The 128,859-nt window shown below is 44.4% G+C and overlaps 3 protein-coding genes and 1 non-coding gene across 8 annotated transcripts; 1 reads left to right on the top strand and 3 right to left on the bottom strand.

The window, feature by feature from the left end:
- Nucleotides 1-1,119: 1,119 nt before the first annotated feature.
- On the bottom strand, nucleotides 1,120-46,134 carry CEP295 (centrosomal protein 295). Its single transcript, XM_072134117.1, has 29 exons — nucleotides 46,002-46,134; nucleotides 44,827-44,961; nucleotides 41,233-41,433; nucleotides 40,721-40,845; nucleotides 33,464-33,557; nucleotides 29,511-29,627; nucleotides 29,135-29,275; nucleotides 28,865-29,048; nucleotides 27,413-27,580; nucleotides 27,164-27,325; nucleotides 26,433-26,539; nucleotides 26,033-26,206; nucleotides 25,751-25,848; nucleotides 23,643-24,510; nucleotides 23,272-23,392; nucleotides 22,535-22,738; nucleotides 22,096-22,293; nucleotides 20,669-20,763; nucleotides 19,989-20,106; nucleotides 18,984-19,199; nucleotides 18,701-18,852; nucleotides 18,469-18,619; nucleotides 16,658-17,193; nucleotides 15,386-15,517; nucleotides 5,076-5,172; nucleotides 3,788-3,964; nucleotides 3,285-3,393; nucleotides 2,976-3,075; nucleotides 1,120-1,790 (listed from the first exon to the last, which is right to left on the bottom strand). The coding sequence occupies exons 2-29, from the start codon at nucleotides 44,947-44,949 to the stop codon at nucleotides 1,758-1,760; spliced, it is 5,001 nt and encodes a 1,666-aa protein (XP_071990218.1). The 5' UTR covers nucleotides 44,950-44,961; nucleotides 46,002-46,134; the 3' UTR covers nucleotides 1,120-1,757.
- LOC140120095 (small nucleolar RNA U2-19) lies at nucleotides 20,522-20,589 on the bottom strand. The gene has a single exon (XR_011853526.1). It is a non-coding gene; the product is annotated as a small nucleolar RNA U2-19 (small nucleolar RNA).
- A 9,300-nt stretch (nucleotides 46,135-55,434) lies between the features above and the next one.
- Nucleotides 55,435-75,014, top strand: SMCO4 (single-pass membrane protein with coiled-coil domains 4). Of its 2 annotated transcripts, none has more exons than XM_072132964.1 (3): nucleotides 55,435-55,587; nucleotides 66,811-66,871; nucleotides 74,310-75,014. In XM_072132964.1, the coding sequence occupies exon 3, from the start codon at nucleotides 74,371-74,373 to the stop codon at nucleotides 74,548-74,550; it is 180 nt and encodes a 59-aa protein (XP_071989065.1). In that variant the 5' UTR covers nucleotides 55,435-55,587; nucleotides 66,811-66,871; nucleotides 74,310-74,370; the 3' UTR covers nucleotides 74,551-75,014. The 2 variants fall into 2 exon arrangements, with proteins under 2 accessions (XP_071989065.1, XP_071989066.1); XM_072132965.1 differs by lacking the exon at nucleotides 55,435-55,587 and adding an exon at nucleotides 55,700-55,879.
- Nucleotides 75,015-77,096: 2,082 nt separating this feature from the next.
- Nucleotides 77,097-105,319, bottom strand: DEUP1 (deuterosome assembly protein 1). 4 transcript variants are annotated; one of them, XR_011853015.1, is made up of 13 exons: nucleotides 105,206-105,319; nucleotides 102,899-103,070; nucleotides 102,471-102,566; nucleotides 100,304-100,438; nucleotides 95,209-95,322; nucleotides 94,189-94,437; nucleotides 93,214-93,344; nucleotides 92,452-92,545; nucleotides 87,491-87,679; nucleotides 80,789-80,964; nucleotides 77,989-78,157; nucleotides 77,391-77,655; nucleotides 77,098-77,354 (listed from the first exon to the last, which is right to left on the bottom strand). XR_011853015.1 is itself a non-coding variant. In XM_072134116.1 (13 exons), the coding sequence occupies exons 2-13, from the start codon at nucleotides 103,570-103,572 to the stop codon at nucleotides 77,479-77,481; spliced, it is 1,746 nt and encodes a 581-aa protein (XP_071990217.1). In that variant the 5' UTR covers nucleotides 103,573-103,598; nucleotides 105,206-105,292; the 3' UTR covers nucleotides 77,098-77,478. The 4 variants fall into 4 exon arrangements, 3 of the variants coding, with proteins under 3 accessions (XP_071990215.1, XP_071990217.1, XP_071990216.1); XM_072134116.1 differs by adding an exon at nucleotides 103,529-103,598 and having other exon boundaries at nucleotides 77,098-77,655; nucleotides 105,206-105,292; XM_072134114.1 differs by having other exon boundaries at nucleotides 77,097-77,655.
- Between the last annotated feature and the right edge of the window lie 23,540 nt (nucleotides 105,320-128,859).

Here is a 128,859-nt window from a genome sequence, read left to right as displayed (position 1 = left end):
ATTATACTGCGTATCCAAATAATGACCACCAGTTACTTAAATTGTGTTCCAAACCAGCCTAAAACTATGAAATCTAAATGCATCGGGGATGCAGTGGATGGAATTTGGCAATTACATTTTCCAGGATGGGATAAGAAAAACATATTCCCTCTTGGCTACCTTGTAAGGCAGCTCCCTTACCATCAATCATGGTTTTCAGGAAGCCTAATGACATAATGTGGGATCAAAGCCAAACCAGTAGATCTATTCCAGAATTAACAGACTCACAACTACATCAAAACTGGCTCTAGTTAGGTCTCTTCAGTACAGTGTAGGAAACTGGTTTGGCTGAGTGAGAGGCGTGTGAGTAGGGTTGAGAAGTAAGGGTTCTCCTTACCAAGACTTTGCCAATTAAGGCCGCCTGGTGTTAAGGGGGCTACCTTTCAAGGTGCGGTTTCTCCATGTCCCAACCTGGAAAATTTTTTTGCATATTTCCCAGATTCCCCCTTGTGGAGAATCAATGGCTATGAGGCAGCCTTAATTGGTTAAGTCTCTGTGAGAAGAACTCTTACTTTCTGACCTATGTACATTAGGCACTTATTGATATATGCATGCCCCGTCCATGACACCCTCCCCCAGGACTCTGCATGTCCTGCTTGTGGCAGATACAGGAGGCCATGCAGACGTCCAACCACTGATACAGGAGCAGCTCTGATGGAGGGAGTAGTATACAGTTATTTGCCAGAAGCAGGACATGGGAAGTCGCAGGGAGTCTGAGTCCTGCTCCCTGGGGTTCATGTAGGTAGGTAAAAGGAAAGACGCAGCGATCAGGTGAAGGCACGATATGGCCTAGGAGCCCGTGATGTCTTGTAAGCATCCCCCATGCACAACCGAAGGCATAACATGGGACCTGATCAGCGAGTGGTGTCTCTTTTTCAACTTACCTACCTGCCTCCTACTTACCTAAAGCACTGAGCACCACTACCTGTCCTCCAATGCTGCACTCCCTGTTGCTGGATATCTTCTTGTAGCTCCACAAAGCTATTGGAATTGTGCCCAGGTACAGCGCTAATGGTGGGGGTCACTTTCTTCTTGAAGTAAAATCTATAGGTTACTGCCAAATCGCACCATTACACAACATCCGTTATCAAAAACATTTATTAAAAAAAGGAATAAAAATTAAATGAAAGCTTTGAACGTAATAAATCAACACATTCTATAAATAAAATTATTCCATTATATAAAACATTTGTACATAAAATACATTAAAAGTAACAATACACAGGACAGAGTGAGTGGGTTCAGATCAGTTTGGTACCAATCCGGAGTTACTGGAATAACAGATCACGAGAACAGGGGTCCTGCTTTCCTAGTAAAGCTCCATTCAATCTAAGTTCAGTGCAAGTGAGAAAGACCTGACTACAGAGGGTTTTGTTTGTAGTCTGTTACCGTGGAGACAATGGTCTTCCTAGAAACTGTATAGAGAAATCGGTAGGAAATTTTTAACAAGTCGAAAAGATGCAGATACCAGTTCATGTCGGATGGTCCTAATAGCGGCCATACACAACGCTTAGGGACATCGGATGAGTGTGCGGCTCCTGCATGTAACCAGACCATCTCCATTCATGCACCACTATGAATGATAATAAAGTGCACTTGGGCGCCAGAAGACATCCTCCATTTCGTAGCTTCTGGTTTGAAGTTTCGGATAACATTTTGTAGACTTTCACATTTGCTCAGACTTTCCTCAGTTTTCACACACAAAAAAAAAAAAAAAATCATCTTTTTGCCCTCAACTTTTCCAATGTTCTCTGCAAATCAGATAAATACAAGATATTAGTTCTTGAACCTACACATCAGTCTCTGGTGCCAATGCCATCTCTACCCCATGTATGCATCTGATCCCAGCAGCCTCCATGGACCTCTACACCTCCCCATCCTCCAGGAAGGCTGTTGTGAATTCATGTGATCAGATACATACATGGGGTAAATATGGCAAATTGTAGGAAAAGGGTGGGAGAAGAAGGACCTTTAAATGACATGAATCTAACAGGAGGCACCGTATAAGAAATTAGTTAAATATTGGCAGAAGGTCCTCAAATATTAGTTCCATACAGCAGCATGTCCTAGCAGTGAGACCTGTCAATCAGGGACATAGGGTTGGAGCAGTGCCCAAGATTTGAAAAGACAGAGCAGTCAGTCAAAATAAATAGCCATGGTTTACCGGAGGAAACCAATAGTCATATCTTAGATAAGAGTCAAGTATGCTAATTTGTATCAGAAAAATGTCTAATGTACAGTGCCTCATCGGCAGCTAATTTTAGCTGATAAGGGGAGTACTTGTAACCCTTTTTTTTTAGCAGGCACTGTTGGTTTGGGAGGGTAAAATTCCGGTGACAGGTCTTCTTTAAGTATTATCCCTGGCTATCTGTGAGGACATTATGTTAGTAGCAGAAGGACTGTAGATTTATATCCCAGGATTGTAGTTTTCAAAATGTGAAAAAAAGTTTTGCATTTCCTCTATAGATTAAACGTGCCGGTCACGTCAGAAAAATGGTCGGAAAGAGTCTTCATTGTTAAAATATGCTCTATATAAACACGTTTCAAGCCTGAACCAGACCCTTAGTTGATGTAGAACCGTTTCGGCTTTGAAACACTTTTACAGAGAGTATATTTTAACAATAAAGAAGACCATTTTGTGCCTGACGTGACCGGCGCGTTTAATTTACAGAGAAATATAGCGAACAGTTTCTTCACATTAGAGAAACTACAATCCTGGGATATAATTCCATATTCCACAGTCCTGCTGCTACTAAAACACCACACACAAAAGGTATGATTACACATCTCTCCAGGGGCAGAACCAAACACTGTAAATGTTTGCACAGTTTAATAAATGTAGACAGTTTTGATATGTACTCTTTTTTGAGAAAGAAATATTTTTTTATCTGCAAAAAAAAAAAAAAAAAAAAAAAATAAATGTAGACAGTCCTCACCTTCTTGAACTCTTTTGCCTTCTGGCGGTTCTTTGCGTACGTCTCCTGACGCATCTTCTCTTCTCTCCGCGTTTTCACTTCATCAAGTTGATTATACAGCCTGGAGGGGAGCAATACCCAGAGTATGGGGTTAGCATGAAATACTAAATAACATAGTCATTACATATTCCGTTGCTCCCCCCCACCCCCCCCCCAAAAAAAAATAGCTTGTAGAATTTTAAACAAGGTTTCTTGTTATTGGTCAGACTGGTGGGAGGGGACAGACGGGAGGAGGAGTACAGGCTCGCTGTCACCTCCCATAACACTTACCGTACGGTGCGCTGGTGCATCTCAATCTCAGACAGCTTTCGCTCCTCTGGGGTGCACACCCGGACCTCAACCACTTTCTTCAGTTTTCCTCCATCAGGACAGACCAGATCTGTGAAACAATTTATTTATATAAAGTTTTAACACACACAGAGAGAACAAAAAAAAAAAAATTTAACCGTTTGATCCCCAGAAACAGCGCCACCCCAGGCCAAGAGCCTTGTCATGCATTGCACTACAGACCCATTGAAGTTATGAAATTATTCTAAGTTGCAATACCAGACATTGCCTTAGGTGGCGCTGTGAATCCCAGAAATCCGGTAATGTTATGGTTCATTCTGGAGGTTCAACCGGGATCTTTAAGTTTCTCGGCTGCTATAAGCGTCGACATATTGTGCAGAGTGGAAGAAGTTTACTTCTACCACCAAAATCTCAGAAATCTCTCTGGTAGCCCAAAAGGAGGGGGATAAAAAGAGCCATTGGTAACCAGTGGTGTAAGAACTCACCAGAGCTGGGCTCCCCCTGCAGGACGGACACATCAGTTACATCCGGCGCCTTCAGGATTCTGTCTTTATTCTTCATCTCTTGCAGTCTTTTGGAGGAATTCTCTATGAAATGCCTCTTCTTCCTCAGGAAGGCTTCCTGTAGGCTCCCCGGAGTAGATGTAAATTCAAGACTTATTTCTGAAAAAAATTTAAAAAAAAAAAAAACACAAAAGTTTTAACCCCACATTGACTTTTTGTATAAATTGATTGAGTTGCAATACCTAGGAATGAATTAAGCGTCAGGTCGAGTACACACACTGCCTATGTTACTGTGAGAAATACACTACAGACCCGTAGAGATGAATGGAGCATTAAGTCGAGCACACACACTGCTATTGTTACTCTCTGAAATATAGTACAGACCCATAGAGATGAATGTAGTGTTAGCAGCATAGGCAGTGTGTGTACTTGACCTGTCAGTGATAACAGTACTGACCCAAAGAGATGAATAGAGCGTCCCGTTGACTACACACACTGCCTATGCTACTAATCAGTGATAGAGTACAGAACCCATAGAGATGAATGGAGCGCCCTGTTGAGTTCACACACTACCATTGCTAACAAATCACAGTACAGACCCATAGAGAGGAATGGAGCGTCAGATCTAGTACACACACTGCCTACGTTCTGGTGTGAAATAGAGTACAGACCCATAGAGGATAAGGTCGAGTACACACACCGCTTTCGTTACTCTATGAAAAGAGTAGAGACCCATAGAGATGAATGGAGTGTCAGCAGCATAGGCAGTGTGTGTACTTGACCTGTCAGTGATGACTGTACAGACCTGTAGGAATGAATGGAACGTCAGGTCGAGTACACACACTGTTCTTGCTACTGACGGTGATAACTGCACAACTGAATTGAGCGGCAGGTTGAATCATTGTTGTTCTAGGTTTGACCAATCGGACTCCTACCAAAGTCTTTCCTATCCTTTATAATCGGGATAACATTTTCGAATGGGAGGGTTGCCCACTGCTGCACATTACAGCCTACCAAAAGGCATAACTTTGTCGACTGGGACCACCTCTAAACCTCAAATGTCTTGCAGAGCCCCCATCCACCCAGCATGCCAGGAACTATAACAGCACCCCATGTACTGGAATAGCGCTGTGAGAGGGGAGAAGCGCCTTCATACTCAGGGCAGGCAGAGGACGCCAATGTAATGATGGACCTCAGCACCATAAGATTATGTCATGAGAATACCCTTTGATAACTTATGCAAAGGAGAATACAAATTCAGGTCAGTTACCTGCAAAGTTCTGTGATAGAGACGGGTCCACTGAAGACTGGTCCGCTCCCTGGAGGCCCGAAGCGTCCACTTCAGCTTGTAAGGGCTGGAAGGTGCTCTGCCAAAAAGAGGAGAGGTGTCGTGAATCAGATAAGAGGAGGACTTTATCATATGTATATTAAACTTTGAGAATCCAGGCCATGTGCTGACTTATGGAGAGTCTAGTGCAAAGTGTGGTTGGAAAACCAAAGGAAAAAACTGGTACGGCGCTATTGAAAGGGTAATCTTCAGGTAGGGTAATAGGTTTATTAGTTCCAGAGTAAACGCGTTTCGGGCAAACTGCCCTTCTTCAAGTACAATATGGAAGGGGGTTTCTATACAGTATTAAAAACATTCAATCAATAATCAAACAATATTTAAACAATATTTAAAAATGGATACATATACATATATATATAAAAAATTATAATGTAACAAATCTCAGGGTAATGTGCAGAATCTTAAGGAAGCGAGATCATTTGTGAGATGGGAAAGTTTCAGTTAAAATTGATATTATTTAAAAATAGTAGAAGTTCATAGGAGAAAAATATATATACATATATATAGACAACAATCAATTCTTAAAAGGAGGGATGTTTATCCACTAGTAGGGATTACATGGCATACATAAATATTAACATACTGAGTATTGGGTATATAGCTGTGATGGTAGAGGCTATTGGTTGATGTTAGGAGTGGCCATCAAATATTTGTAAATAGGAATAGAAGAGGACCTAAATACTTAATACTTACAGTGGTTGAGCTCCAGGGGATGTTTGAGCGCCAATACACAAAACACACGGGCTGGGTGAATGCCGCGTGTATAAACGCTAGGTGGGCGGAAATGAGGGAGAGACCGGACCGGAAGTTGACGGCCGGGGCTAGGTTACGCGTTGTCATGGAGACCTGACGCGCTGAGTGTCATTGGTCGGCACGAGATCGCGGCACGGCACGGAACCAGAGGTAAATAAAGGGGGTTCGACTAGGAGGTGTTGTGGTGATCATTGGATAAATATAAAGATTACAATATACCAAAATTAATGTTAAATAATTAAATGAACATAAATACATAAAAATGTTTAGATATAAGACAGTAAAAGAAGGGGAAACGTTGATTGAGGACTATATACCAATTAACAAGTGTTGGGTAATAGTTTATCTGGGGTCTTCTAAAGTTTCGTTTAATCCATCGGGCATAAGTGTTTTCAATTTAAAAATCCAAAACATTTCGCGTTGTCTAAGTTTATTAAATCTTGAATGACAGGAAATGTCAATTTGTTCAATGGGGGTGACATAAAAAGCTTCCATATTACAGTCATGTACAGCCGCCGCGTGTCTAGACACGCTGTGCTTGGGGAACCCTTTTAAAATATTAGATCTATGGTTATTCAGACGGCTTTTCAGTGTCTGAGTGGTTCTCCCTATATATTGGAGCCCGCATGAACATTCGATCAAATAAATTACAAAGGATGAGCTACAGTTTAAAAATGATTTGATGGGAAAGGATTCCTTTGTGATATTTGAGTGGAATTCTTTTTTCCGGTGTGTAATTGATTGACAGCATTTGCAGAGATTATGTCCACATTTATAGGATCCTTTTATGGTCGGAAAGAAGGACATTTTAGATTTGTTGGTGTGGCTGTTGGGCTTTTTAAGACGGCTGGGAGCTAGTGAGTTACGTAAAGTAGTGTTACGTCTATAGGTAAATCTAGGAGTTTTGGATAGAGATTTGCCCAGATGTGGGTCAAGAAGTAGTATGTTCCAGTGTTTATTAAAAATGTGTTTTATCCTTGATGAATGTTGGGAGAAGGTGGAAATGAAATTAGATGTAAAATTATTTCTATTAGGTTCTAAGGGGTCTTTGAGGGTCGTGTTCTTTGTTTTTTTGAATAAACAGTCTTTTTGGTTTATTGATTCAACTTTAGACCTTGAATCTCGAATTAATTGGGTGGGATAGCCCTTGTCTTTGAATCTTCTAGCCAGTTGGGTGGATTGTTCTGAAAAGTCTTTGTTGGTGGTACAGTTCCTTCTAAGTCTCTTAAACTGTCCGTAAGGGACATTTAGGAGCCATTTTTTAAAATGTGCACTAGAAAAGTCTAGATAGCTGTTGCTATCCACAGATTTGAAAAAGGTACGAGTGTTGAGAACATTGTTTGAATTCGGGAATATTTCAATGTCAAGGAACTCTGCTTTGTTCTTAGTTGCAGTAAACGTGAATTGTAGTCCCCAGGGATTCAGGTTTAGATCACGTGTAAACGTCTTAATTTCATCAAGGGAACCATCCCATATAATGAAAACGTCGTCAATGAAACGTTTGTACAATTTACATTTAGTAAAAAATGGGTGTAGGTAAAGGAAGGTTTCTTCTAGATGTCCGACTACCAGATTGGCAAAGCTGGGAGCGAACTTAGTGCCCATGGCAGTCCCTTTAGTTTGGATGTAAATATCTGACTTAAATGTAAAGTAGTTGTGGGTCAGAATAAATTTTATAGCGTCCAGGATAAATGAAATTTGTGACGGTAAATTTTCAGGGTCTTTGTCCAGAAAGTATTTAATTGATTGTATTCCACGGCTGTGGTCAATGTTGGTGTATAAAGAGCAGATATCCATAGTTAGAAAGTAGTAAGTGTTTGTCCAAGGGTGATTTAGAGTAGTATTAATAAAATCGGTGGTATCTTGGATATGGGAGCTCAAGTTTAGGACATATTTCTGTAAGAAAAGGTCAATGTAATGTGACAGGTTTGAGGTGATGGAGTTGATTCCCGCAATGATAGGTCGGCCGGGTGGATTAATGATACTTTTATGAACTTTTGGTAGATAGTAAAATAACGGAGTGGTTGGTTCTTGTATTAGAAGGTATAGAAATTCATTTTTGTTTAGAATGCCTTCTGTAAGACCTTTTTTAAGGAATGTTTCCAACTCTTTGTTGAAGAGAGTGGTCGGATTGTAGTCCATTTTTCTATAAAAATCTGTATCTGATAGTAGGCGTATTGATTCTAGCCAACAGCCACACCAACAAATCTAAAATGTCCTTCTTTCCGACCATAAAAGGATCCTATAAATGTGGACATAATCTCTGCAAATGCTGTCAATCAATTACACACCGGAAAAAAGAATTCCACTCAAATATCACAAAGGAATCCTTTCCCATCAAATCATTTTTAAACTGTAGCTCATCCTTTGTAATTTATTTGATCGAATGTTCATGCGGGCTCCAATATATAGGGAGAACCACTCAGACACTGAAAAGCCGTCTGAATAACCATAGATCTAATATTCTAAAAGGGTTCCCCAAGCACAGCGTGTCTAGACACGCGGCGGCTGTACATGACTGTAATATGGAAGCTTTTTATGTCACCCCCATTGAACAAATTGACATTTCCTGTCATTCAAGATTTAATAAACTTAGACAACGCGAAATGTTTTGGATTTTTAAATTGAAAACACTTATGCCCGATGGATTAAACGAAACTTTAGAAGACCCCAGATAAACTATTACCCAACACTTGTTAATTGGTATATAGTCCTCAATCAACGTTTCCCCTTCTTTTACTGTCTTATATCTAAACATTTTTATGTATTTATGTTCATTTAATTATTTAACATTAATTTTGGTATATTGTAATCTTTATATTTATCCAATGATCACCACAACACCTCCTAGTCGAACCCCCTTTATTTACCTCTGGTTCCGTGCCGTGCCGCGATCTCGTGCCGACCAATGACACTCAGCGCGTCAGGTCTCCATGACAACGCGTAACCTAGCCCCGGCCGTCAACTTCCGGTCCGGTCTCTCCCTCATTTCCGCCCACCTAGCGTTTATACACGCGGCATTCACCCAGCCCGTGTGTTTTGTGTATTGGCGCTCAAACATCCCCTGGAGCTCAACCACTAAGTATTAAGTATTTAGGTCCTCTTCTATTCCTATTTACAAATATTTGATGGCCACTCCTAACATCAACCAATAGCCTCTACCATCACAGCTATATACCCAATACTCAGTATGTTAATATTTATGTATGCCATGTAATCCCTACTAGTGGATAAACATCCCTCCTTTTAAGAATTGATTGTTGTCTATATATATGTATATATATTTTTCTCCTATGAACTTCTACTATTTTTAAATAATATCAATTTTAACTGAAACTTTCCCATCTCACAAATGATCTCGCTTCCTTAAGATTCTGCACATTACCCTGAGATTTGTTACATTATAATTTTTTATATATATATGTATATGTATCCATTTTTAAATATTGTTTAAATATTGTTTGATTATTGATTGAATGTTTTTAATACTGTATAGAAACCCCCTTCCATATTGTACTTGAAGAAGGGCAGTTTGCCCGAAACGCGTTTACTCTGGAACTAATAAACCTATTACCCTACCTGAAGATTACCCTTTCAATAGCGCCGTACCAGTTTTTTCCTTTGGTTTTCCAACCACACTTTGCACTTAACTACACCGGTTAACCGTTCCTCCAGACGGACTACACCGGCTACCTGATGGGCAGCTATTGATGTAACTCTATGCGCTTTTTGAGCGCACTAAGGTGAGCATAATATATAGGGGGGGTGTCGCTTACACCCTCCCACAGAACGACCTTGACGCCTATTGATATATCCTCCTACCCCACAATAATACACGAGGCGCCGTCCTCTTGTTTTGCCTTCTCCCCCCCCTTTTTTTCTCTCTGTTGTTTTAGCACTTGTTTATACAGGTTCTCTCCTAAGAAAACCTGTCAATTTGAACGGCCAAACAAGATTGGGCTGCCTCACTCGCCACTCCAACCTCAATCTCAGACCACCCAAAATGGACAAAACAAGTAACAGACTACACGACCGTCTGAAGGTCTTTAACGATCTGATCAAGAATCCTGATTCCATCCATGTCGCCAGAAAATCCGCTCAGGAGACAACAGGTGATGATAGGATTAAGGAAATGCACTCTCTCTTCTTTGAAATCGAAAAACTATCCAAAACTGAATCTCAACACCATCTTGATGAACTTTTCCTATGTACATATCTGAAAGAGGAAATTATTCCCAGAGGCTTGAGACTACACCCGGAAGCCACTTTCAAAAATGACTCAAGTTTTTGTACTAAGTGGGACTCTATATTGACTGACTGTTCAAATAAAATTATCTGTCTACTGCGAGACAAACGTAAATCCCTAGTAGCAGAAATCGCCCCCAACCTTGATCATTTAACCTCGCGTCTCAACTCATATAGTGACCTCCCATCATTTACTTTATGCAAACGACAATTAAACTCAAAATTACGTGACTACGAAACAGACATCATCACAAAAAAATTTGGTAAACTTACAAGAGATAGAGAAGACTATAGAACAGGGAATATCAAGCATTGGCTTAAAAACAAAAACAACAACAAAAACCCTGTTAAACCATCTAACGATACAAAGTCCCCACCATCTCAATCCAGAAACTACACCAACTCTAATCTCACTTACCATAACAGGGATGTATCCAACTATTCCATTCCAGTTAGAACCCACTCCAAACCACATAATTACAAGAAAAATACCCCCAATTATGACAAAAGAGATCTCCAGAACAAACTACCACTGAAATCGACTAGCATGAATCTCACCAAGTCTTTAACATTTAAAAATAGGGGCCTGCCTACATTACCGGACCGAACTACTCATCCGATATCCATGCCCATTAGCCTTGAACCCATCTGTCTAGTAACCAAACCACCAAACATGCCCCCAGAAGCTAATCTAGAGGAAGAACCTGCAAAGAGTCAAAATAAAAATAAAAGTAATGGTTGTATTTTATCTCCTAACGATTCACTCCTAACGATCCATGACTCATCTACTTCCCCCGATAACACACTACAGGGCAATATCAAAAGTCCCAGTGGTGAATTTTTCTTCACCCCCAAATCCTCCAACCACTATGGGTTAAACACCCTCTTACCAAATGAAAACACCCTTTTGACAGATACTACGGTTTTTTTAGGACTACCACCCACTGTAAATCTCACTCCTACTTACAAACTTATTCCGGAATTAACAGACACATCTGTCCCAGCATTCCCAGTAAGCCTAAAACGGAAAAAACCAGAAGACGTGGGTGCAGAGCCGGTAGACACGTCTCTAGACGAATCACTAAACAGAAAGACGAAGAAACCAGCCAACCACCCCCCAAAAAACTAACACATCCTAAAACCGATGCCTCATCATCTAAAATAAGTAATACCGATAAAATAACCGATAAGAAAGAAACTGTTAAAATTTTTAATCTCTCTAAACATATCCTTACCCCCTCTGAGAATTCTCTTCTAGCAAAGGGTCTTTCTTTTTGTCCAGCCACACCAGCCAATGAATTCGATTTATTCATAGACATTAATAAATACATTCGCAAGCTTACCCTTACCAGGCATTTCAACATCAAGGGTACTACAATAGACTCAGGACCCACTCCAGCCGAAAATGCACCCACATCATCTGATCCAACATTCAAACACACCGACCTTAAACCTCGATCAACCTTTTATCCCACATACCATAAGGGAGGTTTCATCGATACCTTCTACACGCTAGTCACCACAGACATCAGCAAACTACTAAACTCAGAAAACAAGACCACACTAAAGGATTCAAGAATTTCGAAGAAGGCAAAGACAAATACCTCCCAATTGTCCATCCGTAATGATAACCTCACTAAAGGAGAACGCCGTGCACTCTCCGAACTAACTAAAAACACTGAGATAGTAATCAAACCCGCTGATAAAGGGGGTGGAATTGTTATTCTAGATAGGGACTCATATGTCCTAGAATCAATACGCCTACTATCAGATACAGATTTTTATAGAAAAATGGACTACAATCCGACCACTCTCTTCAACAAAGAGTTGGAAACATTCCTTAAAAAAGGTCTTACAGAAGGCATTCTAAACAAAAATGAATTTCTATACCTTCTAATACAAGAACCAACCACTCCGTTATTTTACTATCTACCAAAAGTTCATAAAAGTATCATTAATCCACCCGGCCGACCTATCATTGCGGGAATCAACTCCATCACCTCAAACCTGTCACATTACATTGACCTTTTCTTACAGAAATATGTCCTAAACTTGAGCTCCCATATCCAAGATACCACCGATTTTATTAATACTACTCTAAATCACCCTTGGACAAACACTTACTACTTTCTAACTATGGATATCTGCTCTTTATACACCAACATTGACCACAGCCGTGGAATACAATCAATTAAATACTTTCTGGACAAAGACCCTGAAAATTTACCGTCACAAATTTCATTTATCCTGGACGCTATAAAATTTATTCTGACCCACAACTACTTTACATTTAAGTCAGATATTTACATCCAAACTAAAGGGACTGCCATGGGCACTAAGTTCGCTCCCAGCTTTGCCAATCTGGTAGTCGGACATCTAGAAGAAACCTTCCTTTACCTACACCCATTTTTTACTAAATGTAAATTGTACAAACGTTTCATTGACGACGTTTTCATTATATGGGATGGTTCCCTTGATGAAATTAAGACGTTTACACGTGATCTAAACCTGAATCCCTGGGGACTACAATTCACGTTTACTGCAACTAAGAACAAAGCAGAGTTCCTTGACATTGAAATATTCCCGAATTCAAACAATGTTCTCAACACTCGTACCTTTTTCAAATCTGTGGATAGCAACAGCTATCTAGACTTTTCTAGTGCACATTTTAAAAAATGGCTCCTAAATGTCCCTTACGGACAGTTTAAGAGACTTAGAAGGAACTGTACCACCAACAAAGACTTTTCAGAACAATCCACCCAACTGGCTAGAAGATTCAAAGACAAGGGCTATCCCACCCAATTAATTCGAGATTCAAGGTCTAAAGTTGAATCAATAAACCAAAAAGACTGTTTATTCAAAAAAACAAAGAACACGACCCTCAAAGACCCCTTAGAACCTAATAGAAATAATTTTACATCTAATTTCATTTCCACCTTCTCCCAACATTCATCAAGGATAAAACACATTTTTAATAAACACTGGAACATACTACTTCTTGACCCACATCTGGGCAAATCTCTATCCAAAACTCCTAGATTTACCTATAGACGTAACACTACTTTACGTAACTCACTAGCTCCCAGCCGTCTTAAAAAGCCCAACAGCCACACCAACAAATCTAAAATGTCCTTCTTTCCGACCATAAAAGGATCCTATAAATGTGGACATAATCTCTGCAAATGCTGTCAATCAATTACACACCGGAAAAAAGAATTCCACTCAAATATCACAAAGGAATCCTTTCCCATCAAATCATTTTTAAACTGTAGCTCATCCTTTGTAATTTATTTGATCGAATGTTCATGCGGGCTCCAATATATAGGGAGAACCACTCAGACACTGAAAAGCCGTCTGAATAACCATAGATCTAATATTCTAAAAGGGTTCCCCAAGCACAGCGTGTCTAGACACGCGGCGGCTGTACATGACTGTAATATGGAAGCTTTTTATGTCACCCCCATTGAACAAATTGACATTTCCTGTCATTCAAGATTTAATAAACTTAGACAACGCGAAATGTTTTGGATTTTTAAATTGAAAACACTTATGCCCGATGGATTAAACGAAACTTTAGAAGACCCCAGATAAACTATTACCCAACACTTGTTAATTGGTATATAGTCCTCAATCAACGTTTCCCCTTCTTTTACTGTCTTATATCTAAACATTTTTATGTATTTATGTTCATTTAATTATTTAACATTAATTTTGGTATATTGTAATCTTTATATTTATCCAATGATCACCACAACACCTCCTAGTCGAACCCCCTTTATTTACCTCTGGTTCCGTGCCGTGCCGCGATCTCGTGCCGACCAATGACACTCAGCGCGTCAGGTCTCCATGACAACGCGTAACCTAGCCCCGGCCGTCAACTTCCGGTCCGGTCTCTCCCTCATTTCCGCCCACCTAGCGTTTATACACGCGGCATTCACCCAGCCCGTGTGTTTTGTGTATTGGCGCTCAAACATCCCCTGGAGCTCAACCACTGTAAGTATTAAGTATTTAGGTCCTCTTCTATTCCTATTTACAAATATTTGATGGCCACTCCTAACATCAACCAATAGCCTCTACCATCACAGCTATATACCCAATACTCAGTATGTTAATATTTATGTATGCCATGTAATCCCTACTAGTGGATAAACATCCCTCCTTTTAAGAATTGATTGTTGTCTATATATATGTATATATATTTTTCTCCTATGAACTTCTACTATTTTTAAATAATATCAATTTTAACTGAAACTTTCCCATCTCACAAATGATCTCGCTTCCTTAAGATTCTGCACATTACCCTGAGATTTGTTACATTATAATTTTTTATATATATATGTATATGTATCCATTTTTAAATATTGTTTAAATATTGTTTGATTATTGATTGAATGTTTTTAATACTGTATAGAAACCCCCTTCCATATTGTACTTGAAGAAGGGCAGTTTGCCCGAAACGCGTTTACTCTGGAACTAATAAACCTATTACCCTACCTGAAGATTACCCTTTCAATAGCGCCGTACCAGTTTTTTCCTTTGGTTTTCCAACCACACTTTGCACTTAACTACACCGGTTAACCGTTCCTCCAGACGGACTACACCGGCTACCTGATGGGCAGCTATTGATGTAACTCTATGCGCTTTTTGAGCGCACTAAGGTGAGCATAATATATAGGGGGGGTGTCGCTTACACCCTCCCACAGAACGACCTTGACGCCTATTGATATATCCTCCTACCCCACAATAATACACGAGGCGCCGTCCTCTTGTTTTGCCTTCTCCCCCCCCTTTTTTTCTCTCTGTTGTTTTAGCACTTATGGAGAGTCTGGATGAGGTTCTATTAATTCCAAAAACAAAAAATGGAATCTCAAAAAAAAAAAACCAAAAAAAAAAAAAAAACACTTTTTTTTTTTTAATACTACAAAGTAGTGGTGGCACCCTGTTCCCTGCCAGCTGACAAGTGGTGACCGAATCACTGGCCTCAGCAATGACCAAATGGCCTCATCAGTCATGTCACGTTCAGTTCCTGTCACACTGGGACTTTTTGCATAAAGCGGACATCCAGCTGAGACCAGAAGCTGTAGTGGACGGAGAGCTCGAACTGGACCCGGATGACATATAGTAGGTCAGTGGTGTAATTTATTTGGTAGTCAGAATCCCCCTTTAACAATACAAATCCTTCCTCCCTGGGGTAGTAGAGACTACCCCTATGACACGTGGTGGGTCCACATTACCTGGGACGTGTTTGCCTCCTGGTGATCGGAGCTCAGGGTGGCCGGAGCCTCGGAGCACGTCACGCTGCTGTCATTCAGGCTGAGCAGCGTCAGATCCGGCTCTTCCAGGATTCCCTGCATTGACTCCGAGTCCTGTCACATAGAAAACAGTTCGGTCCATCAATTTTTTTTTAACCCTTTTATTTAAGTTATACAATGGTGGACATAAAGTCCAGATTTCAGCTTTCATTTGGGGGGGATCCACATTAAAACTGAATGAAGGGTTCAGGAGTTTCAGCGCCTTACCATGTGCCACCATGGGACCCAAAAGTAACTGGAACATTGGGCTCTTGGGCCGTTTCATTGGCCGATGCGGCCAAGACTAAACCTCACACTGAAAGACCCAAAAACAGCAACAGAGAATCGCTGCAGAAATGGCCAAAGGAGGAAACGCAGCGACGTCTGGTGATCAGTCACCGCCAACAAAGGCTTTACAACCAAGTGATTTACAATGATTACATTTGTCCACTTACTTTGAAGGGATTGTGAATATTAAATGCTTTAGTTCATCCATTGTTTGTTAAACCCTCTTATTTAAAGGAACCCTCCAGTCGCAGGTAATTCATTGTATAATACAAGGTGCAGGCCCTGAAGGAAGAAGCAGGACTCATGATCATTGTGTTCCTAGAGTCGTGCTCCTCCCTCTAGGCCCTGCACGAGGTAGAAATCACTGAATCAGCTGTGACTGGAGGGTTCCTTTAAAGCCGAAACATCACCTGCATCCGAATTGTTTTGTTTTTAAAATTCATTGTCCTAATGTACAGAACCAAAATTAGAAAGATGTCCAAATATGTATGGACCCAACTGTATGCATTCATCATCTCAATGAGACGTGCATGATCCTCAGACTGAGCGCCCCCTAGTGGGAGTATCAGTGCTTTCCAGGTGGTGCAAGTAAATGAAGAAAAGAGGCTTTCCTCCCATCTTCTTAATTTTGATGACCTATTAGGCCGGTATTAGATTGGAGGCGTCTGACACTTGGGACCCCATCGGATGAGCAATTACAGGTGGATGTACAGCCCCGTTCTCAGCTGTGACTATGTGCAGCTCTATGGCGGTGGCCATCATGGAGACCTCACCGAAGTGTTGTGTATACTGACCGTCACTACATTCAGTGTACCATTAAAGTCATACGACTTGCACTGTGCGCCCTGAATGACACCTCTTTATTCTTTGCATTGTAACGATCAAGGGGACCCTTGTCTGGACCATTGCTCCAGATACATTACTCACCCAAGTACGGACAAAGCTTGGCAAAGACCCGGCAGAAGACCCTATAGTGAGGCTGGACAAGGACTGTAAAGTGGATCTGGAGTGCGATGAGGGGTTCATGTTCTCAGATCTTGGGGTCTGATCTGGGGAGAGTGAATCTGTATGATCAGACCTCATGTCCGTATCTTCACTTCCTGTATTCACTTCTCCACATGGATCATCTTCCACGGCGGGAAGTTCCTCAAAGTGAGCGCCTTTGGAAGACTCGGATATGGGATGCTCAGAGAGTGCGGACTCATTCGCTGTCACCTGTGCGGCCGCAAGTTCATGGAATGAGCCGCTCTCCTCCGCCGCTGCTGCACTCGTCAGGATGGTGGAGGAGCGGTGACCAGCGGAAGGACCTGGAGAAGTATCATAAGATCCAGAGCTGCCATGGTACAAAGCCAAGGCCTGTTGTTGACTAGAAACTTCTTCCAAGGCCGAGACTTCGTGGCCACTCCGGTTTGGCTCGTTCAGAGTGCACTCCGGGTGTAGTGGGAGAAAAGACCCAGAAGAATCTTAAAATAAAATAAAAACAATTTCATATATTAATAAATAAATTCCAGTCTCAGGTCCTAAAAATTCCCCTTTACATGACCCCCATTGGTATTTTAAGTGAAGAAGCAAACTAGACAAAAAGTTCACCAAAAACTACTCCTGGCCCCCCTTTGGTGTAGAAGGTTGTGTGTGGTTTAGGACGAGACCACCACATTATCAAGGGGGTACCAAGGGCATCATACATATCCCCATAATGACTTTTGGCTAACTGCAGCCATTGCAGGACACAGGAGCAGACTATTAGTTCTGCTATAAAATAGACAAAAACTCACTGGAAGCCTCATATTACATAGACTATGGACAACGAAGGGGGGCACCAGATTAAATAGTTTATGTGAAGGGGAGGAGTCACAGAATTTTCCGATTAACTATACTATGTAAAGGGGAGGAGACATGTCACATTACATAGGCTATGGAAGGGGGAGGAGTCACTGAGGCACAAGATTACATAGTCTATGGAAAGGGAAGGGTTCAGGAGTGTCCAGCCACAAATCAGGAACAAGTGATAATAAGGGATAGAGAATTCAGAATGAAAATCTATTACAAAATGCAGATTAGGAGTCGGATAAAATACAGGGGTAGCCGTATTTTATCCACCATGGACTATTTGTTCAAGCAAAGTTTGTTTGATGGTTTAAAGTCCACTTTTAAGTAAAGAATTGGAACAAAAACCATTAGAAAATTACAGAATTTTTCTCCCTTCTGCACAGTTACATAGTTTATATGGTTGAAAAACCAAGAAAGGGTCCAACCAAGGAAGGGATTTAGGGAAAACAATTCGATATCATGTTATCATGTAAAGTCAGCTAGGCCCTTTTTGGCGCTCTCTGCTGTCCGTGCTGTGATCACATGAAGTAAGAGAGACTGCGTGTACAGTATGAGCTCAGATCAAGTGTATGAACCCTCACGAGTTAGGAGATCGGGCTGCAAAAGATGTCATCACTGCTCATACTGTAAAAGTAACAAACTATAATACAACCCACACACTGGACTATCACTCAATCACATATACACGTATGCATACATACATGCACGCATACAAACATGCACACGAACTCGCACAGACACATATAAACAGGCATACATATATACAATCACGCACACATACATACATAGAGCTCAGTTCAAGTGTAGAAAACATCACGGCAGGAGATGCTCATGACAGATCTATGGTCATCACTGCTCATTGCACACATCCCATCACCTGCACCACATCCACATCCCCACCCACTTACCTGCTTCATTCTGCCTCCTTGGCAAGGCTCCCCCCATGCTCTGCGAGTGGAATAAGCCAAAAGACGAGCTTAGGGCCAGCGTGCCATGTGCTAGATGGGACACTGGGCTTCTATATGACTCCATATCGGGGCGGCTGGTGACACTGGAGATCTACAACCAGTACAGAACCAGGTTTACACGTGGAAAACTTAAGGAAAAATTAAAATATTCTGAGAACCAGAGACATCTTACATGACTTAGATCCGGCATATTTGGTGGGCTGCTGGTGTCCTCAGAGCGAGCATGGGATGGAGTGGAAATACTGAAGTCCGGTTTAGGATCTAGTGAGTGAAATGTGTTGGACAGGTGATCCATAGCCGAAATATCAGAAGCCACTGCAGGGGCTGGAAGAAGCAAGGGAGAAGAGCGAGTGGGAATCATCATTTTCATAAAATACTGTAGAAAGTCCCTTTAAACTGAGGAGATCTACATCCCAAGCACACGTGGACATTTACCATAGTCATGCAAAACTTACAGCGAAAACTCAGGTTTCTTTCTAGAGAAGCGCCGAGATCTTTGGTGTATTTGTCGATGATTTGCTGGATCTGGCTACGAGTCTCCACCGGACTCAGATAATCGCTCCACGTGGATGGAAGAGGGATCCTGGCTGCAGCCAGCCATGGACTGGAGCTGGCGTCTTTATGTTCCTCGATAGCAGAGTAGTTACATTTCTGGAGGTCCGACAGGATATCTGAAATAATAAAATGTATAGAGCCAAGAGCACAGCAGTGAGAGGACTTGTAAATTCTCCTCAAAGTAAATCTACCACCAGGATGAAGGATTGTACACCAAGCACACACTGACATACTGGTATGTGCCCCCTCTGGCAGGATCACCTTGTATTTTAACTTCTTATGACCTTGTTTTGGCTTTCGGATTATGCAAATGAATTATGAGGGGCTCCAGAGTTAATTAACAGCTATGGAGCCCCTCAGGCTCATTTACATGTTTTTTTTTTTTTTTTTTTTTACAAAAAAAGGCTTTAAAAAGTAACTCCATTAGAAGCTTAAAGAAGAGAAGATCTTACCAGAGGGGGCACACACCAGTATGTCAATGTGCTTGGTTTACAATCCTTCACCCTGGTGATAGTTTCCTTTTAAAAGGGAATCCATCACCACAATTTACAGCAATAGACTTATCCCTAATACACACACAAGAAAAAAGTACCGTATTTTTCGGACTATAAGGCGCACCGAATTAAAAGGCGCACCATCAATAAATGCCTGCTAAAACATCTAGGTTCATATACAATGCGCACCTGATTATAGGGATGAATGACCAGCAGGTGGCAGACCTGTGCACAGTTCCAGGCAGCTGTTGTCTGTAAGTACGGTTCATATATAAGGCGCGCTGGACTATAAGACACACCTTTGACTTCTGAGAAAATCAAAGGATTTTTTTGTGTGCCTTATAGTCCAAAAAATATGGTACTATAAATCTCTAGGTTGTGCTAAAGGTACACTAAAGGGGTGACACCTACCAGAGCTTCCAGGGCTGGAATCTGTCTTCTCACTGGTCAGGAAGCTCCCGGATGAGATGGTTGTAGTAGACAGATACTCGCAGGCTGAATTCGGGCTCCTTCCTTGTCCGCCTAGCCCCTGCATAGAAATTTAGAGCTATAACCGTTCTCCTACCCCGGTCTATAACACCCCATGCAACAATCTGAGCTCAGATCAAGTGTAGAAACCACCACAGGTTGTGTCTGGTGAGAAGAAGATTCATCACAGCTCAGAAATATAGACACACGACATACACACGGGCACATCCACATGTACCAGGAGTAGTAACCATCACCCCTCATCTACATAAGGGCCTTCTAATAGTTCTAGAAGAAGATTTGAAGAACATCCATAGAAAAACCAAGGCTTTCCACATGGTTCTTCCTCCATTGACATCAATGGGGGCAGATCCAACGTCCAGCACTCGGGATAGTACATGTGGAAGTATCCGTGCGCGCACACACAACAAGGCCGGCCACACCCCAGACTCACACAACACGCAAGACAATCGACTTCTCAGGACCAAATAATCATCTACCAGATCGACTGGTCCTCAGATTTGGCTACATTTCATCATTGATCATTTTTGTTCCAAACAAAATGACCTCAGATAAAAAGGTTTTTGCCATGTACAGCTCCGGACTGTGGGATCGCTACTTACCAGACTGGGAGATCCGTCCTCCATTAAAAGGGATTTAGGGAAGGCGATCCTGTTACTGTTCAGACTCTCCTGCAGAACCGGGGTAAATAAATGATCTAAAAAAAACATCAAATAATGGTCAATGTTTCTGTAAACACAAACAGAGGAGATTATAACTTTACATGTTTAAAGATAAACTTAGTGTAACCTTCTTCTTGATGTCACAATACAGAACAAGCTGCTTATATAGGCTCCTAGGAGATAATTTGGATAGAATAGGTCTCTCTAACCATTGGGACCAAACACTATACAAACAATTTATGAAAACTGCATCTTCTCAACTATATTTACTCTGCTCCTCTCCTGACAAGCAGGCCAAAGATCAATTTTTTTATTGGCGGCCACCGACTCCCAGCTCATGATGTGGATGTACAAATTGCTATATAGTGTTAACACTGGATATACTCAGTTATTGAGATGGGTTCACTGGATACATTTTAACATTGTTTAAATTAAGTGCCTACAGTTTTAAAAAATTGTATTTACAGGGTAGAAACAATAGATCAGCAGGGATCCATCGGCTGGGACGGTCACAATAACAGAGGTCCTCTTGCCCTAGCTCCCCAGTACTTAAAAAAAATGTGATTGTTGCCAAGGTGTGCCGCTCTGTTAAATCCTATGGAAGTGCCTGAGATAGCCAGGGACCGTACTGTACCGGCAATGTTGTAAAGTGGATAGGAATGGCATTACCACCTGTTCCATCATCATTACCTTCAAAACACAAAGAAACCTCCTAAGTACTTAATGGTTTTAATAGTGCGGCACACCTTGGCAACACTCCATTCAGTACTGAGGAGGTTTTTTTATGATTGAAGGTAATGATGATAGAACAGGTGGTGATGCCATTCCTATCCACTTTACAGCACTGCCGGTACAGTACAGTATCTGCTCATCTCAGGCACTTCCATAGGATTTACCAGACACTGTACTGTACCAGCAGTGCTGTAAAGTGGATAAGAATGGCATCGCCACCTGTTCTATTATCATTAACTTGAAACATAAAGAAGCCTCCTCAGTACTGAATGGAGTGAGTGTTGCCAAGGTGTGCCGCACTTTTCGTTCCTATGGAAGTGCCCGAGATGGCCAAGCACTATTCTGTCCTGTATCGGCAGTGCTGTAAAGTGGATAGGAATGGCATCACTCTCTGTGCCATCATCACAATCTTCAAAATATAAAGAAACTATAACTATACTGCCACCAATGTGCAACCTGTGGATAAGCTGCATCACTGGGCCAACCTCTGGAGAACCAAGCCAATGCATTTATTTATTTACACAAGATTAGACATGGAGCTGAAGTGGTAACGCTGCAACATGGAATTTTTCCCTGTAAAATGACATTATGCTAGGGTTTCCTTTTCACTTTAGGGTGAATTACATGGATCTCACCTCCTACTGTGGGGTCTAGTGATCCTTCTAAAGACAGAGTCTCCCTCCATGATAACTTGGCACGACTTTGGCTTGGAGTTTCATCTTGGAGGCTGCACGATAACCTGGAGCGGTCCCCGTGTATTGACTCATTGCTCATCTTACTTGCATCCGGGTGATAACTTACAAGATTGCCGTGTTCAGATCTGTCAGTCCGACCTACAAGAGATTAACCATTACATGGAGTTCTGTAAATAGTATAGTGGCCGTGCTTGGTACTGCAGTCCTGCCTCATTCATTTGAGCAGGACAGAGCTGTAACTAACAATGTGAACAATGGCCCAGAAAGTGCCAGTGGCAGCCAAGAGTCAGACCCCCATTGCTGTAATATCAATGACAATAGTGGGATAGACCATCAATATTTTTATCTATAGACAATATCCTTCCATACAGCAGATTACCTGGTTGGCTCTCTCGTGGTTCAGAGACCCCTGTGCTGGAGCGTCTGATACTGCCGCTAGGCGTCTCCACCTCCATGATGGCGCTGAGCTCATGCTGCTGCAGGAACGGCCCCAGTTTTGTTTTTGTAACGGGCGGCTTGGAAGACCTCCACTTGTGGTCTCTTTCTATATGTCTTATTAGAGAACCATTACTGGATTCAGAGTCTAAGTGGAAGGTAAGAAAAAAAAATAATAATTATCCATAAAGTGACAAATACAAAATACTAAATTGAGGGAGAAGACAGGAGCATAATCAAATACTCTGTTTCTAAGGATTTGACACTTTAGATGCCAAAAGTCCAGAGTGATCACGGCATCTAAGGGGTTTTGGAGGAAGGGGCATCTCTCTAGGTCCGGCCTAAACCCTTTCCTTCCTCCTGCAAAGTACCACTATGACACAGGTTACCAGGAGACTCATTTATTTCTGCTGCTCAATTCTTGGTCAAGAATTTTTTTTTTTTTTAATTTTTGACAAGATACACAGATGGGGGGAGATTTATCACAAGTTTCTGAGGTAAAACCATTCTAGTTGCCCACGGAAACCAATCAGAGCTCAGCTTTCATTTTATAAACAGCTGTTGGAAAATGAAAGCTGAGCTCTAATTGACTAGAACTGTTCTGCTCTCAGACTCTTCTGATAAATCTCCCACATATTCAGCATCTTCTATCGGATTATTAGTGGTCATTGACCTACGTACGTGTAACTGAGGACGCATCTTCCCCGCTGTCGTCCAACGCCTTCAGCAGTGCGGACATAAACCCATAGCGCTCACAATAGGGAATCTCGTGGAGGTCGTCAGAAGCTGCGTCTTGTCTTGGCTTCAAAACAAACGAAAAATATAAAAGGTAAATTGTGACCACACAAAATTGCAAAAAGTTTAGGCCTTGCCCCTGGAGAAATGTGTAATCTTACCTTTGTGTAGGTTATAAGTAGCAACAGGACTGTGAATTATGTCCTCACACTGCTGTACTCTTTGCTCTCTGGTAGGAGCACAGCAGTGTGAGGATACTACCAGGAGTGTAACGGTCACGGTTCAATCTCTCGATTTAAGCAATGCTAATGTCTTACCTCTGTTGAGCCTAGGAGTTCCTCCAGGGACTCTCGGTGCCTTCTCATCTGCTCCTCCAGTTCCTTCTGCCTGTGTAGTAGATGTTGCTCCTGACTTCTCTGCTTCAGCAGTAAAGACTCCCGTTGCATATCCAACTGGACCTGCATCTCCTTCAGGTGGTCCTGCTGGTAACGGATCTCTGCAGCAGAAGACAGGAGTCTCTCCCGGAATTCCTGCACATTGGAGAAGTCTCCTATGGAGACCGGGTCCTTTCTTCCGACTTCGGGAACCGTGTAAGAACTTGGGCCGTTAAAATCAGCCTGAGGCAAACCTAAAGAAAGCGCTGGAGGAAGCGGGAGGTATGAAGTCCCGGAGGAGGAGTCGTGCTCTCCAGGACTAGATATTGAGGAGAGTTTTTCTAAACCCAATACAGGATCTGGAGATCTGGCTTTGTCGTTCGGACTACGAGACAAGGATCCTTGTGGACTTCTTCCTCTAAGGAAGAGGGAGGAGTCCACACTCACAGGGCTCTCAGGTCTAGGTGTAAAGGAGTCCACCGCAGGGACGTCACCTGAGGGTGAAGGGATGGACTCTACCTTCCGCCTTCTAGGACTTATCTGCGGAGTCTCTCCTGGACCTCTTGACATAGTCGGATCAGATTTCTGCCCCTCTGTAGACAGAGGCTGGCCCGGTGAGTATACGGCATTCACAGATGGGGGGTTATATTCTGCAGAGATTAGTGGTGGCTCATGAGAAGTCTTTACGTTCTCTTCACCCTTCTCCGGGCTCTTTACATTGGACGCCGACAAGTGAGGATAGCGATTCCTCAGCAGTATCTGGTATTCCTGCAAACGTCTCCGTGCTTCATCCACCGACTGCTGGTGGAGCCTGAAACATGGAGGAGAAACCTTTAACATCGGGAATCCTGTGAAAATCCCTGTTATATTTATTTATACACCAAGGGGTTCTTCAAAGAGGAGTTTGTGGAACTACATCACCCAGCATGCACACTTGCTCAAGTGGAGTCATATGCTCATTTAAAGTGGTTGTATCAACTTTTACATTAATAAATATACAATTGTTGTGGTGGGGTTGACGGCAGAGACCTGGAATGGGGAACTCAGAGTTTCTGCCTTCTTCTAAGCTGATACGGAAGTTGCACGCAAGTCAGGACAGGAGCGGCATTTGGCACTACACTATTTGAGGGACCTCCAAAATACTGGCATGGGGAGAGTTGGGTCAACACACGGTCTCCCTTTCTACAGATTTTAAGGTGTCCCAGCAGACAAACTGTCTTGAAAGCCATTGCCCAATATAAAAGTAAAGTTGAGGATAAGTGGTCAACCCCTTTAACAGGGCAAATAAGACCCTAATAGAGTCACCCCCATACCCGGTCACAGGGAGGCACAGGTCACATAACACACCAAAAGCAGGACTTAGGATTTCCACTGTCCTGTTGGCTTCTAGGGGATGAAGGGACTGTCTGCTCACCCGCTCCAAGATAAACACTCCTATAGCATTGGTTAAAGGGGTGTGCAAGGATATGAACCTTGATATGGACCAGCCCCTTAGGGCATTGATGGCGAACAAGCTACAACAAAAACACATATATATGTCGCAAAGTGCCAACGTGACAAAGCAGTAACTTATAGATCCCTACTGTATCACAGGTTTTAATCGTATTGGTGTTCTGAGTTCACCAATACAATAGAAAGATGGAGAAAATTGTATTGTAGCTTTTCTCCAGAGTCCCCTGAAGAGGAAGAATCAGGGGACCCAGAGCAGGAGCTCAGATGACAATCCATCTCTATCCACATCTTCTCGCTCCACCTGTAGTTCTAGCAGCCAAGGATGTTGCTTTAAAATAGCGCTGGGCATGGCACTTTCTGGTCTATATTGGACCTGAGAAGAAAGTCTTGAGTCCTATCTGGCAAACTGCTTTGGGTTGAAGGCCTGGGTGCCCACAGAAAGGGCTCTGACTGTCACCTCTATCACCCGTGTCATAGGTTCGCCACCACTGCCTTAGGGTCTTATACCAAACTTTACCAAGGCAAGTAGAATAGGCCAATCCCTTTAACAAATGTCTGCAGCATCAGTCAGAACAAAAACAGATTTCCTGGGCAAGTACCTGTTCTGCTCTATCAAGCACTGCTGGTACTGCCGGATCATCAGTAGATGGCCATTCTCAGCCGATGTGTTCAACTGCGCGACTGCAGATACAGATTCCTAGAGAAGACGGATAAATGTACAACACATCATATAGTGCTGTTAGGGGGAGGAGGGGACGCAGACATACACAATCATAATACTTCTAGATATGTCTATCAATATGTGCTGAATACCTTACACAGGGGGTACCACAGACTGTACCCCACTACCAATATATAGTATAATAGATAAAGTCACATACCTCTGCTTTACCATCCACCGCCCGCGGCTCTGGCTCTTCCTGCTCTGTGGTCGCGCTATTCTCCTGCATCTGTATCCGCATCTTCTGGAATTCCGCCTCTAAACTTTTCCTCTCCTCTTCTAGTCTATGGATCAGTTCCAGCTGTTCCTGCTTCTGACGCTCCAGGTCTTCCATCTGTAAAAGCAACAAAATGGATTTAAAATTTTGCAATAAATGTAAACAGGAACACAGTCCAAGTCAAGTGCAACTACCGGATCAGACTACACAGACTGAACATGAGCGCTTATGGTGAATCTAGTCTGCACTCCAGGAGTTGCAAGTATTCGTAAGATTTCTTGCAAAGCCACCGCCGACATTCAGCGTCAAGTATACACCGTAGAATTAGGAGTGAAGACGTCACCTTTGTCTTGCGCTCGGCCTCCGCTCTTATTCGCACGGCCTGTTCCTGAGGATGGAGCAGAATAGACTTCCCGGCCAAGACCGTATTGTCCGCCATCACATTAGAGTCTACGAGGAAAGGAGAAAGTGAGCACATAAATAATGTAGATCACAAGTGTCAAAAAAGATGGGAAAAGTTAAATAGAGGTTTTTACTGGGGTGGGGGGGGGCGGTCAAAATGAGTTGAGAAGAGTCATATTTTATTTGAGAGGAGTCCAGTTTAGAGTCACTTCATTTGCTCTCTACTGGTGTTATATTAAAAGAAAAGGATCTCAACTTTTACATCGCATCAGGCTTGAGTTACAGAACCAGACAGAAATCTTTATCTGCAGTTCACATTACCAACTATTTCTTTACCTGCCTGTATTTCCAGTTCTGTAGATCAATGAAACACAAGCCTCATATAAACACTTAAATATGACACCAGCAACAACTTTCTAGGTCCTGAGTGTGAAGTGACACTCTCTGCAGCCTATACACTTGACTCGTCTCAAGCAAATATGACTTCTCTGCTCATTTTCACAAGACTTTGGCAGTTTTTTTTTTTTATTATAGTTAAATGAGGGACATGTCACAAAAAGATTGCAATTCTAGAAAAAAATTCATCCCCTACCTGAGGGGACAAGTAGTTTAATGAGGTAAAATGTGGTGACAAGTTCCCTTTAACCCCAGACCGCGATAAGGACAACCAACCTATGACGGACTTGTCTTCCTCCTGATCCATCGGCAGAGATCCGGACTCCAGGGTGTCGCTGACCGCTTCCGTCGTCTCCGCCTTAGCCCGCCACTGGTCCTTCTGATTCCTTATTCTGTTTAATAGCCTCTTCAGCACCTTCTTAGACTGTGGTTCTCCTTCTAAACCACAAAGAGAATCAAGAAACCACTTATAATAACAGCAGGGCGACAAGAGACACTCCCTGTATCCGTACAGACGTGTCTCACCCTGAACGTCTTCCACTGATCGGATGTCCTCAGCACCTCCGGGGTGATGTTCCGCTCCAGATACCACTTCAGGCTCCACCGTCAAATCGAGATCCTCATCCAGACTGGTAACAGAGGGATCCGGCAGGGGCTGCGGTTTTAGGTGCAGGACCATGTCTCCCCTCAATTCTTAAAAAGAAATAAATTGTTTTAGTACAGACTAGTTTCATATACCCATTCACATCAATGTGTTGTAACAAGTTATCAAGTTACTCCCTATAGACAATATAGGGAATACCAAGCTGGGGGGGTTAGTTAAGAACGGTAGTAGTAGAAATGTCTGAACAAAACGCTCCGGTGTCTCCAGCAGTCCCATCCACTGTCACATGTAGCAGCAGGGCCGCTGCTGCCAAGAGGTGCGATGAAAATCCCAATGTCGGCGGCAGATCGTGGAGCCACAAGGGGACTTGGCCAAACGCTAGCAAGTCTGTACAACCAGAAACATCCAGGAGACACCAGCAACAGATGGAGAGCGCCGAGGCTGGAGTGGAGTATCAGTTTTATTATCTTTCACAAGGAGCACAGTACAGACAGTCTATGGGGGTCCTGCCTCTATACACCATTTATGCAGGGGTCCTTGCTGTGCTGCTATGGAGGTGGTGGAGAGCGGGATGGAGGGGGTTGTTTAGCTGTATATTCTGTCTATTTATTAATCAAGGGGTGTTTGGTATATATAACTGTGGGTGCTGGACTATATACAGAATGTTTTATTTGTGTTGTCAGTTGTAGTGTTAGGGGGTATAAATTAATTTAGGAGCCCCGTTATCCAGGGGACATTATACTGTAAGTGACGGCTGTGGCTGTGTGTGTGTGTGTGTGTGTGTGTGTGTGTGTGTGTGTGTGTGTGTGTGTGTGTGTGTGTGTGTGTGTGTGTGTGTGTGTGTGTGTGTGTGTGTGTGTGTGTGTGTGATGCTGCACAGAGATGGCGGCTCTGCAGGGAAAAACCATGCGTGGGAGAAATCATAGTGAAGTCCTACTCCTGATTGAGCAGATCATCACCTCCACTGTACTAGATGCCACTAATGTCCGTGCCTGGCTGACCAACTACCGTGGAAGACAACATCAGCCTGAGTAGTGTCAGCCTCAGGGTGTCAGTGATCCGGTGGCGCAGTGTGGGGATGTTCTCAATTGTTAGGAATGTTGGTCAGCATTTTTCGATCAGGTTGAAGATGCCTTTTATAGATTTCCCTGCAGGTTGGGGGGCAGGGGTATACCAAGACGTTGATAAAGATGGCTACTCTTTACACCACGGTTTTGCAGCTTAGAAATCTTTACACTACAAATAGTCAGGTGCCGAGCCATTTGTGGAAGAAAGCAGACATCTTTTTTACGTGCCGAGTACCCGACTGTTAGAGTCCTGCAGTGGGGGAAGCAGTCAGTAAGTGTTCACTCAGGAGAAGACTAAATTCTTACTTGCATTTCTGGTATACATGTCTTCGAACGCGGTCTCCAGCTCCCTCTGCCATTCCTCCCTGATCTCGGCGCGGCGATAGGCCGGCTCAAACAACTGCTGCGGCATCTTTGCCACGATCTGTCGCCGTCTGGAAAGATCTTCCTGCTGCAAGTGTTCCAGTTCTGTCATTAGTCGTTCCCTGTCCTACAACAGTGTAAGAGAGCCATAAACCATCCTGAAGTGACTCCATGTTAGTCGTTAACTGCTCAGCTATGGCTGGAGAGCTGTACCTGTGCCAGCTGAACCTGTTTTAGAGCATGAGACCCGCGGAGGTTTGCCTTCTCCATTTGCTCTAGTCTTTCCCTTTCCTCTTCTTGTTGGAGGGCATTCATCCTCTTCTCTTCCTCCACGGCTGCGGAGCGGGCATCAGTCTGTCAAGCAACAAGTATCCATGGTGAGTAACGCACCCAAAAATCCCGGAAACACCTTTAATATGCAGCAATGTTCTTTAAAATTTTAAGGTAAATTTATCTCATGGCAACCAATCAGAGCTCGGCTTTCGTTTTATAAACAGCTGTGGGATTGGTTCCCATGAGCAGCTAGAATAGTTTTCAGACACTTATGATAAATCTCTCTTAGCAACAAGACGTAAATCGGTTACTGCACCTGCTCGGTATCCATCTCGCGGTCCACGTAGGCTTCGGGTAAGTGGTAGTGGGAGGCGGAGAAGCTTTCTGCATTGTAGACCTTCACTACTGGAAGACGCTTTTCCACTTCAATGTTCTGTTTTCAAGACATAAAAAGTAAAACCTATTTGTTGAGGTTACTCCGCACAGAGCAAACATTTTGGGTTCTGCAGCTTAAAAGGATTTGAACACAAAACACACAGCAAATAGCAAAGTGTCAGCGGATGGTTGGTATGACAGCCGGAGGACTGACAAAGGGACACGTACTCAAATAGGAAATGACCCCTCACACAGCTCTGTACACCAAAATATGAAAGAGTTCGAAGATGGCGAAAATAGGTTTTTTCTTTTTCGTACATATTCGTTTAGCTTTTGAAAATGTATTAAAACACAATAAAACTTACCGTATTTTTCGGACTATAAGGCGCACAAAATATCCTTTGATTTTCTCAGAAATCAAAGGTGCGCCTTATAGTCCAGTGCGCCTCATCTATGAACCGGACTTACAGACAACATGTACTGTATAACATTTAAGAGCTCCGCGTCAGCAATATCCTGCACCAGCCCACACTGTACTCAATACCCCACACTGGCAGGGACGGCAGTACCACCAGCGCCATAGTGCCGACCACGCGGCAATCCTCGTCGGCCGCCTGATGAAGCAATTTTACCCCTATACCAGCCAGCCCTGTAACAGGGGAAAGAGAGGGAGCCACAGGGAACCCAACAGAACTAATGCCCTGCCTGAGGAGGGAAAGAGAAGGGGCAGAGGGAGACAGCATAACCCCTGCAGCATTAACCCCTAACAGCCCACACCTCTGAGATCCAAGCTCTGTCCACTGGAGACTGCCTGGAACTGCAGCTGCCTGGAACTGTGCACCGGTCTGCCACCTGCTGGTCATTCATCCCTATAATCCGGTGCGCCTTATATATGAACCTAGACGTTTTAGCAGGCATTTATTGATGGTACGCAGGGGCGTTGCTAGGGTGGTAAAAGATCCGGGGCACGGGCCCCAATGCATGTGTATTGCACTTTCAGTAACGCCCCCTCCTGTACATAACCCCCTCACATGTGGTTGTGCCAATAACAAGGTTACTTCTGGTATATACAGCTACAGAGAACAAAGGAGAAATCCCCATCACCACATCTTATGTTCCTCATTGTCCCTACATCTTGGTTCCCTGGCAGTGTTATCCTGCTGCTGCCCCTAACAATCTCCCCAAATACTGTAAGGCAGCGCTCACACTTTGTCTTGCATTTAAACAAAACCAGGTGCGTGTTACCCATCACATGTGTATTACTGGAAAATATATGTGATCAAACCAAGGCCTGTGCTAGTGCCATGTGTGAACACGCTCCAAATGTCCCCCACACCGCCCCCCAGTAAGTTATGTGACCACACAGCCCCCCAGTAAGTAATGTGCCTCACACAGCCCCCCCAGTAAGTAATGTGCCCACACAGCCCCCCCAGTAAGTAATGTGCCCACACAGCCCCCCCAGTAAGTAATGTGCCCACACAGCCCCCCAGTAAGTAATGTGACCACACAGCCCCCCAGTAAGTAATGTGCCCCACACAGCCCCCCAGTAAGTAATGTGCCCCACACAGCCCCCCAGTAAGTAATGTGCCCACACAGCCCCCCAGTAAGTAATGTGACCACACAGCCCCCCAGTAAGTAATGTGCCTCGCCTCACACACAGCCCCCCCCGTAAGTAATGTGCCTCGCCTCACACACAGCCCCCCCGTAAGTAATGTGCCTCGCCTCACACACAGCCCCCCCCGTAAGTAATGTGCCTCGCCTCACACACAGCCCCCCCCGTAAGTAATGTGCCTCGCCTCACACACAGCCCCCCCCGTAAGTAATGTGCCTCGCCTCACACACAGCCCCCCCCGTAAGTAATGTGCCTCGCCTCACACACAGCCCCCCCCGTAAGTAATGTGCCTCGCCTCACACACAGCCCCCCCCGTAAGTAATGTGCCTCGCCTCACACACAGTCCCCCCCGTAAGTAATGTGCCTCGCCTCACACACAGCCCCCCCCCGTAAGTAATGTGCCTCGCCTCACACACAGCCCCCCCCGTAAGTAATGTGCCTCGCCTCACACACAGCCCCCCCCGTAAGTAATGTGCCTCGCCTCACACACAGTCCCCCCCGTAAGTAATGTGCCTCGCCTCACACACAGCCCCCCCCGTAAGTAATGTGCCTCGCCTCACACACAGCCCCCCCCGTAAGTAATGTGCCTCGCCTCACACACAGTCCCCCCCGTAAGTAATGTGCCTCGCCTCACACACAGTCCCCCCCGTAAGTAATGTGCCTCGCCTCACACACAGTCCCCCCCGTAAGTAATGTGCCTCGCCTCACACACAGCCCCCCCCGTAAGTAATGTGCCTCGCCTCACACACAGCCCCCCCCGTAAGTAATGTGCCTCGCCTCACACACAGCCCCCCCGTAAGTAATGTGCCTCGCCTCACACACAGCCCCCCCGTAAGTAATGTGCCTCGCCTCACACAGTCCCCCCAGGAAATAATGTGCCTCACACAGTCCCCCCAGGAAATAATGTGCCTCACACAGTCCCCCCAGGAAATAATGTGCCTCACACAGTCCCCCCCAGGAAATAATGTGCCTCACACAGTCCCCCCAGGAAATAATGTGCCTCACGCAGCCCCCCAGTAAGTAATGTGCCTCACACATCCCCCCAGTAAGTAATGTGCCTCACACATCCCCCCAGGAAATAGTGTGCCTCACACATCCCCCCAGGAAATAGTGTGCCTCACACATCCCCCCAGGAAATAGTGTGCCTCACACATCCCCCCAGGAAATAGTGTGCCTCACACATCCCCCCAGGAAATAGTGTGCCTCACACATCCCCCCAGGAAATAGTGTGCCTCACACATCCCCCCAGGAAATAGTGTGCCTCACACATCCCCCCAGGAAATAGTGTGCCTCACACATCCCCCCAGGAAATAGTGTGCCTCACAATGTTCTCCCCCTTCCCTAGTCCCTATCACAGATGCAGCTCTCTCTTTATGTGCGCTGCTTTCCCCTGCAGGTCATGTGATCATGACATCATCACAGGTCCTTCAGCCTCTGGAACTCCCGGAGCCTAGGTCCTTGCAGGGGAAAGCAGCGCCTGCACTCGTTCTCATCACGATCTGAGGACACAGATCGTGATGAGAACGAGAGGGAAGGAATCTCCCGGGCAGCGGGGCAGATGATCTGCTGACCCGAGGAGATTCGGGACACTGGCCAAAAGATCCGGGGCACGAGCCCCGGATCTTTTGACCTAGCGACGCCCCTGATGGTACGCCTTATAATCCGGGGCGCCTTACAGTCCAAAAAATATGGTATATAAATTTGGTGTCCCAGTGATCGTACCGAACCAAAGAATAAAGTAGAGGTTATTTGGAAAGCACTGTGAAAGTCGTAAAAAATTGACCGCACAAGAACGTGACAATTTTTTTCCAGATACCCAGTACACGGCATGGAATAATAAATAACGTCACTGAGAAGAAAAATTGGTTACGCACGAAATAAGCTCACACACCTTTGTACGTGGAAAAATGAAAAAAAGTTATGGATTTCTAAAAGGTGGAGAGCAAGAAATGAGCAAAAAAAAACCTGCGTCCTTAAAGGGGTTAAACTCTACAACTTGTCTTGCAAAAAACAAGTCCCCATACAGTTACATGAATGGAAAAATAAAGTCAAGACTCTCAGCTAGCAAAGGCGCATTAGCAGAAATGCAACAACCTGCTCAATGAACCTGATAACCAAGTTATTCTATTCAAAAAGCACACAAAATTTTTTTTATTTAAACCCAAGTATCACAAAAAATACAAAGAGTACAACCCTTTAAATTTGTAAGCACTTGGTGAAACTTAAGTGTCATTTTATATACACACACACACAGAGGTGACAATGCAGTGCTGTACAAGTACCTGAAGAGGATCCGGCGGGGGAGGGGGGAGGCTGGCGATTTTTGCTGCACGCTCTTTTTCAATTTCAAGGGCTTTTTTCCGCGCCTTAATGTGCCTGAGAGTAAAGAAAAAGAAGAATTACAACAAGGTGAAGAGGAGAGAAATAAACGCTGCCTACTCCAGTGAAACTGATGAATTTTAATTTTTCCTATTTTTTAAAATTATTATTTAAAGGGCATGTACCACCAGGATGAAGGACTGTATCCAAATGAGCCCGGGGGGTTCCAGGCTCCATAGGTGTTAATAGAGCCTGGAGCCCCTCAGTCTCATTTGCAAACACAGTCTTTCATTCTGCTGGTAGATGTCCTTTAAGCATTATATAAAATTTCTATCATTACCATCAGAGGTCGCACTAACATTTTTCCAGAAGGGTAAAAATACTCCTCTCACCATTTTTGAGGAGTATTTTTACCCGAGGAGGAGTATGAAAATTTCGGTAAAACACAGCATGCACAACACTACACTCCACTCACACAGCACGCACACCACTACACACAGCACGCACACCACTACACACAGCACGCACACCACTACACACAGCACGCACACCACTACACACAGCACGCACACCACTACACTACACTTACACAGCACGCACACCACTACACTCCACTCGCACAGCACGCACACCACTACACTCCGCACGCACACCACTACACTCCACTCGCACAGCACGCACACCACTACACTCCACTCGCACAGCACGCACAACACTACACTACACTCCACTCACACAGCACACACAACACTACACTCCACTCACACAGCACGCACACCACTACAGTACACTCCACTCACACAGCACACACACCACTACAGTACACTCCACTCACACAGCACGCACACCACTACACTACACTACACTCACACAGCACACACACCACTACACTACACTCCACTCACACAGCACGCACACCACTACACTACACTCCACTCACACAGCACGCACACCACTACACTCCACTCACACAGCACGCACACAACACTACACTACACTCCACTCACACAGCACACACACCACTACACTACACTCCACTCACACAGCACGCACACAACACTACACTACACTCCACTCACACAGCACGCACACCACTACACTCCACTCACACAGCACGCACACAACACTACACTACACTCCACTCACACAGCACACACACCACTACACTCCACTCACACAGCACGCACACAACACTACACTACACTCCACTCACACAGCACACACACCACTACACTACACTCCACTCACACAGCACGCACACAACACTACACTACACTCCACTCACACAGCACGCACACCACTACACTCCACTCACACAGCACGCACACAACACTACACTACACTCCACTCACACAGCACACACACCACTACACTCCACTCACACAGCACGCACACAACACTACACTACACTCCACTCACACAGCACACACACCACTACACTACACTCCACTCACACAGCACGCACACCACTACAGTACACTCCACTCACACAGCACACACACCACTACAGTACACTCCACTCACACAGCACGCACACCACTACACTACACTACACTCACACAGCACACACACCACTACACTACACTCCACTCACACAGCACGCACACCACTACACTACACTCCACTCACACAGCACGCACACCACTACACTCCACTCACACAGCACGCACACAACACTACACTACACTCCACTCACACAGCACACACACCACTACACTACACTCCACTCACACAGCACGCACACAACACTACACTACACTCCACTCACACAGCACGCACACCACTACACTACACTCACACAGCACGCACACAACACTACACTACACTCCACTCACACAGCACGCACACCACTACACTACACTCCACTCACACAGCACGCACACCACTACACTCCACTCACACAGCACACACACCACTACACTACACTCCACTCACACAGCACGCACAACACTACACTACACTCCACTCACACAGCACGCACAACACTACACTACTCTCCACTCACACAGCACGCACAACACTACACTACTCTCCACTCACACAGCACGCACAACACTACACTACACTCCACTCACACAGCACGCACACCACTACACTACACTCCACTCACACAGCACGCACAACACTACACTACTCTCCACTCACACAGCACGCACAACACTACACTACTCTCCACTCACACAGCACGCACAACACTACACTACTCTCCACTCACACAGCACGCACAACACTACACTACTCTCCACTCACACAGCACGCACAACACTACACTACACTCCACTCACACAGCACGCACACCACTACACTACACTCCACTCACACAGCACGCACAACACTACACTACTCTCCACTCACACAGCACGCACACCACTACACTACACTCCACTCACACAGCACGCACAACACTACACTACACTCACACAGCACGCACAACACTACAGTACACTCCACTCACACAGCACACACACCACTACACTACACTCCACTCACACAGCACACACACCACTACACTACACTCCACTCACACAGCACACACACCACTACACTACACTCCACTCACACAGCACACACACCACTACACTACACTCCACTCACACAGCACACACACCACTACACTACACTCCACTCACACAGCACACACACCACTACACTACACTCCACTCACACAGCACGCACAACACTACACTACTCTCCACTCACACAGCACACACACCACTACACTACACTCCACTCACACAGCACACACACCACTACACTACACTCCACTCACACAGCACACACACCACTTCACTCCACTCACACAGCACACACACCACTACACTACACTACACTCACACAGCACACACACCACTACACTACACTCCACTCACACAGCACACACACCACTACACTACACTCCACTCACACAGCACGCACACCACTACACTACACTCCACTCACACAGCACGCACACCACTACACTACACTCCACTCACACAGCACACACACCACTACACTCCACTCACACAGCACACACACCACTACACTACACTCCACTCACACAGCACACACACCACTACACTACACTCCACTCACACAGCACACACACCACTACACTACACTCCACTCACACAGCACACACACCACTACACTACACTCCACTCACACAGCACACACACCACTACACTACACTCCACTCACACAGCACACACACCACTACACTACACTCAGCACGCACACCACTACACTACAGTACACTACTCACACAAGACTACACTCACACAGCACACACAAGACTACACTCACACAGCACACTACACTCACCCGGCCTTGATCTTAAGTCCCGTCGCAGGGACAGCCCCTCTGTCCACATGTCTCCCCTGTGGCCGGTGCTCTCACTCCGGGTCTCTCCGGCACGCCCCTTAGTCACGTGCCCCGCTGAGCGGCCCGGCGCGCGCTGCGATCGCGCTAGTGACATTTCCCTCTTTTGCAGCTCGCGCCGGGCCGCTCAGCCTGTGCGCTACAGGGAATAATTGCCATGCGTTCTTTTACGCATGGCAATTATTTTGGGGGGTAATGGCGCCTCATCACGCGTCTATGACGCGTGGTGAGGCGTTAATGCGACCTCTGATTACCATTATAGCTTCGTATACAGGCGGTCCCCTACTTAAGGACACCCGACTTACATACAACCCATAGTTACAGACAGACCCCTCTGACCTCTGGTGAAGGTCTCTGGATGTTACTATAGTCCCAGATTGCAATAATCAGCTGTAAGGAGTCTGTAATGAAGTTTTATTGATAATCCTTGGTCCCATTACAGCAAAAAAGGTTTAAACTCCAATTGTCACTGGGGCCAAATTTTTTTTTTAATCTTGATCTACAATTATAAAATATACAGTTTCGACTTGCATACAAATTCAACTTAAGAACAAACCTCCGGACCCTATCTTGTATGTAACCCGGGGACTGCCTGTAATAAGATTTCTTCATTACTGCATAATTAATATTTTGGTATGATAAGAAAATGTATTAATGTGCATATAATTACTTTAGGCTTATAATTTGTATTAACATTAAAAATTTTGCCACTATTGTAGGATTATACATTTTATTACTCAGTTTTTCATAATTATTTTTATTAACATTAATTAAATTTAATAGCTCCATTAATTTTTTTTTTTTTTTTATTTAAGCAAACAAATTTTGTAGCAACAACAAATTTAATTATTGTCACTGCCAAAAAAAAAAAATAAAAAATGGGGGGCCTAACTTTCTGATCAGTGGGGGTCTCATCAGAGACCCCCTCATCGCTCTAAGACTAATGGAGTAGATGGACATGCATGACCCTTCTGCTCCATTAATCTCTATGGAGCTGACGGAGACAAGTGAGCGCGTCAATCTTCGTCAGCTCCATAGAGATTAATGGAGCAGAAGGGTCATGCATGTCCATCTACTCCATTAGTCCTACAGACCGATGAGGGGGTCTCTGATGAGACCCCCACTGATCAGCAAGTTAAGCCCTATCCCATGGATAGAGCCTAACATTAGTTTATAGGAAAACACACCACTACATTTTGGTCAAGAGTTGATCTTTACAAAAAAAAAAAATTCTAAAACTTTAGAAATTTTTGCACAAAGAAATTATAAACTTTATGTATTTAAATGCTACAATTACATCTTTATTCAGTACATCGCCCAAGTTACAGGTTGTATGTTGGATGCCATATAGAAATAGGAAGAATTATGCATCCATGGATGGGTTACTGTGATGAACCCTCACTCTTGAGTTATATCACAGGGTGTTCTTGAGCTAGAGAGCCTCCCACGTCTTAACCTACGCAAGATGGAGTCTTTACTATATATTTTAACCCCCTAGCGCCCAATTATGTCAAGGAAACCACACATCAGAATCCCTGACCCTACACAACACACCCACACAGCCCAGGGGGCGCACAACCTCGCTGTCTACCACCCCCTCCCCTTCCCTACCATTTACTATGGAATGCTGCTGCATTGAGCCACTCTACTCACTGAAACAGTCACACTTATTCCATACACTTCTCACAGCCGCCACTACTAGTAAATTACGGCTTATGAGACACCTAGACCAGGACCGCACCCAGACACACACTGCCCATAGCTACTGCCAGCACCCAGACACACACACTGCCCATAGCTACTGCCAGCACACAGACACACACACTGCCCATAGCTACTGCCAGCACACAGACACACACACTGCCCATAGCTACTGCCAGCAGCCAGACACACACACTGCCCATAGCTACTGCCAGCAGCCAGACACACACACTGCCCATAGCTACTGCCAGCAGCCAGACACACACACTGCCCATAGCTACTGCCAGCAGCCAGACACACACACTGCCCATAGCTACTGCCAGCAGCCAGACACACACACTGCCCATAGCTACTGCCAGCAGCCAGACACACACACTGCCCATAGCTACTGCCAGCAGCCAGACACACACACTGCCCATAGCTACTGCCAGCAGCCAGACACACACACTGCCCATAGCTACTGCCAGCACAAAGACACACACACTGCCCATAGCTACTGCCAGCACAAAGACACACACACTGCCCATAGCTACTGCCAGCACAAAGACACACACACTGCCCATAGCTACTGCCAGCACAAAGACACACACACTGCCCATAGCTACTGCCAGCACAAAGACACACACACTGCCCATAGCTACTGCCAGCACACAGACACACACACTGCCCATAGCTACTGCCAGCACACAGACACACACACTGCCCATAGCTACTGCCAGCACACAGACACACACACTGCCCATAGCTACTGCCAGCACACAGACACACACACTGCCCATAGCTACTGCCAGCAGCCAGACACACACACTGCCCATAGCTACTGCCAGCAGCCAGACACACACACTGCCCATAGCTACTGCCAGCAGCCAGACACACACTGCCCATAGCTACTGCCAGCAGCCAGACACACACTGCCCATAGCTACTGCCAGCAGCCAGACACACACTGCCCATAGCTACTGCCAGCAGCCAGACACACACTGCCCATAGCTACTGCCAGCAGCCAGACACACACTGCCCATAGCTACTGCCAGCAGCCAGACACACACTGCCCATAGCTACTGCCAGCAGCCAGACACACACTGCCCATAGCTACTGCCAGCAGCCAGACACACACTGCCCATAGCTACTGCCAGCAGCCAGACACACACTGCCCATAGCTACTGCCAGCAGCCAGACACACACTGCCCATAGCTACTGCCAGCAGCCAGACACACACTGCCCATAGCTACTGCCAGCAGCCAGACACACACTGCCCATAGCTACTGCCAGCACACAGACACACACACTGCCCATAGCTACTGCCAGCACACAGACACACACACTGCCCATAGCTACTGCCAGCACACAGACACACACTGCATATAGCTACTGCCAGCACACAGACACACACTGCATATAGCTACTGCCAGCGCACAGACACACACTGCATATAGCTACTGCCAGCACACAGACACTCACAGGGTAACACTGAGATAATCCACCTCTCCAAGCATGGGGACCTATAGAGCCCAAAAGGCATATACATAAAAGGAAAACCGTAAAATAAAAAGGGTTCAAAAAGAAAAACTGGATCAAGGTGGGAAGAAGTTGGGACATATTTCCTACAAATCTTCTTCCAGGGGTCTGGGAAGAACATATGTCAACCCCCTTCCCGGGCATGAATTTACTGATCTCGCCAAACCAAACACCACTATCACATATTTAGCCAATTGCCCAACATCTATATTGTTGGCTTCCAGAGTCCAATATCCATAGCACTTGACCACCCTAGGAATATCAGAGGATGCTGATCACAGATTGGTTGAGGAGAAATTGATGAGAAATATATGAATTATGACCAGGCGGGCTTTGAAGTATAGTTATGCATAATATAAGCCACCAATTTACAGTCATGGAATACACACATGGGACACGCAGCCGCAGCGTCTACAACGATTAAACTTTTCGTGGGACAGAGCCACGGTGGCTTTAGCTGAGGGGGTAGTGCATAAATAACTCAGTTATGTTTCATTATTGTGTCTAGCTCTGTGCTGTACCTCTATGACAAGTGACATGTGGATATTCAATGGTCACACACAACATAGGCCTCCATCACAATATCTCAAGACATGTTTGTGCAGTGTCGAGCTCCGACTACACATTGCAGTTGTCACTTACCAGGACTCTGCTCTCAGCTGTTTCTCTTTGTGTTGTTTTAACTCTCTTAAAGCCTCTCTGTGTCTCTTCTCAGCTTTTTCTTTGTTGGCAGCCATTGCCTTTTCCACAGCCTTCAAATCAGGCTCCTTAAGAAATATATATATAAAAAATAAAAAAACAAATTATATTGAACCGCATTCAGCTGCCTGTACGATAGGAGATCCATATTCCCAAATCACTTGATTCCCTGCAGCCAATTAATGCAGTGATCATCATTTGTTATGAATATGCAGCCTTTCAAGTGCAATGGGGGCGGGGCTTAGTTACCTACAGCCAAACATGACCTAGGCAGAGGCTAAAAGTATTAATCACAACTAAAAGGGGCGATTGTTCCAGAGCAGAGCCTATAGGAACATTGTTTAGAGATATGTAATTGTCCCATAGGAGAATTCCAAAGCCTAAACTGGCTGATAACAGCAAGCAATAGACATCCCTCAATAAGGATACTATAGACTTCACGTGTAACGTCTTACATTCTCCTTGGCTTGCCGGTGTCCTTCTCCGATGGCGTTGAGCGCACATTGATAGATCTTCTCCAGGGACTGGATCTTCTCAGCCTGGGTGGTTTCCCATCTGGCTCTCAGGTCTTCGGCCAATAGCTGCAGCTGCTGATCTCTTCTTTCCTTGACATCTTGGCGGATCTGCTGAGCAATGAACTTCTCCTGTTCTCTGACCTGCAAAGGGATTTACCATACAGTAGCAGGATTGTGGGAGAGATGGAAGGATTCCCATTCACATGCTGCGACTAGGAACTGTAATGCCCAATGGCTTGTCACTACCCATGGGGCTCAAACATCACTAGGCTATTGAGCCGCACGGGTGGTTTATGCCACTGAAGCCCATTATGTGTGTGACGTTGGCTTAACATCAGAGCAGAGTTTACATTAAACTCTTGAAATTCATCCCAATTATAATAAATTGTCTACAGATGAGATCTGACTCTGTAACGCCACATAGGAGCTAGCTGTTTGCTTTTGGCTCTCACCACCGTGCCGTTCCAAAATGGGAAGCTGACAAAACAGTTCATTGATGAGGAATTGGGTATCTGAGAACCACCTCCAGCTGATACAAATATTAAAAGGGGTTGGCCAGGAACTTTAATTTATGGCCTATGCTCAGAATGAACGATTGGTAGCAGCTTTGATCTGTATGAACTCACACAGAGGTAAGTGGATGGCACAATGTTCTCTGCATTGGGCAGAAACTGTACCTGCATCCGCAGCTGTAGTTGCAGCTTCCAGCCACCATACAAAGCATGGTGCCAACGGATTTAAGAAAAACCATTAATTATAATTCTTGGACAATCTCATTAACCCCTTATCACCGACACTAGTTTTCAGCTCAATGACCAGACTCGATTTTTCAAATCTGACATGTCTCACGATAATTGGTTATAACTTCGGAACGCTTTAACATATCCTGGTGATTTTGAGAATGTTTTCTCGTGACACATTGTACTTCATGTTAGTTATAAAATTTAAGTGATAAGTTTTGCGTTTCGTTCTGAAAAAAAGTGAAAATTTGGCAAAAGTTTGTAAAAATTCTTCATTTTCCAAGTTTGAAATGTTCTGGTTTCCAGACAGGAAGTAAAACTACCCAAAAAGTTTGATAATTAACATTTACAGAATATCTGCTTTATGTTGGGATGATATTTTATGCTTCCGGTCATTTTTCTAGGATATTATGAGGCGCAGAACTTTAGGTGCGATTTTTCTTATTTTCATGAAAATTGCCATAACTCACATTTTGAGGGACAACTCGGCTTCCAAGTGACTTTGAGAGGCCTAAATAATAGTAAAACCTCATAAATTACCCCACTATAGAAACTTCACCCCTCAACATATGTAAAACAACTTCTATTAAGTTCATTAACCCTTTAAGTGTTTCACATGGGTTAAAAAATATGGACCTGCGATTTAGAAACTATGGAATTTTTTTGGAAATACATTCATTTAGGCCAAAACTGACATTTTCAGAATAAATTAAATGATGAAACGCACTGCAACGCTTGATGCCCAATTCCTCCCGAGTTTACTGATACCGCATATGTGGTGGTAAACTGCTGTACGGGCGCACGGCCGAGTATAGAATGAATGGAGGCGCCGTCCACAGCAGATTTGTATTGTCACATTGTACGACCTATAAATTTTTATTTTTTTTGGTAATGCGATCATATGAGGGCTTATTTTTTATGGGATGAGATACAATGTATAAATAATTTATTTTGGGAGTCTAAAGCTTATTCATGAGATTTTATTAACTATTTCAAGGGGGACACAAACAAAATCATCAATTTTTATTTTGGATTGTGAGCATTCCCCCCCCCCCCCCCGCTCACCGTAACGTAAAAATAATATTTTATCTTTATTCTCTGGTTCACTACGATTGCGGTGATACCTCATTTATATAGTTTTTCTTATTTTGCTCAATTTTCCTGAGCAAAACCAATATTGGAGAAAATCGCATTGTTTTTACTATTGACAACTTTTCAGGGCCATAACTTCTGTATTTTTCTGTTGTCAGATCTGGTTGAGGGCTTATTTTTTGCGAAAACAGTTGTTCTTTTCAGTCGTATCATATTAGGTACCGTAACTTTTTTTGATCACTTTTTAGAACATTTTTTGTGATGGTGTTTGATGAAAAATTGTATATTATGGGAAGTTTTTCGAGTTTTTTTTTTACGTAGTTCACCGAGCGGGTTCAATATTGATTTAGATATATTGTACAGATTAATACGGATGCGGTGATACCTCATTTATATAGTTTTTCTTATTTTGCTCAATTTTCCTGAGCAAAACCAATATTGGAGAAAATCGCATTGTTTTTACTATTGACAACTTTTCAGGGCCATAACTTCTGTATTTTTCTGTTGTCAGATCTGGTTGAGGGCTTATTTTTTGCGAAAACAGTTGTTCTTTTCAGTCGTATCATATTAGGTACCGTAACTTTTTTTGATCACTTTTTAGAACATTTTTTGTGATGGTGTTTGATGAAAAATTGTATATTATGGGAAGTTTTTCGAGTTTTTTTTTTACGTAGTTCACCGAGCGGGTTCAATATTGATTTAGATTTATTGTACAGATTAATACGGACGCGGTGATACCAAATATGTACGTGTTTTGTGTTTTATATACTTTATTTGCATTTTATGTGTTACTGGGGAGATTATGGGACTTTTATTTTATTTATTTATTTAATTATATTATAAAAAGATTTAATTTTTTTTTTTTTTACTTTTTTACATTTTCTACTTCTTGGCTTGAATAAGCGATCATCCGATCGCTTATTCAAGCCTTTACACTGCAATACACTTGTATTGCAGTGTATAGTGTAAGTAACTGAGCATGCCGCGCATGCTCAGTTACTTACAGCCGGGTCCTGCCAGGAAGGCAGGACCCGGTGAGAAGAGGAGCCGACAGCCCCGGGTCACTCGTCGGAACCCGGGGCAGCGGCAGGAGGGATCGGATCCCCCGGTAAGCACACCGGGGGGGTCCGATCCACGGGGGACACACTTGCACGCCGCGGTCATGCTTGACCGCGGCGTGCAAGGGGTTAAACACCCGGGATCGGAGTTTTTCCGATCCCGGGTGTTAGTGCCGGGTCTGGGCTGTAATATCACAGCCCGACACCGGCACTATAATAACCCGATGTCCCGAAATCTTCTTCTGATGCGCCGCCGTAGAAAGGCGTCGCATCAGAAGAAGTACCCTTAATGACCGACGTAGAATCCCGATAGGGCGGTCATTAAGGGGTTAAAGGTGTTGTCTGGAGGTTGAAAAAAACCATGGGTACTTTCTTCCAAAAACAGCACCACACTTGACCACGGGTACTATGTGGTATTACAACTAAGCTTCATTCACCGCTATATAGCTGAGCTGCAGTATCAGCACTAACAATGGTCAGACATGGTGCTGTTTTTGGAAGAGAGTAGCCATGTTTTTTTAAAACCCAGGACAACCCCTTTAAGGATAGGCTGGCAAAATAAAAATAACCAGTGCCTTTAATGATGCTTTATGACTGTATATTACGGAGTCACCCCCTGATGATTAGTGGGATAATCCAGTTACCTGTTGCAGGCGCAGCTTCCTCCTCCTCTCTCGCTCTTGTTTTAATATAGAAGCCTCCTCGTTCGGGCTCAGCCGCACAGCGTTCACTTTGGCCACTTTCCGTTTCATGTTTTTGGTGAACATCAGCTCCCTGTGCTGCAAAATATGAAGGGTTGTACATATAAATAAGCAGGACTCTGGGATAGAACAATGCTAAGGGCAGGGGCCTCATGGTACGGCCAATGCGTGTAGATGAGCCCAAGACACTAACCCAAAAAGTCTGTTGGCAACACATTACAACTACAGTTGTACAATTGCAACTAAATATTTGGCTACACAAAGGACTATGGCATCTAAAAAGTTAAGCCCCGGTTACTCCTACCCAGCTCTCTGTACATTGATTGCATAGTATTTGCAGAAGGTAGAAGTGGGTTCACCACAGGATCCTGACCTTGGGGTGAATTTGTCCTGAGAATTCAAATCTTATTTGGATTTTGGTTTGAAGGTAGGAGCCAGGCAGTAAACGGGTTGTTCCAATTTTGCAAATATCCACAGGATAAGAAGCGGATTAGAGAGGATCCAACTGCTGGGACCCCTACCAATCACGAGATCCTAAACAATCTGAATATCAAGGGTCCCTTCTCCAGACCGCTGGGGTTCCCATTCTCGTGATCAGCGCATGTCCCAGAAGTCAGACCTCCACCAATCAGGGCGACAGACCACTTGGAAACTCTCCCTAGGTTCGGATGATCTAATCCTCAGCAGTCTTTGCCCTGGCCAAACCTGTCCTCTCCGATTTTCAGAAACCCTCTCAAATCCTAAGAGCACTCTTTAGATCATGTTCACATTTTGCAGATTCAGATACACTGATGCAGCAGGTTTGGGGTCAAAAATATGAGACTAAAATTTCTACAAAGACTAAAATGATGTGGATTATTTGCCAATTTCTGCCATAAGTAGCACGTGGGGAGTCCATCCACACCGATCCTGAGCTCCTATGGCTGAATTATATTGACACCCCCACCCACCAGTCTGCTGCCTATAGTTGTCCGGGGACTACAAGTCCCAGCATGCAATGAATGACACAGAGTACAGGAAGATGCTGGGACTTGTAGTTTTTATATGAAGGATAAAGGCCAACGGCCCTGAACCCTGCACAGAGCAATATCATGTAAGAGGTACCGGCTCCTCCATACCTGCTTCCAGCCGCCGCTCTCCTCCTCTGCCCTATAGTCCGGGCATAACAAGCACTAAACGGCTGTTTCCCTATACACAGACGTCACTTCCGCCCTTCAAACAAGCCGCCAATACGGACCGGCACAGCGGGAAGGAAGGAGCAAAGGAGGAGGGACTGGAGAAAGAAAGAGGCGGGGCCTTGTAAACACAGTTCAAAACCACGCCTACTTTACTCCAGCAGCGAACGTTGCTTTATGCTTTATCATAGAGTTCTCAGGGCGAGAGCTAGAACGTCACCGTAGCGAGAACGGGTTGCGCATGCTCCTCGGAAGTAGCACAAAGCTAAGTAGTAATGCGGTTTGCGCATGCGCTTTAAAAAAAAAAGTGTGAAAGTTATTAGAATTGTGTGCGCATGCGTTCTGTGTGATTTTTTGTTTTTGGAAATTAGTGTCTTTCCCATTTCTTGTAGGATTATAGGAACAGTTATTAAAAGGATATAGAGTCTGTGCAGAATTGAATTGTGTTGGGTAATTTCTACTATTATTGTATCCTCCCTTTACATCTTTTTAAACCGGTCACCATGTTTTATCCCAATAAACTACTATCCCCCTCAGTTAGTCCATGAATTGTCCTTTGTAGAATTCCCTCTTTTATGTGAAATCTCATCCGGTTACCTATAATAAAATTATCTCGAAAAGTCAGGCAAATATGACTCTTTTCGTTTGATTTAAATATGAGATGAGTCAAGTTTAGAGGCTGCAGACGTCGTGTCACTTCAGAAGCCTCTACCTTCCCTTCTATAGCACCTAAAAACAAGCTTTATGTGTCATATTAACCCCCTCGGGACTAAGCCATTTTAGGGCTTCAGGAGCAAACCCGATATTTACAATCTGCCCTGTGTCCCTATTAGTGGTTATTACTTTGGAATACTTTAACCTGTCCAGGGGATTGTTTTCTTGGGACACATTGTACATCAAATCTGGATGATATCTTTTGGGTTTAGTTATGAAAAAAACTTAAATTTGGTAAAAATGGCAAAAAATTCTTCATTTTCAAAGTTCAAAATTTCTGCTTTTCAGTCATAGCACCCAAATAACTTCACAAATAACATTTCCCAAATGTCTTCTTTATGTTCGCTTATTCTTAATGCGTCCCCTGATTTTTCTAGGATGTTATGAGGCTAGTAGGGGGTAGTAGTTTAGTGGGGTAAAACTTGGTGACAGGTTCCCTTTATCCAGCATGGGGAGCAGATACAGTTTGGCAGCACCAGGTGGCAGTAGACAGTACGTCTTATACTGCAGATGTACACACATGTTCTATTTCATGCTAGGAGGGGATCTTAGAGGAAAGATTCTATCCACTTTTTGCGTTCAATTCCAAACAGAAAAAATGAATCAATTGTATTTTTTATAATTAAAAAGATTTCCCAAATTTTTATCATGGGAAACCATCAGCAATTGGTAGAAGTTCCAAAAATTCCCCTTTACTGGGTCACCCGTAACAGCTGGAACTTTTGGGATGGTCGCATTTACTATTGACAAGATTAAATGGAATTTTACTTGCCCTTCCTACTGATGGCCGGGGGTTGAAATTAAATTTTTAGATCCCTATGTTCCCCCGAAAAACTGCTATCCGGGGAGAGTAAGGAGACCCCCGGATACAGCATCCAGAATTCTGCCAAAATCTGCCTGTTTAGTCCATACACATATGGACTAAACACATAAAGGGCCATGTTACTGCAGATTACCATAGAACCAGTCACCATCTAATACCTGGTGATAGACGCTGCAGTGTAAAACATGGCGGAGAGATGGAGCGAATAGCACTTCTGCATTGCAAGCGCTGGGGTCCTGGGTTCGAATCCCACCCAGGTCAACATCTGCAAAGAGTTTGTATGTTCTCTCTGTGTTTGCGTGGGTTTCCTACGGGTCCTCCGGTTTCCTCCCACACTCCAAAACATATTGTTAGGATGATTAGATTGTGAGCCCCATGGGGACAGGGACTGATTTGACATGCTTTGTGCAGCGCTGCGTAATCTGTGTGAGCTATATAAATAAAGGATTATTAATACATAATGATATCAGTTTTGGAATTGGTCATAAATATCTTATCCCGCAGCAGTTCTCCTGGTATCCCGGGAGATACAGACCTATTATACGAGCCTCTTGACCACCATGTACAATTCCTTACAGCAATGAAGCACCAGTTCTCCTCTGTGATAAGACTCCTTGTCTGTGGATGCAAGTGCCCAGTAATTAAACATCAAATTCAGAGCCGCTCTGTGGGGTGAGCGCAGCACATGAGGGATGCTCACAGTAATTACACGGCTATATATAGAGCCCACTGTAACGCTGCATAAATAATGTATAGCGTTCGCTCGGACCTCGCACAGACCAAGAAGAGATAGGAGCCGAGACTATGGAACAAGAAAATATTTAATGAAGTTTTTGGTAAAAAAAAGAAAAATTGTCTATATAGTGGTCATTGTACAGGGATAGGGAGGAGATAAGCTGTGACATCATCTATTGTCAGTTGTGATGTAATGATGGGTCAGTGTTATCTATATAGAGGTCATTGTACAGGGAGGAGGAGGAGATAAGCTGTGACATCATCTATTGTCAGTAGTGATGTAATGATGGGTCAGTGTTATCTATATAGAGGTCATTGTACAGGGAGGGGGAGGGGATAAGCTGTGACATCATCTATTGTCAGTAGTGATGTAATGATGGGTCAGTGTTATCTATATAGAGGTCATTGTACAGGGAGGGGGAGGAGATAAGCTGTGACATCATCTATTGTCAGTTGTGATGTAATGATGGGTCAGTGTTATCTATATAGAGGTCATTGTACAGGGAGGGGGAGGAGATAAGCTGTGACATCATCTATTGTCAGTAGTGATGTAATGATGTGTCAGTGTTATCTATATAGAGGTCATTGTACAGGGAGGAGGAGGAGATAAGCTGTGACATCATCTATTGTCAGTAGTGATGTAATGATGGGTCAGTGTTATCTATATAGAGGTCATTGTACAGGGAGGAGGAGATAAGCTGTGACATCATCTATTGTCAGTAGTGATGTAATGATGGGTCAGTGTTATCTATAGCGCTACAGTCACAGTGTCTGGATCTATGAGTAAGTGTCCCAGGGTTATCATGATGGATTTTGATGGTAGATTTCCTTTAAGGAGGTCCGATATCCTGGGATGAGTGTTGCTGTAAGTCAGTGTTAGAAGTAGGTCATCCATAACAATCTGAAGAAACCATTAGCGATGTCGGACAGGATAACAGGTGCAAGCAATCAATACAGTGTCATGCACTGCGGCTCCTGTTACACTGTGTCAGGGAATGTCAGTCCTGAGTGCTCTGCCCTGGATTAGACTCCTCACACTGCAGACTACATAGTCATACACAGCTCTGCTATTCCAACAATTAGCACCCTATGATACTGCTTTATTTTATATCATTTACATTTACAGTATATAAATGTAATAGCTACATGGTATACCATGGTATCTATTCCCTTGGTATACTTAAAGGGAACATGTCACATATACAGCCAGTGACATGTTTCCATAGAGTCCTATTAACTGACACCCTTGTTTTAGCTAAAATTGTTTCCCTACATCCCCATAAATCAACTTTATGTTATATTCCCTGGCATAAGAGGGAGCGTATCCTGCTCGGCCGACCACTCCCTTCAACTTCTCCCCTTATCCTATGCCTCTTCTCAGCATGTCATGTGACCAGGGTGATGTAATCTAAGATCCTGTGCTCAGTTACATTTTCAACGTTTACCCCATGTATGAATCTGATCACATTAAATCACAGCAGCCTCCAAGGACTTCCACTCCTCTCCATCCTCCATGGAGGCTGCTGTGATTTCAAGTGATCAGATATATACAAGGGGGACATGTATCTTTATTCTTCAAGTTTTTTTTACTTTCAATTTTGTGACTTTTGTTGTTTTTCCGATTTTTCACAGTGACTTTTGCTGTTGTTTTTCAAGCACACCTTGTTCTGCATGTTGTGCAGTGTGACTTATGTGCCCTTATTTTCCAGAGTTTCCGTGCTACCTTTCACTTATGTATTACTTTTTTTGCTTATTTTTGCGACTCTTTAAGCACAAATCTGCATCCAGGATAGCCAAAAGTTGCACCTGCCAGGATAGGGAAAACTAAACATGTACCACGAGAAAAGGCGCAGAGTTTTTGAACTTCCACCAATCTATTGTTTGCCTATTTTAATAATATGTTATATTTGTAGTCTTAAAAAAAAATTAAGATCACGACTTAAAGGACATCTAGCACCAGGATGAAGGATTATAAATCAAGCACTCTGACATACTGGTGCGTGCCCCCTCTGGTAGGATCTTTACAAATTATGCAAATAATCCTGCGGGGCTCCTGGCTTCATAGGTGTTAATGACGCCCCTAAGTCTCATTTGCATAATTTGAAAACCCCTTTTTCTTAAAAACAAGGGCATAGGAAGCTTAAAGAAGAACAAATCCTACCAGAGGAAGCACACAACAGTATGTCAATGTGCTTGGTTTATAATCCTTCATCCTGGTGGTAGATGTCCTTTAAGACAACTCAATAAGAATCTCATCTTTCAGATCACAAAAGACATACAGTGGACATACAACGGAAAATATTCAGACCCCTTTTAATTTTTTCGGTCTTTGGCTTGAATGCAGCCAATAGGTAAAAAGTTCTTTTTCTGCTCATTAATATACACTCTTGACAGAAAAAAACTGAAATGTAGATATTTTTGCTAATTCATTAAAGAAGAAAAACGGAAATATCACAAGGTGATAAGTTTTCGGTCCCTTTGCTCAGTGTTGAGTAGAAGCAGCTTTGGTGCTGGTACAGCCAGGAGTCTTCTTGGGAAGATGCTAAAAGTCTCTCACCCCTAGATTTGGGGATCTTTTGCCTCCTCCTTGCAGATCCTCTCCAGTTCCCTCAGGTTGGATGGTGAATGTTGGTTGAGGCCATTTTCAAGTCTCTCCAGAAATGCTCTGTTGGGTTTGGGTCCGGGTTCTGGCTGGGCCAGTCAGGAATGGTCACAGAGATGTTCTGAAGCCTCTGCTTTCTTATATTAGCTGGGTGCTTAGGGTTATTGTCTTGTTGGAAGGTAAACCTTCAGCCTAGTCTGAGGTCCAGAGCATCTGGAAGAGGTTTTCATCCAGGACATCTCTGTACTTGGCCACATTCCTCTTTCCTTCCATTATAACCAGTGGTCCTATGTGTGTCACTGCTGGGATTGTATTTGGCAGGTGATGAGCAGTGCTTGGTTTTCTCCACCACTTAGAATTAACACCAAAAAGTTCAATCTTCATCTCATCAGACCAGAGAACCTCTTTCTCATAGTCTGGTAGTCTGGGAGTCCTTCATGTGTTTTGCACACTGTATGCAGCTTTCATATGTCTTGGACTGAAGAGAGGCTTCCGTCAACAGACTCTGCCATAAAGCCGCGACTGGTGGAGGCTGCAGTGATAGGTGACTTTGTGGAACTTTCTCCCATCTCCCTACTGCATCTCTGGAGCTCAGTCATAGTGATCTTGGGGTTCTTCTTTACCTCTTACCAAGGCTCTTCTTCCATGATTACCTAGTTTGGCTGTACAGTCAGGTTGAGGAAGAGTTGTGGTCATCACAAACTTCTTCCATTTAAGTATGGAGGCCACTGTGCTCTTAGGAACCTTGAGTTCTACAGAAATTCTTTTGTATCCTTGGCTAGATCTTTTCCTTGCCACAATTCTGTGTGTGAACAGTTCACTGTGAACTTTGAGATCTTATATAGACAGGTGTGTGCCTTTCCTAATCAAGTCCAATCAGTTTAATTACGCACATCTGGACTCCGATGAAGGAGTAGAACCATCTCAAGGAGGATCAGAAGGAAATAGACCACATGTCTGAATACTTATGAGAATATGTGATATTTCAGTTTTTCTTGTTTAATAAATTAGCATTTTTCAGTTTTTTTTCTGTCGAGATGGTATGCAGAGTGCATGTTAATGAGCAAAAAAATTACTTTTTTGATTTTACCAATTGGCTGCAATGAAACAAAGAGTGAAAAATTTAAAAGGGTTTTGAATACTTTTTGTACTCACTGTAATTTAAAACGCAATCTGCAGATAAAGATCCAGTTTCTGCATATTTTAGCTCCCTAGAGCAGTAGGACACAGAATCATAAGCTTGATGGTTGAGAGTCTTTTCTTTAATATGACATAAAAACCATGTTTCTAGGTGCTATAGAACACAAGAGAGGGGCTTCTGATGTGACTCTACCCCTGCAACCACTAAACTTGACTCATCTCATGTGAAGAAAAGTCATTTTTTTATAGGTAAATGGGTGAGATTTCACATAACAGAGAAAATTCTACAAAGGAAAGTATTTTAGTGGAGTAAAACCTGGTGACAATTTCTCTAAAATCTGTGTTACTTCTACCCCCAAAATCTAATGGATAGTGTCATTACTCGCATCAGTGATCTGTAGAAGGAGATCACGAGTCACACATCAAGTCTTCCCTGTATCTTATACCATGAACTTATGGGTTTTAAATATTAGGATCTACAATATTCATTTGTACTAGACCATGAAGAGTTAAATAATAGCCAACACCACAGAATCCCCCAATAATACTCAGGTGGAAGTGTTTCCTGTATACATTGCTGTATCCATGGTAACAGAATGCGGATGTGTTGCTATTCACATATTGTATTGCTGACGCCACAATCTGGATCTTAAAACGCAGAATAGATATCACTGTGACGTAGATATTGCTGCCAAACTAGACCGGCAACATTCATTCACAAGGAATGAGAGATAAATATGACTTCAACATTGTTTTGTACCAGTAACATATGATACAAGATTGTGTTATGTATCCCCTAGCCTGGGTAGAACTTGGCCCCAATCTACTCAGCTCCTTCTGCTCTATAACATGCTGCCTGCAGAAAGGACACTGTATACAATCTGCTTAGCTCCTCTTGCTCTATAACATGCTGCTAGCAGATAGGACACTGTATACAATCTTCTCGGCTTCTCCTGCTCTATAACATGCTTTCTTCAGATAGGACTCTATGCACAATCTGCTTAGAACCTCCTGCTCTATACCATGCTGCCTGCAGATAGGACACTATGTACAATCTGCCCAGACCATCCTGATCTATAACATGCTGCCTGCAGATAGGACACTATCTACAATCTGCTCAGCTCCTCCTGCTCTATAACATGCTGTCTGCAGATAGGACACTTTGTACAATCTGTTTAGATCATCCTGCTCTATAACATGCTGCCTGCAGATAGTACACTATGTACAATCTGCTCAGCTCCTCCTGCTCTATAACATGCTGCCTGCAGATAGGAAACTGTGAACAATCTGCTCAGCTCCTCCTGCTCTATAACATGCTGCCTGCAGATAGTACACAATGTACAATCTGCTCAGATCATCCTGCTCTAGAACATGCTGCCTGCAGATAGGACACTATGTACAATCTGCTCAGCTCCTCCTGCTCTATAACATGCCCCAAAAAATAAAAAAAACAAGTCCAATTCTTGCAGTACGGAGTTTATGCCTATAACTTGTCTGTAGATCCACATAGAATTTATGCTGCTGTCAGAGTCTCCTTGATATTTGTATTTTTACTTGCAAATTAGTTAAAAAGGAGACACGACTTTCATTTACTGGAGTGATATTTATATAAATCCATCATACTATAAATTTTCCTATTAGGACACAGGTGAAGAGACTATAAATCTCTATACAAGCTGTTACTGGGGGCCGTACTTTTAACCCTTTCCTGCTTGTGGCCTATTTTCGATTTCTCTCAAATTTGTTTATTACTCTCTGTCTAATTCCTTATGCGTAGTGTAGGGTGTATGTATCTGATCGCTCCCTGTTATTGGGACCATGGGGAAAGTCCCCTGATTAGGGCATTTATCCTATTATAGACAAAAGTGAGAGAGTGAGGTGAGAGAGTTTATGTGTTGTCAGTGGAGGAGGGGGGAGTGTGAGTTTTTAGTGGGGGAAGGGGGTTGTGAGTGTGGGAGGGTGGATATTGTGTGTGTTGTTAGTGGCAAAGAGTGAAGTGTTGGTGCTCCCCCTCTTATTATGGTACCCTCCTCTGCTCCCCCTTTTATTATACAGGCAGTCCCTGGGTTACATACAAGATAGGGTCCGGAGGTTTGTTCTTAAGTTGAATTTGTATGTAAGTCGAAACTGTATATTTTATAATTATAGATCCAGACAACAAAAAAATTTGGGCCCCAGTGACAATTGGAGTTTAAACATTTTTTGCTGTAATGGGACCAAGGATTATCCATGAAGCTTCATTACAGACACCTTACAGCTGATCATTGCAGTCTGGGACTATAGTAAAGCATTCAGAAAGCTTCACCAGAGGTCAGAGGGTCTGTCTGTAACTATGGGTTGTCTGTAAGTCGGGTGTCCTTAAGTAGGGGACTGCCTGTAGTCTACTGACCCAGCGAACGAGCCGGCGCTTGTTAATAAGCGACGGGAGCCGGCTCCACTCAGTGAGCCGATGCCTCAGTTAACCCCGCCCCTATCTGGCTCACCACGCCCACTTTAACCCAATACAATCGGGTTAAAAGTGGTGTGGTATGGGGTGACTGACTAGCCTGCGTCTCCCTATTTTATATTTAATAGGGAGCTGTTCTGGACCCAGTAGAGTGTGTTGTCAGTGAAGGAAGGGGGAGTGTGAATGTGTTGCAAGTAAGATAGGGGGAGTGTTTATGTGTTGTCAGTGGAGGAGGGGGGAGTGTGAGTTGTCAGTGGAGGAGTAGGGAGTGTGAGTTGTCAGTGGAGGAGTAGGGAGTGTGAGTTGTCAGTGGAGGAATAGGGAGTGTGAGTTGTCAGTGGAGGAGTAGGGAGTGTGAGTTGTCAGTGGAGGAGCGGGAGTGTGTTGTGAGTGTGTGTGTTGTTAAAGAAAGGAGAGTTAATCTGCCATAAATATATCTCTAGAAATGTTATATATATATGTGATAGTAAGAGGTTAGCGGTAACGCCTGTATAGGGGTCATAGATGCTTGTACGGGCAAATTTTTGTCATGGAGATGACGTCAAGGGGGAAATAATCTCAATACACAGGTTTTTCGCAACTTCATATTGATGTGCAGAATAGCGTTGACTACTACTCCATACAGTTTATCACAATATGCTGATCCTGTGATGGCAAAAACTGCACTTTGTAAAAATGTCTGACCTCTAAACTCTCTTTGTGTAGAGGATAAATGTATAGGAAGGTATAGCTGCCATTTGTCATTACTGATATCCAGAGGTGATTTTATAATACACATTATAATACAGATTGTTGCTGTGCATGTATTGTCTGTGTGTGTGGGGGGGCACATCTGTCCTGTCTGCTGTACACTTCTCCCTGACACATCTGCAGGAATCTCTCTATCAGTAACGGGTGGGCGTGGCCCCCGCCGCCCGTGCAGCCACGTCAGCCCTCACAGCTGCCGCGTCTAATAAAGTTTTGAGGCTTTGAAGCGAGGCGCTCAGTCTGCCGGGAGTTGTAGTTTTGCTCGCCCGATCTGGAGGTTCCTCTCATGGGCTGCTTGTTGGGACCAAGCTGAGAGCAAGAGGTGAGAGCTCACCGTTGCAGATAGGAGCGGAGCTGGGGTGCTGCTGCTTGGGGGTCTCCCGGGGTGAGGGGCGGGGGTCTTCATTACTAGTAATGGAAACATGGGCGATCCTGCAGTAGAAGTTGTGTGGGTGCAGGTCTGGGGATCCCAGCACTCAGGGGGTTAATAAATCGCTGCTGTTTGGGTTGCACATCCCTGTAACTGGGGTCACATAGTTTGGGGAAAAGTTATTGTTCTGTGTCCCACCCCCTTGTGACCCCCGTCGCCTTCTGACAACTTTGTTGACAACCAGGTAAGTTGTCGTTTTCGATGTCTCGGATGTTTTGTGACTCTTAAAAATTGTGTTTTCATCCAAAGAGCCGTCGCAGTTTAGGACAAAGTTGTCCATTTCTGCAGGAAAGCCGTCTGACAACTGCATCGTCCGATAATACAGCTGCTCTAGTGGTTGTCAGCTCGTAGAATGACAGTCTGCATGGCTGATAGGGGTTGTCAGCTAAATTATACATGAAATTCAGAGTCCCTCTCTCTAATTTTGGACTAATTGCCATTCATGACCCTTGAAAAGTTGTGTGACAACTATGTTGTGCCATAATACAGCTGCTTCAGTAGTTGTCAGCCAGTATAATGGTATTGTAACACTTGGTATGGCCAACCGTAGTTGTCAGCAAGATTACGAATGCAAATCTTTCCTCCCTTTGTCTCATTTTGGAAGGTTTGCCATTCTTGATCCCTGGAAAGTTGAGTGACTACCATGTACTAGATTAGTACAGCTGCTATAGTGGTTGTCAGCCAGTATAATGACACTTGGTATGGCCAACCGTAGTTTTCAGTGAGGTATAATTGCAAATCTTCCCTCCCCTTGTCTCATTTTGGAATGTTTGTCATTCAAGACCTCGGAAAAGCTGGGTGACAACCATGTATTATACTAATACAGCTGCCATAGTGGTTGTCAGCCACTAGCATGATATAGACAGTGCGGCTAATGGCTGTTGTCAGACTGGTAACAAATGTAATTAAGAGACCCCCCCTTTCTAAATGTGGAACAATTGTCATTCATGACCCTTGAAAAGCTGGGTGACGACCATGTAGTACCCTAATACAGCTGCTATAGTGGTTGTCAGCCAGTATAATGACACTTGGTATGGCCAACCGTAGTTTTCAGTGAGGTATAATTGCAAATCTTCCCTCCCCTTGTCTCATTTTGGAAGATTTGTCATTCAAGACCTCGGAAAAGCTGGGTGACAACCATGTATTATACTAATACAGCTGCCATAGTGGTTGTCAGCCAGTATAATGACACTTGGTATGGCCAATTGTAGTTGTCAGTGAGATTATAATTGCAAATCTTTCCTCCCCTTGTCTCATTTTGGAAGATTTGCCATTCATGACCCCTGGAAAGCTGGGTGACAACCATGTATTACCCTATAGTGGTTGTCAGCCACTAGAATGACAGTCTGTACTTCAAGAGAAGGTTGTCAGCCAGCAAACAAATGCAAATCGGTGCTCCCCCTGTCTAATTTATGGAAGAATTATGACCATTCATGACCATTGGAAAGCTGGGTGACAACCATACAGCTGCTATAGTGATTGTCAGCCAGTAGAATTATGGTCAGTACAGCTAATGGTGGTTGTCAGACTGGTAAAAATTGCAAATTTGTGACCCCCTTTCTAATTTTTGGAGAAAAAAAATGCTATTCGCGACCTATGAAAAGCTGGGTGACAACCACATTGTACCCTAACACAGCTGCTATAAGTGGTTGTCAGCCACTAGAATGACTAAAGGAGGTTGTGCATGAGGTAATTCATGCAGATTAGTGCCACCCCCCCTCCTAATTTTGGAATATTTGTTATTCAGGGACCTTTAACTAGGCTGTCACCCAACTTTCCCATAGACAGACAGGACAAAATAATGCAGACTGTAAACAACTGCATTTTTATAACCTTTTCTTGCACATTTTCACTTTTTTTTCCTGCACGCCATGTTTCACATTATTTAATATTTTTAGATATTTTTGTCTATTCCATATGTTCGAAGGGAAAGTGCTTTTCCGAAATCTGCTCTAATCTCATATATGGGGTCGGGGTTAAATCACCCACTTATCAATTGACGGAATCCGCCGTGACAGCGCCATCCACTTTTCTGTGGCCGGCAATTGTACTGCAGGCACTGTTCAAGTGAAAGGGGGCTGAGCTGTAATACCAATCACAGCCACTATACAGTGTACGGCGCTGTGCTTGGAGCCATAGTTTGCAGTTAGCGCCTCCTAGTGGTTAAACATTATAATTTTAAACTTGGATCCTTGGGAATTGTCAGCGTCTACCTCTGTGTAACATCCAGCAGGGATGGGGTTAAATGGAGCGTCCTTCAACCGCGCTCCTGCACGTTAGTCACGTCCTGTGATGTGTACGATGCTGAATACAACCATGCGGTGTAGCTGGTGCAGAGGACAATGGAGAATGAATAGCGCGGCATTGAGCGGGCGCTGACTCAGGGGGAGAACGTATTCTGCCACCTGTAGTAGTACACACAATGCTGCTGCTGCTGCTGCTCCACGTGCTAAGGCTGTGTTCACACACGAGCCAAGGCTGTGCAGCCTGCAGACAATGTTATTTATTGTCCCCGCAGATCTGTGTAATCATTCATTTGGGTATGTGTATGTTGTAAGTAGCAGCAGGACTGTAAAATATGGATTTCTATTCCAGGATTGTAGCTTCTCCAAGTGCACTGGGGGCGTGTCCTCACACTGCTGTGCTCTGTGCTCTCTGCAGACAATGTTGGTTATTGTACCTGGAGAGATGTGTAATCATTGAAAGGGTGTGAATGCTTCTATTACAAATATATATATTTTTTTTTAACGTAAAGAAAAGGAAATAACTTTGCACGTATTCTTGATTTGCTGCGTTGAGTACACAGCTCCTGTGCAGACTAATGTGTCTCCATAGTTACAGACTACAAAGTAACCCGCAGTCAGGTTTAACTCTATGTACAGTATTCATATGTATTGGTAAACGGCAGAGTGTAGTGAAGGGGGAAGATGGACTACAGGATGATTGGAGATTTAAACCTGACCTCTGATTCATTGTAGTCTGTTACCGTGGAGACGCATAAAAGTTGATAACATTTTTACCTCTTTGCTTCACTTTATGCTCTTTTATAACTAAGAAACCCCATTGGTGCTGTCCTTGTATAGTCCAGCACCTCTACCCAGATTTAAAGGGATTGATTACTTTCTATAATTGGTGATGTTACAGATTTTTCTGATTTATTCCTATTATAATGTCACTTTTCGGTACCCCACTACTTAACGTGCCTGTTTTCTGTGACTATTGGCTACATTGGGGCAGATTTACTTACCCTGGATTCGGGTCCGGGATTCATTAAGGTACTTCCTCCGCCGTCCACCAGGTGGCGCTGCTGCGCTGAAAAGCATCGGAACGCACTGGAGTTCACCGGGCTGGGCTGAGTGAAGGTAAGTGCAAGCTCCGCAACAGGTTTTTTTTTTTTTTTTGTTTAAATGTGGCGGTTTTTCCGAATCTGTCTCCTCCATTTTGCACTTCTATTGACTTATGGGAAGTTGCTATACTGAGTGTTTTCCTGTTGGTGCAATGGCTGCATTATCTGAAAAGCGATAATTTTAATGTGGTTTCACCTCTATAATTTCCATTGAGCATGTACTGACTTAAAATCCTCTTGACTCGCCTCTTATTTCGAGGAGGCGAGTCAAGGCTGAGGAGGCTGAGGACCGTGCGTAACTGGGTTTAATTCATCACATATCACAGGTCCATTATCTATACAGTTCAGAGAACAGTGCACCCTCCTGCAACTTTTACACAATCTTTTTTCCATGAAATCCTATCACGAGCTGCTATACTGAGTGTTATTCTGTTGGTGGAATAGCCACATTCTCTCCATATCCACCGTTTTTAATGTAGTTTAACCTCGTGCACCGTCTGATCTGGCCCCTCCACTACTTCCATCTAAATAGTATCCACGTTTTTGCTTGAAATCTGCAGTATCGGCCCATAGCAGCTGTCTCCGGCTTGCTGAAGCAGTAAATTACTTTGCGCCGGCTTTTCAATTTAACCTTGATATTTTTTTTTTTTTTTGTGTTTTCCGCCTTTTGTTTATTGGTTCTGGGCTGTGATCCCAGCGCTTATAAACCCATCTCCGCCTGCAAACTTATCTCCTGCATCTACGGCTTAACACCCGCCTGCGAGAGGCACTGGCCGGACCCTTCATTAGACTAAACCGCGCCAGAATTGAACAATTGTATTAAGCTGCGGTACCGGCCAGTTGGCATCAGATCGACACATGTGGCCCAGAATAGGCTGATGCTGGTTACTTATCTGAATGAATCATTAGCGCCTGTGTCTGTGTAAGGTGGATGCAAATGGCTGATAATATCACTTATACTGCGCTCCAGATTGCTAAATTTGGACCTATCTATTCATCCGGATTTGAAAAACTGGAGGTACCCTCTTCAGAGTAGCAGTTTTGGTGTGGAGGCCCAAACGCTGGGGCTTGACATGTAGGAACATGCATATTTTGGATTTTACCATTATCAAAAACATTTTCTATTTTCTGCAAATCAGCTTTGCTGTATAGTCTGGGATGGAGCAGCAGAGTCGCCTCATCGTGATTAGAGGATAGTAGGTTGTTTTATACTGCTGAAGACTTAGATATAGCAGGATAATTATTTAATGGGTTGTCTAGACACTACACGTATCTGCTGCCTAGAACCTTCCCATCCCAGAAGTCACAAACTGAGCAAATGGCTAATCTAAATGAATCGTTAGGGGGCATCTATGTAATCACCTCAAGATGGATAAAATTGGCTGCTGTGAGACTGTAATGATAACATCACTTGTGCAGAGCTCCAGACCACTAAATCTTGTTCTGCCTGGTCATCATCTTAAAAATGATCGGAAAAACTTTTTGGGAATTTTATGAAGTCAGATGTCCCCCCCCCCCCCCTTCCTTTTCAAAGTTGCAAACTTTGTGGTTGGAGTCCGTGGTGATTGCGGTACACATTAAAACACATATTTTTGTGGCAAATTATCATTTATTGGTTATGATCTATGCTGCTGAGCTTTGCCGTACAGACTGGGCTAGAGGAGCAGAGTCTTCTCAGAGTGATTTCTTTGTACTGCTGAAGATCTACACAAGTCAGGGTTTTCAGATGGCCGTCTTATCTGTTATATGGATGTTTATACTCTGCACTGATCAGCCGATACAGAACCGTCCCATTGCTGGTCACTATACAGAGGTGAAGCCTAAGGTAGAAAACTTTGTCTATAGTATAGGTGGTAACTGGGTACTGCGGCACAGCTCCTATTCAATTACTCTAGCATTGAAAAACTGGAGTACAGACACGCTGAACTAGACAGATTCTTCTCTTCCTGGTTCCGTACACTATATAGCAGTGATGGCAAACCTTTTATACACCGAGTGCCCAAACTAGAACCAAAACCCATGTTTTTTTTGCAAAGTGCCAATGCGACAATTTAAGCAGTAACTTATTACTCCCTGCTCTGTCACAGGTTTAAATTGTATAGGAACCTGAGGACACCAATACAGTAGAAAGAAGGAGAAGTTTGGATCATCATTGTAGCTTCCTTCTAGGGTCCTGGGCTGCCTGGGACTGCAAGAGGCCTTGAGTCCTGTCTGGCAAACTCTACCCTGGGGTGAAGGCAAGGGTGCCTATAAAGAGGGCTCTGAGTGCCACCTCTGGCACCCGTGCCATAGGTTCGCCACCACTGCTATATAGGATCTCGAGGATGTCCAGTTGGCACTTGTGGTCCAGATACTAGAACCCAGAGATCCGATTATGTTGATCTCTTCACTAGATATACTATATATAGATATATTAGATATCAAGAATGGATAAGGGCCAAGACAATTTTTTTAAAGGGATGTACTAGGATAAGGTCTGACATTTGACACCTTTAACCCCTTTAAGACCAGAACCTATATAATTTATATTGGGAACTAGACATAAATGCAGTCCGTCTGGCTCCAGCAACCAACAACACCCACCACCTTAATGGAGGTGATGGCGTCTGATAATCCGGAATCTGCAGTATTGATCTGTGACGATAAGGAGCATATGTGATGTACATGACTTGCTGTCAGTGTATAGGACGTTGTTCACATTGCCATCTCTGTATAACCCCCTGTACAGACCCCCGCAGTCATTATAAATCTCCATACACAGGGTTCTGCGTTGCCGCGCTCCCGAGGATTTGCACGCTCCGGTGACATTGTAAGTGGTGAATGTTTGAGCGTCCTTGATCTGTGGAGCCATTAGCAGGTTTATGTATGTGTCTGCCGGGATTCATTTGGTGTTAAAGCCGGGATTACAGCAATCTGTGGCGGGCGGTGCGTCTGCTTAAAGACGTTCAACCTTTCTGTTTATGGGATCTCCGTGTTAAGGTAGTTCCATAGTATCGGCTCTTAATTGTAGGATAAATTCTAGAATGTGAGATCTCGGCATTAACAGTGTGAGGATTTACCAGGAAGCTGAAACACTGAAGCACAAATCGGAGTAAGGATTTTTTTTTTCCGGGGTAACTTAAGGAATTTCGGAGGAGCTCCATACAACCAATTGTTTCACCCCTATCCGTGGGGGACAGACTATGGTTGGCCATCCTATACTATACACACACACACAGGTAGTATAAAATAAAATTTTTGGCTACAAAAATTTTGGACAGGCGTAGTTGGTCTGGCTTAATGTGGGTTCACATTGGGATGTCCTCAATGAAAACCCTCTTCTGGACCCGCCCTGTGTGGCCTTACAACACACCTCGTCTTCTCCATCAGCCGTAGCTACCTCCTGCTTTCTTAGCGAGCGCTTGTCCCGTCTTTGTCTATGAATGACTTTTCTCCTCCAACAGATTCAGATCCTTATGACGACTTCTCCCAGTCCTTGACTTATGGCTGCCGGCACTTCCCTGATGGTAACAGTGTTCTCTTCGTATGAGTTATATTCAGTCGTAAAATACAGACCATCAGAGAGTGAACATTGACCCAGAGGCACAACATGGTCATTTTGATACTAGGTGTCCCTGTATCCTTTAAGGACTCCTGTTTTCATGATGGCAGCCAAGGTCTACCTTCCATGCAGATGGCGGGATCACCAGAGATTGGGAGTATATGTTAGATAAGACCACCGATCCTAGTCAGACACATCACCTACTGCTTACATCGGTTGTAAGAGCCTCCTAAATTCTTAGTTCTAATTTGGTCCTTCTTGGTCTTGGTGGACATGGATGACATTTCTTCTCCACAAGGTTCAGATCCTTATGACGAGATCTCCCGGGCCTGCTGCCGGCACTGTCCTAATGGTGGCCCTGCTCTCTTTGTTTCAGTATACTCAGCCTGCAATCCTAATTTCATAATGGGCTTGTTGCAGGAGCTCCTAGGACCATGGGTTAAACCCCACAGTGATGGCGAACCTTTTTGAGACCGAGTGCCCAGACTACAACCAAAATCCACGCATTTTTCACAAAGTGCCGATAATAATTTGGTAACTAGTAAAAATTAGTAATTAGTAATAGTAATTTATTTTTTTGTTGAATTGTTCTCCTAACCTACCTGCCTCCTAAGGACACTGATACAATTGAAAGCAGGAGGGCAAATCCGGACCATCACTGGAGCTTCTGTCCAGGGTTCCGCTGTACAGGAAGAGTTATGGGGCCAGCAGGAGGACCTTCAAAGATATTCCGGTCCTCTCCGCACCTTCTTGCTTTTCGTTCAGTCCAAAGCCGCCAAGAGATTCTAGGTGCTGGGGATCTATTTTCGCTCCTATTTTCCAGGATGTATCTTGTACATGCTTGGCCAACGAGGTGCCACCCTGTGAGGACATATGAGATACTTCCCTGATGATTAAAGAGTTAAAATCGCACTGAGTTTAGTAAATCTTGACTTTAATGGCTCTGCAGGTTCCCTTTAAGCGTAAACTGGATGATATCCCTTATCCCTTATAATTCGTCTGCATCGTCAGGCTCGTTCATTAAAGCCGTGTAATTAGAGCCATTCGTTTGCGGCTTTGCTGATTCCTGCACTTGTGGCCATGTAAATGTAATAGGATTTTATTTTTGTCATTTTATTAGAAATCTATGTCCCTAATTAAAATCCTGCAGCGGGATGTTTGAGTGCCCGGACATGCTGAAAATGCCCTTGCTGACGCGTTTCGTGTTAATAGGAAGACCTCTGCCAAGGAAGGCTTTTACATCTGCCCCCCCCCATCTAAGATGAAGAGTGCAGATATGTGACTACATCCAGACGCTCTCCTCAATCAGCCGCTGCGTTATTACAGCCAGACAGCTTTAGGTGCCGCGCGCTTCGCTTCAGCGCTTACATTTATGGATGCTCTGACTTATTAACATAAAATATGTAATTTAGCGGAATAATTTTTTGGAGATAGATTCTACTGTACTACACATCATAAATTTATACAGAAGCCGCTGTAAGGGCTTGTTCAGACTGCTGTAATACAGATGCATTTTATCGAATGTGCAGGTTAAATGACAATTAGATCAATCTCCATTGCTTAGTTTTCTGATCTCCCACATTGGATTACATTACAGTATCTGGTGTCCACATCTACTCCCTGTACAATGACCTCTATATAGATAACACTGACCCATCATTACATCACTACTGACAATAGATGATGTCACAGCTTATCCCTTCCCTCTCCCTGTACAATGACCTCTATATAGATAACACTGACCCATCATTACATCACTACTGACAATAGATGATGTCACAGCTTATCCCTTCCCTCTCCCTGTACAATGACCTCTATATAGATAACACTGACCCATCATTACATCACTACTGACAATAGATGATGTCACAGCTTATCCCTTCCCTCTCCCTGTACAATGACCTCTATATAGATAACGCTGACCCATCATTACATCACTACTGACAATAGATGATGTCACAGCTTATCTCCTCCCCCTCCCTGTACAATGACCTCTATATAGATAACACTGACCCATCATTACATCACTACTGACAATAGATGATGTCACAGCTTATCTCCTCCCCCTCCCTGTACAATGACCTCTATATAGATAACACTGACCCATCATTACTTCACTACTGACAATAGATGATGTCACAGCTTATCTCCTCCCCCTCCCTGTACAATGACCTCTATATAGATAACACTGACCCATCATTACATCACTACTGACAATAGATGATGTCACAGCTTATCTCCTCCCCCTCCCTGTACAATGACCTCCATATAGATAACACTGACCCATCATTACATCACTACTGACAATAGATGATGTCACAGCTTATCTCCTCCCCCTCCCTGTACAATGACCTCTATATAGATAACACTGACCCATCATTACATCACTAGTGACAATAGATGATGTCACAGCTTATCTCCTCCCCCTCCCTGTACAATGACCTCCATATAGATAACACTGACCCATCATTACATCACTACTGACAATAGATGTCACAGCTTATCTCCTCCCCCTCCCTGTACAGTGACCTCTATATAGATAACGCTGACCCATCATTACATCACTAGTGACAATAGATGATGTCACAGCTTATCTCCTCCCCCTCCCTGTACAATGACCTTTATATAGATAACACTGACCATCATTACATCACTACTGACAATAGATGATGTCACAGCTTATCTCCTCCCCCTCCCTGTACAATGACCTCTATATAGATAACACTGACCATCATTACAGCACTACTGACAATAGATGATGTCACAGCTTATCTCCTCCCCCTCCCTGTACAGTGACCTCTATATAGATAACACTGACCCATCATTACATCACTACTGACAATAGATGATGTCACAGTTTATCTCCTCCCCCTCCCAGGTTAGAGTTGGCTCCAGACCATTGCTTTAAAGCAGATCACTAAATGCTGTTAAATTTTTCAAAAAGTTACACATTTTTAAATTTGAATTTGATGAGCCAAAAGAAAAATTGGCGACACTTTCCCTTTTAAACAACCACCAGTGACCACAGTGTAACGCACTTGTGCTGGAAGTAAATACTTGATCCTTCGCCATCACTCTCAGGTGGGGATGGGGAGGCGGGGGAACAATCACTGTTGGGTCAAAATTGCAGTATATTTTTGACTACAATTTTCGGGTCCTTTTTTATTTATTTTTTTTGTGTGCAATTTTTGTTCTACCGGACTATGGATATCCCACTGATTGGACTTGTTTTTGTGCCTTTTTTCCTTCTATTATGTTAATGCTCTCTGTTGTAGTCCATTCCTTTTTTACAGGGTAAGGTTTTTAATGAGGGAAAATTGCAAATCTTCCAGAAATCGGCCTCAGCGGCCCTCCTGGGATCCTACAGACAAAATGGCGATTTCAGCCAAGACAAATTTTGTGATCACTTTTATTCTGGTAAAGCGAATGGAACCATTAAAAAAAAATTTAAAAAAAAATGAACAAATAAAAAATTAACATTACGTGTGGTCCCATTTTATACTGACCCTGTTAAAATTTGCGGTAAGTGGTCATTCCCTTTAAATGGTCACTTAATGATGTCCGAAATTTACATAAATCAGTAGTACCAATGACTACAATGTCATTGGCTTAGAATTTTTAATTCTAATTTGTTTTTTAATTAATTCATTATTTTATTTGCATTTACCTGCACACTGGAGACTGTTGTGCAGCTTAATTGATGTGACTATAAATGAAAATTTAGTTTTCTGGAAATAAATTATTTGTAAAGACAAGCGCCAAGTGAATTACTCAGAATCTATTTGTAATTATTTTGGAGCTGGATGGCGGGGGATTTCGGTTTCCTGGATGCGTTAAGATTTTACATTGACGGTAGAGGACTCCCACAGACATCTGGTTTACATCAACAGCAATAAACGGAAAAACTGAGTCACTAATTTAGTCAGAATATTTTTAAAGGAGTTCTGTAATGAAGACAAAGTTACAGCTTCCTCGGGGGCTGTCCCACAGTAGCTCCACCCACTCGTGCAATATCTATATAGATGATTAATCTATCCACAAAAGTCTTTTCTATATTGCCGCTTTTAAGCTACAGTTAAATGGAGAGCCTACAGAGAACTTGTCCTCTGGTTGTGGAACATCCTCCAGTGGATGGGCAAAGGGGTGAAAGCCACATTGTTGTATATACATTTACGCATCCACTGTGTAGTAGTTACCACTGAATTCTGTATCCGATTCTGTATTCCAGGTTTTAATAAAAGGAGAGGAACAGAACTCTAAGAAAGGATCAAGAGTTTCATAACCTGAAGGTATGGCTTACCTTAAAGCGTAACTGTAAAGCTATAGTGATTTTACCAAATTATTATATGTGATTTTCCCCTTTTTGAAAACAAACAGAACAATGCTTCCTTTGTGTTGCTTGTCCCTTTCCAAAGCTATGACATTTTCTGTTCTGAAAGTGTTTGACAAAAATCGTTCTCACCCAAGGTGAAGTGGGTGGAGACTAAGGTCTGTCTGTCTATGCCCTCAAGCTGAGACCAGTTAGCTTGCCCACAGAACCCATGATGCCTTGTGTTCTCTCCCAAAGTAATTTAGCATTAAATCCATTTAGTTTCCCACAAGTAAATCCAGTGAACACTACACAGAGCACAAACAGGACGTATATGGTGACAGCCTGGCAGCTTCCATCACATGGAGGAGCAGGGGGCATATGATTTATACCACTTATTACAAGTAAACCAGTTACATGCAGTCTATAGCCTGTGCCGTTTGAGCAGTAAGGGTTAATAGCTTATCTGGACAGAGCTAATACTGCGGATGACAAGGTGGAGGAGCAGTGAAAAGAGCAGAGACAGACAAAGTTCTCTAGAATCACAGACTGGGATGGAGGGACTGATGGGGAATAGGGAAGATCCTGCACCTCACTATTCTGTGCAGGAGACCTCTGCATACACATCCAGTTCTGCTACATGCACATGACCTCTTCCCCTGTGAGCAGGGAGCAGCAGCTCCTCCCCTCCCAGGAATCTGTAGTTGGTTTACACTTTTTCTCTGTGGGATTCCAGGGCTTATCTGCACATGGAGGGGAGGCAGCCATTACATCAATGAGATAATCTGAGGGCTATAGCAAGGAAACTACTGCATATACTGTAGGTAATAAAGATAATAGGCAAAGATGTTTTGCATCCCAAGAGCTATTGTTTTGTGCAAAATAAAAAACCTTTACATTTACTCTTAATATCATTTATATCCTATAAAGCATGTTCCCATAACCTCCAGTCCCCATCCAGTACATGCTAAGGAGGAGAATTTCAAGGACACGGGATGTCACAAAGTCCTTGATCCTGCTGTTGAAGAGTCTTGTTAAATTAACATTATGGGTGGTTCCACTGGTGGTCTTATACTGACCCTGTTAAAATATGCTGTAATTGGTCCACCCAAATGGTCACTTAATATTTTAGAAACTTTACATAAATCAGTAGTACGAGTGATTACAAGACTACATTGTAATCCATCGCATCAGAGGAAAGTTTCTCTTTCTCCACTTATCAGACTCTTTTCCTGTTCCTCCTTCCCGCTAAATTGCCATTCCCTCTGCTGAATTTCATCTTGCTCTAGTAAGACTGTATTAAGATTACACAGATGGAGAGGGGAGCAGTGGAGAAATAGGTTAGGAAATGGAGGTTACAGGTTAATTTATGTACTCATTTAAAGGGGTTTTCCCACGAAACGAGTTGCTAATCAGTGGGGTTCTCAGTGATGAGACCCCCATAGATCATTAGAACGGGGTGTACCCCACTTCACACCACACCATGAGATTAGCAGAGCAGCGAACCCCCCCCCCCCCCTATTAAAAATATAATGATGTGTCTGGACCTCCCCTTTAATAGCTCTTACATGAAAGTTCTATGTACCTGCCTTGACGTAACAGACGCTCCTTAGGATATTTCTTACACAAATCTGTATCTCCTGCCAATTTACCCTGTAAGATAAAAGGGAAGAAAGATCAAAACCGTTTTCGCTGGTGGGATAATGTGGCCTAGAAATGAAATTGTGGTAAATTCTGAAAGATGAAAAGATTTCGGGAAGTGAAAAAAACAAAAAAAAACCTTTAAGAGTGAAGGAGATGTAACTTCCAGGGTGATGGAGGTCTGTTTAACCCCCAATTGTTCTGAGGGTTATGATGCGAGGCCACAATGCAAAATCTGTACTAGACCCGAGATGGGGGGAATTAACATAAGTTTCTGAGGTAAAACTGTTCTGGTTTCCCATGGAAACCAATCAGAGCTCAGCTATAATTTTATAAACCGCTGTGGGAAAGTAAAAGCTGAGCTCTGATTGGTTGCCGTACGAATAGTTCTGCTCTAGGAGACTTGACTCTTACTTTAAAAGTAGTCTCCTCTAAGTCTCCAGGGCCTAATTGCAACCACGCCCTGTGCACTCCCCTCTGTTGTGCCCCTTATTTCTGAGATGTAACCCCAGACTTGGAATATTTGGAAATTTTTTATTTTCACACTGTCAGAGAGAACACAACAGCCTGATATTTCATATGTCAGCTTTGCTGTATAGACAGGGACTGATGAGTGGAGTGGTCCCCTACTTAAGGACACCCGACTTACAGACGACCCCTAATTAAAGACGGACCCCTCTGGATGCTTTACTATAGTCCCAGACTGCAGTGATCAGCTGTAAGGTTTCTGTAATGAAGGTTTATTGATAATTCTTGGTCCCATTATAAAAAAAAAATAAAAACATTTAAACTCCGATTGTCACTTGAACAAAAGAAAATTTTGTCTGGATCTACAATTCTAAACTATACAGTTTTGACTTGCATACAAATTCAACTTAAGAACAAACCTATGGAACCCATCTTGTATGTAACCCGGGGACTGCCTGTATATAATTAAAGATTAATTATGTAAAAATTTTTTGTTTAGTTTTTGGGGGGTGGAGTGTCGCTTTAAGAAAATGGAATAATGTATAAAATCTGGAAGCAGTTTTTTAAATTTTTTTTTATTCTCTCCTCTTTTATATTCTGCCTGTGTTATCTTTGGGTTTGCGTTCAGTGAAAGGCAAAATGATAGGAAAATAGAAAATTACAGTGTGTAATGCAGCATCGACTGCTAGAGACCCGGCCAGATAAATGGCGCTTACGAGTAAATTGGAGGTTTTTACTGTAACATAAAATCAGTTGTTTCGGTTGATATCAAACCCATTTTATTTCTGGACTCTGCTGCTTAGTGTTGTCATTCATCCACCGCGGGATTGCAGCTCTATCGGGCTGGAACATCTCAGGAGCTCTGTGTGTAAGGCTTATACAGTGTCACAGATAGGAGGGTGATGTAACGTGGAGCGGCGTGCACGCTTTGTTTTCCAACAGGTTGGAGCCGGCAAAATAGCCGAAGGTCAAACATGGTTTTGTATTTGGAACCTAAAATTGCCTATTCTCATGTCACTGCGACGCATGCAAGTCCGACCCGCGCTGTCATGCCCGATATCAATGACGCTGTAGAACTATACATATAGGAGGCTGGAACATTAGATTTAGCCATTGGGTGACATATTTTAAGTTTTTGAGTCAAAAAGATATGAGAATATGTCTAAGAGGGATAGGGGGGTCTTGCTCAGGAATGTAGACAAAAGAGCATTCCCATGGCCCTAAATGGTCATTTAACTTTTCGGGAGCGTAAGTGACTACAAGAAATGTGTAATATATCAGAGAGAAAATGCTTCCTTCTCCACTTACTTTGGCTCTTATCATCCCCCCCCCCCCCCTTACTCCTAATCTGCTTTTCTCTATGAAAGTTCTACTGAATTCTCTCCTCTCCATAGAATTTCATGTAATTCAACACCTCAATGAGCTAGAAAGAAGGGAACAGTGAGTCATAGCAGCTAGGTTTCCTCCCAGTAGCTGTGAGAAGACTTTTCGGTAGGATACGTAACTACAAGAAACTGTGTAATGTATTATATCAGCAGAAAGGGCTTCCTTCTCCACTTACTTTGGCTCTTATTATCCCCCTTCCTACATCTCATTCTGCTTTTCACTTTAAAATTTCTCCTGAATTCTTTCTTGCTGGCATGGGTTACATGGAAGTCTATGGATAGGGGAGCAGCAAGTCACAGCAGCTAGGTCTCTTCCCAGAAGCTCTAGTAGGTACAGACTGCATCATGAGGGTTTTAGTGCACCTTGAGTGTGGTAATATGGTCCAGTGCCCCCTCTATTACTCTGTTTCATAGGGGGAGGAGGGTATGGTAAATGAAGTGTGAGTGCAAGGTTTTTGGGGGTTGAAAATAGGCAAAAGTGGGCCGACCACACCCATGGTGCAAAGAAATGCTAATTTTCACATGCATAGAAATGAAGATTTCTCTGCATTCAAGCCACAAATATTCTTGATATAAAGTATGGACCACCCAACTTACAGACTAACCTCTCTGCTCACTTTGGTGATGCTTTACTTTAGTCCCAGGCTACAATCATCAGCTGTAAGGTGTCTGTAATGAAGTATCATAGTTTATACGGTTGAAAAAAGACACTTGTCCATCAAGTTCAACCAAGGAAGGGAAGGGATTGGATGAGGAAGGGATTTAGGGGAAATAATTCTATATAACATAACCATCATTGTTATTTCACCCTTCTTGAAGCTCTCTGCTGTCCCTGCTGTGACCAGCGCCTAAGGCAGGCTATTCCACAGCAAAAAATTTTGAAAATCCAATTGTCACTGGGACAAAAATTTTTTTTTGTCTGGATCTACAGCTATAAAATATACAGCTCCGACTTGCATACAAATTCAACTTAAGAACAACTTGAGGTCGATTTGTCTATTACACCTCGGGAATTGTCTCCACTTTTAGAAGAAGCTTGGGTGATCAGGTCTCTTGCCATAGAGCTCAATGATCTCCTCCATGGCCCTCGGTTGACCGTCAGCCATCTTGAAGACTAGAGAGTTCCCATTGTATCAGTTCACCGTCGCATTTCATTGTTTGCCGAGAGTAGACTCTGCTCTTTATCTTCCGTTTCCTCCGTGTAATTGACGAGTCTAATCCCCCGATGCACCGCCAGACCGCTATACATTATTGATGGCCTAGTAATGTAGGATTACCGCCATGAATATTTAATGCGACACTGCGGATATGTATTTATTAGGATTAGAAGAGGATTAGAATCAAGTTTACAGGTAACTTCTATTCATTGGCCATAATGATGTTTGACCCGTTGTGTGCCGGTATGGAAAGAAGAATTATCGATTAGAAATCTAAGCGACTTCTTTGCTATGCATTCCCTTTGGAAGTTACAGACAAGAAGTGAGTGTTCCATAGCGTAGGGATCTGTAGCTTTAAATAAATTCGAAAGACCATATGAAAAAAGTGATATTTCTGTATTCTAGTGTGAAAAGAACACTTTTCCTTCTCAACATGGTTTGTAAAAAATGAAATCCTCTTATTTGTTAAATCTTCTTATATTTTAGTTACAGCAGTGATATCCTCACTCTTAAACACCTGTAACACCATTTTTCTCACACTTTTCTGCGGAAAAATCTAAATTCTCATATTAATGTTCTCTGACGTAAATTTTTGGGTTATGGCCTATATGGTACTCCAGAGCTGCATTCACAATTCTGCTGTCCTCCAGCGTTGACTGATTGATTCCAGCCTCAGAGTCCAAACAAGTCAAGAGAGCTGAACTCTCTACACCTTTCACTTGCGACTCTTATATCGGGTTTTTGTAGATCCCGACTCCCCAGAATCCAAATGAGACAAGTATTATTATGTTACAACTGTATTGTACTCCAGAGCTGTATTCACAATTCTGCAGACTGCAGAAACACAACTACTTTTTCATGTTCAGTATCTCTTAAGAGCACGTTTCAATAAACTCCTCTTTCTCCGATTACTTTGTCTCTTCTTATCCTCCCTCTGTATCTACAATGCAATATCCACAGAATTAGTCTTGCTAATAAGGGGGAATAAAGCGCATTGTGGCATCGGATAACATAGAAGTCTATGAAGAGGAGAGGGGGGAAGTGATGAGGTCTCCACCATGTCAGATAGGACTGCATACTGGCTAGAGGCGGCGTTACTTCTCGTGTACATACATTGGACTTCTGATGCCTTCAAAGTTTGTTAGGAGGGCTAAAATAAAGAAGTTGATTACTGAAGACCAACCAGGGATTTTCTTTTATAATTTTATGCTTCTTTAGTGACTGGATGACAAAAGACTTTCTTGTAAATTGTAGAGTATGGTTGCCTCATCTCGCTTTATATTAAAGCCGATTTGGCACAGTGGGAACACATCTATATTTTTGGAAATCGGGGCTCTCCCTTGATTATTATATTGTCATTGGCTGTTAAAGGTGCACAGTCCTTGGGTATATTCACTAGTGCCATAGACACGGAATAGGTTAATAGAGACCATACATGACCGCTGGCCAGTTCTTGTATCTATCTCCCTTGTTGTCGTAGTTGAGAGGGGGAGGGACGGATTGGTTGGACCCCCCGTCTTTTGGATACGGCCTAAAGTTGTATGATTACTTTCTCAATGGTCACTCGGGGTAAAAACTCATCTTCCTTTTACAAGCCAACAAGAAAGGTGGGAAAGGTATTGGAAAGTAAATACAAAGATCTTATGACTGCCGTTCCTTCTGCTAAGCCCTTGGGCCCAGGATGTTGTCTTATAATCTGTTTATTTTGCTCGGCTTTGAAGGGTTCATTATATGCAGCTTTTTATTTGTATATAGCAACTGGAGCAGATGGCACCAGAAGTGACTGTACTTGTTGGAAGATCAAAGTGATGGCCATGCAAGTGGGAGATGTTGGGGCAACAATTTTTTTTTTTTTTTTTTTTTTTTAAATCAGCAAGTGCTTTTGTGTGTATATGTATGTGTGTAATATTCCAATGGGATGAAAAAAGTGCTAGTTACTTTGGTACCTCTCGCCATCTTTATCCAGTCATGGACTAATAACATTATTTTTAGCTTAAGACCAGTTGGATCACTGGTTGGTGACCTTTTTCTTCAATGGTTGACCCAAAATAAAAATGCAAGTGGAGGCAACAATCATAAAAATAACCTATCCATATGATAATATCTTTGTACCATACTGATCTTAAAGTGTCCAAGTTGGTATTGGGTTCCAGTCTAGGGAACTAAGGCTGGATGAATAATTAAATTAATTAGATTCAGTTGAGAACTTTAGCTCGAGGACATCTGAGCCTTGAGCCAATGGTTCCACCCACTGGGTAACTGCTCTAACTGGCCTCCAGAGATATGAGGCTGATGGCCAAGATGACATCAGAACCTGGAGCTATAAAAATATAAGTGGGGAGCAATGTAAGTAAAGGAGGGCGGGCATGGAGCGTGACGACGAGAGGAGCAACGCGGAGGGCGGGCATGGAGCGTGACGACGAGGGGAGCAATGTAAGTAAAGGAGGGCGGGCATGGAGCGTGACGACGAGAGGAGCAACGCGGAGGGCGGGCATGGAGCGTGACGACGAGAGGAGCAACGCGGAGGGCGCGCATGGAGCGTGACGACGAGAGGAGCAACGCGGAGGGCGGGCATGGAGCGTGACGACGAGAGGAGCAACGCGGAGGGCGGGCATGGAGCGTGACGACGAGAGGAGCAACGCGGAGGGCGGGCATGGAGCGTGACGACGAGAGGAGCAACGCGGAGGGCGGGCATGGAGCGTGACGAGAGAACATGACTCGTTGAGTTCTTTATCTTATTAAGTCCTTGCTTTTCTTCCTCTTCCAGATCTGTAGCTCATCTGCTGATACAGATAGTTTCTCCAACACGTCTTCGAGAAACCACCACAATGAGACAACTGAAAGGAAAACCGAAGAAGGAGTCTTCCAGAGATAAGAAGGAGAGAAAACAAGCCATGCAGGAAGCGCGCCAGCAGGTCACCACCATAGTGCTCCCCACCCTCGCCGTTGTGGTGGCGTTAATCGTCGTGTTTGTCTACGTGGCAACACGTCCAAACACCATCGAGTAACGTCTGCCCCCCCTCCCCCTGTACGGGGGCAAAATGCTTTGTGCCAACTGAACCAAATACAACTTTTTTTTTCCTATATTGACGAGTTTATAACGAGGACCGGCCGGTGGTCCGCTGTGTTTTTATCTGATTGGCTTCACCTCTGCCCTTTTTTATATTGAATGTAAAATCGAGAAAAATAAATTTTTGTTAGGGACAAAACAAAAAATGGGCCATAATTTTAAGTTGAACTAAAAATTTCCTTGTGCCTTTTTACAAATGATTTTTAAATCTACCAGCTTAAAAAATCTTGGGGTAGAGAGTTTGGGTGGGGGGTGGGTATGACTGTTCTTCAGATGTACAACACTGTTGTTATATTCTGTCTTGATTGCCAAAGGACTCTACTATGTGATGACGTCAGTGTAATATATTGTACCCGACTTCCCCCATATTTATTTTTGGAATAAACAATGGAACATCTGTTACCTCAGTTTGTGTGTGTGTGTGTTTTCCTGCAGTTTTAACCCTTTCACGATCAAGGGTTGTAATAAACTATGGATTATGACAGATATCAGCTACACAAGTACCTGACATGTTCTGCTAATACACATGGCTGCATCTTGGAGCAGTTGTATTTGTCACACACAGGCTGCAGGGGGCGCCAGCACCAGGAAGCACATGGAGGATCCATTACACATCACATCATTATACAGGCTGTCAGTCATGTGTATTGGAGTATCTCATACACACACAGGCTGCAGGGGGCGCCAGCACCAGGAAGCACATGGAGCAGCCATTACACCATTATACAGGCTGTCAGTCATGTGTATAAGAGGATCTCATACACACAGGCTTGAGGGGTCGTGGCCACCAGCATCTGGAAGCACATGGAGGAGCCATTACACCTCAAACCATTATACAGGCTGTCAGTCATGTGTATAGGAGGATTTCATACACACACAGGCTGCAGGGGGCGCCAGCAGCAGGAAGCACATGGACGAGCCATTACACCTCACACCATTATACGGGCTGTCAGTCATGTGTATAGGAGTATCTCATACACACAGGCTGAGCAAGGAATGTAGTTCCTGCACGAGATTAGCAGACAGCCGTGTGACGTCACCGTCAACATAAATTATGTTACGATGGAGCCAGGAGGAACTCGGCTAGCGCCTCTGGCTTATTTGCATAAACTTTATTACTGCATATTACGGTATAGAAAGAAGACGTCCCGGAGCATGCAAGCAGCAGTCCCCCATCATCCCTATGGTAACAAGCATACGTTTAGGGGCAGTCTACCACCCCTAAATGTGGTGGTAGATGTCCTTTTAAGTTTACAGCCATCTAGAGGGACAATGCAGGGATAGGGGCAATGCTTTCTAATGGCAGTTTCTGAAAATATATTTAGTTTTAGGGGTTAATTTGTCAGACTGGTTCGCTTTAAGTGTTGAGAGGAAATCACTGGCTACTAGAGGCAGGCGCTGGGACTACTGGGGATATCAATGTGACTTGTGGGGTATCCCTGTGACTGCTGGCTACTTGGGGCAGGCACTGTGACTACTAGCAGAACACTGTCTACTGGGGATATCAATGTGACTGCTGGCTACTTGGGGGATCACTGTAATTACTGGCTACTAGGGGCAGGCGCTGTGACTACTGAGAACACTGACGACTGGAGGGGTCCCTGTGACTATAACGAATATTTAGAACAGTAGCAAAATTAGTTATTAAGTAGCAATGAAAATGATCTTATTGTTGGGGATCACCACAACATGAGGTACTGTATCGCAAGGTCGCCCCATTATGAAGCCTGAGAACCACTGCCCTAAAAAGTTTCCTCTAACCCCCTCCTGTTCCCCTGTCCCATGAAGAGCAAACGTTTATTCGATTCAGAATTTCCTCTGTCCCATGAACAGAAATGTTAATGTGACTCCAGTTACATGTGTTTGTCATGTCTCTTACAATGGCTGCTTAAAGACTTCAAAGACAACCTGGATATAATTCAAATATTTCCATTTTTTTGGTCCATGAATCTGTGATCCACTTTTCCGCCTTGATATAGGTGTAGCCACACCCCTCTCACGACAAAAGGGGGCGGGTCAGGTGGTTACTCAAACACCAGCATCCATACATTGCTAGTTTCATGGAGATGCCGTGAGTGTTGTAGGACTGTCCAGTGTTTCATCGCTTCGCCAATCTAATTTTTAAACGGGCCGTTTCTTTCCGTTATTTTACGGTTTTGCTTTTATGTATGAGTGGTGTGTAATGTCAGGAACTATGATGCATTTGGTTTTCCCCTTAAAGAATTGTGTGCTACGGAAGTAGAATCGTGTAAAGACGCTGTTGTACGTAGATTCTGCCTTAGGCCGACAGGCTGGAAAGGTGCACAAACACAGGCCTATATATTCTTAACACAGTTCTGGAGTCATTTTAAAGAGGAGATTCTTCCCTTTAATATAGCACAAGGATTGCATTACTAGGTGCCACATAAGCGTATATTTAAAAAAAAAAAAAAACTTCTCATAACAACTTTAACAGTTTCAGTTGTATTTTTTTTTTTTTTTTTTTTTTTAAGATCTGTATCCAAATTTCTAAAAATATATACTAAAAAATTCATAGATGAAATAACTCTAGAAGAGTCAATGACTACGTCCTCTCTATAAAATTCTCATACAAGGGAACGGCTTGTGTGTAAAGCATGACTTACAAACCATTCTGCACTAATTGACACCAAGCAGAGATTTTAAAGGGCTAAAAACTGAAGGAGCTCCAAGACCTCGGTTTGCAGTCAGTGAATGTATAATTCCGGTTTTGGTAAATAAAAGCTATTCTTTGTGTGGTGAAAAGTTCTTCGATTTTACATTCTATGTTCTGCATTGATTCTTCTCAGATTTCAAGATCTCTGCTTGCTGTCATTCAACAACAAAACTCTTTAATTCCAGTGGATCATCATGACACAATTCCCGCAGTCCTCTCCCCCACAGTGTATCTCTTCACCGTGTGCTCAGAATATCGCTGCAGCTCTTCGATGTGCGAATTCAAGATATTCTCAAAGTCCTGCGCCCGTCTGGTCTCCTCCTGTAGGAATCTCTCTGCCGCTGATACAAAGGATTCGTCTGTCCCCGGCTGAAATACAACAAGATGGAGATGCTGAAGCGCAATAGCTTAAAGGGGTTGTACCGTTGTTTTATTTCTATCCCATATCCACATGAGCTGCCCATGTGATGCTGTGCTGACGCATCATGGGATTGATCGCAGACAGCAGAGAAATCTGACCGTCAACATGGTGTCTGCTGTATGAACTATATTATCCCTTTAAGTCCACCTTTAAATGAGATAAAAGGATGACAGGCCCCAAGATTGAACTACAACTCCCAGCATGCCTGAACAAGAATGGGGGTTGTAGTATTGCAAGTGCTGTGGAGCCTGAGGGTACAAATCACTAGTGATGTCACTTACCGCTGCAGGATTGTCTCCTGAGTCATCACAAACGAAGAGAGAGAAGTCTGCGAGATCCATCTCGGGGATCGGGCGGTCGTTGTGGGTTGGGCATTCCTGGTCACATGACTGGTAGCAGGGAAGGTTCTTGTCATCATCAGCCGTCTTCAGGGTCGTCTCGCCTTCCTCCCTTAATTTGAAGGGTACATGTAATTTATGGATATTGATTAGATAGACGGCGTCTCTGGTCCTACTGTGGGGGCGGCTGCAACCGACCCTCGCCCTAGATCTCTACGGTAACTTATGATCACGCTAATGTTGCAGGTTGTCGCAGACGTCACGCGACCTCAAAGACAAAGTTGCAGCTGGTGATTTGCAATCTATTCTACCATAGGAATCTATCAGCAATTTTAACCCTGGAGTAACCATTTCTTTGTTTGTGTGTTGGTAGTAGCAGCAGGACTGTGAAAAATGTTTCTATATCCAATAACATTTCTTGGATCATAGCTTCTTCTTCTCACACTGCTGTGCTCTGTTCTCACCAAAGAGTGTTAGGGCACTATCCATGTAGATCTGTGTGATGTGAAAAAACATAATTTATATTCTAGTATTGTAGCTTCTTGGGGCAGTGTCCTCACACTGTTGTGCACTGCGCAGGACTGTGAAATACTCCAGAATTATAGCTTCTCCAAGTGCACTGGGTGTGTCCTCACACTGCTGTGCTCTTATTTCCCTACCCTGAGCTTCTCCAAAGACCCGCTGCAGTTTTCAGATCCCTTCAATCAGTAAATATGTTGCAGCTCATTGGAGAGAGCCAAGAACACAGCAGTGTGAGGACACACCCCTAGTGCAGATATTCTGTACTGGATGTTCACTTTCACAGTCCTGCTGCTACCAACTACACACACACACACACAAAAGGTATGGTTTCATCTCTCTCCAAGACCAATAGCGAATTGTGCCTTCAGAAAGCTAAGAACACAGCAGTGTGAGGACACACCCCAAACACTCTATTCACAGTCCTGCAGCTACTAACAACATACACAAATCTCCAGGGACATTACCTTACACTGTCTGCAGTTCTACATGGTTACATCTATAGACAGATCCTTTTAAGAATGCAATAATGTAACGTTACATTGGTCTGAAGTTGCAGTAGCGCCCTCTGCAGGCCGTGTCATTCAGTGGTGGTCACAGTTTGATCCCAACTTGGCAGCTAATAGAGGGTCTAACTATTAAAACCCAAGGGGGCGCCACTGCTCTGCAGGCGACATCTGCTGGGTAATAGTAATGATTCTGTATTCGCAAGTGGCTTATCGTGGCGTTTCTGAAAATCATGTGAAGCGGCCAACCCCTTTAAGAGCCCCTACATCTCTGCGCTGAACTCCTCTCATTACTTATACGCAGTATAAAGCGGAGGAACAAAGCAAAGTCCCATCAAACACGGTAAAAGCCAATTCACACCGGGATCATGCGGAGAGCTGCATTATTCACATCCTAAGTGCTGGGAATGAATAATGTGTATATGGAAGGCGGGAGCTCTCCTTAAAGGCACGGGCCGCCCTCTCCCTGCGCGTTCCGGGTCGGTTATTAGAACACATATGTCTGTACGGACAGAAGACGTTCCCTGTAACCATGGTGACCGGCCTCCTGTAATGCAGATGTCTGCACACCGAATTATCTCACAGTTATCTCCCTGTGCTTAACCCCTTAAAGACACATAGTTATGGCCTTAAAGGGGGTCAGCATAAGATTTATTGCCAATGAGCAGTAAAAGGGATAACTTGCTGAATTGGAAACCTCCGCCAATCACAGGGGTGAAGGGGGTTGTAGAATCTCAAATGTCCATGAAACTACAGTGGCTGCTATCTCATACCTCTGTGTATGTTCGTATCATCAGAACTGTTCAAAATGGAGAAGCTACAATCCTGGAATAGAAGGTCAAGCTAACAGGATTCCTGTCCTCACACTGCTGTGCTCTGAGTTCTCTGCACTGGACTGCCCAACATTTTTTTTTTTCTCTTTCCCGAGTGACGGTTGAAATATTTCAGCCGGATTTGATAGGCTTCCTACAACTCCAGAAATCTATTGAGGGCGTGTCCTCACACTGCTGTGCTCTTAGCTCTCTGCGCTGCCCAACAGCATTTCACCTCTGCTCTGAGCGTTAGCTCTAGTATTCAACTAGTCGCCTTTGATTGTTTTCTGGAGTTGTAGCAAACCTATTGAGGCAAGTGGCCTCACACTGCTGTGCTCTTAGCAGGTTAATGCAGGGAGGCAAGAACACAGCTGTGCGAGGACACGCTCCCGAAAAAGTTGCAACAACTCCAAAAGATTTTGTTTTTAAGTTAACCCCCCATGCAGTATATATGCAAGGGCAACTTCAATCTGCTGATTATGTACATCAAGGCCTGATAGGCATACACATAAGGCAGATTGAGACTCCTCCTATAGGTACCTGGCTTCCATGACAATTAAAAGAAATTTAATCTTTTTAACAAATTATGATATTGAATAATGATATGAACAAAAAAAAAAAAAATGATATTATATATATATATATACACACACACAATAATTTAAAAGCTACCATTGTGATTGCCATGATATCAAGGGAAAACAATCTTAATGTTGTCTGGTCAACGATATGCTGTAAGAGGGCTTGTTTTTTGCCGGGTTAATTGTATTTTTCAAGATCATCACATGTGTATAAGAGAGAAGGCTGCCCTTTTACTAACTCAAAAGCCAGTTTTGTGTGAAGGAAGCGGATGGCCCCGAGGTGTATTGCATTTCAAAGTCTGGTACAGAGTAAACATTCATGTACCTGTACTGTTTTTCTTGGCTCAGCTTCCCGGTAGTCACTTTCTGCCAGGAAAGAGGATCCATCATCTCCAGCTGCAGAGCCTCCAGATCGTAGCTGTCCGAGCACGGCTTTATACATCTCTCCCGTCCCCAAGTCAGGTCATGTAAGGGATAGGACTCTGCTGACAATTCTAAAATCTACAAAATTTTAAAAAAGTTGACAAGTGTTGTAATAAACCTCCATCTGCAAGTAGACTTCCCCTTTAAATATCAGTCTTAATGGTGGTGACCTCAACAAAGCAAAAACAAGCCCTCATATGGCAGATTATTGACCAGAAAACATTGAAATTCCTTCTCTTGACCGATTGCATAACTAACATTATGATGGCGATTAAATCGGTCAGGGGAAGTAATCTCACTGTTTTCCGAATGATCTACTGTATGATGGCTTGTTTTTTGCTGGACTAAATGTATTTTTCGATTACCCTTTTTATCTGTACGTATCATTTTTCAAAAACATACCGTATTTTTCGGACTATAAGGCGCACAAAAAATTCTTTGATTTTCTCAGAAATCAGGTGCGCCTTATAGTCCAGTGTGCCTTATATATGAACCATACTTACAGACAACAGCTGCCTTGAACTGTGCACAGGTCTGACAATCAGGCTTGCCTTATACACTCACCGGCCACTTTATTAGGTACACCTGTCCAACTGCTCGTTAACACTTAATTTCTAATCAGCCAATCACATGGCGGCAACTCAGTGCATTTAGGCATGTAGACATGGCCAAGACAATCTCCTGCAGTTCAAACCGAGCATCAGTATGGGGAAGAAAGGTGATTTGATGCCTTTGAACGTGGCATGGTTGTTGGTGCCAGAAGGGCTGGTCTGAGTATTTCAGAAACTGCTGATCTACTGGGATTTTCACGCACAGCCATCTATAGGGTTTACAGAGAATGGTCCGAAAAAGAAAAAACATCCAGTGAGCGGCAGTTCTGTGGGCGGAAATGCCTTGTTGATGCCAGAGGTCAGAGGAGAATGGGCAGACTGGTTCGAGCTGATAGAAAGGCAACAGTGACTCAAATCGCCACCCGTTACAACCAAGGTAGGCAGAAGAGCATCTCTGAACGCACAGTACGTCGAACTTTGAGGCAGATGGGCTACAGCAGCAGAAGACCACACTGGGTGCCACTCCTTTCAGCTAAGAACAGGAAACTGAGGCTACAATTTGCACAAGCTCATCGAAATTGGACAGTAGAAGATTGGAAAATCGTTGCCTGGTCTGATGAGTCTCGATTTCTGCTGCGACATTCGGATGGTAGGGTCAGAATTTGGCGTCAACAACATGAAAGCCTGGATCCATCCTGCCTTGTATCAGTGGTTCAGGCTGGTGGTGGTGTCATGGTGTGGGGAATATTTTCTTGGCACTCTTTGGGCCCCTTGGTACAACGCCACAGCCTACCTGAGTATTGTTGCTGACCATGTCCATCCCTTTATGAGCACAATGTACCCTGTAACATCTGATGGCTACTTTCAGCAGGATAATGCGCCATGTCATAAAGCTGGAATCATCTCAGACTGGTTTCTTGAACATGACAATGAGGTCACTGGACTCAAATGTCCTCCACAGTCACCAGATCTCAATCCAATAGAGCATCTTTGGGATGTGGTGGAACGGGAGATCCGCATCATGGATGTGCAGCCGACAAATCTGCGGCAACTGTGTGATGCCATCATGTCAATATGGACCAAAATCTCTGAGGAGCTTCCAGCACCTTGTTGTATCTATGCCACGAAGAATTGAGGCAGTTCTGAAGGCAAAAGGGGGTCCAACCTGTTACTAGCATGGTGTACCTAATAAAGTGGCCGGTGAGTGTATATGGACCTAGATGTTTTAGCAGGCATTTATTGATGGTGCGCCTTATAGTCCTAAAAGTATGGTAATTTATTTAATGTACAAAAAAAAAAGAAAATACACATAAATGTTAAAAAAAATATATATATAAAAAAAAATAATATATATATATATATATATGTAAATATAATGGAATATCTCCAGCAGTAATAATGTAATTATTCTGTTAGCAATGATTTTTCAAATATTTGTGATTATGTTTTAAAAAATTTTCTGCAAGAGACTTGGTTAAAGGGATGATTCAGGCTGCGTTCACACATTCAGTTTTTCAGATGCAGTTTTTGCAGCCAAAAGCAGGTGTGGATCATAATGGATAAGAACAGATCATTGAGGCAAACTGCTCCTCCTCTTTTTTTCACTCCACTCCTGGTTTGGACATCGAAAACTGCATCTAAAAAAACTGAACGTGTGAACGCAGCTTTACAAGCGAGGGGAAAAAAAGTGGGGGAACAGCACTTTATGGTCCAAACCTGAAGTTGGATACACAAGGAAAGTATAAACTAGCTTACCACTATCAGCTGTACTAAAGAAAACCAAAAATAAAGAAAAACTAAATGAAAAATTCCTTTAAAAGGGGGTGGGGTGTCAGCTCCCAAATCACCCTATTAGTAAAACCAGCATTGTATAAGGGGCAATTTATGAGCTTTCCAGACACATCTTTTCGGTTTTCAAATGATCACAGATTTTTTAGATTATTGTGTTTTTATGTTTATGCAAATTAGCTTCTCAGAGCAACAGAGGCGGGCCGATGCACTTGTTTTTTCATCATTTCATATTTCATTGATTGGGAATGTAACAATCATTTCATATATATAGGGGCAGGGCTGTGTAGTGATGGGCAATATAGGCTGAAGAAATGAGCTGACGTGGCTCCGCCTCCAGTGCACCGGGAACCTCATTTACATAAGAATAAAAAAAATTAGATTTCCTTTTAAAATGACAGATCGCTCAGAAACAGTAAAAGTATGTCCGGGAAGCTTATATAAATCCCTACTCAATGTGAAGTTTACTTTTGAGGGGATTTGGGAGGAATTAGACCCCCTCTGAGAGTTCGGCTATGAAGAATTTGATTGGCTACGTTGCCTTGATGTATTTTAGTAATATAACACAGTGTAATTCCACTGTTACTGGAACCAAGAATAAATGAAAAAAAAACTTTTGGACACGTTCCCCGTCCGTTGGAAGTCCCGGTCCCGGCACCTGGCAGTGACGGCTCTGAAGACGCCTCCATTCAGAAGAAGAGGAGATGTTGTGAGAGGAGCCTGTCGCCGGGGGCATCCATCATGGCTGTCACTTTTTATGGGCACATAAATAATACCAGCACTTTGTAGGCTTTCCAGCCATTCAGTGGACGGATGAATGTGTGGGCCGGAGCGGAGAGCGGTGCACCGGGCTTCTCACTACATTGTGTGCCCATCTCTTCCCCATCAAAAGGTTTTCATAGACGCACAAGGCGCCGTCATCAAGGATTTGGTCGTGCCGGAGGACTTATTACGGTCCCATTTTCCCTGACGTAAATGACAGCGCTGTCTTTTCCCCTCCCGGCTTCAGAGGGAGCAGTGGGACGGAGATGTAACCCTTTAAATGCAGCACATTCATAGCACGACAGCTTGGTGCAGGTGAAGGGAAAGCAAAGCAAAGCAAAAAAACCCAAAAATTCTCGCTATGACCATGACAACAAACTGCGGACAGAAATTGGATTTTTACTATCTCAATCACATCAAACAAAAAACTGTGGAGTGTCCAAAGCAAGTCCAAATTCTGGGGCGCTTTTCAAAAAAGTTGTGGTGGTCAATACTTAAAGAGAATCGGTCACCAGGTTTTACCCCAATAAACTACCACCCCACCTCAGGTCTGGTATGAAATGACCTTACTAGAACTCCCTCTTATGTGAAATCTCACCTGTATAACTATAGCATAAAATCTCCCCTTAAGTCAGGCAAAAATGACTCTTTTCACCTTATTTTTACATGAGATGAGTCAAGTTTAGTGGCTGTAGCTGAAGAGTCACTTCAGAAAGCCCCTATCTTTGGTTCTAAAGCACCTAGAAACATGCTGGATGTCATGTTAAAGATAAGGATCTCATCAGGCTTATGGCTTTCTGAGCTACAGAACTACAGCTACAATCTTTATCTGCAGCTTGCATTTCCAGCTATGTATTTAGCTTTAATTTGGCAAATCACACAGCCATAAGCATGATGTGATCTGAAAGATGAGATCCTAATCTTTAATACGATACCAGAACCATTTTTTGTAGGTACTATAGAACAGAAAATAGAGGCTTCTCAAAGAGCCTACCCCTGCAGCCTCTAAACTTGACTCATCTTATGTGAAAATGATGAGTAATATTTTCCCAACTTTAAAGGAAACCAACCACCATGGATCTACCTATAAAAGGTAGATAGAGCAGGTGGTAGGTGCATCTATTGGACGTGAGGATAGCCCTTTTAAAGGGCTAATCCTCACGTCCCCGAAATCTATTAATTTTAATCCTCTAATATGCAGATTTTCTAAAGAGGCTACTGGGGCGTGGAGTAGCCGGAGCTGAAGCTACAAGGCGCAGCCACTCCACGCCCCAGTAGCCTCTTTGATCCACCTACCAAAGATCTTCGGCACGCAGCTACGAGGAGCTGTGCACCCTCGTCCGAGGAGCCTAACATCTCCGCATGCGCAGAACAGCAGGCCCGCGGTTGCACAGCTCCTCAAAAGGGCTATCCTCACGTCCTATAGATGCATCCTATAGATGCACCGTGGTGGTAGGTTTCCTTTAAGGGATTTTTTTTTTTAGAAATTTCACATAAAACTGGAAATTTAGAAAGGACATTTCTTACCCTTCCTGAGGGGGCTCGTAGTTTAATGGGGTTAAAGGAAACCTACCACTTAGTATGGCAGGGGTAAGCTGTAAGTACCGAGCACCAGCTCAGGGTGAGCTGGTGCCGGTACTTACTTTCGTTAGTGTTAAAACCGCGGTATTGCGGTTTTAACACTTTTTAAACTTTAGGGCAGAAGACACTTCGGCGCTGCGTGCGCACGATCGCGCCTCCATAGGAAATAGCGGAGATGTTGCGCGCGCACGGTCGCGCGCAGCGCCGAAGCCCCTTCTGCCCTAAAGTTTAAAAAGTGTTAAAACCGCGATACCGCGGTTTTAACACTAACGAAAGTAAGTACCGGCACCAGCTCACCCTGAGCTGGTGCTCGGTACTTACAGCTTACCCCTGCCATACTAAGTGGTAGGTTTCCTTTAAACCTGGTGACAGGTTCTCTAAGGAGGGGGGGTTTAAAAAAAAACAAAAAACTTACCCGGTGTACGGTGTCTCTCAGATGAAACTTCAGTGCTCAGGGGACCCCCTTCAGGCAATGAGTGGCCTTCTCAGACCACCGGACAAGAATATTAACATGGAGCGAGCAGATAAAGAGGACTTCTGCTGAATGTCATATCTGCAATTACAAATCTGTCTGTACGGAGAAGAAATGCCACAGCTGTTCAATGTGCGACCACGAGGCCTGTAATGTTATGTGGTCATTCTGTGTACAGACAGGACTATTCCTGCCTTACCATACATCTGCAGTACATGCAGGTCTATGGCATTTCTGACATCACTGTGTGCATCGCCCCCTGTACCGCAACAAAACTGTGTGCATCATCCCCGTACTGTGACATCACTGTGTGTATTATCCCCGTACTGTGACATCACTGTGTGTATTATCTCTGTACTGTGACATCACTGTGTGTATTATCCCCGTACTGTGACATCACTGTGTGTATTATCCCCGTACTGTGACATCACTGTGTGTATTATCCCCGTACTGTGACATCACTGTGTGTATTATCCCTGTACTGTGACATCACTGTGTGTATTATCCCTGTACTGTGACATCACTGTGTGTATTATCCCTGTACTGTGACATCACTGTGTGTATTATCCCTGTACTGTGACATCACGGTGTGTATTATCTCTGTACTGTGACATCACTGTGTGCATTATCCCTACACTGTGACATCACTGTGTGTATTATCCCTGTACTGTGACATCACTGCTGTGTGTATTATCCCTGTACTGTGACATCACTGTGTGCATTATCCCTACACTGTGACATCACTGTGTGTATTATCCCTGTACTGTGACATCACTGTGTGTATTATCCCTGTACTTTGACATCACTGTGTGTATTATCCCTGTACTGTGACATCACTGCTGTGTGTATTATCCCTGGACTGTGACATCACTGCTGTGTGTATTATCCCTGGACTGTGACATCACTGCTGTGTGTATTATCCCTGGACTGTGACATCACTATGCGTATTATCCCTGTACTGTGACATCACTGTGTGCATTATCTCTATACTGTGACATCACTGTGTGTATTATCCCTGTACTGTGATATCACTGTGTGTATTATCTCTATACTGTGACATCACTGTGTGTATTATCTCTATACTGTGACATCACTGTGTGTATTATCCCTGTACTGTGACATCACTGTGTGTATTATCTCTGTACTGTGACATCACTGTGTGTATTATCCCTGTACTGTGACATCACTGTGTGTATTATCCCTGTACTGTGACATCACTGTGTGTATTATCCCTGTACTGTGACATCACTGTGTGTATTATCCCTGTACTGTGACATCACTGTGTGTATTATCCCTGTACTGTGACATCACTGTGTGCATTATCTCTATACTGTGACATCACTGTGTGCACTTTCTAAGCCTTCTTGCAATATGCTGAAAAAAGGGGTCATGTTTTACTATGTGCCCCCTGGTCACTGCCCCGGTACAGGATGTAACAGGGTCCTCCCACCTGTTGGCGCAGCACCTTCCCGTCCTCTTTCATGTCCAGCTCCCGCTCCAGTCTGGAGACTTTCTGGCTTATGGTTGCTATAGTAATATCCTTCTGATGAAGTTTTTCTGTCAGGTCGGAGACGTCTGCCTGAAGCCTCTGGAAGATGAGGTTTCTGCTCTCTTTCTTTATGGAATAATCTTTTTCAGCCTTAAAAAAAAAATTATTAAAATCTTTACAGGCAAATTTCAGGCACAACATAAGAAGCTGAACTATTCACACAAACCAAGAAGAAGAAGCAAAAGAATACAGATTACTGGGCTCCCTTCTTCATTCCACTCCTCAGTTATCACAATAAGATGTGGACTGAGTCTTCTAAGCCTCTGAACATCCCAGACTGGACCCCATGGGTGCAATCACAAATCTTATGGTCCCAATGTGTTGTGAAGGGCGTCTCCCTAAACGTTGTCTCGTATCTCACTAGTCTTCAGGTGCAAGGCAATGGGTTGGAATGGAGGACCACACTGGTGAGCTGTAAATACTTGGTGTACCCCCAAGAACTTAATCGTGACCAATGACCTTTGGATTAAGGCCAAAGCCCAGAAAACTAGAAGGTCCAAACTGTAAAAGTGACCCAGGAATAAGGTGATGTTAGAATGTCTTGAAGGACACCTGTCATCAGGTCTCTGTCACTTGTCCTGTCACCTCTTCCTGTTGGAGCAGCTCACAAGGATCCCATCCCAGCCTTTATCTTGTTATTTCATACATTATTCATTGTAAAATCATCTATTCTTTATCATGTAAATGAGGCTGGTCACATGGTCAGAGGCAGTGATGTCACCCCTGTTACCCCTCCCCTCTCCTCCCCCTGCTCATGTCTGTGTGTAATGTATAGTAAAGCATGGCTAGTGTGTGTGCTGCATCTGCTGACATGCTGCATCCTCCTAATACACAGGTGAGAGACACAGACATCAGCTACACATGAATCTGACATGTTCTGCTGTAACATGGCTGCCTGGAGCTGCTGTATCTCTCCTAAACACACACACACATGCACACACAGGCTGCAGGGGGCGCCAGCACCAGGAAGCACATCCTTATACAGCCTCACATCATTATACAGGCTGTCAGTCATGCACTGGGGGTGTGGCTGTGCCTCCCACTCATGAATAGAGTGGACAGCTTGAATATGCTAATGCTTCATTGGACATTTCACAGGTCATTTGCATACAGCTTTAGGACCTCATTGCTTAGGATTACAGGCATGTAGAGGGACAATAAAGGGATAGAGGCAATGCTCTCTAATGGCAGTTTATGAAAATATATTTAGTTTAGGGGGGTTATTTTGCATGACGAGTTCTCTTTAACTTATTGGGGATGGGAACCCACTGAGTAATGGCATGAGGAGGCACCCCTTCCAACCCCTGGCTCCTCACTTTGGTGGTGAGGCATCTAGTATAGGAACCTTGGCAGAGACACGATGGCCTAGTGCAATATGGCTCACACTCAAGCTCAAGCGCATTGATCCCTGGCCCTGCTGTCTCAGGGGGTTAGGGGAACTTTATGGGCAAAGATGGCCTGCAACGGACTGAATCCTACTGCACGTGTGTGTGGCTTTTTTGCACTTCAGTGCTTTATAAGACTATAATACCTTATAATCTCTGGGTATGAACCTCTGGGAACCTAAAACATCAGAATGATGGGGGTCCACAAGTGCTAGATAAGCTGTATGAATGGAGCAGAGGTAAACATGCTCCTTGTATAGTCTCCTTGGTGGACACTGGGATAGCCATGAGCACCATGGGTCCTCCTTAAGTGCCAGAAGAATGGAGCAGAGGTATACATGTTCCTTGGCAGACACTGGGAGGACCAGAAACACAATGGGATCTCCTCAAATACCAGGCGTGTCCTATAAATGGAGCAGAGGTACTAATGCTTCATTCCCCTACAAGGCCTGCTGGACAGACATCTCCAAGAGTCCCACAAAGGTCATTGGAGCGCTAGTCAAATATGTGCATCCTTGACCCAGTCTTGGGGACACTTTCGTCCCCTTTCCTGTCATTATGGAGGACTCAAGGTTTGGATTCCCATGGATCAGCTACTTAAAGGGCATTTACCACCAGGATGAAGGACTGTATGCAAATGAGCCTGAGGGGCTCCAGGCTCCATAGGTGTTAACAGAGCTGGAGCCCCTCAGGCTCATTTGCATACAGTATTTCATCCTGGTGGTTGATGGCCTTTAAGAGACAAGAAATTAAAGGGGTGTTTTCGCTATGAATATTTCATTATAATGGAACCTAAAATGGCACCATGGACAGGTCTCATCTTCTCCACACCAGCCCCATTGACGTCCCGCTTACATGACGATGTTGGATGCTTGGAGAATAATCTTGGAGCTCTTGCCAAGTGCCGGCTACTCTCAGCCATTGTTACAGATTCATCTCGTCATTTCCTGCAGGCATATTATATAAGGGGTTTGTTTCAGCGGGGACAGACGCGGTGATGTAAGGGTTTACTGTGATTGATTACAATATGCACATCTGACAAGTGGAAGGAAGTGGATCCAACGGTGAGAATGCTAGACCAACGTCCCCTGTAATCACATCGGATAAGCATCTATCCCATCCACAGTATGTTGCAGCCTCATGCCTGTCGTTTATATGTGGTTTAGCAATTGGTCGGATTGTTCATACACATGCATGCACAGCTCATCATATAATGAGCTATAGCACGTGCCCCATTACATCAGTGTCCATACTATGTGCACCCATCACATAATGAGCTATAGCATGTGCACCCATCACATAATGAGCTATAGCATGTGCACCCATCATATAATGAGCTATAGCATGTGCACCCATCATATAATGTGCTATAGCATGTGCCCCATTACATCAGTGTCCATACTATGTGCACCTATCATATAATGAGCTATAGCATGTGCACCCATCATATAATGTGCTATAGCATGTGCACCCATCATATAATGAGCTATAGCACGTGCCCCATTACATCAGTGTCCATACTATGTGCACCCATCACATAATGAGCTATAGCATGTGTCCCATTACATCAGTGTCCATACTATGTGCACCCATCACATAATGAGCTATAGCATGTGCACCCATCATATAATGAGCTATAGCATGTGCACCCATCATATAATGAGCTATAGCATGTGCCCCATTACATCAGTGTCCATACTATGTGCACCCATCATATAATGAGCTATAGCATGTGCACCCATCATATAATGAGCTATAGCATGTGCCCCATTACATCAGTGTCCATACTATGTGCACCCATCATATAATGTGCTATAGCATGTGCCCCATTACATCAGTGTCCATACTATGTGCACCCATCATATAAGGAGCTATAACATGTGCCCCATTACATCAGTGTCCATACTATGTGCACCCATCACATAATGAGCCAATGCATGTGCACCCATCATATAATGAGCTATAGCACGTGCCCCATTACATCAGTGTCCATACTATGTGCACCCATCATATAATGAGCTATAGCATGTGCCCCATTACTTCAGTGTCCATACTATGTGCACCCATCATATAATGAGCTATAGCATGTGCCCCATTACATCAGTGTCCATACTATGTGCACCCATCACATAATGAGCTATAGTATGTGCCCCCATCATATAATGAGCTATAGCATGTGCACCCATCATATAATGAGCTATAGTATGTGCCCCGTTACATCAGGGTCCATAGTCTTTTCCCTCATTACTTTATGGTATATAGTATGTGCACCTTTTATATAATGGTATATAGTATGTGTCCCCTACTACATCGGGGTCCACAGCTAGTCTCCAGCTGAATGTATGACCTGTTTGCACAAAGGTTATCCCAAACCACTAGGGGTGCTGACCAGTTTTCGTCTCCCACGTCTATGTCTTCGGACTAGCACCATGACAAGTCTATGCTCCTGTCTGCAGACACCTCAGATCTTGCCCACATGTTCATTAGTTTGTCAGAGTACAGGCGGCCGCGACACGTCACTAACTACAAACAGTCACAGACAGACAGACGTTGTGTCCCGACAAACACGATACCCGGACTCCTCGGATATCGGTAGTTACACAATGAGCAGTCAGTGTTACATCACAAAGCTGCACATCCATCTGTCACCACATGATACATCACATGACGGACCCTCGGGCACTATGAAGCCTTTAGGTCTCACAAGCTAAAAGACCCCAAGGCTCTTTCCCTCCATAAATTATAGTATACAAGGATGAACTCACCAGTGAAACCTATCCACAAAGTGTTACATTTCTATTTTTACTTGGACATGAATGTATGATGTAAATGACTAAGCAGGATTATACCAGATTTTTAGGTCTGTCACATTGTCCCTGGATGATGATAACCCAACTCCCTGCTCCACTATTGATCCTCTGCCGCTGTTGTGTGCGGCTCAGGCCGGGGTGGCGCAATTTGATGACATCATCAAGCTTGCTGGGCTTCAGAGCCGCACAGAGCAGTGACAGAAGAGGTTGCGCTATAAAATAGGGGCTATATTTTGTGGGGGTGCTTGGAAAAGGGGGCAACTGAAAGGGAGGGGCATTCTTAGTTGGTGATCCACAGATGGATATTATACAGTGCATGGGGCGGGGACGCACAGGAAAGGAAATATATATGTAGAGAAATATGCCTCTCATAGACAGCAGTGCAGTCTGTGGCCCCTCTTAGGGAAATGCAGTTCATTCAAGTGAATGGGGCTGATGTTTTTTGTAGTCAATATTTAGCATAACAGGTCCCCTTTAAAGGTAAAGTAGAAATCCTTTAAAATAATGATGTCTTTGTCATTTATGAGCCAAAGCCTTGATATTCTAGAGTTTCTACTTCTGACTACAGTCGTCTCTGCAAATATCAAGCTTTCAGCAACTGAATCCTGATAAACATTTAGACACAAGCGGCGCAGACGTGAGGAGAGGCCCCCGTCCCGTACGTTACCTGATCCTGTTTAGTAGGAGACAGCTTTAGCCTCTTTTGATGGATCTCTCTGTTTGGTGTCCGCTCCTTCGTCAACATATCTGACTCTTGAGAGCTGAAAGATGGGAAATTAAAGGTGCTTTCCAATTAAAGGTAAACAACCAAAGGTAAAAAACAAAAACAAACAAAAACTCCATTAGAGTATATAGACTTCCTTGTGGGCGGTCTACACTGTGCGACCGCCCCCGAGGAGCTAGAAAGTATATGGCTAACTTTAGAAATAAAGGTATATCCTGTCCCTGCCTCCTCCACCTTTGTTCATTGCTTTGAAAGGGGGCGTGGTTTCACTTGGAAAAGGGTGTGGCCTTCTCACAAGTAGGTTTGGCCAGTTTTAACTGGAAATTGTACTGAAAGTTAAGAAAAATTGCCTCAAATTTTTGCCAAAAAGTTGACAAAACAAAAGTTGACATCTGTTTAAGCGGCCTTGTAAAAGGGGGTGTGGTCCAAATTCACAATTGTGCAAATGATCCAAAAAAATGCATCTAATGTATTTTTCTGGTGTTCACTAAGCTAGACTAAACTGGAAAGTGGAAGGTTGGGCTGGACAGTCTGTCAGTTTTATCAGAAGTAAACCCCATAGTGCCTATGTGTATTATAGGGATCACAACCTCACTTCAGAGCCCCTCGGTGGCAGCGCTCTGTGGGGTGGGGGCTTAGCTTGCGTTCTTTCTCTAAAAGGGGCCCACAAGTTTTTAGTTGTCCTGTATCTAAAATGTATGTTACCTGATGTTGTTTTCTTGAGTTTTCCACAAAATTAATTTCTGCAGCTGCCTCTGATCCAGCTCGGCCGCCCTTGAGAGGTCCTCACGTGCCTGTAGTGCTATGGTAGCTTCGGAGAGCCGGTCCTCCATACTCTGCGTGTGATACAGAGGAGATTCATTTTATATCTTATCCTACTCCTTGCCTCCCCCAGGGGGATAATATGCTACTTGTTTGTTTTGTTTAAAATGGAGACCCCCCACCGACGTATTAATTCTGTTCCCTCCTAATATATGAGGCAGCAGGCTGAGCACCCTCCCCCCCCCCTCCACTACTCCATCCATTCTCTATAGCAGCCCCACTAGATTGTCAAGTGGGCGGTCTTGTGGAAGAGAGGTCGCCTAACAGCAGAAATCCTATTCAAGCTTATTGGGGCCAGTGGTTTTTGGGAACATTAAAGGGGTTGGCCACTTTGAGTATAAAGTACATATCAAGAAAGTTAAGCAAAAAAGTGAAGCCTCCTGCCCGTTACCTCATCAGCCAGACATTCCTGACCATAAAATGGCCGCAGATGGAGGGTCATGTGATCTCTATCTGTCCATGAGCAGTTGCCCTGCCAGGACCGTAATCTTATATTCATGAGTACTCTCGTAAGGTCCTGGTAGGGCGATTGCTCATGTACAGTTAGAGATCACATCACCCTTCATCTGTCCATTTTATTGTCAGGAAGTAAAAGACAGGAGGCTTCACTTTACATACCAAGAAAGTGGGGCAGAACTATTAATAGATGTATATTGGTAAATTACATAATATCCCCCCCCCCCCCCCCACACACACATTACAAAAAAATTAGGTAAAAGTGACCAACCTCTTTACCTACTAATGACCTATTTATATGTAATAAGGGCTCCAGCGGGGGGCTAATATGATGAGGGCGTCTGATTGGAGCTGACAGGCCCATTGTCGGTGGCGTTGTGCTGCCTTCCATCATGCCATTACCTGGCATCGCTCCTGACAATCCCGCAGTTGCTGCAGGAGGCGCTGATTCTCGTCTTTCAGCGAGTTCCTACTCAACGTGATTTCTTTTACAGTAGACTTGAGATTTTCGATGATGACCCCGCCGCTCCTGATTGTCTCCTGAGAAGTGTCAAGCTGGCGCCTCAATCTTCTGATTTCGCTCTGGTTATTGGTAATTGCCTGGTCCTGCAGCGGTGTCCTGCCTGCCAGCGGCTCCTCGCGGCTTTGTGACTGCAGAACACACATCACAATTACACACAGTATCCTTTATTGTGGGCGAAAAAAAAATAATGAGCCCCCGGGCACCAATTAGACAAATGAAACCCTCTAAAAAGATACGCGGCTCCGCTCAACGCACCAGAAATAATGACCGGAGTCGAAAAACCAGGAAAGGAGCTGGAAACCAGAAAAGTCATTGCAGAAAAATGAAAAAAGTCTCCTCCAGGTTCACAAATCTCATTTCATCCTGGACGCCGCCCAGACTAAACAAATGCAAAATCAAGTATCAAACCAATCAGATCGTCATATGTGCGAAATAATCATAAAAATGGAAGGATGGGAATTACCCGTAATTAAAACGGAGTTGTCTTGTATATCAGAGCCTCTCCTGCACCTTCACAATGTCACCCTCATTACCAGCATCATATGGAGATTGAGTTAGTACTACCTCCTTGTCTCTTCAAGTAAATATTGATGCACAAAATCGCTTTCTGTAAATGACAGACACAGATATCCCATATCTTCCTGTAAATAATACAGGCACAGATAGTACTGGCTTCCCATCTCTTCCTATAAATGTGCCTGTATTATTTAGATACAACGCTTCCTCAGAACAGACTTTTAAATGGGTACTCCAGCAGGGGCTATGACAATACACAGCACCACCAGCGATCAGTTGTTCTAAAGGACCACAGTGCCGTCCATTGTATAGTGGTAGTGCTGGGTACTGCAGCTCTGCCACACTCACTTGAATTGAATATATACGCGCTGGTGTTTGCGTACCTGGAGATATTGACATTTTTCGAGAAGATTCTTCCTCTGCTCATTTAGCTTCTTGATATTATTCTGATACAGTAATCTCTGGCTCTCCCACTCCTTGGCTTGGTCTTTATATTCCTGGGAAAGAAAAAAAGAAAAATCCAAATCATCGAACTTAACATTTTTATCCAACTTTGGTTGATTCCTCCCACTTGGGCTACATTCACACGTATATAAGGTGGGCAATAGGCGCACGATGTGATGCGGTGCAGCACTCATCACGTTACAGCACCGTGCATTGCAATGGAGAGGGGAGGGGTCAGCACTCCTCCTCTCCCTCGCAGTGAATGTATGTAACCCGGCGGGCATATGTTAGTGTGAATGTAGCCTTAAACACATTAATCCTGGAGCCTGCATAGGAAAAAAAACTTCTCGGTTCACGCTTGTTGTGTCTGCCTCCAGGACCCCTGACATTGACAGGCCCACCAATAGACCCCCTTGACTAACATCCTTTAGGCTCCTGGTGGGGAATCTGTATTATATCTGGGGGCTGGCTTAGTAACTATAGAGTATACGTACCCTACTTTGGCCCCCAGTGTTGCAAGTCCCTGCCTGATTGGCCACAGTGGACCCATGATTGTGCCAAATAGGGAGCCAGAATTATAGATTAGGGAGCGACCAAAGACAAATAATTGTTTATGGAAAGATTCTTCATTGAAGCAAGATTTTTGAAAAAAAAAAAAATTACAAAGATATCAAACTATTCAAATTTTTATCAACTTAAGCTCAATATTCACGGCCACCTTAACACAAAGGTGGGAGATGAAAGTAAAAAAATCCTCCTCCGGCATGTGAATCCTACAGGGGGGGGCACGATTTTACCCCGCATTTTCAACAGAGATGTCAACAGAGGTCATGCGAACAATAGGAGATTTTTGGGCCTACTGACTAGCCTTCAGACTACCAGTGTCACTCTTTAATATTCTATAGTTTTTTTCTTAAAAGGTAATGTAGGGGGCAGGTGAGAGAATATAAATGCAGGATCAGACTACACACGCTCAGTTTGTAGTCTGTTACTATGAAGACATACTGCTCGGCTTAGAAAAGGTCAAAAGGTCAACTTGGTACAGGCAGTCCCCAGGTTACTTACAGGATAGGTTCTATAGGTTTGTTCTTAAGTTGAATTTGTATGCAAGTCAGAACTGTATATTTTATAATTGTAGATCCAGACTAATTTTTTTGGTCTCTGTGACAATTGGATTTGAAAAATGTTGGATTGTCATAAGAGCCAGGATTATCAATAAAGCTTCATTACAGACACCTGTGATAACTGTTACAGCTGATCATTGTAGCCTAAGGCTAAAGTACAGTAAATTACCAAAATCCAGAGGTCCGTTTGTAACTAGGGGTCGTCTGTAAGTCGGGTGTTCTTAAGTAGGGGGCCGCCTGTATTTGTATCTTAAAATCTGTCCACCCACTAAAGTGCCTTTTATTATAGTTCATATACTGGTCAGCTCAAAATAGCTAAAGGGGCAGAAACCCTTTATTTTCAGCACAGAGGCCCCTCCCCCTAGAAAACAGAAGGTTTACGCCCACTTGACTACTAGCAAATTATTACTGTTTAGAAAGGGAAGACGGATTTTTAAAGAACCAACATCAGTTTGATCAGGCAGTCATCACGCAGTCAGAATTTTGTAACCCTAATATATTTGGTGTTCTCTTCAAGGGGAACCTGTTAGCAGGTTTTGCCCCACTAAACTACTAGTCTCCTCAGGTAGGGTAATGAAATGTGCTTTCTAGAATTTCCTCTTTTATGTGAAATCTTATCCAAAGTCAGGCAAATATGACTCTTTTCATCCTGTTTTCACATGAGACGAGTCATATTTAGTGGTTACAGGAGAAGTGTCACTACATAAGACTATCTTTTGTTATATAGCACCTAGAAACATTTTTATGTTATGTTAAACATATAAATCTCATCTTTCCGATCCAACTCGAGCTTATGGTTCTGTGAGCTACAGAACTGGACATACCGTCAAGTTAAATAATAAGCAGCAAGTGGATCTTTATCTGCATTTCCAACTATTTATCTTTAGCTGCCTGTATCTCCGGTTCGGCGTGTTTCTAGGTGCTATAGAACAGAAGATAGGGAAAGCTGAAGTGACATTCCCACTGCAACCACTAAACTTGACTCATCTCAGGTGATAATGGAATGAGAAGAGTCAAATTTGCCTGACTTTGGAGTCAATTTTTTTTTATAGGTAAACGGGCGAGATTTCCCATAAAACAGGGAATGCTAAATAGGACATTTCATACCCAACCACCAGAGGGGGCTGTTACTTTAATGGGGTAAAAACTGCTGACAGGTTCCCTTTAAGGGAAAGAGACATTGAAAAATACACTTTGCTCTTAGGTTTATTATTATCGTAAAGGCCAAGTCGTTGTTAAAGCAAATATTCTGCTTTGCCGCTTCCTCATAATATGAGGATGATTTATACGCCCCCCTCGCTAGTAATTACCTTGTAAATTAGTCGGCAGTGAACGCTCAGTAAATTGTTGTACTCAAAAATCACTATTTACCCAATGAATCAAAGCTATTAGCGCCAATAAACAGCGAACTTGTCGTAAACCGGCTCCCGCGGTGCAGGGGATTGATAGCTGTGTGTGTGTCGTAACCGGCTACTACCCACAAGATATTTCTTAATTACTGCACCGACACCCGGACCCTACAAACCCCATAAGATTTCATGGTCCGTCATCATTTAGCTGTCAGGATGTAGCGCTCCGGTGCGCAGGCCTCAGCAATAAAGAAGGACCCTAGAGGGGCCGCTAACAGCTTTACCCAGAGTCTCCAAGGACAAGGGAACATTTACTTGAGCCTCGAGGTCTGTATCAGTGGACTAAATAGAAAAGAGGGGGGGGGGGGGGGGGGCGCAACAATGGAAACTAGGTCATAGCTCTCTGTTCTGGGGGCTATCTTCACAAAAAGAAAAGTAATAATCCGCACCAGCCCAATGGCAGGCTGTACCCACACTATGAAGAAAGCCGGAAACTAAAGGGTCTGTACATTTTTTTAAAGCTTTGTGGAAGGTCCGTTTTGTGTACACAGCTCCTTGGAAGATCAATGTATATGTTGTTACAGATCACAAATTGTATTTAACGTAGTGAAATTTGATGGTTGTGTGTTACTCCACAGTTATATGACACAAAGGCACCCTCGCCAAGAGCGCCTGGTGAATGGGGGCTCCCTCGCCAAGCGGGCCTGGTGACGGGGGCTCCCTCGCCAAGCGGGCCTGGTGACGGGGGCTCCCTCGCCAAGCGGGCCTGGTGACGGGGGCTCCCTCGCCAAGCGGGCCTGGTGACGGGGGCTCCCTCGCCAAGCGGGCCTGGTGACGGGGGCTCCCTCGCCAAGCGGGCCTGGTGACGGGGGCTCCCTCGCCAAGCGGGCCTGGTGACGGGGGCTCCCTCGCCAAGCGGGCCTGGTGACGGGGGCTCCCTCGCCAAGCGGGCCTGGTGACGGGGGCTCCCTCGCCAAGCGGGCCTGGTGACGGGGGCTCCCTCGCCAAGCGGGCCTGGTGACGGGGGCTCCCTCGCCAAGCGGGCCTGGTGACGGGGGCTCCCTCGCCAAGCGGGCCTGGTGACGGGGGCTCCCTCGCCAAGCGGGCCTGGTGACGGGGGCTCCCTCGCCAAGCGGGCCTGGTGACGGGGGCTCCCTCGCCAAGCGGGCCTGGTGACGGGGGCTCCCTCGCCAAGCGGGCCTGGTGACGGGGGCTCCCTCGCCAAGCGGGCCTGGTGACGGGGGCTCCCTCGCCAAGCGGGCCTGGTGACGGGGGCTCCCTCGCCAAGCGGGCCTGGTGACGGGGGCTCCCTCGCCAAGCGGGCCTGGTGACGGGGGCTCCCTCGCCAAGCGGGCCTGGTGACGGGGGCTCCCTCGCCAAGCGGGCCTGGTGACGGGGGCTCCCTCGCCAAGCGGGCCTGGTGACGGGGGCTCCCTCGCCAAGCGGGCCTGGTGACGGGGGCTCCCTCGCCAAGCGGGCCTGGTGACGGGGGCTCCCTCGCCAAGCGGGCCTGGTGACGGGGGCTCCCTCGCCAAGGTAATCTGTGAGCTCTCCCTACAAGTGGGCTGGGTAATCAGGACTCACGGGCTGAAACTAAAAGTAGTTGTGGTAATTAGGACTCAGAAGCTCTCCGTACAAGTGTGTTTAGGAAGCGGAAATCACAGTATACCTTTCCGTTTGGTTTGGGTAAGGGGTGTAAGCCCTCTACAAGTGGGCAACATAATCAAGACTCACAGGCTCATTCTACACGTGGATGGATTAAGTTGGACTCACAGGCTCTCTCACAAGTGGGTGGAGAAAAGAAGACTTACAGACTCACAATTTAGAGCAGAAAACTCAGGCTCCCTCTAATATAAGTGGAAGGAGGAAGAAGAACTCGCAGGGCACCTCCACAATGGAGTGTGGGGAAGCAGGACTCACAGGCTCTACTTACAAGTGTGTAAGAGCAGCAGGACTCACAGGCTCTACTTACAAGTGTGTAAGAGCAGCAGGACTCACAGGCTCTACTTACAAGTGTGTAAGAGCAGCAGGACTCACAGGCTCTACTTACAAGTGTGTAAGAGCAGCAGGACTCACAGGCTCTACTTACAAGTGTAAGTGAATGAAATAAAAGGATGTCTCTACAAGTGGGTAGGGAGAGCAGGACTCACAGGATCCCTCTTAAAAGTGCTGCGGGGGAGGAAGGACTCACATGCTCAGCCTTTAGAGACATATGACCGGAGTCAGCAATATAAATCAATTTTTCTTTATATCCAAATGTGAAAAGACATAAAACACCAGTACATCACCATATCTTCGGCAAACAGTGTCAATTGCCGAAGATATGGTGATGTACTGGTGTTTTATGTCTTTTCACATTTGGATATAAAGAAAAATTGATTTATATTGCTGACTCCGGTCATATGTCTCTAAATGCTTGGTTAATGGGTTATGAGAGCCCTCATTTGTAGACCGGTGTACACACTAGGAGTCACACGCTACAGAGCTTTTTTGTTTTTTGGTTGATGACCTCACATGCTCAGCCCACATTATCAGAGTGTGATATACACAGATAAACTCACCTCCAGCTTCTGGGACAACCAGCGGAGCTCAGACTGACTCTTGTCATGGTCCGGAGAGGAGTCGATGCTTTCCCTCTTGTGGTTTTTCATGTGATAATAATGGAGTTTATCATAACTTTTCTTCAATTTACAAAGCTGAGGAAAGATGGAAAACTTATTAGACAATATTTTTATATTTAATATATTAAAAAAATCCTAAAATAGGTCCCATCTGATCATATGTCCAACCTGTTTTCTTCTTTTATCTACTGTAGATGTCAGTCATTGTGTAAGGAGGCGGAGCTAGACAGCAAAGGGCGTAACAAAATAAAGAAAACGGGTGCACTAGCCACTAAGGACACACCCTCAGTGCATTAGCGTACTTCTATACAATGATTATATACACAACGTACCTAATTTTAACACAAAAAAAAAAACAAAAAACAGGAAAACCTATTGACTCAAGTATAAGCCGAGGGTGGAAAATGCATTGGTCACAGCCGCCAGTATATAGCCAGCAAGCCACCCCTCTGTCCCCCCAAATAAACCCTTCAAGCCCGCTGCCCCCAGTGTACAGCCAGCCTGCTGCTTCCCGCCCCAGTGTACAGGCAGCCTGCTGCTTCCCGCCCCAGTGTACAGCCAGCCTGCTGCTTCCCGCCCCAGTGTACAGCCAGCCTGCTGCTTCCCGCCCCAGTGTACAGCCAGCCTGCTGCTTCCCGCCCCAGTGTATAGGCAGCCTGCTGCTTCCCGCCCCAGTGTATAGGCAGCCTGCTGCTTCCCGCCCCAGTGTATAGGCAGCCTGCTGCTTCCCGCCCCAGTGTATAGGCAGCCTGCTGCTTCCCGCCCCAGTGTATAGGCAGCCTGCTGCTTCCCGCCCCAGTGTACAGCCAGCCTGCTGCTTCCCGCCCCAGTGTATAGGCAGCCTGCTGCTTCCCGCCCCAGTGTATAGGCAGCCTGCTGCTTCCCGCCCCAGTGTATAGGCAGCCTGCTGCTTCCCGCCCCAGTGTATAGGCAGCCTGCTGCTTCCCGCCCCAGTGTATAGGCAGCCTGCTGCTTCCCGCCCCAGTGTATAGGCAGCCTGCTGCTTCCCGCCCCAGTGTACAGCCAGCCTGCTGCTTCCCGCCCCAGTGTACAGCCAGCCTGCTGCTTCCCGCCCCAGTGTATAGGCAGCCTGCTGCTTCCCGCCCCAGTGTATAGGCAGCCTCCTGCTTCCCGCCCCAGTGTATAGCCAGCCTGCTGCTTCCCGCCCCAGTGTACAGCCAGCCTGCTGCTTCCCGCCCCCCCATTATCCATTTTTAACATTAGACTCTTGCTGAATGAAACACAAAGCATCCTGTTGTCAGTCTAAGAGAGATTTTATCAATTTTACAGCCAGCACATATTAAAGACTATATACAGACCATATGGAAATGATTTCTAACTAAAAGTTTAGTGATGTGTAAAATTCCTTAGATTTAAAATAAAGGAGAGTGAGTGGCTATACCAGACACAGCCACTATACAATTTTATGGTGCTGTATGAGGTGTACAGTATATAATTTGTTGGATGCTTCACTATTTTGGATTATGTTAGCACAGCACCATCTTGTGGTAAGTGATGTAAATGCATTTCTATATTACACCAATTCTGAGCTGACATGAAAATGATTTTATAGAAGTTCCTTCTGTGGAGAGTTTCTCCATTCTATGTAGACATATAGACATATGGTAGAGCAGTCAGAAAAAGCTGCACTCTGAGTGATCCGGAGTTATGTCCTGTATTACACTCCATTGCTACACTCACTATTCTGCTGCTGGTGCAGTCACTGTGTACATACATGACATTAGTTATCCTGTACTGATCCTGAGTTACATCCTGTATTATACTCCAGAGCTGCACTCACTATTCTTCTGCTGGTGCAGTCACTGTGTACATACATGACATTACTTATCCTGTACTGATCCTGAGTTACATCCTGTATTATACTCCAGAGCTGCACTCACTAATCTGCTGCTGGTGCAGTCACTGTGTACATACATGACATTACTTATCCTGTACTGATCCTGAGTTACATCCTCTATTATACTTCAGAGCTGCACTCACTATTCTGCTGCTGGTGCAGTAACATAACAAGGTATATAACAATGTATAGTACATGCAGTTTCCAGGTTCAGCACTATATAAATGCACTTGTAAAAGAATCACTTACCTGACTTTTTAGCGCTTCAAGCTGGGTCTCATAGTTCTGCACAACGTCGCTTTGAGTCTTTTCTGCTTCCTCTAGCTTCCTGGAGAGGACCTCGATCTAAGACAAGGAATAATAATAATAGTTTTTTATTTATATAGCGCCTACAGATTACGTAGCGCTGCACAAAGATGGGGCTCATAATTTAAACAACCTACCAGTATTTTTTGTAGTGTGGGAGGAAACCAGAGGACCCGGAGGAAACCCATGCAAACACGGAGAGAACATACAAACTCTTGGCAGATGTTGACCTGGGTGGAATTTTAACAAAGGACCCCAGCGCCGCAAGGCAGAAGTGCTACTCACTCAGCCACCGTGCCGCCCTAAGGAATGATAGTCTATTCTATTTGACCAATCATGTCGTCACATCCGTTGACCCCTTCTGTTGTTACCTCACAGTTCTTTTGCTCCACTGCCCCTCTGGTTCGGTTCAGTTCCTGCTCCTGAGCTTCCAGTCTCTGCTCCAGCACCAGGACCTGCTTCTCCCACTCCACCTTCTTGCTGTTCACCATGATGTCGATCTGGTGCATCAGGTCCTCCAGCTCGTTCTCACAGGAGGAGTCACTAGGAGACAAGTCTAAAGTTTCAGCCTTTGTTCCATTGCTGATGCTCCCTGTCCCCCTTCCCTACTGTCCTAACACATGGCAGCTGTCAGGGACAAAATACTAAACAGAGCTGAGAGTTTGTTACAGTGGTTTACAGTGTAGGAAACCCAGACAGACACTGGGCCACATTTATCAGAACTAGTGGAGTCTCTACTATGTGCAGTTGCCTGTGCAGTGTGCAGGGGGCGCCAGATTCATCAAAACTGGCCTTCACGATTCTGGGGCCCCCTGTGCTGCTCGGAAGTGGGCACCATTTTTTTTTTTGGTGCACTGTGTGGTGCAAACTATAACTAAGCAGTAACACATTTTTTTCTGTCTTGTTGGACAAGGAGCAGCCACGAATAAACGTGGTCCATTATATCCAACATTCATGACTGAGGGAAGCACAAAGCGTTAGTGCACCCCCATGACACGCACCCCATGGTCTGGTACTTGTGGGGGGCCGCCAGCTGCTCCGTCATGTCCGATTTTTACAGGAAGTTCTCACCTAATGAAGGACAGAGAGAAGAATAAATCCACAGTAATCAGCAACATCGTACACAACACTGCGTATATACCGCCTCATACACTGCTCATCACCGCGTCTATATACAGCCTCATACACTGCTCATCACCGCGTCTATATACAGCCTCATACACTGCTCATCACCGCGTCTATATACCGCCTCACACACTGCTCATCACCGCGTCTATATACAGCCTCACACACTGCTCATCACCGCGTCTATATACAGCCTCACACACTGCTCATCACCGCGTCTATATACAGCCTCACACACTGCTCATCACCGCGTCTATATACAGCCTCACACACTGCTCATCACCGCGTCTATATACAGCCTCACACACTGCTCATCACCGCGTCTATATACAGCCTCACACACTGCTCATCACCGCATCTATATACCGCCTCACACACTGCTCATCACCGCGTCTATATACCGCCTCACACACTGCTCATCACCGCGTCTATATACCGCCTCACACACTGCTCATCACCGCGTCTATATACAGCCTCACACACTGCTCATCACCGCGTCTATATACCGCCTCACACACTGCTCATCACCGCGTCTATATACCGCCTCACACACTGCTCATCATCGCCTCATACACTGCTCATCACCGCGTCTATATGCCGCCTCATACACTGCTCATCACCGCGTCTATATGCCGCCTCATTCACTTGCTCATCACCGCGTCTATATACCGCCTCATACACTGCTCATCACCGCGTCTATATACCGCCTCATACACTGCTCATCACCGCGTCTATATACCGCCTCATACACTGCTCATCACGCGTCTATATACCACCTCATACACTGCTCATCACCGCGTCTATATACAGCCTCATACACTGCTCATCACCGCGTCTATATACAGCCTCATACACTGCTCATCACCGCGTCTATATACCGCCTCATACACTGCTCATCACCGCGTCTATATGCCGCCTCATACACTGCTCATCACCACCCCCACTATACTAAAGGAGAGGATCCCCCACTATACCAAAGGAGAGGATCCCCCCACTATACCAAAGGAGAGGATCCCCCACTATACCAAAGGAGAGGATCCCCCACTATACCAAAGGAGAGGATCCCCCACTATACCAAAGGAGAGGATCCCCCACTATACCAAAGGAGAGGATCCCCCACTATACCAAAGGAGAGGATCCCCCACTATACCAAAGGAGAGGATCCCCCACTATACCAAAGGAGAGGATCCCCCACTATACCAAAGGAGAGGAACCCCACCGATAAAGGCTCACGCCACACCCCCACCTCTACTCAAGGGGAAGAGGGCAGCCCCCCCCCCCCCTCCCCCCAACTACTCCAGAGGGCAAGGACAAGGCCCCCACAACTCCAAAAGGAAGACTGAAGTCCCCACTACAACCAAGACTGAGGGCCCCCCACTACTCCAGAGGGAAAGACTGAGGGCCCCCCATTACTCCACAGTATGCTGTATGGTGACCCCAATGTTAAAGAAGCCAATTAAAGTGATCCCCATGGACATATACGGAGAATCACATATACCGTGTACATCTCCACTGACATCGGGAACTACAAATCCCAGCGTCCCCTGTCATACCTCGCTGTCAGTACCGGCCGCTCTCCCCCGGGACTGGGCTCTGCGCTCACATTACTCTTCATTCTCCCCGCCAAAGCAGCCGCCTGCACCAAGCCACGCCCTCCAAGACACTAAACACGCCCCTTGCATAAAAGAATACACAACCTAACCCCTCCCCTATACGCCCAGGCCAATCAACACACGCGTGCGGCGGTTAGCCACGCCCCCTTCTGAACTCGACAGTTTGAAAGCCATGTGGACGACGCTGTATGTTGTCTTGGCAACGCTATACTGAGACGGAAGGAGATGGGGCTCAAAATACATACCTTCGCGAAATACCAAAAAAGTGTGATGTTACCTTTTTATTTAGTTATTCTCTGTTTTCACGGCCTCACTATATTACATGGAGATTCAGAAGTGAGAGAAAATATCTGGATTTTGGTTCCTTTGAGCATCTGCATAATTTCTTTTTCATGTGTTAATTATAATAAATATCTCAAATACTTATGTCATTTTAATTAAAAAGAATGAAACAAATGCATTGTGGTGTCTATAATCTGGTGCCATTTTGTTTTACAGATGATGGGGCTTATTTACTAAGGTCCCACGGCCGCATTTCGATCTCGGGCGCACAATCTTTGTGAATCGCGGCAGCTGTGCGGAATAGTCGGACAATGCACATTGGGGATCGCGTAGGGAAGGGTAAGTAAACGCGCCCCGATGTGCAGGCCCGGCGCCAGCACCCGGCCAACTCGGGCAAGTGCCGGGGCCCCGGGGTACTGGAGGGGCCCACTCGGGCCCCCGGATCAATTGTACCAGTGTCGCTATAAGACACTGGTACAATTGATCACCATCGGGATCGATCACTTTTCTGCCTCTATGCTGCGCTGGTCGGGTGCAGCATAGAGGCAGAATCTACAACTCACCTGTCCTGGTTCCCACGATGCAGCGCTCCGAAGGGTATGCGACGGCTTTGAAGCCGGCGCACATGATGACGTCACGTGTGCCGGCTTCAGAGCCGGCGCGTATGGGAGGCCCAGGCCGAAGACAGTTGCAGGCGCTGCTCCGGGGGAACCAGGAAAGGTAAATTTTTTCTTTTTTCTTTTCCGGAGGGGAGTCAGGGTGTCCGCGGGGGGCGGGGGGCTTTAGTGTGTCAGCAGGGGGGTCATTGTGTCCACAGGAGGAGGGGGGGGGTTCAATGTGTCTGGAGGGGGTCATTGTGTCAGCAGGGGGGGGGTTCAGTGTGTCCGCAGGGGAGGGGGGGGGGTTCAGTGTGTCCGCAGGGGAGGGGGGGGGGGATCAGTTTGTCCCCGGGGGGGTGGGGGATCAGTGTGTCCCCAGGGTCAGTGTGTCCGCAGGGGGAGGGGGCGCAGTGTGGCCACTGGAGGGCGGTCCAAGGAGGGGCCCACTAAGGCTCTGTCACTAAGGCTAGAACCTGGAGCCGGCCCTGCCGATGTGGCTTCACATGTAACTCTGTATAATAATGGGGTTCATTTACTAAAGGACGTGCTGGTCACTTTTGTCGGACTGCGCTGATCCAGCTGCGCTGCTTCCATGCGACACAAACTGGGTGCCGTCGGACGCTCCGAATGATTCGGACTGAGCGCAGGATTTCACTTTCAAATTGTGTCGCAAGCGCTACCCCTAACATGAACCACTAAATAGAAGATGCCGCCATTCACAAAGATCGTGCACCCCAAGATGCTGCATGTGTCACTTCCCCGATCAGGTCCCTGGGGTTGGTATTGCGACACAATCTAAATGTTAAATCCCGCGCGTTGTCTGAAACCGTAGGATCGTCTGACGCCCCCCCCCCCCCCCCCGAATTTGTGTTGCGTGAAAGCCGCCACCAATGCGCCAAAATCCGATCGCATGCGACACAATCCCTGGCGCGATCCCTGAAAACGCCAGGAAACCGGACGAAAATGAGCCCGCGGGACCCTTAGTAAATAAGCCCCATTGTTCCTGACCTGCTGTTCTCTTATGAAGATGCTGATTACCTCCATGAATTTGTGCTTTCTCGTGTGACCTACGACCTGCTGTTTGACACCACTAGATCTCCCGATTCACACTCCCATCTATTTCTCCTTCCTCTCGCTGATTTATTAGTCATTCCTATTGTTTGTTTTTCATTTGTGCCAAATTCATCATTTCTCAATAAACAACTCAATTATAAACAGAATTTTTTCGCTTGTATACACATTACGGAATGAATGAAATTCTGCGGAAATCCTAATGAACTCCACTGTTTGCTAATTGTGTAATTACGAGGATGTAATAAAGAATATGTGCTGTAATAAAGAATCGGTGGATTATTTGTGAATTGTTCCTCCTCCGTGTAATTTGATTTCAGAACTACTTAAAGGAAACCTACCATTTCAAATGGTAGGTTTAAGCTGTAAACACCGAGCACCAGCTCAGGGTGAGCTGGTGCCGGTGCTTAGTTTCGTTAGTGTTAAAACCGCGGTATTGCAGTTTTAACACTTTTTAAACTTTATAGCAGAAGCCGCTTCGGCGCTGCGCGCGCCTACATAGGAGATGCCGCAGGCGTTGCGCGCGCACGATCGTGCGCACGCAGCGCCGAAGCAGTTTATGCTATAAAGTTTAAAAAGTGTTAAAACCGCGATACCGCGGTTTTAACACTAACGAAACTAAGCACCGGCACCAGCTCACCCTGAGCTGGTGCTCGGTGTTTACAGCTTAAACCTACCATTTGAAATGGTAGGTTTCCTTTAATCCAAGCTATATTTGGGGCAGGGGGGTCTCTAACTAAATGTAAATATTTAAAGGGACACTGTCATCAGATTTAGCATCACTACACTACTAGATGCCTCATGTAGAATTCCCGCTTTTATTTAAAAACTTGATCATAAATGATCAGCTCCAAAGCCGTGGGAAAATTAGCTGGAAAGAGTCACTTTTAATAGCTGGAAAATAATTATCTTTACCTATATAACGCCATTATATTCCATAGCACTTTACAAATCATAGGGATTATATACACATATAATAAAAAATGACAGTGCACAAACGTTCATATGGAAGAATAGGAGTGAGGTCCTTGTTCGCAAGAGCTTACAGTCTATGAGGATGAGGAGGTGACACAAGAGCTTACAGTCTATGAGGATGAGAGGGTAGACAAGAGCTTACAGTCTATGAGGATGAGGGGGTGACACAAGAGCTTACAGTCTATGAGGAAGAGGGGGGACACAAGACCTTACAGTCTATGAGGATGAGGAGGTGACACAAGAGCTTACAGTCTATGAGGAGGAGAAGGTGACACAAGAGCTTACAGTCTATGAGGATGAGGGGGTGACACAAGAGCTTACAGTCTATGAGGATGAGGGGGTGATACAAGAACTTACAGGCTATGAGGATGACGGGGTGACACAAGAGCTTACAGTCTATGAGGATGAGGGGTGACACAAGAGCTTACAGTCTGAGGATGAGGGGGTAACACAAGAACTTACAGTCTATGAGGATGAGAGGTGACACAAGAGCTTACAGTCTGAGGATGAGGGGGTAACACAAGAACTTACAGTCTATGAGGATGAGGAGGTGACACAAGAGCTTACAGTCTATGAGGATGAGGGGTGACACAAGAGCTTACAGTCTATGGGATGAGGGGGTGACACAAGAGCTTACAGTCTATGAGGGGGTGACACAAGAGCTTACAGTCTATGAGGATGAGGAGGTGACACAAGAGCTTACAGTCTATGAGGATGAGGGGGTGACACAAGAGCTTACAGTCTATGAGGATGAGGAGGTGACACAAGAGCTTACAGTCTATGAGGATGAGGAGGTGACACAAGAGCTTACAGTCTATGAGGATGAGGGGGTGACACAAGAGCTTACTGTCTATGAGGATGAGGGGGTGACACAAGAGCTTACAGTCTATGAGGATGAGGGGGTGACACAAGAGCTTACAGCCTATGAGGATGAGGGGGTGACACAAGAACTTACAGTCTATGAGGATGAGGGGGTGACACAAGAGCTTACAGTCTATGAGGATGAGGGGTGACACAAGAGATTACAGTCTATGAGGATGAGAGGGTAGACAAGAGCTTACAGTCTATGAGGATGAGGGGGTGACACAAGAGCTTACAGTCTATGAGGAAGAGGGGGGACACAAGACCTTACAGTCTATGAGGATGAGGGGGTGACACAAGAGCTTACAGTCTATGAGGATGAGGAGGTGACACAAGAGCTTACAGTCTATGAGGAGGAGAAGGTGACACAAGAGCTTACAGTCTATGAGGATGAGGGGGTGACACAAGAGCTTACAGTCTATGAGGATGAGGGGGTGATACAAGAACTTACAGGCTATGAGGATGAGGGGGTGACACAAGAGCTTACAGTCTATGAGGATGAGGGGTGACACAAGAGCTTACAGTCTGAGGATGAGGGGGTAACACAAGAACTTACAGTCTATGAGGATGAGAGGTGACACAAGAGCTTACAGTCTGAGGATGAGGGGGTAACACAAGAACTTACAGTCTATGAGGATGAGGGGTGACACAAGAGCTTACAGTCTATGAGGATGAGGGGTGACACAAGAGCTTACAGTCTATGGGATGAGGGGGTGACACAAGAGCTTACAGTCTATGAGGGGGTGACACAAGAGCTTACAGTCTATGAGGATGAGGAGGTGACACAAGAGCTTACAGTCTATGAGGATGAGGGGGTGACACAAGAGCTTACAGTCTATGAGGATGAGGAGGTGACACAAGAGCTTACAGTCTATGAGGATGAGGAGGTGACACAAGAGCTTACAGTCTATGAGGATGAGGGGGTGACACAAGAGCTTACTGTCTATGAGGATGAGGGGGTGACACAAGAGCTTACAGTCTATGAGGATGAGGGGGTGACACAAGAGCTTACAGCCTATGAGGATGAGGGGGTGACACAAGAACTTACAGTCTATGAGGATGAGGGGGTGACACAAGAGCTTACAGTCTATGAGGATGAGGGGTGACACAAGAGATTACAGTCTATGAGGATGAGGGGTGACACAAGAGCTTACAGTCTATGAGGATGAGGAGGTGACACAAGAGCTTACAGTCTATGAGGATGAGGGGGTGACACAAGAGCTTACAGTCTATGAGGATGAGGGGTGACACAAGAGATTACAGTCTATGAGGATGAGGGGTGACACAAGAACTTACAGTCTATGAGGATGAGGAGGTGACACAAGAGCTTACAGTCTATGAGGATGAGAGGGTAGACAAGAGCTTACAGTCTATGAGGATGAGGGGGGACACAAGACCTTACAGTCTATGAGGATGAGGGGGTGACACAAGAGCTTACAGTCTATGAGGATGAGGAGGTGACACAAGAGCTTACAGTCTATGAGGAGGAGAAGGTGACACAAGAGCTTACAGTCTATGAGGATGAGGGGGTGACACAAGAGCTTACAGTCTATGAGGATGAGGGGGTGATACAAGAACTTACAGGCTATGAGGATGAGGGGGTGACACAAGAGCTTACAGTCTATGAGGATGAGGGGTGACACAAGAGCTTACAGTCTGAGGATGAGGGGGTAACACAAGAACTTACAGTCTATGAGGATGAGGGGTGACACAAGAGCTTACAGTCTGAGGATGAGGGGGTAACACAAGAACTTACAGTCTATGAGGATGAGGAGGTGACACAAGAGCTTACAGTCTATGAGGATGAGGGGTGACACAAGAGCTTACAGTCTATGGGATGAGGGGGTGACACAAGAGCTTACAGTCTATGAGGGGGTGACACAAGAGCTTACAGTCTATGAGGATGAGGAGGTGACACAAGAGCTTACAGTCTATGAGGATGAGGAGGTGACACAAGAGCTTACAGTCTATGAGGATGAGGAGGTGACACAAGAGCTTACAGTCTATGAGGATGAGGAGGTGACACAAGAGCTTACAGTCTATGAGGATGAGGGGGTGACACAAGAGCTTACTGTCTATGAGGATGAGGGGGTGACACAAGAGCTTACAGTCTATGAGGATGAGGGGGTGACACAAGAGCTTACAGCCTATGAGGATGAGGGGGTGACACAAGAACTTACAGTCTATGAGGATGAGGGGGTGACACAAGAGCTTACAGTCTATGAGGATGAGGGGTGACACAAGAGATTACAGTCTATGAGGATGAGGGGGTGACACAAGAGCTTACAGTCTATGAAGATGAGGGGGTGACACAAGAGCTTACAGCCTATGAGGATGAGGGGGTGACACAAGAGCTTACAGTCTATGAGGATGAGGGGGTGACACAAGAGCTTACAGTCTATGAGGATGAGGGGGTGACACAAGAGCTTACAGTCCATGAGGATGAGGGGGTGACACAAGAGCTTACAGTCTATGAGGATGAGGGGGTGACACAAGAGCTTACAGTCTATGAGGATGAGGGGGTGACACAAGAGCTTACAGTCTATGAGGATGAGGGGGTGACACAAGAGCTTACAGTCTATGAGGATGAGGGGGTGACACAAGAGCTTACAGTCTATGAGGATGAGGGGTGACAAAAGAGCTTACAGTCTATGAGAATGGGGGGGTGACACAAGAGCTTTCAGTCTATGAGGATGAGGGGTGACACAAGAGCTTACAGTCTATGAGGATGAGGGGGTGACACAAGAGCTTACAATCTATGAGGATGAGAGGTGACACAAGAACTTACAGTCTATGAGGCTGAGGGGGTGACACAAGAGCTTACAGTCTATGAGGATGAGGGGTGACACAAGAGCTTACAGTCTATGAGGATGGGGGGTGACACAAGAGCTTACAGTCTATGAGGATGAGGGGGGTGACACAAGAGCTTACAATCTATGAGGATGAGGAGGTGACACAAGAGCCTACAGTCTATGAGGATGAGGGGTGACACAAGAGCTTACAGTCTATGAGGATGGGGGGTGACACAAGAGCTTACAGTCTATGAGGATGAGGGGGTGGCAGAAGAGCTTACAGTCTTTGAGGATGAGGGGGGTGACACAAGAGCTTACACTGTATGAGGATGAGGGGTGACACAAGAGCTTACAGTCTATGAGGATGAGGGGGTGACACAAGAGCTTACAGTCTATGAGGATGAAGGGGTTGACACGACCCCAATGGGAAAGAAGTCAAATGAAAGATACATTGAGATGGATCCTGGGAGATGTAGTTTTGTAGTAACTGGACTTACATTCTACAGTAGAAATGTATGAAAACTGCATTCTCCAATAATCCCACTAGGTGGCAGTCAGACTTCAGCTAATTTAGGATAATATCTGCTTCTAACCCCAGAATTCTACTCCACAGATTTTAGATTTTATGAAAATTTTTCCATGCCATGAGCTGAAATAAAAAGAACATTAATTGAGAATTAAGATCATTATGACAAAAGGGGGAGATTTAGCCCAAGTTTTCCTTATTCCATGATCAGTCTGCGATCATGGCCGTAATGAGTGACGAGCCACGGACTGATCACTATGCTGGGGACTGACGTCCGTGCATTATATTGATATATGATACACAGGGTTGTTATTTCCCCGATATGTAGCAGAGCTTTCCCACAAATAAGTTAGGTACTATCCACAGGTTCTAGCTTGCTGATCGCTGGGGGTCTCAGTGATGGGAGCCCACAGATCATGGGAATGGGGGTCCGATAGAGTTCGATGTACCCCAGTCTGACCCCTCGTTGCTTACCGAGATGACCAGAGCAGCGGGTTGCATATGGTCGGATTGTCCTGTTCATCTCTATGGAGCTGATGGAGATTGCTTCACCTCTGTAGAGATTTTCGGGGTTGTCTAACCATGCGTAACCGGCTGCACCTGTGATCTCCGGGAGTGGTGAGGGGTCTACTGGGATACATTGGACCCCCGTTCTCATGATCTCTGGGGGCCCCATCACTGAGCACCCCACAGATCAGCAAATTTTGCTAATGAGGTCCACCAGAAACATAAGAAAGCATAGCTCATTCCCGTCTAGGGGATCCAGTGCTGGACCTCCTGTGGGGCTTACTAGCTTCTGTTATGAGTTTGGAGGCTCAGCACCCCTATATACCCCAACACACTGGGGCAGATTTATCAAGTTGTCTGAAAGTCAGAATATTTCTAGTTGCCCATGGCAACCAATCACAGCTCCACTTTAAAATATTCATGAGTACTGCTAAAAAGAAAGCTGAGCTGTGATTGGTTGCCATGGGCAACTAGAAATATTCTGACTTTCAGACTGCTTGATAAATCTGCCCCACTGTCTATGGACCTTCACTGCTTAGCCGCTGATTGGCTGCAGCGATTCAGAGCCCCTGACTTATAGCTGAGAGCAGGAGGACTGCTGTATTACCTGCAGAGAAATGAGTTTAGTGAGGCTTGGTTCACATCATGTATATTTCCCTCTGTTATTTCCCTCATTAGTTTCCCATTTTATGTTTTACATGTGGTATATTAGTAGACTGTTTCCTGGGCTGTGGCCAATACTGTAGTTTTTAGATGTATAAATGCATAAATATGTAATATAATAAGACTTTTTGCAACAGAACCAAGATTACTACATAGATACATTACCAGAACCAATATTGTAGCTGAAAGCTTCCGTGCTTTTCTGTAAATTGGTAGAATTGATTTGGATGGAGAGTGGGGTTTACTCGTATTCTAGGGCCCTCTTTCCTGTCTAGGCCCATGACTGGAGCCCCAGTAACCCCCCGGTGGAGGCCCTGCACCTAAGTCTGCTGACCTGTCTTGACCAGCTGCCACCATACAGAGATTCACCATGTTCGTGATCCTGTCCTTTTCCCCAAATGGCTCATTTGGACAACGCTTTGGATTATCTCTATGTCAAACTGGTTTGTTTTTGAGCTGTTTGTGTCTCTTTAAGATTCAATACATGAGTCTCAGTTAAATGTGACACTTTTCTTTAATTCATTTCTAGGCTTGATGGTTACACATCCACTCAAATAGAGGCATTGGCCACGCCCCCGATTTGTGTCGCATGAAAGTCAGCGTGATTACGCCAAATCTGATGGCGTTTGTCAAATACCCCAGTTAAATGTGGCGCAAAATGGGAAAAGTCTGGAAACCCAACGAAAATGCGGTCCGAGCACCCTTAGTAAATCTGCCCGATAGATAGTCTTTTGGTTATAGGTCCACTCTCATGGCTCTTTATGCAGAGCTTTTTTTTAGTGTTTTTAGTGTTACTGTCTCTTTAAGACCCAGTTTATGAGTTTGGGTTTCAATAATTAAATGTGACAAGTTTCTAAGCTTATTAGATGTTTATAGATGTGATTGTTCCCAATGAACAAACTGATCATCAAGCGCAAGCAGAGTCTCTTCATATTTCACATTGCAAACAGATATTATTGTACATGAATATTCATGATTTACTTCAGGATGCAATTGGTTTTCCTTTTGTGAAATGATTCATGTAAACCTCATAATAATAAAAATAATAATTACGCTGGATGATGATTAAACCCGACACCAAATCTATTACAGCTGCGTATTTGTCATGCTTTCTATTATTGATGGTTGTGTTTTATACCTTATAGATGTGCTGTTTATGTAGATGAAGCAGAGACCCAAGAACATTGGGAAGCAAAAGCATGATATGATGGATATCCTGGGAAAAGTATAATCATGTGTTATATATCGCCCACAATCCATAGAGCTTGCAGTTATGTAGAAATAGGGTTGACTTTGCAGTGACTGCTAAACATCGGCAGTGATGGAAGGATTTGGCAAAGATGGCGGATTGGTTATGGGTGTGACTGTGCTCTCACAAAACCTTCCGTGATCCATAGGTAAAGGGGCTTGTCTGGTCTTGTGACGGATGGTGGTGAAGGGCACCCCAGCACCGGGAGAGGGTGAAATGAAGAAATAATTTGTAGCAATTTACAGACTCACTTATGGCACTTTACTTTAGACTTGATGGTTACACTTCCACTCAAATAGAGGCACAGGTCTCTTGGTTAACGTCTACTCTTATGGCTCTCTATGCAAGTGTTGAACCCCCTTAACGACTTGTGACATAATAGGAAGTAATTGCAGCAAACACCCACTGATAACACCCCGTGCAGATGTTAACCCTATAGCAGCAGTCAGCAAAGCTGCCAGTGGTAGTGAAAAGCCGGTGGGGCGTGGATGCTACCCTATTGGCTTTGATCGTCTCTCCCCATGATGTCATCAGAGAGCGCCGAACAGTTGCCAAGACAGCGTAAAGTCTTTATAAGACTCTAGGACCTGTAAGAGTGTGTTTTGGGCCTGTGAGCAACTCACCCTGTACCCTCATTTCCCTCTCCTCCTGTTCCCGTCACCGGTGTCGCTGTTATTGAAATTGCTTGCGTTTTTGGTTTGATCGAGCTTGTTTGCTAGTAGAAAAAAATTATATATTTTTTTAAAACTAAGAATTCAAATCACCCCCCCCCCCTTTCCCTAGACCTCCAGGGTTGAACTCTAAAAAATAGCTCCCAAATATCCGAAACACCACGTTTTTTTTACCAATTAGCAACACATAAAAGATGTAATAAAAAGTGATCAAAAGGTCATACAGTGATCAAAAATTATAGAACTATTAATATCAGCAAATCTATCAAAAAGTGACACCTTACAAGGCTCTGTTCAATAAAGTTATTAAAATCAGAAGACATAAACAAAGAATCTATTTGTACAGAAGGTTTTCATTTTTTTTGTCTCCTGATGGTTGTCTCCTGATCCGACCGTAAATCTTCTGACTTTGGTCAAATTCTTCTCATTAATAGCTTCCTTTGCCTGCACACTGCAGTCCTTTCTGCCTCCTGCCCTTCCCCCCTTCATTACAAGACCAGCTCGGACACAGGCACTTCCTACTAGAGACAAAGTAAGGTCTTTAGCCATGGGGAGGGGGACATAGCAGTGTTGACTGAGTGTGTTAAAGGCGAGATAGCAGAGTTAGAGTGTGTCATTGTGTCTTATATCCATCTCATAACTGTGATCTGTCTCATCTCTCACATCTCTTGACTTCTGGCGTGTTAGTTGTGACTTCCTAGTTCCTCTCTCTCAGTAGCTCTCCCTTAGCACTTTTTTGCAACTGACTAGGGTCTTCACTGATAATTTGGAGATCTAGTAGGGAAACATGTCTCTCTGTTGCTAAAAACTGAGGTTAATTATTCATATTTCCCAGCATAGTTTTAGAGAGCGGTTAGGGAGACCACAAATTTTTAAAACGGGACACTCCCTTTTCTGCTTATTCATATTAATCTCTAAGGAGTTTAAAATGATGTGGGGCACTTAAACACTCCCCTTTTTAGGGACTTGTTAGGGACCTATCAAGTTCTCTTTTTAGGGACACTCCAACATAGAGTCCAACCAACATAGAGGGCAAAGTTGTTGCAATTCCAGGTTCTGCACTAGGAATTGTGACTAAACCACAGCTTGTACGTCTGTTTTCAGGCGTACAAGCGATGATAAATTTGGCCCAATATCTATTACAAACAGTGCCACACCAGTCCACAGGTTTTGTCAGATATTGCAGCTCTGCCCTACTTACGTCAATGAAACTGAGCTGCAATAACCTACATAAAACATGGACAGATTTGGCGGAAGTCAGTCAGTTTTTCTCAATTATACACAGATTTACTGTCATGAGAAGCGGGAGATCTAATGGCGGCCATTTAGGTTGTCACCTACCTTCCAAGAAAGATGTAATGGATGAGTAACAAGTTGAACAAATGGATAGGTCTTGGCATAAGGAATATCGCGAGGACTATAGAACAATCCCACTACCAGGGAAGTGATCAACGGAGGACAGATGGTCATATATAGCGCATTCACAATCGCGCCCGGCCTCCAGTAATGAGCCATGCTCCTCGCTACACAAAACTTCATTTCTGTGCCATCTTCCAGTGTTCCACAGAATAACAAATCCCGTCCGACAGAATCACATCTTCTACAAAAAAGTTGGAATATCATCACTTTCAACCTTTCCTGACTTTCTTGGCACTTTCCCCGTCTCGTGAAATAGGTAGAGCCGTATTATACGTAGATGAGATAGAGAAGAACAGAGCTTTGTTCTGTGTCTTCTGCTGATACCTCTGCCAACCAGATCTTTCTAGGCAAATGTGCTGCCAGGACAGATATGTCAGTTTCATCGACTGGAAAAAAATATTAGGAATATATAAGTTACCGTGGAAGATTTACTGCCCAGGTAGAATGAGATAGGAAGGAAAAAGAGCAAAAAGCAATTTAGGTAACAAGATCTGACTTCACGTCTACGGAAGGAAGTGTCAGAGTGACAAAATACAACAAAATGTCACAGACACATCGTCTAATAATAAAGAAATATAATGGAAATCTCCACATGCAGTTAAAAGTTAAAACATTGGGGGTCATTTACTAAGGGCCCGAATCGCGTTTTTCTGTCGCGTTACCCGAATATTTCCGATTTGCGCCGATTTTCCCCGGGCTTTGGGCGCACGCGATCGGATTTTGCCGCATCGGGGCCGGCATGCACGCAACGGAAATCGGGGGGCGTGGCCGTACGAAAACCCGACGGATTCGGAAAAACCGCCGCATTTAAAAAAAAAAGTGTCGCTTGACACACGCTTACCTGCACCCACGATAGGACTGTGAACTTCCGTGCACTCTGATGAACTTCAGCGCAGCAACGACACCTGGTGGACGTCGGAGGAACTACCTTAGTGAATCCCGGCAGAACTCGAATCCTCCGCAGAGAACGTGCCGCTGGATCGCGACAGGACCGGGTAAGTAAATCTGCCCCATTATGTATATACTCGAGTATAAGTCGACCCGAGTATAAGCTGAGACTCCTAATTTTATGGACAGTGGAACTTTTCAGACATAGGGTGGAACACTTTAGGGATAGTTGGTGGATAGGGTGGATTCAGACTGCCATTTACACTGGGATGTATGAATATTATATCTCCTACAAGTCTGGAATAACTTCCTAGATATGGTACTAGGATCAGCTTCTTGGGCTTCTTCTTTGAATCTTCAAAGTCCTGAAATGACTCATGTTTACAAGTGTATTGAAAGCAGAAAAAGGTGTACGATTTCATGGGTGAAGGTCTTTCTCAGTATAAAATTTGGTGGTTGTTTCGGGTGGCTATAGGGCCCTAGAAGATTGGGTCCCGGGCTTCTGCCCAAACTGCCTATATTATAATCCACTATTTACACATTGATGTTTCTGTACAGAGATAATACATAAAAGGGCAGATTTATTCATCTGTGTATGACAGGAATCAATTGTATTTATAGCGAAAAAATTGTCTAAAACACCCTCAAGGGTTGTAGACAATTTTGCTATTGGTATGACCAAAGGAGCATGACCTCTGTAAAATGGTAAACCATGTTAAACTAAGCCAGTAGGAAGATGTAAACTTAAAGGGGTTGTCCTGGAATATACTTTAACCTTTATAGGGACCCCAGTGGATGTAAAAATAACAAACAATATATACGTATCCTCTTCTGGTGCCTGTATCCTATTGTGGGTACACATTGTTGAGCCATTATATACAGAGGTCGGTGGCCACGGGAGGGTCCACGCTGTACCGGGCACCTGAGGAAGGCAGATTGTTTGTTAATTTTACTTCCCCTTGGAGCCCATCTAAAAATCATTCTGATATGGAAAAGTCCCTTAGAGATTGTGAGGAGCGATATGCTATATGCATCCAGAAAAACACAAAACTTTTAGCCTAAATGTTACTTTGGGATCAAAATAGGAGCAGATATTAACTTCTTATTTCTGTCTGCTGCCTGTTTTTGGCATTTTATACTGCAACCCATAGGTGGTGCAAAACTCTTGCAAAACCTCTATATCTCAGTAGAAATTTGGACGTTTCAGAAGACCTATTGTTATTATTATTATTATTATATGTTACATGATGATGATAATAATATTAATAATTGTCATTCCTTCTCAATAATATGACTGCAGAACAACATGTAATATGTTCCTATGGAAGAAAGGGAGCGCTGAATGAAGCCGGTAGACCGGGTAAAGGCTAAAATACGACCAGTATCAGCTATGGGATACAAGTGTCATATCTGCAGCACGTGGTATAAATGTCTGATACGTGGATGGCCACGTTCATGTGTAGATTTGATGGCGAGATGGTCATACATTACTGCTCCTCTGTCCATTACAATCTACAGGATAGAATTTGTCATGTTAAGTCATGTATCTCCATTCATTTTCCTATTAGACCCCCAGTGTAATATCTTTGGGAGGAAAACCTTTTAAAGGTTGTGAACTTAAGAGTAAAGGTCCTTTTTGAAGTCTGTTAAAATGTTATTGGTGCCCTGTGAATCAGATCACCTGGTTCCTCAACAGCTTGACCCTATATCTTCTGATTCTGAGATCCTCTGAAATCCACCATGGGGAATCTACTTTCTGAAAGATTCCCTGTCTGGGCAGCAGCTACTGACCCACTTCTACCTGCCCGTCTTTGGGATCATTTGAGCTGTGCATGTCTGCACGTGCGCAGTAGCTCCCTGCTGCTGGTTAAATGATGCCTGAGATGGGCGGGTAGAGGCGGGTCAAGAATGGCTACCTTGTCCGTTCCCTGGTAAGTTCATGAGATCTGGCCACTTTCATTACACAGATCTAGGAGGGCCGGATTATAGGCGGGACTCCTGGAGCTTGAGCCCCAGGGCCCCCACCATCTTGCCCCCCCAGGAGGCCCCCACCATATTCCCCCCACGATCGCGGCCCCCTGGTGCACAAAGCTCTCCCCAGACTTCAAGGGGTACGTGTAGCAAGAGAAAGGAAACATAGATCCAGCACTCGGAAATTCAGAATCTTCTCATAGTTTATTCTTTAAAAATCACACTCACATGGGCAAGTAACGAAAAAAAATTATCGATGCGTTTCGGCAATGAGCCTTAGTCTTGATCCAAAGGTACCATTGTAAGATCACAATTTAAAATCCCTCCTTGGGTGGAAATGATTTCCGGTGGGAGGAACTCATACATTTAATATTATATCAACAATATATATTAAAAAGACAAAGAAGGGAAAATCAGACGTAACAATACATACTACAAGACGCATCTTCTGCATGGAGATGGCAAGCACATAAGGTGAGTACATAAGGTGAGTATTGACAGGCATCAGTTCACATATACACATTAGTGAAAATGGCAAGTTCTCAACAAGTGACATTAATTCATGAGAGACTACTCTAGGATGATATAAATAGACCAATGACGTCCACAATCCAACATAAATGAATGGATCTGTACATCTATCATGATGGTTCCTATTCAGAATGCATCAAACCTCAATACCTAACCGTAATATAATCCTATATTTTAACATTTTTGATATCATTTGATTCTTGTTGCATATTCGGTGCACAAACTTTCTGCTCCCCCAAAAAAACATCCAACATGAACACCAGATTAGAAACTAAGGGGCACATTTACTAATTACTAATTTTCCGTTATGCGCTGCATTATCTGGGGTTTTTGGCGCACGCGATCAGATTTTGGCACATCGGCGCCGACTTTCATGCAACACAAATTGGGGATGTGGCCGTCAGACAACCCGACTGATTCGGACAAACCGTGGAATTTAAAATTCAAATTGTGTTGCAAGCCATGCAGTTACATGCATGGGGAAGAAGATGGTGAACTCCAGCGGACCTCAGCGGGGGAAGCGACACATGCAGGAAATTGGACGCACGATCTTAGTGAATTGCGGCAGCTCCGAATCCTCGTTGGACAATGCACCTCGGGGATCGCGATGGGACGGGTGAGTAAATGTGTCCATATGTGTTTATTCAGACTTGAGGCAAAAGAAACCGCAAATTATAACATAAATATTCCACAATTGTAGACACCCTAGCCCAGTGGTGGCGAACTTATGGCACGGGTGCCAGAGGTGGCACTCAGAGCCCTCTCTATAGACACCCAGGGCATCACTAAAAAGGATGCAAGGTATCTTCATGGATTCCCAGACAGCCAAGGACTTGCCATGCTCAGTGCTATCTTAAAGGGGTTGGAAGGACAGCGCAACACCTGACCATGGTTTGTGTCGGTATTGCAACTCATGGAGATGAATGGAGCTGAGTCCCATTGCCGATACAAACCATGGTCAGCTGTGGCGATGTTTTTGGAAAAAATTAGTCAAGTTGTTCGGGACAACCCCTTTAAAGCAACATCACTGTCTTAGACTACTGGAGGAATTGGAATGGGTGGGCAGATCTTCGTTATCATCGTAGCTCCGGCTCAAGGCCTGACAATTCTTCCTGTTCAGGGGAACCTGAATTTGTCTTCCGTCTTTTTACTGTATTGGTGTTCTCAGAATACGGATATAATTGAAAGCTATAAGAAGGGAGCAATAAGTTTACTGCTTACATTTCCATATTGGCACTTTGCGATAAATAAGTGAGTTTTGGTTGTAGTTTGGGCACTCAGTTTATAAAAGGTTCGCCATCACTGCCCTAGGCTGTATAAACTGTGGTCATAGTCTTTTATATAACCATGTTCTTGCATTGGTATAGATCAGTGATGGCGAACCTTTTAGAGATTGAGTGCCCAAATTACAACCAAAATCCACTTATTTTCCCGTGAAGTGCCAACATGGCATTTTAAGCAGTAACTTATTGCTACCTGTTCTTCCACATCTTTCAATCGTATCGGCCCCCTGAGGCAACCAATACAGTTTGAAGAAGGAGAGCAAATTCAGACTCTCGTTGTAGCTTCTTTCCAGGGTCTCTCTGTAGAGGAAAAATGGTTGGTCCAGCAGGATGACCTCCAAAGACATTGCAGTTCATTTCAACACCTTCTCACTTTTCCCGCAGTTCCTAACAGCCAATGAAGTGTTGCTTTAAAATAGCGCTGAGAGCAGCATCTCTTAAGTTGCCTGGGACTTGGTGGATTTGGTCCTATTTGGTGAACTCTGTCCTGGGGTGATGGTCTGAGTGCCAACAGAAATGGCTCCGAGTGCCACCACTGGTATAGATATTACCTGAATTTATGATTAAAAACCTTGGTCAGCTTTAAATATCTGAAAGTTCCCAGTGCCAGAACGAATAACTACGGAAGCCGACGAGGTACATAATTCATCATGCGCTAGAGTTAATCTATGCATGGAAGGTCTAATAACAGGTAATAAGGTTCATTCTACTGTTTAAGCCCATTGGTGATCTTGTGTTGAGAATGAACACACTGGGGCAGATTTATCAAGCTGTCTGAAAGTCAGAATATTTCTAGTTGCCCATGGCAACCAATCACAGCTCCCCTTTAAAATATTCATGAGCACTGGTAAAATGAAAGCTGAGCTGTGATTGGTTGCCATGGGCAACTAGAATTATTCTGACTTTCAGACAGCTTGATAAATCTGCCCCTATGTCTCTTAATAAGTTTTCTTTTTATGTCTGAACCGGATTCTTTCTCTATTCCCTGCCAAAAGAAATTCGTTGTATCACCCTCATGTTGTGTTCGAAAGTGTTTAGATAGAGATGATATCCCTATTGTCTGATTACTTGCATCAGATAAGTGTCTCCTTATTCTCACCTTAGCTAGTGTGGTTGTATGACCAATGTACTCTTTATGGCAGGTCTCACATCCCGTCATGTATATTATATTTTTGGTATTGGTTGGTATGGCAGTAAATGTAATTTCTCAATCGATATTGTTTGTTAGTGGCGAATGAAGTAAATGAATCCCCGGTCTTAATATGCATACAGCTTATACATTTGCTATGTCCACACTTATGGGTGCCGTTGAACTGTAGCCATGTTTTATCTACATTAGTGGTTTCACAAAAAAGGCTTGGTGATACTTGTGATCCTATTGTGAGTGCTTTTCTTGCTACTACCTGGACACCGGGCATTAAGATTTCGTGTAGCTCCTGTTGTGTTATTAATCTCAGTCCTGATCTGCCTCAAGGTTTGTTATTGGTGGATGCTTAGAAAATCCATCAGAGAGGGAAGTTCTAGAGACTTCTGAGAGTTCTTCCAGATAATTCTGAAAGTGAATGCTACAGAACATAAGACCCGCAGAGAGCAGCCTACTGCTGCTGTCACATCGGAGAGTAATCCAACCGCGTCAGGTCTTCTGCAGCTCTGACTATAGCTCTTCTGCAGATCCTGCCTTACATTTCTGCCAAAGCAGCTTCTACCTTCTCCATTCACAAGTTCCTCAATCTGGGTTGTGAGCATCCATTACCAGACTGCATCCAACCAGCTACCTCAGTCATTGGCAGATAGGACCTCTACCTCAGCCTGTTACCATTGCTGCATTAAAGTTTTGTTCTACATCACTTGTCTGCGTATGATCCCTGGCTGCCACTAACATCACTGGCCTCCCCTCTACCATCTAATTCCTAACGCGCGTATACACCGGGAGTGCCACAGGGAGAGCTACTTCCACCTTACTGCAGCCTCCCCTTCTTCCTGCAATCTGCTTGCTGGACCTGCCCAGCGTGGACGAAGCCTGTTCCACCAAGTGACCATGACCAGTCCAGCGCTCAGGCATGCTAAAGCCAGCCACTCAGGTACCAGGGGAATCCTGCTGCCGCCAAGCCTTTAGGTCAGGCCCTAGTGGGACAACATTGCAAGAACCCTGAATATTCCTCTGCCCCAAAGCTCTTTTTATAAACACCCTTGGGTTAGCCCTTAGGCCAGTTGCCATCACATATCCCGACCCGTTGACCTGTCATAAGGATGAATGGATAGTTGACCATGCATGCACTGCCACTCTCCAGTCAGGTCCATGGAAGCTCCATTACAGGTCTATTTCCTTGACTATTTGACATGTTCATGTAACAATTGAATGGAGAGTGGGCATGGATGTGCCGCCAAATCTCCACTGCTGCAGGAAGGAGGACAGCTGACCACTGATTTTGAGATAGGTGTGGGTCCCAGAGGTAGATTTGTCATAAATACTACACAAGAAACTCCTTTAATTACAGAATTCATGTTAAGAGCCCTAGCCATAAGACATGCAGAATTAGCAGCAGCCCCAAAAAGCTCTATTAGAAAACACTAATGGGATTAGCCCTTAGGTCGGTTGCCCACAACTGTGATGAGTCAGAGAAACTCACTCCGTACCCTAGCAAGATTTCCCAGACCGAGCCTTGTATCACTGGACTGAACTCAACGGGTCAGTCCAGCCTGGTGGTTCAAGGTTCGGTCCAGGAAACACCGCAAGTGAGCTTCTTGGTCTGAATCATGGGCCCAGTGGGTTCAAAATGGCCGGTAGCTGATGTAAAAAAACAATCTTATGGCATTACTGATTGATGAGGTCTAAAAATTAGTGGGTAACGTAGAATTCATCAAGCGCATCATCGATACATACTGAAATGAGTTCTAACCAGACATGTTTTCCCAAACTGGGTCAATGTAGATGGGGTCTGATAAGAATAGAGGCATAATCATACAATGAGCGCCGTGTAATGAGATGGAGCAGAGAGAATAAGTGGCGGATGACATCCGGAAAAAGGTGTAAGTGGGAAGTTTCACGGTCAGAACCTGTCATTTTGCGAGATGCGTCCTTAATGATAAATGTCTCCTTTAAATCAGAGGCACAAGGCGTTTTTTTGTGTGGTGGCGAAGCACATTGTGAAGACGACAACAGGAGAGTTGATGGGAGTCATTATCTGTTCTCCATTAGGCAAACCGGACAGATGCAGCTTTATTGTGCCTTTGTGCTGCCGACGCATTCACATATATTTTAATTATCACTTTTCGCTGATAAGGTACAGTAATTGTACGAATATTACTATAGGCTGAAAAGGGAGCAATGTGCTCATCATTAGCCAGTCATGCCTTTGTCACAGATCTGGCAGAGAAGAAGGAGAAGACTTACGTACAATTTTAGAAACAGGTGCAGGGGAATTATTGGGGAACCAATATCTCAAAATATGGTCAAGTAATGGCCACTCCTGATTCATCCGTCCACTAAAGGACTGTAGAACTTGGGATAGAAGTGTCAGGCTTACGGGATGTGGATCCACTGGACCACTGCATACGATGACTCAAGCCACTACCTGGGACCGGAGTCTAAGTGGTACCCGGTTTTCACCAGAGCCCGACGCAAAGCGGGTTAGACAAGCTGCGGCGTTGTACCACCAGGTCGTTCCTCAGGCGTGACTGAGGTACCGAAACAGCAGTCAAGCTCGAGGTCACAGTCCAGGCACAGGGTCAGGGCAGGCGGCAGAGATGCAACGTCAGAGTCCAATCCGGGGTCAGCAACAGGAGGTCCAAGCAGAAGGGTACGGGAACACAGCTCACACGACAGCAACACGGAGGAACACTGGTAGACGGGAACGGAGGAGGTCAGGTAACACAGGAACACGGAGGAAGTCAGGTACGCAGGGGACACAGGAACGCAGGAGACACTGGAACGCAGAAGACACTGGAACGCAGGCAAATCGCAACAGAGCTTTCTCTAAGGCTATGAGGCACAAAGATCCGGCAGGGCTAGTTGGGAGAGGCAGATATAAATAGCCTCATGGGAAATGACCAGCGGCAATCAATGGCGCGCTGGCCCTTTAAATTTCCTAGAAGTGCCGCGCGCGTGCCCTAAGGCGCGGGACCGCGTGCACACGGAGCGAGGCCGGGACTCGGGAGCGGGGAGAGGTGAGACGCGCTGACGCGGCGCCTGCGGGGAGCGAGAGGCACGGGTGAGCCCGCGACCCGCGATGTGGGTCGCGGGTCCACCCGTGACAAGAAGTAGAATTTGTCCAGCTGAAGATCATAGAAACCTTTAATGTGGTTATCTATTAGTGAATTTACCTCCTTCAAATAGCTGATAGGACATGATGATGATTTTTAGAAGAAGTAGAATTAATGGAAAAGAAATAAGACAATTATCCTATTTATGTACATCCGTGCAGGTGGATTTGGAGGTTTACCATAGGCATTGCAATCTTGTCAGCTTCTCCTGCTCTATAACATGCTGCCTGCAGATAGGACACTACGTACCATCTTCTCAGCTCCTCCTGCTCTATAACATGCTGCCTGCAGATAGGACACTATGTACCATCTTCTCAGCTCCTCCTGCTCTATAACATGCTGCCTGCAGATAGGACACTATGTACAATCTGCTCAGCCCCTCCTGCTCTATAACATGCTGTCTGCAGATAGGACACAATGTACAATCTGCTCAGCTCCTCCTGCTCTATAACATGCTGCCTGCAGATAGGACACTATGTACAATATGCTCAGCTCCTCCTGCTCTATAACATGCTGCCTGCAGATAGGACACTGGGGAACATTTTCTATCAACAATGCAAACTGTACTATATGCAGTTTGCCTGTGTATAGTGCAGAGGACGTCATATTCAGGATTTGTGGCGCCTGTTCTTCATGAATCTGACGCCCCCTGCACTGCCCCGCTGTGCACTAGCCAGCCATTCAGGTAATCAGGACCTCAGGTAATCCTCTGGCCACCGAAAAAGTCTAGGCCCCAGTGGGGGATGTTGCATATGTACAATCCGCTCAGCTCCTCCTGCTCGATAACATACGGCCTTCAGATAGGACACTGTGTACAATCTGCTCAGCTTCTCCTGCTTAGTGATGGGTCCTTCGCGAACGAGTCGGCACAAAGAGCCGGCTCATTCGCTTTAACAACAGGATTTGGCACCCTATGTTAAAGGTGCACCACAAAAAAGTTGGTAAACTCTGTTGGGCCAGTGCAGGAAAGCGACAGATTCATGATTTCTGGTGCACAATCTTTTCGGTCGCACCCAGCATTATACACAGGCAGAGCACTTTTAGTGAAGTTTCCAACTTTCTATGTAAATGTACATAGGACATTACATACAATACATCAAGCACATAATGCTCTATAACATACCACTTTACAGATCCCACAGCATTTTCAACAAAACAAATACAATAAAAGTTCTTGTCAATGTTCTGCCAAAAACTTGCACACAACAATACGCTCTGCACCAGGTCCCTATGTGCCAACATCACAAAAGCAGAATTTATCTGGGTATTTGCAGACGGTAACACAATACACTTCTCTTTCCTAAAAGAACACAAAAATCTCATTATTTGGATCATAATTTTTGTCTAAATACAAGCAACTTTTGACATTTTTGGAGTCCAGGGAGTTCGGAGCACATAATACTATGCAGAATCATGGGGCACCCACGCAGTATGGGCTGCGGCCTGTAGTCACTCTAGGCCCACACGTGGATTATCACGGAGAATAGCTGACATCTTAACAAGGATTAAGGAGCCCAGATAATGAGTAATTGTCTCCGTCCATACATGTGGGTTTTGTATTAATAATGACTTACAGTATTAAGGTTCCCAATAACATATGTTATCTTTGTGATAAGGAATGTGCCACGTCTACTAATTATCTCCCGGCGCTGCCCGCCTTACCCATTCACTTCGTTTTAATAGGTGACATTAATTTCCATAAACAAACTCATTATTTTCAGTAAATGATGTTTGCCGATGGTGACTGGGATTTTTGTTTATCCTCCATTTATTGGATGTTATTGTTTGTTTTGAGCTCTTATTATTGCTTAAAATACAAGGAGATTAATAAAAGATTATATAGACGGGCAATTATCACTTAAGGGACAACGTGACAACGTCTCCAGGGAAGGATGGACGCATGGATTTGCTGTGGGTATATTTTAGATAGTAAAAACTTAATGATTTAATGTTATCCATAAGGATGAGAGATAACATGCTGATCCAAGGGGGTCCAAACTCTGAGACCCCCCAGTGATCTTCAATGCTCAACTTTTCACACAGATAGGGGAACAGGAACGGTGTTCTCTAGATCGGTGAGGGTCCAACCATCAGAAGAGTAAGTCATCCCTATCCTCATATCCCTGTTATGGGAACAATAAAACTTGAACCAACCCCTTTAATAGAAATCTACAATATCCAAACACATGTGTGAAATTTACAGTGTGTGGTGTGGGGGGTTGTGGAAAACAGATTGCGGGAAGTAATTGTTTTGGCACATGGGCTCCACATTATGAAAATCTTGTCTCTGGTATCAGTCTCCCAACTCCACATCTTCTCAAAGGGACAGAAAAAGTTGACCTGCTCTGCCCATTGTCGAAACAAGTAGTAGTCTTCTTCTCCCTAATGGGATGGTATAAGAAGTTTTGCCTATAGGTAAAGCCATGTGACCAGGCAGTGCCCGGGGATAGAATAAGTTGACCTGCTCTTCCTATTGTTGAATCGAGTAGTAGTCTTCTTCTCTATAATGGGAAGGTATAAGAAGGTTTTCTACTGGGCAAAGCCATGAGACCAGGCAGTGCCCGGGGATAGAATAAGTTGACCTGCCCTTCCCATAGTTGAATCGAGTTGCAGTCTTCTTTGCTCTAATGGGATGGTATAAGAAGTTTTGCCTATAGGTAAAGCCATGTGACCAGGCAGTGCCCGGGGATAGAATAAGTTGACCTGCTCTTCCTATTGTTGAATCGAGTAGTAGTCTTCTTCTCTATAATGGGAAGGTATAAGAAGGTTTTCTACTGGGCAAAGCCATGAGACCAGGCAGTGCCCGGGGATAGAATAAGTAGACCTGCCCTTCCCATAGTTGAATCGAGTTGCAGTCTTCTTTGCTCTAATGGGATGGTATAAGAAGTTTTGCCTCTAGACAAAGCCATTTGATCAGGCTGTGCCCGGGGATATAATAAGTTGACCTGCTCTTCTCATTGTTGAATCAAATAGTAGTCTTCTTCTCTCTAATGGGAAGGTATAAGAAATTTTGCAAATAGACAAAGCCATGTGACCAGGCTGT

The sequence above is a fragment of the Engystomops pustulosus genome, chromosome 2, assembly GCF_040894005.1.
Source record: "Engystomops pustulosus chromosome 2, aEngPut4.maternal, whole genome shotgun sequence".
Lineage (NCBI taxonomy): Eukaryota > Metazoa > Chordata > Amphibia > Anura > Leptodactylidae > Engystomops > Engystomops pustulosus.
The sequence above is the reverse complement of the archived record's forward strand: the minus strand, read 5'-3'. Positions and strand labels throughout refer to the sequence as shown.

Bases quoted from the DNA above. Each gene is read 5' to 3' on its own strand.
- SMCO4 (XM_072132964.1), top strand. From the start codon at position 74,371: ATGAGACAACTGAAAGGAAAACCGAAGAAGGAGTCTTCCAGAGATAAG.
- DEUP1 (XM_072134114.1), bottom strand. From the start codon at position 105,267: ATGAAGAGTAATGTGAGCGCAGAGCCCAGTCCCGGGGGAGAGCGGCCG. The intron at 94,438-95,208 runs GTACGCAAACAC...TGTGTTCTGCAG, and splicing joins AAAAATGTCAATATCTCCAG to TCACAAAGCCGCGAGGAGCC. The intron at 92,546-93,213 runs GTAACATACATT...CCCATCTTTCAG, and splicing joins ACTCAAGAAAACAACATCAG to CTCTCAAGAGTCAGATATGT.
- CEP295 (XM_072134117.1), bottom strand. From the start codon at position 44,949: ATGTTCACCAAAAACATGAAACGGAAAGTGGCCAAAGTGAACGCTGTG. The intron at 29,276-29,510 runs GTGCAGTAACCG...GTTGCTTGACAG, and splicing joins GCGAGATGGATACCGAGCAG to ACTGATGCCCGCTCCGCAGC. The intron at 26,540-27,163 runs GTTGGTTGTCCT...CTTTCCTCGTAG, and splicing joins GGAAGACAAGTCCGTCATAG to ACTCTAATGTGATGGCGGAC.